Raw genomic sequence first — 144,179 nt, 5'->3', positions numbered from 1 at the left:
ATATACTATGAATCAAATTGATGAGTTAGCTAATGAGTTAAATACTTGGGCAATAATCATGTGCAAATCTAATGTTTCATTTGATAACCACTTACCATCTAATCCTTTATTGTCTTTTTGGTCATTGCATCCTGTAATTTTTCCAAAAATGACAAGAAAAACACCTATCATGAATGCTCCAAATATATTCACTGATGGGTCAAATAATGGTACAGCAGCAGTAGTTACCCCTGATCAAACTTTTACATTTTTAGTACCCAAACAATCAGCTCAAAAGGTAGAGCTTAATGCAGTTTTACAAGCTTTTGTGATGTTTAAAGATTCTGTATTTAATTTATTTTCTGATAGTCAGTATGTAGTTAATGCTATAGTATCTCTTGAAGATGCTGGTAGGATTTCCCCTTCTTCTACTGTTTTCTCTTTGCTTTCCACTATACAAAGTCTAATCTGGGACAGAAAAGATCCATTCTTTATAGGACATATCAGGGCACATACAGGATTGCCTGGAGCCCTTAGTTTGGGCAATGATTTAGCAGATAAAACTACACATGACATACATATTTTCTCTACACTAGAAGAAGCTATAAATTTTCATAAAAAGTTCCATGTCAATGCTAATACTTTACAAAAGCGCTTTAAAATAACTAAGGAACAAGCTAGACAAATAATAAAACAATGTCAAAATTGTGTGACCTTTTTACCACAAGTTAATCTTGGAGTCAATCCTAGAGGATTGATACCTAACCATATTTGGCAGATGGACGTCACACACTTGCCAGAATTTGGAAAATTAAAATATTTGCATGTTACAGTTGATACTTCTTCTGGATTTTTGATGGGCTCCCTTCATGCCGGAGAAAAAACTAAAGATGTTATAGCTCACTGCTTACAAAATTTTGCCACTGTGGGTGTTCCAAAACAGTTAAAAACAGATAATGCCCCTGGTTATACTTCTACCTCTTTTAAACAATTTTGCTCAACATTTGGCATTACTCATATAACAGGAATCCCATACAATCCACAGGGACAAGGCATAGTTGAAAGAGCTCATCAAACTATTAAAATGTACTTATTAAAGCAAAAAGAAGGAATTGGGAAGGGGTATATATTCCCCAAAGATAAACTTAAAATAACCCTTTTTACTCTAAACTTTTTAAATTTGGATTCATCAGGACTTAGTGCTGCGGAAAGGCATATGTGTCCAAAAAATGTACATAAGCCCAAGGTACTTTGGAAGGATATTCTAACAGGACAATGGAAAGGTCCTGACCCAGTAATTGTCTGGAGTCGGGGGTCTGTTTGTGTGTTTCCACAGGGAGAACAGCAGCCGATTTGGATTCCAGAGAGATTAACCAAAGTCCTGACCCAGTGATTGTCTGGAGTCGGGGGTCTGTTTATGTGTTTCCACAGGGAGAACAGCAGCCGATTTGGATTCCAGAAAGATTAACTAAAGCGATTTCTACAGACCAAAAAGAAGATGATTTGGCTCAAATCCATAACAACTGATATCCAAAACTCCAGTTTGGCTATTCTTACATCTGCAACAGAACCAGGATGCTTTTTTCAATATCTATTTTATTATTGCCCTTTGCCATATCATGAAGTTCTATTTTGTTTTTTGAGCTCATACAGACCTAGGTTAATGTTTTGCTGATCAGTTCTATTTTTTGACTATAGAGTTTTTAAACATTGCAATGGAGATTTCACCTGTAAAAAGTTATAAGGCCTTTACTATAATGTTATGTGTTGTATGTATTATGTTATGTGTGCACACTTGTGTTTTGTGTTATATGTTTGAATGTCCATATATCATATATGATGAGCGCTCATGATAAAATGGATCCAAATATTTTTTTTTCACGTGATTTATATGGTTTAATTTATATTGGGTAAACAACTGTTGAGGATTGTTTTAATATGTAAACAAAAAAGAAGGTTAACAGATCTGTTTGTTTACTTTCACCTTTCCTTTTCATTATATTTAATAATTCTCTTAAAGATAACGTAAATTGTTAAGAAAATTGTTTTCTTTTAGTGCCTTCTGTAATGTTACATAATTTTTTCTTTAGCCATTATTGCCAGAATTCCTATCTTCATCCCAGTGCTGGTGAAGTCAAAGATAAAACCAATCTACACCTTCTACAATAGCCATCACTGAACTGCTTGCAGAACTTGCCTGGACACATTGTGAGCTCACCTGTATGCATTTTGAACTATCTGTTGGTGCAGCGACTTGTGGTAGTGTTGGGGTATTTTTGCTGATGATGTCACCGGTGGTACAATTTTTCAAAGGAGCCCTCAATTGGCTTAATGTCATGGCATTTTGCATCCTCCTCTACTAGTGATGGTCTAAAATTTGGGGGCCAACAGAGGTGAGGCAAAGAACCTCACCCCCCCACTGGTGCAAAGGCCTATCCACAAGTATGGCTGTATGCTGGACCGGTAGTCAGTGACGGGTATGATCCAATTGCAGTGGTACCAACCTAAGACAGGAGGCTGACGCCTAGAGGTCAGTTCATCCGATGACGGGTAAGGACCATATGTTGAATTGGACTGCCTAACAGGCACGGTCCCTAAGCCACATGCTTGTTGTTTAAACAGAGAGGGGGAGATGTTGAGAGCCACAGCCGAAGGGGCCCCAGCAAACTTCCAGCTGCCAGCAATCCAGCTGCCGGCTGATGATTGGCTCACAGCGGCCCCAGCAACATCTAGCTGATTGGCTCCTTGGCCCCAGCAACATCTAGCTGATTGGCTCCTCTGCGGTGATGCTCATTGGACTGTTTCCCTGCCCTTTCAGACCACGGAGCTGCTCATTGGGGGACTTTTTGGCTCTGCCCACGTGACCCAGCCAATCGGCCTCAAGAGCAGGAGGATTGTGGGAGGTGGAGAGAAGCTTGGAGGGGGAGAGAGAGGCTTGTGGAAAGCCGATGGTGGCAGTTGAGGCTCTGAGGGGTTTTTTCCTGAGAGGCGGTTTTGTTTGGCGTGTTTTGTTCTAAAAATAAAGTTAGTTTCTTTTGACAAGTGGCTCCTGATTGTGCCCAGCCAGACTGCGGCAGGCCAGCTTCTGCTCCCAGGTGTGTGCTTGTCCTCAAACTTTGCTGTAATTATTTAGAAGATGCAGATGTTATTGCCTAAATATTATTCTATACCTTTCCATCAGTGTTCAGGAAAACACTTTAAATTGCTACTCAATTTACACCATAATGACTGGGTTACAGCTTTAGCTCATTGGCAATTTTGGAAGCAACTATTTTTGAAAGTTATGGATGTCTCTGGTTTCAGCTTGAACCGGACCTCCTTCAAAGACATTCTCTTGGTCGCAGCTATTGGCGTCCATCACTTGGCGGATTTCCCTCATCATGTCACTGGAATCCCTGGAACTAGTGGTTCTCATGCTCCAGGTGAAGCACAGGGAGCGAAGTGTTGCTTCTTCGTTCTTGTCCTTTTGCTCAGCAGAGACATTGCGGCTTCTTGTGAGTTTTGAAGTTAATTTACAAAAGAGATTAGTGGCACCTCTGCTTCAAGTCTGGGACAGTGGCGTGGCTTGGTGGGACAGGCTGCGCTAGTCAGGAGGGCCGTTGTCTTTGGCAGTTTGCGATTCCTGGGGGCTGGCGGTGGGAAGTGCTGCCACCAGCAGTGCCTTTAGGGAAGAAGTCTAGGGAGGTGGCACTGCTGACACTGTGCGTTGAAGCAGCTGGAGTTCTCTGATCTGGAATGGTGCTCTTCTCCTTGCCATTCTGGATCACTAAATATCTGTGTGCTGTGGTTTACTCACTGCAAATGTGAATATTTTTCTGTATCATCCCCTCCAGATCCTGTGCTACTGCTGGAGACCTCAGGCTTTTCTTGTGTTCAGGAATGTCCATCTTGTTGGGAATACTTGCCTTCCCAAGCATGGGACTGGCTGGAGCAATTCCCTTTCCTGTAATCCAAGTGGCACTGCCTCCTGATTTCCAGGAGGGAATCCCATCTTCTTTGAGGGATCTGCAGTGCTAGTCCGACTCCTCTTCGGATATGCCACAACTGAAGGAATAGCTGGTCCAGCATAGTCACTGTACTCCCTGGGCTCCTGGATTGAAGAAATACTTCTTGGTACTTTGTGGTGAGGACACTGTTGCTGAGGTCACTGCTTGGCCGCACCTCTGAAGATTTGCTCCTCAGCAAGTATGTAGCTGTGATTTGATTCTGTTTCATTTTACTGAGAGATTCTTGAATTTCCTCTTGTGAATATCCCATTCCTACTATAACATCTAGTCTCTTCTGGTCTGAGATGTCTAGCTCTGGTTCAACAAAGGGTTTAAGTTCATCTTCCTCATGCCTTGTGTTGATCCACTTGTCCTTCATGATTTGCTTTAGAGTACCTAGAGTAATTGGATTTGGCATCAGGAAGCATTTGAGAAGGTTCTCAAAGTCTATGGACATGAAGAAAGGGATTCTGTATTTCTGTCATAACACTCTTTCTCTCCAAGTTCCTTCAGATTTTGCCTGCCAAAGGGAAGAGACCCACTGACCGGGGTGTATGGGAGAAGGCCTAGACGCCAAGCGTGGACTTCAAGCCCATCGTACTTCTTGCCCTGGAAGAGGTCTGGGGCTGCATATGGAGGACTACCACAAAACATGTCTAGTTTACTGCCAAGAGTAAACTCATTGCTGAAACCCAAACCTGCTATTTTAATGTTCATATCCAGATCTAACAACAGATTTTCAGCCTTGAGTTTTGCCAGGTTTTATTCGTGACTAAAACACTTAGGGGTCACTCCAGGGGAACTGGGCTAACTGGGCTGTGTGAAATAACCACATAAGAGACAGAAATACCTTTTTCTTTGGGGTTGCTGTGACAGCTCCTATTACCTTAAGGGTGGGGGGGGGGAGAGAATGTGCTGACCCCTTTTATTGAGAAGCTATTCAAATGAGGCAAGGGGTCAGGTTTCAGGGGACTGAGTCTAGCTTCATGATGTCTGCTGTCAGTAGGTTGACTAACATCTAGGTAGGCCACACCCAAGGGCACAGTAAGAGAAGGGGACATGCAAAAGGCACTTTCATAGAACATTCTATCCCAAACAGGGCAAGGGGTAATATTACAAAGGAATAGGTAAGCATAGCTCCACCCATGGGGCTGTAGGAAGGCATGCCCAAGCACGAAGATACCATCCCTAAACCCAAGAAGGGTGGGGCAGTCTAGCAGCATCTGCTGCCTGATGCCTCAATCACCCAGCTGGGGAGTGACTCAGTCACATGCAAGGTTGGTATCCCACAGAGTTCCCTGTGATCAATCAGCTTTTAGTGGCAATACTGTACTGCGGACATGGTCTGTCTAAATTTAGCTCTTGCTTCTTTTCCCACCATTCATCCACGTGGAACCAAATAGTGAAATACGTCCCATCCACTTGTGTATTCCATGATTAAGTAGAGTGGTTTTTTAGTTTCAATGACTTCAAGCAACTTCATTATGTTTGGATGATTAAAAATCTTCATACTCTTAATTCTCTGAAGACCTTTTGAAGACTTGTTGGATTCAACTGAGTTTTGTCAATTTTTTTTTTTATACCAGGGATTGAACTCAGGGGTACTCAACCACTGAGCCACATCCCCAGCCCTAATTTGTATTTTATTTAGAGACACTAAGTTGCTTAGTGCCTTGCTTTTGCTAAGGCTGGCTTTGAACCTGTGATCCTCCTGCCTCAGCATTCCAAGCTACTGGGATTACAGGTGTGCACCACTGGGCCACAACTGTTAATTATTTTTGTTGCAATCTCTCTGCCTGTAAGGATGTGTCATGTCAATGTCATTTTTGCTAAGTTCCCCTTGCTGATGGTTTTCAACAGTCTGTAGTTTCAGATGTGAGGCTGCTCATCTGCACAGGAAGCTATGGAGTTTCTATACCTCCAGAGTACCCAGTGTGGGAGGTGACTTCTAGTCACCCATCTCCATGTGAGGTGTGCATGCTATGTGCAAGGTTCTTTATCATTGAGTATCTTCAATGTCTTTTGATGATTTAACAGAAGAAAAATAAACACATAAATCTACTCAATCAGCAAAGCTAATAAATGTCTGTGGGTACCATTGGCAGGATTAGGACACATAAAGGGAAGGGGAAACAAGGAAAGAGTTGGAGATGAAAGATTGTTAAAAAAAAAAAAAAAAAAAAAAAAAAGCTTCATGTGCCTTCCAAAACAAAAGATGTTTGCCCAGGTAAAAATTATTCTTCTGGGTAAGTCTAAGAGCAGAAGGCAAATGAGAAGTGGTACTAGGTCTACTTATTTTCAAGATTCTCATTCTATAATCTGCTATGCAATCAATGTAATCATAAAGGTACTGACTGCATAAAGAATGGGTATATACAACACTGGGATCAAAACTTCTGGGTTCAGCTTACACAGACTTCAAGTTCTATCAGTACAGATTTTCATGTCAAATGTCCATAACACAAACCCCACAATATTTAGACTCTACTAAAAAGCAACTGCCTAGCTATTAACAAGAAATACAAAACATCTCCTGCTTTGTTTGAGCTTCAACTTTGAACATCAAGATTCCACATAACCCACAGAAACAATGCCTTAACTAATCTACATAAGATTATATAAGACTGGTCATGGCTGAGCAGTTTAAGTGGCTAGAAAGCAGTGCTAAAGAACCTCAGGTTGAAGAAAAAATTGGGTTCTGTTAGTTAGCTGTCGCTCAAATGAAATGCCTGAAATAATTAACTTGTAAGAGTAAAGGTTTGTTTAGCTCACAGTCCTGGATATTCCAGTTCAGACAGAGGAGGAGATTCCAGTTCAGACAGAGGAGGAGGAGGAGGAGGAGGAGGAGGAGGAGGAGGAGGAGGAGGAAGGAGAAGAAGAGCCCACAGTCACTTTTAAAGAAAAGCACCTTCGGGGCTGGGGCTACAGCTCAGTGGCAGAGCATTTGCCTAGCTTGCTTGAGGCACTGGTTCTATCCTCAGCACCACATAAAAATAAACAAATAAAATAAAATAATATAGTTGTCCATCTACAACTATAATTTTAAAATAAAAAGGAAAAACACCTTCAAAATTACAGAAATTGAGATTCCATGCTGCCATTATTATCCACCATCTTACCATTGCAGATTTTCTAAATATGTGTGTTTTTGCACACAAGTGTGCAAATGTTCAGAGAAGAACTGGAATCTCTAGTGCTATATTCATTGGATGTGCTTAGAATGCCTGATAGGCTCACCAGTCACCTATCCTATTAGACTGGGGAATCAAATGTTTTCACAAAATATTAGCAATATATGGGTCCTTGTGGAGTGTGGTGACTGAGATTGGGGGGTCCCTGACTGCTTCATAGCTGTGGCATACCTGCTACCTGGGAATGTATCTAGACAAGGGTACAGGATGCCCAGTTGTTATGGTGACACCCCCAACCCTCCCAACCCCCACCCCCACCAAGGTTCTGTGCAAGAGTCTTATCAGTCTCTACCTTGATCTCAGGCACATAGCTCTGGGGAGAGAGGAATTCTAAGCTTGACAAGACAACTACAATGTTTCATCAACGCTCCTACTTTGTAGCCTGCCCACTTAACAGTAACTTTAGACAATGGGCATCCTGGAGTGCTGCAGGAATCTCTAAGCATTGCAGCAGTGAAATAGCTACAAGAATGTTTCTAGCCTTGTAACTTTCTAGTGCACAAAGAACAATGCTTCTATAGTCCTGTACTTCTTGATTATGAAACATTATATAAATAAACTTGCTGGGTCAACTCTTTAGAAACTGCTTCTTCATCAGAGAGCAGTGCTCTACCTGATCCCAGCCTTTGGTCTTAGTATCTGTGTGTGTATTTCTTAATTTCCTAATGCCCCTTGCTGGTTTCTCAGGTTCAGCTATACAGGGCGTGGCAGGTACTCAGGTGGAAATTGAGGAATTTAATCTTAGCTACTGGATAGGGAGTTAGAGGATTGAATTTAAAAAAACTATATAGAGCAGTTAAAGGAGTCCAGAGAATGTAAAAATTGAGCAGTGAAAATTGGCTACTTTTATGTAATATACCAACACAAACACATGCTGGTCTGGCAAACATAACTTTTTATTAACATGCATGTATACAACACATTATTAATGAGCATCATTTATGGGCTTGTGTATGTGTTGGGATAAGTACTGGAGATTTAACACAGGGCATTCTACCACTGAAATGCATCTTCAGTCCTTTATAAGTTGGCCAGGCTGACCTCCATCTTGCAATTCTATTACTTCATTCTCCTGAGTATCTGATCTATGGGCATTTAATATGGTCTAAATGTCTACCATGATCTGATAGCCTCCAACATCTCTAGCCACATCCCACCTGTAGCCCGGTTTATGTTATGACATCCTGCGTCTTTTTTCTACTTAATCTCTTGGCTGTTTTTGCTGAAGTCATGGCAGACATCCTGCTCTTCTAGGAATGAACAGAGCTCCATCCTGGAGCATACATTCTGTACACACTCTTGCCTTTGCCTGGAACTAGATCCCAAGCTCCTCTTCTTTGCCTCAGATACACTTTTTTTTTTTTTTTTGTACTAGGGATTGAACTCAGAAGCATTCTACTACTGAATGCTCAACCCTTTTCATTTTTTAAAGCAGCCCCCCACCCACCCAAGTTGCAGAGGCTGGACTTGACCTTGTGATCCTCCTGCCTTAGCCTCCCACGTCTCTGGGTGTGCATCACTGTGCCATGCTCTCATAAAGGCATCTTCAATGTTCTGCTTCTTCATCTCTTCCAGCCTTACACAGGAACCCTGATATCTCCATTTTAGCTCTTGTCAAGTGGCAATTTTACATTTTAAGTGAGTCTTACATTCATGTTTGTCTACTAGATTGAAAGTTCCACAAGAATGAAGTCTATGCTTTGGATTTTTGTCTACTTACTCCCAGGTCTATTTACAGTGATTTGGCATGTGGTAGGTTTTCAGTACATATTGATTCTATAAAATAACAAAAACATCCCAACATAAGGCTGGTGCTCCTGAAGAATGGGCATTTCTCTCTTTCACTTTATTTCACAATCATGGTTCCCCTTATCTCTGGCTTTACTCAACTATACTATGAAGAGACATACATATTTTACTAGGTAAAATTAGCTTGCAGAAAATATGAATTTAATTGTCAGGAAATGGGAGAAGGAGGAAAAGAAAAGTCAATTAAGTAAGCATACTGAGAAATTGGGTAGTCAGGGTTTTACACAAACATGTATACAGAATTTCTGGAGTATTACTTTCATAGTTGAGAACAGTGTTGCTGCACTTTCATTGGCCACAATGCCATGTAAACATGTGCATGGTGTTTAAAGATGTATCTATAAAGAATGTGAAACTGTGTAAAGAAACATTAATAAAAGATGTTCTTAGTGTGCTACTTGAAGAGAGGGAGGAGAAAGGGGAGGAATTGGAAGAGAAATAATAATGAGGTGGTGAGTCGACATCAGCAAGGTACAACATGAATAGTAGTTAAACTCATGTCACAAACCAGACAAAGAACAGAAGACAGAAAGAGGAAATCAATGAAGAGACAGGAGACAAAAAATAATGGCCAAGGATGGGCTGAGATAGGTGGGAGCAGAGACCACAGGAGTGGGGTGGAGCATTCGTGGGGTAGGGTCCCTCCAGCTGCCAAAACAGTGGGAAGAACTAAGCAGGCCCATTTCAAGGCTGGAAACCGAGAAGCTGAAGAATTTGAAGACCTCAACTCCTCCCCATGACTGCCTTCTTTAGAGGTATCCTCTTACTACTGACTCAGTCTAAGGGAGGCCTTTTATTTCGTCCATTTAAGAATTAGGAAGCTGCAGGGTACGTAGAAGCACTCACTGAACTTAATTGATCGTATAAGTGAATAAAAATATAGCAAAGAACTAGCAGCTCAGGATTCTAGAAGCTGTGAGACCGTAGCCTAGACTCCGAGGTGGGGAGAGAGTAACTGAGCAGGCCAGGAAGGCTCAGTGACTGGAGACACCCCGATTCATCAGTGCCAAGGACTGGTGAGCAGCCTGATAAATCCGGTTCTTTGGGCTGGGACGCTGGAAGTTTCAAGAAGGATTCTTGGAGCAAGGTGCACTTCTTCTAGAGCTACTAAGTGCCAGAAAGATCCCGGCGGGCACAAGACTTTCTGCAGCCAAGGTCCTGGCCCGTCCCGCCCCGCCCCTGTCCCGAGACCTCCCGAGATTGGTTGCCCGGCCAGAGGCCCCTCCCACGTAGCACGCCCTTCCAAAGTCCTTCCAGGGATTGGTTGCCGGTCCTCAGCCCCCAGTCCCAGGTCAGTGCTCCACCGAGCTCCGCGCCTTGAGTGGATCGCAGGTCTCTTTTTTCACTCGCCGAACTGACGGAGTCTTCGGCCTCCGGCTGCGATGTGCCCTGTCGGCCCCGGGCCTGGGTATGGCTGGGCTCGCCACACGTCCCCTCGACCTTTGCTCCAGCTGTCAGGATGGAGGGAAGAGCAACTCCCGGCGGCCCGGGGGGCGGGTGGCCCTGGCATTCCCGGGGCCGCGCGAGACACCGGCTCTGAGCCCAGTCTCACGGAAGGTCCCTTGGGAGAATCTGACGCAGTAACAAGTTTGCGCTTTGCTTCCTCAAGCGGATCCGCGGCAAGTACCCGACCTGGGATGACTTGGGCCCCTGGAGTTTGTTTCTAACGTCTGCGGAGGTCAACAACCTCAATTCTAAGCGCAGGTATGTCCCTGTCCTTGGGCGAAATGAATTGACCCAGATTGCCAGCTCTTGGACAAAGGCGACAGAGTATTCTCCGGAGTTTGGTGCAGTGGTGCTAATCAGACACGCCCTAAAAATAAATAAAGAAAGAACCAGAAAGCTCCCGAATAGCCTTTTCCTGTGTACTTTAACGGTTGACGCAGCAGATAGGTTAAAACCTAGAGAGGAGATTGCAGAACTCCTCTTTGGATCCTGGCCGGTGTCACAGCTGAACCAGAAGAAAAAGATTTCTTACAATTTGAGAACCTTTGTGATATTTTTACATAACTTAGAGCACAAGTAATAGATTCAAACTTATTCACTTTGTGGATCATAGTATCCACTCTGACCTCAGCCATTAACAACCCTGGTCTCTTTACATTGCAATAAGGTGCATGAAGGGCTCCCACCAAATGGTCAGGGCAATGTGGACTTAGCTCTTTCAATGCTAGCCAAGTTACAAAAATGGGATCCTTCGTGCATAAAGAAACACCACTTAGTTGCACCCAACAAGACGTCATAAACAATCCACTCAGGGATTCAATAATATGAACACTTTTTCCAAGTTTGGCAACTATGATCTTCCAAATGCAATTCCAAAGTAATAGAACAAATGTTCATGTCACTATGCAGACCTTAGAAGTCTATCAATCTAAAGTTACTGGAGTAACCTCTGTACCAAAATCGTGACCTACAAACACTGATCATACAACAGGGAAGAGCTTGTTCAGTCATTGGCAAACAGTGGTGCTTCTATGTAAATAAAACAGGAGAAGTAATGTCCAATCTACAGTGTATAAAAGCACAAGTCAACATTCTACATCAAATAAATGAGGCACAATCATTTAATTGCACTGATCTGTTTCAGGAGTGGGAGACTATCTCTGTGGAACATGGAACTATGTGTTCCCTTCATTCTTTTCTGCTTATTCAACCTTGTTCTAATCTGTTCTTGTCTTTCATAGATCACTTAACTCCCAATCTTTAACCCGACTCCTCTCTCCACAGCAATGGAGCCAGCTCCTTGTCTATGAAACTTCATGTCCATTTTCAGATGGGACAGTGAACAACACTTGGGAATGGCAGAACAACTACTTAGTCCATCTGAACAAACAGCAGCTGCAGGAAAAAAAAAAAAAAAAGCCTTATCTAAGCTTCCCTTTGATGTGTATTTCAGGCCTCTCTGAGAATTCAGCTGCTCTAGCCCCTTCCAAGGGAGCATCCTGTGAGGAAACTGAATGTGGGAACTTCTGGGGGGATTTAAATGTATAAATAAGCCTTATCTGACCCTTCCATACTTTCCCTATGAAGCCTTAACACACACACCCTATCCTTGGTTATTCAGAAGAATACCATGCACAGTGCTCTCACATGCATGTATACTAATTCTCTTTCTTATTAATCTATTAATCAATTTTCAGAACCCCACACTGGAACCTAAGTTAGTAGAAGAAAACTTTTCCTCCCAGCAACGCTGTCTAGATTTTTCTGGATAGACAAGAGAGTGTGTTCAAGTAGATAATGTAATTTGGAAGCCTGTGTTTTGTTTGAAGGTGGGAAAATCCAATGTCTGCATATACACAAGGATTTTGCCCTTTGAACTTGTCTTGAAGAGTGAACTTTGGACAGTCATCCTATACATTTAAGAACTGAGTGTAACTTTTTATTTCCTTTAGGGAGGAAGCTAAAAACCAGTTAAAGTGGATCTGTGCTTTCCTGACTTCCCATAGACACTGCAGTCTACAATCTTAACAGGGCATTAGGTGTGAATGGAACCAGCTGACCACCATGGGCAGCAGATGGGACTAGAACAGTGGGGATGATGTAGAGGAATCATTTATTGTACCAAACACTTCATTCTACCTGGTTTTGTGGTAAGTTCATAAAAAGAGGAAGAAGTAAGAAAGAAATTTATATACATATCTATTGGCATTTAAACTGAAAGATTAAGTCAGAAGTTAATGAGTGTGATTATATATAAGGAATGGGCAGTGAGATATTCACCTCCTTTTTAAAAGTTGAATATAAACAAACTAATAAATTTAATAACAATAATTGTTTCAAGTTACATAAAAAACATATTCTGGGGACATTCTTAAAGGTAGGTTTATTCATTCTAATGTTGATACTGTAAAAAAAAAAAAAACTCCATTGTGGGGAGAACCAAGACAATTACATATGTATACACACACCATATATATATATTTTGCACACACACACACATATAGTGTTCTGGATAGAATTCTCTATATCTAATCTATAATCTAATCAGATTGTATATTTATATATATAATTATATATATATAATTATATATATATATATATATATATATACACACACGCACACACACGCAGATACACACACACACGCAGATACACACACACACACACACACTTTTTATTTGAGGCTTTTAAATATCTTATTTAAAAACTTCTTATTCTGAGCTGAGTGCAGTAGCACAAACCTGTAATCCCAGAACTCAAGTCGATGAGGCAGGAGAATCCCAAATTAGAGGACTTAAGCAACTTAGTGAAACCATCTCAAAACTAAAAATTAAGAAGGGCTAGGAATGTGGCGCAGTGGTAAAGTGCCCTTGGGTTCAAACCTCCCCCAACCCCACCCCCAAAAAAACACAGAATTTTTATTCTGAATTAAATTTCAAAGAAAGTTGCAAAAATCATAAATTCCATGTACTCTTCATCCAGTTTCTCCCAGGGGAAGTATACCAACATTGAGATGTGTGGCAGTATTCCATGGTTCTGTCATTTTGTCACATGGAGATTCACATAACCACCACAATCCATATATAGAAGGTGGGTGGATTAATTTTTTTATCATCTTGATTTTTAAAACTTCCTATTCTCTTATGATGCTTTTGTTTTCATTTTACAGATAATTAAAATTGCAGTGTGTGTGTGAGTGTGTGTGTATGTGTGTGTGTGTAATATATTCATTCATTCTTTCATTCAGATATTCTGGTCTTTTTCCACTGAATTTTTTAAAAGAGAGAAGTTGACTTTTATTTCATTGCTCTATTTAAAAAAAAATGTTTCCTAATAGTTTTATATTAATTTAGTTTTTATGTTTAATTTCTTATATTTGGATTGTTATTCAAATGTCTATCCAATATTCCCTTGATTTAAAAAACCTTGTACAGCGTGTATTGTTTTATTCTTTTTTAAATTGGAGCCATGTTTCTGAATTCTTATTCATTGGAATAAAAAATTTCAATACTGCTATTATTCTGTAGCACAGCAGAATAGGCTATAAAAGCTAATAATGACCTCTTTTCAGGTATCCTTTTATATTCAAATTCATTTATTTTTCCATGTGAATATTTGTAAATATTTTCTCTTTATATTGCATTCAGAATGCTCTATATTTAATCATAATTGTATCAATATAAAAACTTCATATACATTTGTGCAGTTGTAAATTAAGTAGAGAAAACAGGCATATAAAATATTCAGTCTCAAGCTTCAGAACTTAACTTCTTATGCATCCAGCCATCTACAGCTTATTTCTTTTTTGCCTTCCTTCATCCTTTATGCCTCTATTCAAGAATAAGCTATAGCTCTCTCTATATACAATTCCTTTCTCAATAGACTCCCAGTAATAAACCTAAGAACTAGCACTGAAATGTATTTGCTATGCAGCAGAGACTGTCCTAAGCACTTTATACTTTTAACTCATGTAAGCTTTCCAGGACCATTTCTTCATTTTCGAGCTAGGTAAATAAGACAAGTAGAAAACTCTCTCAAGTTCTCACAGTTGCTAAGTGGTGAAAGCCAGTGTGACCCCTGATACAGCCAGTTCTACAGGCCATTCTCTGAAGCCCAGTCCAGTCAATATGTTTTACAATTAAACAAATAGATGTTAGCAGCATCCTTTTTATTCTTTCATATAATTAAGTTTTTGTGAGTGTTACAAATTACACATATTTTTAAGCTGGTTATATGAGGCTCCTATTGACTTTTATCTGTTTTTTGTCATTAACTTATTTTTGTACCTACATTCAGGAAAATGTTACCTGATTTTTTGAATTTTCTAAGTGCATCAGTTACATCACCTGCAAATACTGGTGATTTTCTTTTTTTTTTTTTTTTTTGTATACAAATACACTGGCATGGAATTTTCAAAGCAATATTAAATACTAATTGTGTTAGAATTTGTTATTAAAGAAAGTGTGACTAGAGTTTAATTATTAGATTGAAACCTTTTTTTATTATTGGTGCTGGGATCAAACACAGGGCCTTATACTTGCTAGGCAAGCACTCTATCATTGAGCTATGCCTCCAGACTTACATGAATATATAGTACTACTCTGACCTGATAGAAGAAAATTTTTCCTTAACAATAATAGGCGGACCTGAGATTTTCTCTCTAATCTCAAATTTTAAGTGTAAGTGCTTTAGCTGAAGATCTTGAAAATATGAAAATGAATTTGATCCAGTTTAATTGGATTTGAAGATATGGGAAACCTAAGTGTGATTTAGGGATTATAGGGAAAGGTGATTGATGAGCCTTAGATGAAATGGTGTTTATCCTGCATTTATTTGGGGCACGAATTCTTGATCTTGGCTACATACACATTGGGAATTATCAGTAATATTTACAAATGATACTGATGCTTGGGTCCCTCTCCCAGGTACTCTAACATAATTGGTCTAGGGTACAGCATGAATACTAGGAACTTTTTAAACATTCAGGTAATTTTAATGTATGGCCCAATTTTATAACTATAAATTTAGGAGAAACGTTAAACCTTTTTCCCATATTGTATAAATTCCAGTTTAGAGGTTTATGTAGCCCACTAATAAAATATACCAGTGTGTGTATTAAAGTTCATCACAGCATGTTGAAAAATATGCTGAGTGAAATAAGCCAGACACAAAAGAGTCAATACTATATGTTCCCCCGTATTTGAGTTAGCTAGAATAGTCAAATTCATAGAGACGGGGAGACAATGGAAGGCAGGGGCCATGAGTAGTCTTGGTTCAATGGGTACAGAATTTCAGTTTGGGATTATGAAAAAGTTCTGGAAATGAATAGTAGTGGTGATTGCACAACATCATGTATGTATTCAGTTCTGCAAAATTGTACACTTAAAAATGGATAAATTTTATTATGTGTATTTATTTTATTTTTTATAATATCTTTATTTTATTTTTATGTGGTGCTGAGGATTGAACCCAGTGCCTCACACATGCTAGGCAAGCATGCTACTGCTTGAGCCACAACCCCAGCTGTTATGTGCATTTTAATACAAGAAAAGTATTTTTTAAAAACATGCCAGCTGGCAGTCCATGAACCTCCTTTCCCAGCTACATTTAGAGTATTGATATCATAGGGTGTTGTAGTAATGACTATGACAGTTTGTTTATGGGGCTGGAAGGGGGCAGTCCTCATGCTTTTTTTCAAGGAAGACAGCACATGCACTTTGCTAACAACTTCTAGCCACTATAAAACCTTACACAAGTGCGGAGAGGTGGGCGTGGAGCTGGATCTGCAGTGTGCTGCTCTGAAAGCCCTTGTGGGTGGAGCCTTTGTGTGTGTATGTATGTATGTATGTATGTATGTATTTTTCTGTGCTAGAGATTGAACCCAGGACCTTAAGCACTGTTGACAAGTGTTCTACCCCAATCCCTGTGTGGAACCTTTTGAAGCAGATTAGAGGTGAGTTTTGTTCACCCTATACCTTCAGACCTACACATACACACCAAATAAAGTTAAGACATCAAAGCCATTATTTCTTATTAATTGACAAATTTATCAACAGTATGATTTGCATTTGACTTGGCAATGTTTGGATGTTCCAAAGAATGAACTGAAGTGAAACATCTCTTTTTGATGCTATTTTTCATGAATAAAATGATGCCATTTATTAGTTTTGACTGGTGAAAAATGATGGATCATGGTGTCAAAGAATTGACTTGCATTACTATTGTCCTGAGGTTTTGTCTTAGCAGAAGATAGGTGAACTTCCATGGCTTGTTGTCCCACGCAAACAGTTACATGATAAATTCAAATTGGGTGAGTATAGCAAATTTATATTCACAATGTCTAAATTACCAAAAAAAATGTCAAGTCCAAGAGATCTTGCCAAGGAACAAATGGTTCTTTGGCAAGCAGAAGACTGTAGAACTGCACTGTCTGAAATTGTGCCCTTCAAATGTGGCTAGTGCTACTGAGTGTTTTAATTTCCTGTAGAAAATGAATACAAAGGTGGTTTAACCCATTATGTCCCATATTCTCAGATGTGGGCCTCCTATAAAACATAAATTGAACATCATTACCCTAAGTACATGTATGAAGACACGAATGGTATGACTGTACTTTGTGTACAACCAGAGAAATGAAAAATTGTGATCTACATGTGTACTATGAACTAAAGTGCATTCTGCTGTCATGTATAACAAATTAGAATAAAAAAATAAATCTTTAAAAATGTAAACTGAATAATCCATGCACCACTTATGATAACTTTGGAATAATTAATTCATTTTATTAAATTGATTAATCAAAAGCTTGGAACTTATCAAAGCAATACATGTTTATTCTTTTATAACTCTAGAGGCCAGAAATTCAAAACCAGTTTGACTGGGTCAACATCAGGTGTAAGCTGGGCCATTCTCCCTCTGGAGGCTCTAGAGGATAGTCTGTTTCTTTGCCTTTCCCAGCTACTAGAGCAGCATTCCATGCATTCCTAGGCTAGAGGCCCCTTCTTCCATCTTCAGAGCCAGCAGCATGGCCACTGGCTTCAGTGACCACATTGCTTCCTTCTCTTCTGTAGTCAAATCTCTTCTGTCTCCCTTCTGTGAGGACACTACCAGTTACTTTTAAGGCCTACCCAAATAATCCAGGATAATCTCCCATCTCAAGATTCTTAGTTTAATTACATTTGCAAAGTCCCTTTTGCTAAATAAAGTCCAGGGATTAGGATATTGACATATTTAGAGACCATTATTTAGTCTACTGCACTGAGAAACTGAAAATTTAATTAGACCTACAGCTGGTGGCTATTATATTACCTTAGGAATCTTTATTTTTTATTTTATTTTATTTTATTATTTTAGTACTGGGGATTGAACCCAGGGGTGCTCTACACTGAGCTACATCCTCAGTATTTTTTATTTTTTATTTTAAGATAGGGTCTCATTAAACTGCTGAGATTGGCCTCAAATTTACCGTCCTCTTGCCTCAGCCTCCCAAATCTATGAAATTGCAGGCATGTGCCAACTAAGCCTGGTTTCCTCAGGAATCTTTTCCTGTGATATGGGGCTACATATTTCATCTTGTCTGATCATGAAAAATGTTTTCCAAGGCACTACATTCTCCCACACTGGAAACAGTATTTTCATTTCTAAGAGTTTAAGTTCAATTCTAAAAGTTCAAGGTTGAAAGAACTGGGTGTCTTACTAATCTATGGGAATTGTGTCCCAAATTCCTTTTAAAAAGGACTTACATAGATATTTTTGAAGAGCAGTATAACATTAAACTCTGGTATTTTCTGCCACAGACCATCTAGAGCTGTTATCCAATAGAGCTTCCTGTGAAGATGGAAATATTATAAATCTGTGCTGTCCAATCTGGTCGCCAATAGCCACATGGCTATTAAAATTTAAATTAAAAATTCAGTTCATTGGTACACTATCAAGGCTTACAATAAAGCCATAGAAATGGGGACAGTGTGGTGATGGTGTGAAGATACACAAATCACCTGATAGAACAGAATCAAGTTGAGAAATGCATCTGCACACAAATTGTCACTTAAAACACTTATAACAACTAGAGAGGGGAAAGTGATTTTTTTAAATTAACCTTGCTAGATCCATTGGCTGTCTACATAGAAAAAAAAGTATCTGGACCTACCTCGACAAATAAAAAAGTTTTTCCTCAAAAGACATCATTAAAAGAATGAAATGATACATTAGTATAATTTTACACACTAAAACCTACATGTCCATAGTCATCACATTTATAATTTATCAAAATGTATCCATTTATGTTAGATTTCCTATCACTTTGTTGAATGTTTAGAATCTTCTAGAGCTTGTATCCTTCTTCATGCTGATAAAAAGCTGTTAACCTAATAAAATATATTTCTAAATTAAAAATAAAGAATGAGGGGCTGGGGATGTGGCTCAAGTGGTAGTGCGCTCGCCTGGCATGCTTGCGGCCCGGGTTCGATCCTCAGCACCACATACAAATAAAGATGTTATATCTACCGAAAACTAAAAGAATAAATATTAAAAAAATAAATTAATTAAAAATAAAGAATGAAATGGAACTCAGAATGAGAGAGGATATATGCAATATATATGCGTGTATATTTGTATATATACAGAGAGAAGAGAAAGGGGGTAATCAGGCAGGAAGAAACTCTTGGAGATGATAGATATGTTTATGGTAGAGATTATGCTGATGGTTTCAAGGGTGTATCATTATCTCCAAACTCATCAAGTTGTGTATATACAATTATATTAGGTATATACAATTTAATGTAGTAATCACACCTCAATAAAGTGATTCTTTTAAAAAGACACTTGCAGCAGATGAACAACCTGTGATATATTCATCCAGTGGAATACTACTCAAAAATGAAAAGGAAGGCATTAATGATATGGATAAATCTCAATACAGTGTGTTAAATGAGAGGAATGTTACAAAAAAAGAATGTACTGTATGACTCCAGTTGTATGAAATTTTGAAACAGGCAAAACTGACCTACAGTGGTGGAAAAGATCAGCATACCAGTCGCCCTGGGAGAGTGGAAATAGGGGGCAGCATGAAGGACCTTCCAGGGTGATGGTATGGTACATATTTGATAGAAGTTTGGGTTACACAAGTAAGTGCATTTGTTGAACCTCAGCAAATGTTCACTAAAGATTTGTACCCTTATTTCATGTACACTTTACACTGAAAGAAACCTTAGCTACTGATTTTAAGTGAAAAACATGCTAAAATATTTAGAAAGTTAAATATGTATTGCTATCTACATTTTAATTTTAAATGCAACAACATTAAGATGGATAGACAAAAGAACTGTCATTAAGCAAGTTTTATAAAGTATTAATGGAAGAATTTCTGTAGTGTTCTTTGGTTTTGTTTTTTGGTGTGATTTTCGTTTTGGTACTGGGAATTGAAACCAGGGTGCTTAACCATTGAGCCATATCCCCCGTCGCTTTTTATATTTTATTTAGAGACGGGGTCTCGCTAAGTTGCTTAGGGCCTTGCTAAATTACTGAGGTTGGCTTTGAACTCACAATCCTCCTTCCTCAGCTTCCCAAGTGCTGGGATTACAGGCATAAGTCACCACACCCAGCTATGTGATATGTTTAAATGTGTTCACTGTATGAAATTTTCTAAACTTTGCTCAATATTTGCTATTTTTTTATAATCAAATGTTAGGAAAATACAAAAAAGACGTTCTGAAAAACGGGCAAAGATTTTAAAAGACACTTCATAAAGTTATTTCTAAATAGCAAATAAATAAAATGAAAAGGTGCTCAACTTTGTCAGTCATCAGGAAGAAGCAAGTTAAAATGACATGAGACTCAATTATCACCCACCAAAATGATCAAAATTGAAAACCAACAGAAGTTTCACTAGATTGGACAAAGGGAATGATAGGAAGGGAGGAGAGATGGGAATAGGAAAAACAGTATAATGAATCGGAGATAACTTTCTTATGTTCATATCCAAATCACAACCAGTGAAACTCCACATCATGTACAACCCCAAGAATAGGAAGTTATATTCCACATATGTATGATAAGTCAAAATATATTCTACTGTCATGTATAACTAAAAAGAATAGATAAATTCTTTTTTTTAATTGTTTTTTAGGTGTAGATGAAAACAACACAATGCCTTTATTTTTATGTGGTCCTAAGGATCGAACTCGGATCCCACCCGTGCTAGGCGAGTTCTCTACTGCTGAGCCACAATCTCAGCTCCAGATAAATTCTTTTTTTAAAAAAATGGAAAACCAAATGGTGATGAAAATGGTGAACATGTTGCCGAAAGGAGTACAAATAGACACAAACATTTTGGAAAACTTTAAAAATATCTACTAAATTTGAACATGATATATAACCTCTGATCCAATAATTCCATTTCTAGGTTTATACCCAACAGAAATGCATTCATCATTCACCAAGTTCATCAAAAGATATATTACAGTGTTTGTTACACTTTATTTGGCACTGGGGATTGAACCCAGGGGTACTTTTACAACTGAGCTACACCCCCATCCCTTTTTATTTTGAAATACATTCTTGCTAAGTTGCTTTAGGGCCTCCTAAATTGCTGAGGCTGTCTTTGAACTTGCCATTCTCCTGCCTCAGCCTCCTGAGTTGCTGGGATTACAGGCATGTGCCACTGTACCTGAAAGCAATGCTTTTAGTAGCTCCAAAAGGTGACTACTCCAAGAGGACCACTATCAAATTTGGCTAGATAAATAAATTGTATATTCACACAACGAAATCCAAGACAGGGTTTATATGAACAGATGATACTAAAAATAAATAAGTAAATAAATAAATAAATAGCATGAACCTCATGAACATAATAAATTAAACAAACCGAGAACAAAAGTATATTTGTTGAAATGGCTTCACTCACTTACTGTGCAAATGCAGGGATACTACCTATGCTCTTAAAAGTCAGGATAGTGGTCACCATTGAATGGAGGGGAGTGGTTAGTCCTGGGATATAGTTGTGTTCTGTTGCATGAGCTAGCATGAGTGTGATTACAATTTCAGCAAACTGCATTCATGACGGTGTACTTACGTGTAGGTATGTTGTATTTTAATAAGAATCAGTCTCTGCTAGAATATGTAAGCAAAAAGGGGCCACAGAAGGATTATGCATTTGAAAGACTTGAGAAGGATTTGAGAAATGGAATCAGATTTCCATTGGGAAGATTAATAGAGGATGGCCAGAGAGGAGTAACTAAGCTGTTTATGGAAGTAACCCAGGCAAGCAATCACGAAGGCTTGAATTAAAGCAAGAGTGATAGGGATGAAAAGGGCTGAGTACAGTGGATATTTAGAGAGTAAAAAACAGAATTTGAATAGATAAATAATTCTCCCCCCCCCCTCTTTTTTAGCTCGAAAAATGAGAATGATAACAGTTCTACATTGTTGGGCCTCTTTTGATGATTTATGGAATTAAGGGAGTTTAGTAGTGATCCTTGTTTACTATATAAGGTATTGATGGAAAGCTTGAAGAGAAATACTTCAATATGACAAAGTTTAGGCGAGTGTGCCTTCCCCCAAGCACAGGTAAAAGCCACCTCCCTGATTAGGACTGGTCAGCATGGATCGCAGGATGGAAGGCCAAGGTTAGGAAGGAGTCAGGACAAGTCTGAATCTGGGCGTGAATTAGGACTGAGGTACCAGGAGGGACTCCACTAGGTCTCCATTCGGGTGGCCAGGAGCACGAACCAAAGGCCTATGTTGACATTTCCTCTCCTCACCAGCTCTGCTAAGGGGTGGACTTACGGGAAGGGCGGGGACTCAGGCCTAGGGGTGGAGTCGCAGTCGGAAAAGTGGCCAATGGAGCGCGAGCTTCCCCGTTCTTAACCAATTACGTGCACCGAGGACCACTTCCACCGGTGATTGGTGGACGCGTCGCGCAGGATTCTCGCGAGCTGCAGGAGTGTGTCAAACTCTCGCGAGGGTGTACGTCTTGTCCCGTCCTGACCGCTTGGTCTTCCTCCTCCAGGTGTTTCCTTGTCTACGGTGCTTTGGACACCTGTCCTCTGGCTCCAGACCGTGAATCGAGAGCCTCGAGGAGAGGTGGGCGCAGCCAGGGTCAGTGACAAGCCGCCTCTCCTCAAAACCTGGGCCTGAGGCCAAGGTGAGGCGCGGCCCGAGCTCGGGCTTTACCTGGCGTTCACCTGCCTTCTCCGCGGGGTCCCGAGAGACTCTGCTGCCACTTGGCGGAAGGAACCTGTAGTGTAGAGCCACCCGATTAGGCTGCACCAGGTACTACGCTCACTTCCGCTCTGAAAAGTTGCTGAGAGGAACATTTGAATGAAATTTTATGGGTGAGCTTGTGGTCCTATTGTTAACACTTTTAAACAATTTTTTTTAGTTGTTGATAAGCCTTTATTTTATTTATATGCGGTGCTGAGAACCGAACCCAGTGCCTCACACATGCCAGGCAAGTGCGCTGCCGCTGAGCCACAGCCACAGCCCTTGTTCGCACTTTTTAGCGCTTGCAGTACAGTATACTACCATGCTGATGGGGATTCACTGCCTAAGTTATTTAATTGATGGCCTCCTGTTCCCATTCTCTTTCTAGCTCTTGCTTTCTCTGCCAATTTAAAAGATGTTCAAGTGAGCTAAAGCCACTTATATTTTGAAGTGTCTTTCCAGTGCAATCAAAGTAGTCCTAATGCAGATTCCTTCAGTAAAGAAACAGTATGTCAATATGTACTGAATTCTTACATTTGGCAAATAACTCAAAATCATTTCTACGAATATAAGATTGTGAAGGTTCCTAAGAAAATAACAAGTGCTAATGAGGCTGGGGAAGAAATTGGAACCTTTGTGCATTGCTAGTGGAAAAGTAAAGAAATGTAGCTGCTGTGAAAAAAGTTTCATAGTTCCTCAAAAAATTAAAAGAACTATGTAGTTCAACAATTTCAATTCCTGGTATATGCCCCAAAGAATTGAAATCAGGGATTCAAACAGATACGTGTACACTAATTACATAGTAACATTCACAATAGCCAGGGGGAAATGATCCAAATGTCTATCAACAATTGAATGGATAAACAAAATGTGGTGTACATACAAGTGGAATATCATTTGGCCATGAAAAAGAGGAAAATTCTGATACATGGTGACCTGGGTAAACCTTAAGAACATACTCAGTAAAATAAGCCATTCAAATATGATTCCACTTATGTGAGATAACTTAGAATAGAAAAATTTATAGAGACAGCAAAATAGTGGTGGCTAGAGTTGGGGGAGGGAGAAATAAGGAGTTATTCTGTAATGATTAAAAATAATTTCTGTTGGGATGATGAAAAACTTCTAGAAATGAATCGTGGTGGTGGTTGCACAAAATTGTGAGTGTACACAGTGCCAAAAAATTGTATCCTTAAGTAGGGTTAAAGGATATATTTTATTTTCTGTGTATTAATACACACCAAAAATAAATAAATGAATAAATAAAACCCTAGTAGATACACTCTAAATCACATCCAATCACTGTAAAACTTTGCTTTTTTTTTTTTTTTTTTTTTTGTAGTTGTAGGTGGACATCATGCCTTTATTTTTTTTATTTTCTTGTGTGGTGCTAAGGATCAAACCCAGTACCTCACACATGCTAGGCAAGCACTCTGCCACTGAACTACAGCCCCAGCCCCAGCCCCTAAAACCTTATTTTTAACTGATTGTGGCATGTGCATTTTACAGCCTCTAAGTGAAATATCTATTCAAAATTTGTAAGATGCTATTTTTTAACATGTGTGTTTTTTCAACCACACTAAGCAGTATTTGCAGGATGAATTTGGGGAACAATACTTATGTTCCTAGGGACATAACCATACATATTATACAGACCAGAGACATCGATGTCCATTTTCTTGTTATATATTTTGAAATAAATTATTTTGATATTTTCCTTTGAGATTCCCTATCTGTCAGTACCAATAGAAAAAAATCCTAATTTCATCTTAGCTCATTCTAAATATACAGCCCAGACAAGGGAGAGTTTATATGTTTTTAAGGTGTATTTTTATCATCTTAGTTTATTGGGAGGGGGGAGTATGCTGCCTACATATAATGAATGTACTTCCTATTCATTTGATAAGCAAGAAAATGCCAATTTATCCTTTTAAAGGTGGGAAAATAGAAAGCATTCAAGCTGAAATGGCATGGTGCCAAAGCCTTCATCAGCTCCAAAGATTATTTGTATTTTTTTGCTAAAGATTAATTGTGCTCTTCTGAAATTTTATTAATTTTTTATGTGTACCTTGGGAAATTAGAGGAACAGCTATTGCCAGGATAGATTATAATATTTCAGCTGGCCACAATAGTGCTTTTAAAGCTAACTTTGTTAGGAGGTATGTGTGAAGATAACTACCTTCACCATAAAAAAAAAAAAAAATGGGTGCTTGTAATTTAAAGCAAAAAAAAAAATCATATTAAATAATGTAAAGTTAAATATATCTGCAAATGAGACACTTAAAATGTTAAATGCAGTCAGCAGTGACAAAAAGATGTCAAGAGCAAGTATTTTTGACTAGCACAAAAGATATAAAGAAGGTAGGCATAAGCCAGGCATAGTCCCAGCAGCTCAGGAATCTAAGGAGGAAGATCTCAAGTTCGAAGCCAGCCTGGGAGGACCTTGTCTCAAAATAAAAAATAAGAATAGCTGGAATATAACTTAGTGGTATAGAACCCCTGGGTTGAATCCCCAGTTACACACACACACACACACACACACACACAAACTGCAAGGATAATATCCATGATAACCCATGAAGTGGTCACCCAGCCACCCACAAAAACCGTAAAAACACTGAGGGTCAAAAATTTGGCTGGGGTCATAAATTTTATTAGCTCAAATAGCCAACTAAATGATAAAAATGGCCAAAAAGTTAAACAAATAATTAAATTCATTCTGAAAGAAAACGTGTACATGAAGAAACTTTCTGGGAATATTATTTCTCATGCTGTTGTGGTTGATGATCTTGGGAGGCTTAACCAAAACAGCTACACAGGGATCTGCCACTTGGGTATATATTCAGGACACAGTCCAACTGTTGGTCTTGGAGTAGCAAGCTAGTGTCTTCAAATGTTTTCCACTAGCTTTATAGATATGTGATTTAAACAACACAAAGCCGGTAGAACTGGTGTAACAGGGTGGAACATGGGACTAGATGCTTATTTATTTATTATGGTTCTAGGGATGTAACCCAGGGCTTTGCACATACCAGGTAAGCACTTTATGACTGGGTTCAATCCTTAGCACCAGCCCTCTTTCAGACAGAATGTTGCTATTAAATTGTGCAGGTTGGTTTTGAATTTGAGACCCTCCTGTCTTAGCCTTCTGTGTAGCTGACATTACAGAGGTGTGCCAATACACCTCAGCTGGCCTAGATATCTATTAGGAAGTCCCTAGCAAACTACCTCATGCATTGCTACTTTTTTCAAGGTAAGCTCATGTGAATGATCCTAGGCTACCTGCAATCTGGGCACTTAAACTATATGGAAACATCTCAGAAGTAAGAGTAGCCATGTTTAAGCAGAAATATTCAGGTTTGTAATGAAACTTCTTTTTGAAGTCAAGGTAGTAGAAACAGGAATTTGATTCCATCAGCGAATATATTGAGGGCTGGGGCTGTAGCTTAATGGCAAAACACTTGTCTGGCACATGTGAGGCACTGAGTTTGATCCTTAGCACCACATAAAAACAAACAAATAAAATAAAGGCATGCTATCCATCTACAACTACAAAAATAATAATTTTTTTTTTAAAAAAGAATTTATTAAGAAAAAAAGTGAACAGTTTAAGTAAAAATATGCTCTTCATTTGTACTTATCCCACCCCTGAAAAAAATCAGGACCTTATTTTAGTCACTTTTCAAAACTTTCTAATCTCTATATAATCTGAAATGTCTTTTTAAATTTTTTGTTTAAAATGGTACTGGGGATGGAAGTCAGTGGTGCTTTTTTTTGTTTGTTTTACAGGATCTCACCAAGTTGCTGAGGCCACCCTGGTAATTATGATCTTTCCTGAGCCTGCAGAGCTGCTGGGAATAAAGGCATGCACCACTGTGCCCAGCTCTAAATTTGTTTTAAATAGATTTTAATATATAAACTGTTCACATATGAAATTTGGTATGAAAGGTAGGCAAATAGAGGTCAATGTTGAATCCTACCTTCTTTATTTATGAGAATGAAATTTCACAGGTTGAGTTTTCATAAGGCATTACTGCAGTTCATATATACACACACTTCATCCACAAAAACAGACTAAGTTTTGACCTTCACATTTTCTTTATTATTGAGTGTACCTGGTCATACCCTAAGCTTCAGCTCTAAATGCATTTATTAAAGGGCAGCTTTACTAAATAAGTGAAAAATGGTTTCAGATAGATAGAATTCTGATAAGCCAAGAAAAAAATGCAAAAAAAAATTTCAGGGGGCTGGGGTAGCTTAGTGGTAGATTGCTTGCACTTGTCTGGCACATGTGAGTCACTGGGTTCAATCCTTAGCACCACATAAAAACAAACTTATCCACCTATAATAAATTTTGTTTTAATTAAAAAAATTTTTTCAATATGTTTGCCCTTAACTTTTAAGGAGCTAGTTGAATCTCATGAGCTCTTCCTTCCCATAAGAATAAATTTTTGAGTTCAACAATTATGAATTTCTTTCAGAAATTTATATTCTTTGCCCTAATTTCCTTTTTGGTCTCTGCTATACTGGTGTTTAAGGGTTATCTCCTGTCATTATTAGTATTCTTGCAACCTATAATATAAAGGACTTAAGTCAGCCCTCTGGTATCTGACCAGTTTAGTTTTATTAGTTAAAATGCAAAACTTCCATAGCAATCATGATTTATGGAAAAAAATTTAATTGTCTGTGTCACCTCTGGGATACTGCTGACCAAAGCTATATGGCCCACAAGGAAAAAATTATAATTACAATGTTTTTCCTATTATCTTGTTTCTGTTACTAAAATCTTTTAACTTAGTATTTTATACTGTTTAAATGAAATTTGTTAAAAGCATACATAAAATGACATTCTAATAAACTAAAAACTTTTTTGATGTAGTTGCTTATTCTGCATTTTACCCACATGCTTATGTCATCATTAGTCTCAATTTTAAATTCACCACCCCACATGGCTTTTCAAAAATTGACCCATGAATAGATAAGCTCTACTTCTACCCTTCCATTGATACTAATACAAATAGTCTGGGAGGTATTCTGGTGTGGTAGTTTTAATCCCATCAAAAACATTTGCAATCTTAAGCTTTCATTTTGTTAGTTACCTGTGGTTGGTATAACAAATTGCCACAAACTTGATGGGTTGAAACAAATTTATTCACTCCTTTCTGAAGATTAAAAGTCTGAAAGCCAAGTACATGCTGCCTCAGGAGGGTCGAGTGGAGAATGTTCCTTGCATCTTCTAGCTTCCGGTGGCTCCCTCACTCCAAGACCAGTATCTTCAAACATGTGTTTTGTCTTCATGACTGCCCTCTATATGTAAGGAATCTCCCTTATGAGGGCACCCCCCATCCTGTTGATCCTGGAGTATTCAGAGGTAAAATGAATAGATTGAGACCTAGAACCTAATCAGTCCATCCTACTTTGAATGGGCTGACTGGGTGTTATCTATAGGTAGGTATGGCATGGTTGGAGGAGGTGGGTCACTGGGGACATGCCCCAGAAGGGAACATCTTCCCTTCAGCCCCTTCCCTTCCTGCTTCCTGATCACCATGATATTCTGCCTCATCTTGGGCCCATAGTGATGAAACTGATTGATCATGAATGAAATCGTAAGTCCAAAGTAACTTCTTTCTTTTTTAAGCTGTTCTTGTTGAGTAGTGTATTTTGGCTACAGTGATGAAAGCCAACACAGGCTTTGTGATTGCATTTAGGGTCCACTAGGATTATCCAGGATAATCTCCACATCCCCAAACCCTTAATCTAATCCTATCTGCAAACCAGCTAACATTTTCAGGTTCCAGAGAAACCTGTTAATTCAGCCTACCACACTATCTAGTTCTGATATTTTCTGAGAAATAAGATGGCTATACTACATAATCTCTACAAGAAGTGTACTCCATCTTTTGCTGTCTGTAGCCAGTTACAGAGCACTTGAAATGTAGGCAATGAGTTATATGGTCACAACCACTGTTTTGTCTACTTTGTAAATAAAGACCAAAGCTATTCTAGTATTATATAAATACTAAATACCGATATTGTGACTTTGTTCTCTTTAATTACCATATATTATAAAAATGAGTACCACTAATATAATAAAATTTACTGAGCATTTACTACTGACAATGCAGTTATATATATTATGTATGACTAGTTTTTAGAAATGAAGATTAAGAAGTAACTTACAAGATCACATATAGGGATTTGAACCTAGGCTCTTAACATTGCTGCTCCTATGAGCAGGTGACTCACCTGAATGCCATATATAATTCGACTCACCTGAATGCCATATATAATTCAATTAAGTGAATTCATAATGATGCTGCTCCTTGTACTTGTCAAGTTGGGCATAGGAGCCAAGTTAAATATTTGAGAATGTAGAGTATGCCAGGCACTTAACTAGACCCTACAAATATGGTAGGAATTTAGATAAACCTCACCTCTAATAGTCCAGGGCCTGTAAAGTAAGGGGCAATGAGTCAAGTATAGATCTAACTATACCATGAACAGTTCCAAATGTGGTAAGGCTATTATAGGCTGCTACAGAAATTCAGATCAAGTGCACTTATGTGGGGGAAGGAATGTTTGGTCAGAGAAAGGTGAAAACATGACCTTCCTCAGAGCCTTTATACTTTTCCCTCCATTTGAGGTGGTCTTCCCCCAAATATATATATATATATATATATATATATATATATATATCCTAATGGTATTTCCCTCATCCCTCCTCCTTCAGGTCTCCCACATAGAGCCCTTCACTCGCCAGCCCAATCTGAAATAAAAAACTCCTTCCACAGAAATACTTACCATTTAAGGCCCTTACCTCCATCCTTAACCATGAAAAACACGTCTGTTATTCATTTCTATAATTTTATCACTTAAATAATGTTACATAAGTGAAATCATACCATACGTGGTGTTTTGAGATTGGATATCTTTATGTAGCACAAGTCTTTGGAGATATATCCATGTTGCTGCTTGTTAATAGTCTTTTCCTTTTCATTGCTACATAGTACTCTATGTTGTGGATGTACCTGTTTATTTAACCATTCACCCACTGAAGGACATCTGGATTTCTTCCAATATTTGTTACAAATAAAGCTGATATTTGCGGGGTAGGGGGCACAGCCGCGGGGAAGACTTCCACTTAGGCATGCACCCGTACTTATTGCCCTTCCTAGCAATTTTGACCTGCCTATACATGTCGAATAAATTTCTGAAGACTTTTTATAAGACCAGACTTTTAGAGTATAATATGGAACATAAATCTTAGTAAAGCCAGAGAAATGTTAGAAGTAGTAAGAATGACTCCAAAGTAAATATTAAATACCTTTATTTTAAAGTTTCTGGAAAATAGCTCATTTGTATTCAGGCTCATTAAAAAAAAAGTCAACTGCTAGACAAGTAAATTGGTTACAAGGAGTGAATGTGTTCTGGGCTGCATGCACCTTTGCAGACCATCACATTTCCTCCCAAAAAACTTTCTCCATAGCCATCTAATGTTTATATATTCTAGTGATCTAGTACCACTGTGTCCTTTAAATCTCCCGACTTTTTTTTTTTTTTTTGAGTACTGGAGATTGAACTCACTCAACCAATGAGCCACATCCCCAGCCAGTTTTTGTATTTTATTTAGAGACAGGTTCTCACTGAGTTGCTTATGCCTCGCTTTTGCTGAGGTTGGCTTTGAACTCACCATCCTCCTGCCTCAGCCTTTTGGTGGACATAGTATCTTTATTTTTATGTGGTGCTGAGGATTGAACCCTCCCTCATGCATGCTAGGCACTCTACCACTGAGCCACAGTCACAGCCCCTAAATCCCTCTTTTATACCTCATCATGGTACGAACATTAGAAACACATAACATGCTGACATGTGCTCTCTTTGTGGGAAACTAGGTTTAATGCAATTAAATACTATTAAAAAGCGTATATTTTTAACCGCTCTTTTGTGGCCCTTTCCACCACAAAACTGACACAATCTCTTTAAATGTTATTTTTTTACTGTTAACTAGAATACCAAATTTCAAGGGATCTCATTAGTTACAAAGCAGTTACAAATGTGAGGTTCTTCATTCAGAGCCACTCTTGTGACAAGTGCCCACCTAACCCATTTTTTCATCTGTAAAATGGGAGAATAGTACCTACACCTCAGTTGAGAAAATTAAGTGAAAGGGGTACATGAAGCACCTGCTGCATTGTCCTGCTACCACAGGCACAGTCTTACTGTTCTAACTCCGGGGGCAGGGCAGAGACAGTTCTACATGTAAGAATATTTCATGTCATTAGAGGCACTTCCCTATCCTAACTGTAGAATAATTGATGTTGTCAGTTATTGAAATAACATCAGAGCATCCCAGCGTCTATGGCTTGTACTTCTGTTTTTGACCTCTAAAAAGAATGGAAACTTTTTAAATGATCTTTCAATCAAACAACTTTTAGTATTTTTTTCCTCAGTAAATTTCTAGGACAAGCATTATGTACATGTGTTTTACTCTTTTGGATTTTTTTTTTTCCCCACCTTCAAAGAAAACCAAAGTAATTACCCTGAACAAGAATATCTGTGGTCAGTCTTCTTCAAACACAGGAACCACATCTGGAGGTTAACCACTAGACATATATAATAAGCTCCTAAAATGGCTCACCAAAATGGTTTTTTGGGCTATCATGCCCCTTCCTGCATGGCAGGAGTTCAGTCTCTTCCCTTGATGCATTTACTCTTCCCTTCTGTGATTGTGTGACAGTGGTCTTCTTTATGCTTTGAATGTAGCCCTTGATGCTCTGCCATTGCAACTTATTTTTAAAATGGACAGGTTTCTCTTCCTTTCTCCCTACTCCTCCCTAATCTCAGAGGAAACAGGATTACATTTCTTCCCCATTTTAGGCAGTTATCTGTCCTCGAGTACACACCCACCATAGGAAGAAATAATCTAAACTTAAGGGATGGTACCAGAGATCTCAGAAATGACTATCTCCTTACTTGTCTCCCAAATTAACAAGTGAATTTCAACTCCAGAAAACACAAGGAATGTAGCCTTTGAATCACCTCTTTAAAAGCCCCATGATGCCTGGCAGAATCACAGCCTCTGGGACAAGAGTGTTTTTCTCCTTTGCTAGCAAAGCAATAAAACTTCTTTTCCTTTTTCTCAAAACTGTTTTCGTGTTATTGGATTGGCATCCTGGACAAGAACTGAGATTTCAGCAACAAAAGTCCAAGGATTTTATTCTTAAAACTTTGGCAAAGTGGGGAATCTAGTTGAAAGGACACTCCCAAAGTCCACAGACCACACCATTCACACCAAATCTCACACGAAATTTATTGTCAGTCTCAGAGCAAACCAGCAAGACTGTCCCTCCACGGAGAGCAGCAGTGTCAGCACTCAGAGGGCTTTATAGGCTGCAAGAGGAATTTCACATGCACGCTTAGGGGTTGCAACATGGGCTGGGGTGGGGCTGACCTTTTAGCAGTTACATGTTTTACAAGAAGCTGATCGACATTGCCTCAGAATTAAAATTTAGGAGTTCCTAGATAAAATGGCTCCTGAGCTAAAATGGCAGATCTGATGCCAACATTCCTCCCTTTTTATTTTTACAGATACCAGGAGTGGGGATAAAGGTCTTTCTTCTGCAGCTTTTTCCTGCTGATTAGAGGCGAAGAGTCTTATTCCTGTAACAGGGGTCAGGGAAGGTTTTAGGTGGGGGCAGAGTCTCTGGAGTCTGAGGATTTGACAAAGAGTTCTAGATCTCGTCTTGGGTGTCAGGGGTGGGTAGTCTTGGAGGAGAAGTAGTTGACTGACTGGTTGGTGAATTTGTGTATCTAATCTTGCATCTGAACTTCTGTAGGCAATTTAACAGGCATGGTCCTATTAGGAGAAACATATAGAGGACTAATAGGAGTCCTGCAGGGCGGGGAAGCCAAGGCCACACTAGATTGAGCATTCCCCAGGGGAACTGTTGGCCTAGTTGTTCTCTCCTCTTTTCTACCTGCTCTTCTTGTCCTTCACTACCCCTGACTGGTTGACTAAAAACATTCCTCTTGTAGGTATAGGCAGAGGCCTCCTTGTTCTGCTGTTAGTATGTCCAGTCCACAGCAGTTTTATAGGACCACAGCGGCAAAGGAGTCCAGTTGATTCTGAAGGGTTAGTATAGACGTGGCTTCCTGTTGGATATCCCCTATCTGCTGATCTGCAGAGCTGATGATAATAAGTAATGGATGAGGTTATTCCTGTGGCTAGGCCTGCTGTAGCCCCCAGGGTGGCTAGTATGGGAACAAATTGAATTGCCCATTTGTGTCAAGGGCTCATATGAGTCATGAGAGAGGGACTTCCTCATGCCCTGAGATGACCTCTGTAGGTGGAAATAAGAGGACTAAAGCACATATACCCTTCCATCTGGAGGGTAGGCAATGATATATACTTGTCCTGCACAAGGAGGAAGCCTTGGAGACTGGTGAGTGGGAGTTTTGAGACACTGTGTATGGGATGATCTGTCTACACTGACTATCCTGCAAGTCCCCACCTGATGTAATCCTTGATGAGTTAAAACACACTGGAGCACAAGCTTAGATGAAATGTCGGCGGAGTCTGGGGAGATCTCATTGAATACCAATGAGTTGTTTAGGTCTAAAGGAGTTGCTATTATATGGGAGAAGCCAGCCTTTAGGCACATCCAACATCCTTGAGCCAAAGAAGGATTAGCAAGATTTAGCAGATAGTGAGTAGTATTAATTATCTAAATTAAGACAGGGTCCTTAGGTATCGTTCCCCATCTGATTGGGTCGCCTTGTGGGAAAGAAAATATTATGGAGGTAGTACTTGGGGCAGCTCAGTAAAAATGTGTTCTTTGCGGGCCCGATCCTGCACCCCACCCCCATCCGACATTCCCATGTGGGTCTGGAAAGTCCAGCAGTAAGTCTTGAGAGTGGCTTGATCTGGCCAGGGACATTGATTTAGTCTAGCTTTGAAATTTGATTGACCTGTCCAATACCTAGTCTGACCCATTTGCAGAGGGTTGCTCAACCATAGCATTCTTTGGGGACATGGGTATAGGCCACAAAGTAACCCTGGGAAATGCAGGCCTTAGGACACTCCCGGACATTAGCTAGATTTGGTTTAGGAAAGGTTGGGTTTGGCAAGAGGGTAAGTATGAAGGTTAGTGCCATGGAGGTAAAAAGGGAATAGACATTCAGGTTACTCATTCTTTGTAGCAGCCTCCTCTGGCAGGGAAGAGTCTTCTTTCAGGAATCAGTGGGAGTTCCATAGAGTTGAAAATCGAAGTTTTGGAGATGCGCAAAGACAGAGATCCTGTAAAGAGATGATGTGAACAGTTTGAGATGGGAATTATGAATCCAGTGTGGAATGCCCTTGAGTTTGGCAGCAGAGGGGGTAGTTAAGATTACCCTAAATGGTTTCTTTCATTTTGAGGTTAGTAAAGGAGGGGGTTGGGGAGAGACTGTCTCCCAGAGTCAGAGGAGAGCATGAGGCCTTAGGAAAGGCAACACTGGCCTATAGTTTATTTCTGAGGTAGTGTAAGAGAGGGGTCATTAGATGAGGCGGGAGTGTGGGAGGTTGGTAAGCTAGATAGAGTTGGAGGGAATGGCTCGACCATACATCAGCTCAAAGGGGAAAATGTTTAGGGGCTTTCTTGGTAGGGCCCTAACCCTAAGTAGAGCTAGAGGAAGGAGTTTAAGACAGTCTAACTTTAACTCTAAAGATAGTCAAGGTTGATTTTAGGGCTCAATTGGTTCATAACACCTTTCCAGATGACTGAGGATGGTAGGGAATGTGAAAGTGCCAGGGGATGTTTGGGGCCTTTGAAATGATTTGGGAGATTTGAGTTGTAAACTCCGGCCATTATTAGTCTGTAGTGAGCAGAGCAACCCAAAGCAGGGAAGGATTCCTTTTATTAAGGTGTCAGCCACTATTTGAGCCCTTTTATTAGTTGTAGGGAAGGCCTCTGTCCAGCTGGTGAAGGTATCTACCAGGACCAGGAGATATTTACTGTGGACATATGGGTGAAGTCCATCTGCCAATCAGATGCAGGCAAATGGCACCAGGCTTGACGGACTGGGAAGGCAGTTGAGTGAAGATTTGAGTTGTGATTGGAACTTTGGCAGATATTGTAAGAAGCAGAAAGGGTCTTCAGAAATTGAGTCCAGGGGAAGAGAGGTAATATAGGACTTTATGTATTATTGCAGGGCAGAGGTATTAGGATGAAAGAGGTTATGTAGATAAGATAGTATGTCTTGAGTGGCTGGGGTTTGGGTCTGAGGTGAAGAAGAGTGTCGGGGCCTCTTTTGGGGGATCCAAGGCTGCCTATCTTGCTGCCTCATCAGCTTTGTTATTTTCCTTGGAAATGGTAGAAGTTTCGGTTTGATGGGATCTGCAAGGCGTTATTCCTGTTGCAGTGGGGAGGTGGGACGCCCTAAGCAGGGGCACAATGTAGGAAGCATTAACCACTGAGGTACCCTTGATGATGAGGAGTCCCCTCTCCTCCCAATGGCTGAGCATGACAAGAGGATGTAGAAAGCATATTTGGAGTCTATGTAAATGTTAAGGGTGTAAACCTGAGCTAGGGTAAAGGCCCTTATGAGAGGAATAAGTTCCATCTGTTGGTTGGAGTTGTTGGGAGGTAGAGGCTTGACCTCAGTGATTTATTTAAGGGATACTATGGCTATCTGCAGATAAAGAAAAGAGCTCCCATCAGTAAACCATGTGTAGGCAGCCTGTGGCAGGGGCTCCTCTTGAATGTGGGTAGGGTGAGGTAGAAGGTCTTCTAGGGTCTCTCTACAGGAGTGGAGGAGGATGGGAGTGTTTAAGGGAGAAGACTAGCCAGATTAGTCGATGGACAGGGTTGAAAAGTCAGTATAAAATCCTCTATATGAGCAACTTGAAGGGAAAGAATCCTGGAAAGAAGAAGGATCCAAAGGCCTTTGTAGGTGAGGAGTTCAGAAGTGATGTGGAAAGAGGACTGTGGTAAGAGATCCAAAGGTTAGCTTCTTTGATTCCTGTACTAGGAGGGCTGCCAAAGCTAAAGTTCTCAAGCAGGGGGGTGCCCAACCTTGGATGGTTCCAAGACTCCCAGAGCATATCCATCCTTTTCAAGGATATACAAAGAGAATGGGCAAGTAAGAGCAGGAAGACAGAGGGCAGGGGCTCGCAGGAGGGGTGTGATAGGATTCAGACTGGGTTCGGAGAGGGGGCCACGTGCAGCCTCATAGAGAGGGCGAACCAAAAGGGAATAGTTGGGAACTAAAATGGGATTGATGCCAATACTAGTCTTATCTCAAAACTCCCATTTCATCTGTATTTGAAAACATTATCTTGTATTCCCAGGAGTCTGAAAAGCATGCCTGAAGATTAGTTTAAATTGAAATGTATCACTTTTTTCTATTAATTATAATAAAAACATCACAAAGATATTTAGATCTGTAACAAAATTTCTTCTAGTTCATCTGTAACTCCAGACAGGTTCCAAAGAAGAGTTTCTGCAGTCTCTTCTCTGGGTTTTTATGGAGGTTTCCTTTACCCTTCTGTGTTAGCCTCTTAAAGCACTGCATCAACCTTAAAAGGGCACAGGAAAGGGCGATTTGGGAGAGTTTTTGTTTAACTCTGGGTACTGCCTTGTGGGTCTCAGTTATTTTTTTTAGCAAGTCTGAAAATCCATTAGAGGCAGTTGTTGAACTGGGTGAGCACGTGAATGTAAATTTCCTTTCGGTTAAGGGAAGGCCAGTTTCCGGCCTCTGCCTGAGCACCCAGTTCGCCATTGGCCACGTGCTCGTGGCCTGGGTCTTTACATTCCACTCAAGACACGGACGTACCTGCACTTTAGAACTGAGATCGCTCTGTCTTCGAGACGTCAGAGACAACGTCCCAGGGCCCAAGGTCAGCCCAGGTCGGGGTTCCTGCAGTGGCGGTAGAGGCCCTGCCCGCCGCTCACTACAAAGTAGCAGCGGATCCGCCTGCGGAAGCAAAGCGCAAACTTGTTACCGCGTCGGGTCCTCCCAGGGGAACCTCCGCGTGGCTGCGCCGGCGCCTGTGTCTCGCGCGGCCCCGGGACGGACAAGGTTGCCCGCCCCGCGGGACGCCGAGAGCTGCTCTACCCCTACATTCTGGCCGCCGGGAGCAGCGGAGCTCCGGGCGGGCAAAGCTTGAGGGGACGCGAGGCAAGCCCAACCCCTAACCCAGCCTGCGGGCCGGCAGAACACACTAGCAGCTGGAGGCCCGAGGACAGAGACACTCACCGACCAACTCCGTGGGACAAAAAGGCCGCAGTTCCGCGCCAGGCGCAGAGACCCGGAGGGCGGAGAGGGCGGAAAGGAGGGCGGTGGAGCAGACAACCAATCCTCAGAAAGTCTCTGGGCCGGGGCGGGCGGGGAGGAGGGCCATGAGGTGGGCGGCCAATCCCCAGGAAGTCTAGGCCCGGAGCGAGTAGGGGCGGCCTGGCCATTGGCTGCTTTGGAGCTTCAGCTTGCCGGGGTCGGGGGAGGGGGAGTTCTTCCAGCTCTTGCTATGGCTGTAAAAGGAGCAGACCCTGAATAGAGAGAGTATCCTTCTTTAAGTCTCAGGCATCCCTGGCGAGAATGCCGTGTTCATCTTCCCCACCAGTTCTTGGTAATGGGGAGATCTGGTTCTCTGGGACCCACGTGTCTTCCCCGAATACTTGGCTGGGGAGGCCTTCCTTGTTACTTCAGGGCTGGGACAGCCCAGCGCTTCATTTTCCTAAAACTGCACAGCCCACAGTGTGTTCAGGGCTTCAATCATGTCTTGTTCAGCAAGCTCACCCCTGGTCTCTCCTAAACCTGAAAGACCTCGTGCTCTCTGTTCATTTATTTACAATGCTCACCAAGTAGACTGTAATCAGCTGGGGGTGGCATGGTGGAGGTGAGGTGAGTATTACAAGCATTCTCAAGATGACAGATACAAATTTGGCCAACAATTAACAAATTTAAAATATCTTTTATCATCCCCAAATTGTAGGGATAGCAATGGATATATTGGGCAACTTACCCAAGTTCAGAGAGCAGCTAGCAATTTGTTTTTGTGGGATTTGAACCCAAGCAGTCTGAACACAGAACTCTTCAAACACTATACTACACCCCCCCACACACACACACACACACACTTTTTGTGGGAGTTGGGGCCGGAAGGGAAATCAAAAACTGGCCTTCTAATTGACTGACCAAAATAGGCAACTGTGGTGGGGTTGTCTGTCTACAGGCAGAAAGAACAGCTTGCCCAGAACTCTAAGGTAGAATAGGAAAGTGCTTGATCTGCTTAAGAATCCCAAAATACTTGAGCATATAGAAGTGTGGCCTGAGATAAGGGTGGCTTGGGGCCAGACCTGCAGGAGGCCCAGGTAGTTTGTTAATTGTGCCAAGAATGATGGAGCAAAATCCATTTATAGTGGCTTTTGAGGTAAGTTCAGGATAGTCTGTGTTTGGTACTAAAAGTGCTCATAATACAGTTTAAAGGGAGCTGAATCAATTGAGTTTATTATTGGGCCTGATTATTCAAGAGAATTTAGTCTGTCCAAATTTAACCTGTCAGATTAAATGAATGAAACAGAGACCTAGAGGAATAGGACTCCAGATAGAAAGGCATAGACCTGTTGATAGTCCTGTTGGGGATGCATTGACTTCATATTCTCCCAAACTCTTAGTTCAATAAATGTGTACATTTCCCCTTGATGACTATTAATCTCTACCCCTGGGCTCTGGGCTCCATCCCTGCCAACCTCTTCAGATTCCCCCAAGTTATTCTCTCTGTCTCCTCTCTAATTTCTCTCTGGCTGATAGCATTTCTGTTTATATACATTCTGTCTTGGAAGTGAATACCTCTTACCTCCATCAAATGTCCCCAGTCCCCAGGTACCACAAATGCTCTTCTTCTTCCTAACCAACCTTCAGAAAATACAATATATTTTCCCATCACCTCAGCCCTACTCACTCCTCAACCTTGCATAGTCCAACGCTCTTTCTCACTATTTCCCTGAAATTGCTTTAGTGATCAAATCCAATGGTCCTTCACTTACTCAGCTTTTCTGATATATGACCCGACTGTCCACTGCCTCTTTGGCTTCTCTTGCCTCTGAGTTACTAGCTAGGTCCCTGTTCCCCATGGTGTTCCTCTAACATTTATCTGCAGCCATCCTTTCTTTTTTTGTGGCTGAGTTCTTTCTCAATTCCCTTCTCTTTTCACCCTGTATACTCTGGCTGACCAACTTCCCAGGTGTGACAGTAATAAAAGTCATATACTGAGTGCCAGACATTTTATACACATTATCTCTAATTCTTAAAGCAGTTACACAAGAGAGATAAGAATGTTAGCAATACAGAATGAGCACTTATGAGCCATTCATAGTATTTAACTCTTTACATAAAAATTCCATTATCATCATTTTAATAGGCCTTGAGTGACTCTCTTTCACCACACAAGGGCAGTTCTGGAATTCCAATCCTGTATCTCAGCCCACCTGCCTCCTACCACCCCACACTAGAGTCCCATATACTTAGAAGCTTTCCAGATATTGTAATCTGGATATCTCAAATCAGCTTGCCTCAAATATAATTCACTGTCTTCATCCAACCCTACATGTCCCTTTTGTGTCCTCTGTCTTGATGAATAACTTGTTCTTTGAGGCAAAAGGATCATTTGCATCCTGGAGTTTAAAGCTATTCTGGGCAACAGAATGAGATGCTGTCTCAAAATAAATGAACAAATAAATCCAACAAAAACAATTCTTGGTCCCCATATTTTCCTCTTTCAGGCTCTTCCACATCTCTTGGCCTCCTTCTTCAACCTGTTCTAGTCAGCCAATTCTGGATCTTCCTCTCCTCTTTATCCTTTGCCTGTTTCTTAGTTCTAACTCCATGATCTTTGTTCTGGCCACTGAAGCAGGCTCCACTCAGTCTTTCTGTCTCCAGTTTTCCCTCTTCTAATAATTATTCCACATTGTCATTATCTGCATTAGAAATTCTAGATGGTTCTTCACTGTCATCAGGAACAAGACCAACTCCCCTATCTGTCTTTCTATCATCTCCCCCTTCCCACACACCTCTTTATGATGCAATCATGCTGAGCTAATCACAGCTTACTGTCCTTTGAGGCAAAAGAATCATTTGCAGCTCTCCAGCACTGTCCAGAACAACTGTCTGTATGGAAATGTTCTGTCCGTGCTGTACAATATGGTAGCCACATGAGACTTTGAGTACTTGAAATATGACTAGCATAATACATGAATTCCTAATTATCATGTGGCAAAACAGTTCTCTGTCAGGTCAGGTAACATTTGGAAAGAGAACTAGATTCTGATTATGAAGCAGATAGGCCACACTCTACTGAAACCAGTGACTGAAAATAAATTGGATGATATAATAAGAAAGATATTAGTATAGGGCCAGGGGTATAGCTCAATGGTAAAGCCTAGCATATGTAAGGCCCTGGGTCAATACAAAGCACTAAAAAAAAGAAAAAAAAATGTAATTCAGTTTAACTCCCTGGCCAAAGATTAAGCGTTGAATTATAGATGAGTATAGACATGCATGCAACATATTTTTAAGGCAGTTCAGTCAAACAAGAGTTAGAGTAGGTTCTAGGAATAACATATCTCCATAGGAAGCCCTTCACAATAGACAATTAGATATAACATATCAAAATACTTGCTTATCTTGATGATGAGAAATCAACTGGTTGCTCAGAATATCAACTATTTGGTTAATATAATTTTATTCTCACAGAATTTCAAGTGGCTTTTGAGGAGGGAGTTTGAATAATCTTTCTCTTTTTAAAAAATGACCAAGAGGGCTGGGGTTGTGGCTCAGCGGTAGAGCGCTTGCCTAGCATGGGCGGGACCTGGGTTCGATCCTCTGCACCACATAAAAAAATAAAATGCATTGTGTTTTGTCCATCTACACCAAAAACTAAATATTAAAAAAAAAATGACCAAGAAACTTATAGCCCAGTGCCTTTCCTATTTTGTCCATTAATTTTCCCCAGTTAATGGAGGAATTCAAAATTTTCTCCTTGAGCTTTTTTCTGCTGAAAACTCAAAAGTAAAGACCTGCTTCTAATATTTGCTCTTCAACCTCATCCTTACACTACTGAAATTCAATGGTACAACTGAAATTCTTGGAATCAAAACAAATTAAGTTGGTTAAGAAACCCTGAGTTCCTTTATTCTTAACATTTTTATTATGAAAATTTCCAAGCATGTACAAAAATAGAGTTCAACAAGTCCTTGTGTATTTATCTACCAGCCAATGATCATCAACCACAAACATTTATTTTTTGTATACTTGCTCCATCTATCACTCAAAATATTTTAAACCAAATCTCAAATGTCATGTCACTTCACTCCTAAATATTTCAGCATTCATTTCAAAACAAAAGATACAGTTATACCTGGCAACAATGCCAGCGTGATTACTAAGAAAATAAACAATAATTCCAAGTTTACATTCAAATTCTTCCATTATCTTAAAATGTCATTTTACAGTATGTTTGTTTCAGTTGGGATTCAAACAAGGTCTATTCATATTTAGTTAATTATGTTTCTTAAGTTTCTTTTAAGCCTGTTTTAGTCCAGTAAAATGATGTTCTCTTTTTCTTTTTGGTACTGGGTACTGAACCCAGGAATGCTTTACCACTGAGCTAAATCCCCAGTTCTTTTTATATTTTATTTTGAGACAGCGTCTGCTAAGTTGCTGAAGCTAGCCTTGAACTTGCAGCCTGCTGAGTCACTAGAACTATAGGCATGCAGTACCACACCTGGCCCTTTACCTTTTTCAGTAATAATTTTTGAGATATAATTCAGGTACTCCTTTTTTTTTGTTTGTCTTTTATTTCTTTTATAAGCTAGGTACTATAAAAGTCACCTTTTTAAGTGCCCAAATTGGTGGTTTTTATTAGTTATCGAGTTTCACATAATCATTACCGTTATCTAATTCCAAAATATTTTCACATTCAACATTTTATTCCAAAAAGAGACCCTAATTCTTGATAGCCACACTTTCTGTCTCCATGAATTTGCCTATTCTGGGCTTTTCATGTCAATGAAATCACTCAAAATGTGGCATATTGTGTCTGACTTTTTTTACTTGAGACTCATATTTTCAAGGGTTATCCACATTGTATCATGTACCTACTCCAGTCCATTTTATGATTGCATCACATTGCAGAGATATGCAGCATTTTGTTTAATCATTCATCAGTTGATGGACAAGACAGTCTTTGAAGAAACCAGGTAAGTTGTCCTAGAGTGTACCACATAGAGGATTTTGCTGATTGCTCAAGGAGGGAGTTTGAATAATCTTTCTCTTTTTAAAAAATTACCAGCTGCTGCTGTTCTTGTTTTTATCTTCCCTGTTTTTTTCATAGACTTGGGAACTATTTCAGGGTTTTTGTTTGTTTTGGGGGTGGGAGTGGGGGAGGACATATCAGGGATTGAACCCAGTGGTGGTTACCACTGAGTCACATTCCCAGCCTGGACCTCACTAAAATGCTGAAGCTTAGGACCTCACTAAAATCCTGAAGCTGCCTTAATGTGTGATCCACCTGCCTCGGCCTCCCAAGATACTGGGCTTATAGGTGTGCACTACCATGCCCTGCTGAAAATTTATGTTCTTGAAGACTTGACTGTGAAACTTTATTTTATGGAATAAATCCTCTGTCATGCTCGCTAAAGGTCCAGAGTTCCAGGCCACATCACCAGAGTCTGATTTCAAGGGCATGAGAGCAGGCCTAGGAATCTGCATGTTTAACACACACCAATGGATTCTGATGCAAATTCTGAACATGGTTTAGAGAAGCATACCAGAACACAATTTTAGAAACACTGCCTAGGTATCCTTAAATATTGACTTTAATGACACTTGGCATTTCACAGAAAATGCCAGAGGAGCAACTGGTAGGGTTGGGGATACTACTTTTAGAGATACTAAAAAGGACCTACGTTAGTCCTCTGGCTAATATCTTGTGGGATGAAGATGGACATTTGAAGAAATGATGGCCAAGAAAATGTTTGTGTGTAGATGAAAATCAGCCACCATGCTTGAGTGAAGTAGCCAGATTTAGCTTTAAAGGAAATGAAAGCCAAATAGCCCCCAAGAATTAGATTACTGCATACAGCTCCAAGATATTGACCTCAAAATTTACCTATGCACTTAGATTAATGAGAATACTGTAGGAACGGTGGGAAAAGCTCTGTAAACTCAACAAGCCAAAACAACCGTTTACCTGTCGGAGATTTTATTAGCAGGACCTTAGTGGCCAGTCACAGGGGAGAATGGGTGGGGGGGGGGGAGAGGAGAGAGAGAGCGCGCCTGTGTGCACAGAGGGGGAGAGGGGAAGAGAGAGGAGAGGAGGGCAGAGGGGGAACAGGGTGCTGATACTTATGGGCTCAATGCAGGATGAGGAGGCACAAGGCAAGTGGGCTGTTACTTCTTCATTGGCTGAGAGTTCATGCCCCTTCAGGGATTGGAGGTGCGCCATTCAAAGTCCGCGCCATTCAGAGGGATTGGAGGTGATGGTTCGCAGCCATTCAGTGCCTCATGGACCTGAGCTCCTGGAAGAGAAGTGCTCCGGGCGCCATCTTTACCAACAAATACTTCTTGATAGGGAAATATGAATTCCGAACCTGAAACCATTTTATTTAATGTAAGCAAGAATAAGGTGTAACTTGCAAATATTCAGAGACAGCTATCTTTCGCTCTAAAAATACATCAAAACAAAGTACAATCATTCTTGTTTCAACACATTTTCATTATTTAAGTAATGCATTTTGTATCACCAAAAACTCTTGAGAATGAAGAATTGTTTTTCCCTAATTTCATGTAAAGCATGTGTGTTCACTTAATAGATGAGCAATACTTTTAAAAGCTGAAAATGGAATTCCTACTCTATGCACCTTATTAAGCTATAATAGAAGAAGGTAATGTAGCATAGGGGAAAATATTGGCTTTTTTTTTTTTTTTTTTTTTTTTTTGACTTCAAGGGAAAAAATGGATTTCAGGTAAATAAAAGTGAATTTTGATTTTCTGGAAGGGTATTTACTTAGGAATCACTGAAAGGAAATGTTTAATTGTGAGTCATAACAGCTTCCACTTGCTCAGTCCTCTTGACCTTGTTAGCATGAGGCGAAGGGGTGGATGCCCAAACAAGCTATATTTTAAAAAGTATTTTATGATGGAAAATGTCAATACTTAAATGTAAGAAGAATATATAAGAAGATTCAACAATATAGAAATATTTTGCCAATTTGATTTCATCTATTTACCTATCTTTCTTTTTACTCAAGTGTTTGCAAAATTACTTGACTGCCCTAATTGTATCAAAGTTGTCTTTAATAGTCAGTTTCTTCTAATCAGGATCCAGAGAAGATCCATAGAGTTGGTTATGTTCTTAGGTCTCTTGTATTTTATAACACCCTCCTTCCCTTATACCACCACCGATTTGTTGTAGAAAATGGATTAATTGTCCTGTCAGGTGACTCACAGTCTGGATTTGCCTTAGTGCTTCTTCTTAGTGTATTTATTACCTTCATTTTTCTGTTTCCTAGCTTGATGAGATTTAGATTGAATTTTTGGATCAAGGAACTTTGTACTTCCTGGTACATCCCATTGTGAGGCTCTTTTTTGTTGTTTTTAAATGGTACTGAGGATTGAACCTAGGAATGTTCTACCTCTGAGCTACATCCCCAGCCCTTTTTATATTATTTTTGAGACAGGGACTAGCTAAATTGCCCAGATTGGCCTCAAACTTGCAAACTTCTGCCTCAGGCTCCCAAGGAGCTGGGATTCCCCAGATGGCAAGTACCTCACCAGGGTTCATGAGACTCTTGATTTGCCCTGTTTTTCTAGGCTTCAACAATGGGTTCAGGTAGTGTCAATCTAATCCGTTCAGTATGAAGTTAGCCTTATCACCTTTGACTCAATGGCTTTAGTGTCCATTTATGTTCATTGTCTACCCCCTTTATTTCATTGGTAGTTGTAAAAACAGCATTTTTTAAAATTTTTATTTATTGTTTTCATTGCTGGGTATCAAAACTGGGACCTTGTACATGCTAGGCAAGTTCTCTACCACTGACTACACCTCTGACCAGAATTTAGAAAGACAATTCATCATTGTCTCTGCATTTCTTAGCTGGGCTTCTATAGGGAAGAATTGCCTTCATATATTATTTGGTTACCCTGGAAAATAGTTCATATGGGGAAGTCCCCATAAATTCTTTTTTTTCCCCCTCTTATCAAATTTCACAAGAACACACTGTCCAATAATGAGGGGAAAAGTTTTATATTATGAATTCAGAATTTTAATATATTTGGCATGTCATTTAAAAAACTGTTTTTAAAATTGATGCTGGAGATGGTATCATGAAATGTTGGCATCAGCCTCCTGAGATGGTGTTTCTGAAAATAAAGCCACAGACCATCTATATCAGAATCTCCTGGGGGCACTGATTACTATGCAAATTCCTGGTCCCCACCAGGACCAACAGGGTCAGAGTCTTTGGAAGCAGAGCCCTGGAATCTGATTTTTTGTTTTGTTTGCTTGTGTTTCCAGGGATTGAACCCGGAGGCACTTAACAACTGAGCCACCTCCACAGCCCATTTTTAGTTTTGATTTTGAGACAAGGTCTCCAGTTGCTTAGGGTCTCACTAAGTTGCTGAGGCTGGCTTTGAATTCACAATCCTCCTGCCTCAGCTTCCTTGAGCTGCTGGGATTACAGATATGGGCTACCACCCCCAGCTGGGATCTGAATTTCTGATACTCTCTGAGGATTTCTAAAATCACTGTGGAATGGAGAGCTTATGAGGCAACCTTATCAGAAATCAGATATAAAGGACTGGGAGGATGCACACTAAGATAATTATTCCAAAATGACCTTAAAGATCAACCACCAATGATTCAGAAAAAACAGGGTAGACAGTCTAGTTTAGGGCCTGCAAGAAAGACCCAACAGACAGGAGTAATACAATGCAGAGCTGACTGCCCACTGGATCCTGAACTCTCAGGAGCTTTTACCTGCAAATCCTGTAAAATATGGTTCTATATGCAGTGAACTAATTTCCCCAGTGGGTTGACAGAAAAAGTGTTGCTTATATCCACAGCCTCAGATTTTGCACAACGGCTGTCTGCCTGGCCCCTGATCTGTGTCATGTCATCAGGTAACACAGTTCCTCTTCCATCAGGACATGGAGTGCCATCAGTATTTGAAATATCAATTATCAATGTTGTCATCCACTCTGTTTTTGCATTGCTCATCTTCTCTAGGGAACATACTTTCCATATTTTATTCAGGTTCCCTAATGCTTGACATTTAAACAAAACATTTGTTTAGTTGGTTTTCCCTAAAGTGATGATCCATTTTTATAATTTCATTTGTCTTTAGTTATTGAATTTTAAATAACATTGTTGAATGCACTGACTCACAGGGGGAAAATATAGAATTTTTTTTTTAAAAAAAAGATTCAAACTTGATCTCCTTGTCAATTGAATTTCTTGCAGATTAGAGAAAGCTAAACTACATCTCTCAGCATTTTTCTGCACATGTACTTGGGAAGGGGGAATGGGAATCAGGTTCATGGTTCATAACAGAAATCCCTGATCTCTCTGGATGAATGAAGCCCTGTTGTATGCCAGTGAAGCTTTGTGTTATGCCAACATTCAGCTCACAGAAAAGGCATGACAAAGGACAGGACTGGGCAATCCAGCACGGCCCTGCAGGGGAGACAATTGTATGCAGCTTCTTGTGAGATTCTTCAAGTTGGTGCCTGTGTCGGCATTGTTGTCTCCAGACAGAAACCTGACTTGAGACTCTTGGATTAGAGCAGAGGTTGTAAACTCAAATGACTATGGTGGCCAGGAAGGTAGCTTAGAGGAATGAAGAAGTCTGAACAGCAGCTAGGAAGACATCCCCACCGAAGGAGGCCATTTCCAACTCAGCTACTCCTGGCCATACCAGGAATGTGGACAATCAGTGGCTAAAGCTTTTGATGGTTAAGAGAAGTTGATAACTCTGAATTTTTATGTGAACTTTCTGGATTTCAAATGTTGGCATTATTTCAAACATATTTTAAACACAGCAACAGTTAAACTAGACATGTCTGCGGGCCACTATTTTGGAGCTTTTGATGGAGGGGGTATATGAAATAGAAGAGGACTTATTCTTGCCAAATCAAGATGAGAGATGAAAGTCAGAGTCATGGCTAGTTTGCAGAAGCTGTTAGTGGAGATTCAAATCATGAACATTATAGGGACAAATCAGCCTTATTCTGGTAAGTAGCCAAAGGCCAAGCTTGTGCAGTTGTGAGCCATTCGTCACCTCGCTGCTCTGGGCGGTTGTACATGGATCAGTGCAGAGCCATAACTCAAATTCCATGCTGTATTGATTGTGGGCCAGTGTGACATCTTCCTACAAGAAAATGATTACATTACTGAGTTACCCCTCCTCCTGAGTCCTCAGTGGGAAAGAGACTTGAGTATTTACATGGATGGCTCTGTAAAACTCCAAACCCTGACTTGCTGGCAAAGAAAGTAGTGAGATTTAGTCAAATGCTTTGGTCTTTCTGAAGAGCGGTTGTCAGATAGCATGTCATGTTAGGGTTGGGTTTCAGGGTCTAGTTTGCCTCCTGATTAGTCAGGGAGAAGGAGCGTGGCTATATAACTACAACATAAGGACAGAAGGGTCTTTTGTATGGTTAGCTAAGTGCATTTACAAAATTAATCTGAACTTTGCGAAGTTAAATTGAATTTAAAGAGAAATTTTAGACTTCAGAAAAGTATGTGGCATAAAATTCTGGGATGCTGTAAAAGATTATGGGTATTTAGACCAGACTTCTAGTTCTAAGTCTGTCTGTAACTGGTTAGGATCTTAATTATGTGATCTCTTTTGGCCCTAAGTTGATTGAATTAGATGAATCTGACTGATATATTTAATCATTATAGTTTACATTTAATTTTTTAAAAGCTGGCTATTTCTCTGTTATTGCTTATAGTTTCTAACTATTCCTTTGCCCATTTTTCTTTTCTTTCTTTTTTTGCATTTCTGGGGATCCAACCCAGAGTTTACTGAATGATAGACAAGCACTCTACCACTGAATCATGTTCCCAGCCCAGAACTGTAGCTTTTCCGACTAACATAGCTGAATCTCAAAAACATGATATTGATAAATAGAACACACACACAAAAGCACATGCTGCATGATTTTATTTATATAAAACCCCAGAAAGTTAAAAAAAAAAAAAAAAAAGGACTATCAACTGGGCATGGTGGCACATGCCTATAATCCTAGGAACTTGGGAGACGAGGCATGAGGATCCTAAGTTTGAGGTCAGATTTAGCAACTTAGCAAGACCCTATCTCAAAATAAAAATAAAAAAGGGCTGGGGATGTTGCTCAGTGGTAAATTGCCCCTGGGTTAAGTTCTCAGTACCATAACCAAAACAATTTTCAAAGCAAAACCAAACCAAACCAAACCAAAGTCAGGATGGGTTTGCCCCTCGTGAAAGGGATAGTGATTGGGAGGAGTGTTTGGGGATGAGAGGGGGTGAGGGGTTCCAGTGATGCTGGTCATGTTCTATGCCTTCATCAGGATGGTGATTACACAGGTTTGTTTGCTTTATCATAAATCACTTAGGTTTTCTGTATTTTTCAGTGCTTACATTTTAATTAAAAACATTAAAACAGAAAAATTATGATTTTCATACTTAGCCGTAAGAAATCTTTAAAAGTTGTAGACCAAAGAGAAATATAGGTACTGCCTTTCTGAGGGCAGAAATCTTATTGCAGATGCCCCTGGAGGCCTTGTTATCCCAGGTAGTCCTAGGTTATCCTTAAAGCTTATACAGGATAGGCTATAATCTGGTGATATATATATATATATATATATATATATATATATATATATATATATATATATATATATATATAAATTTTAAATAATGTTTGTGAACCTGGAAGGAATATATAAAATGCCCCCAAAGAAAGCCCGTTCTAACTCTGTTCATGGTTTGGAACAATTATTCCACTTATCTATGGTCTTACTCTCTTTTAATCAAACCCTCATTCAACAAACACTTCTTGAGCACCTACTGTGTGCCTACAGTTCTGTAGTAAACAGAATAGTCAAATATTTTGGGAGTAATGGAGGAGATATTCCCACTTGCTCTACTGAGAAGATGAGGACCTCTCATGTCAATTTCCACAACCTAACAGAAGGACTTTTATCTTTTCAAAGTTTCTGAGCCCTTGATCTGTCCAACTCCTCATGTCTCCCAATAAGTGCCCCCCCATCAAGCTTTACCACTACTGGTCCCTCACTTTTTAATGACAAACTCAGAGCCTCCCACACTAATAATCTTGTTGAAAGGAACAAATAAATTGACAAATCCATTGATTTCCTCACCTCCTTCAAGCTTCTGTCTGAGATCTCTTCTTATTTTATGGCCAAATCTCTCTAGGAAATTTCATTGCTAGGGAAGCTCATTTGCTTCCATTTCCACAATTGGCCTTATTTACCAAACTCCACCCTCTCACGCTCCAAGGGCGCCAGTTGTGTATAATTCAGACCAGAGCCTGAAGGAGAGAGAAAACCACCAGGAAAGCAACATGGTGAGTACGATGGTTTTGATCAAATGTTTCAGATAAAGTAATGACTTACTGAGTATCTGGGGACATTTCCAGTAGGTGCCTGGCACAGTGCCAAGTGTTCAAGGTTTCTACAGAATTATTTTTTTAAAAAAACACCTTTGACTAGAACTTCACTGGAGAAGATGAGGCTGGGAAGAGTTCCCTATGGAAGTGAGCTCTGAGGAATGAGTGGACTTGAAATAGAAGGAGAGGTGGGGGTGTTGTGAGCCTACAGGCCTGGGGGCATGAAGTGAGAGTGATGTTTGACTTCAAAGGTGGAAGAGGTGGGCAGAAAGCCCCTCACTGGAGGTTCTTTTGAGCTCTTCCATTGTCTACTCTTGAAAGTCAAGCATCTTTAGGGTCTATCTCATCTCCTTTTCACTTACTGACCTACTCCCATAGGCATTCTATCTTAACCTTCCACCTAGATTGCCAATAATAGGATTCAAAGTTCTTTCCAGAGATGATGCTTACAGGACTCTGGGCAACTTACGTAAACCCTGAGTCTCAGCTTTCTCTCCTTTCAAAAGGGGAATTTAAAATAACCTCTCTCACAGAACTGTAAAGAGGATTAAATGCATCTTAAAACTTGGTTCAAGAGCTGACCATTGTTACTATTATTATTTACCATCCTCAATTTTGTAGCTGCAAACATTTGACCACTTACTCTATCTTCAAATATTCTTTGCCCGGTATTATGTGTTTTTTTTTTTTTTTTTCTTTTTAATGTTTGGTTTTGTTTTGGGTGTGTGTGGGGGTCTTACTACTTTGGAAGCCCTTTTAATTTTTTTGCTGGCTCCTCTTCTTCCTGATCCTTGCATGGGGAGTGCTCTATTACCACCTCCTCCCACTCTATTCTCACTCTGTTCCCTCTCCCTGGGAAATTTCATCCACAATTGCCCGTCCTCCATTATCTTACATATGTTAATTACTCTTAGATTTATGTGTTCAGTTCAGACTTTTCTTCTAAGCCCTAGATTTGTAAGGCCAAGGGTTTAATTGTGTACAGCCAAGGGTTTATTTGCTATAACTATTTAGGTGTTTTATGGTTATCTCAAAGTCATCACCTTTAAGCCAATCTCATTTCTCCCTAATCAGGTATGCTCAAGCCTCCTCTTACAGCATTCCATATCATAAAGCCAAAAAACAAACAAAAGACATTGTCTTCATTCCAGTCAGAAACCTTGAACTTATCCTTGTCTCTCACTCCAGTCATCCACAAATTCAGCTGACTGCCTCCAAAAGCCAGTCTTTAGTCTGTAAGCTTCTTTTTCCACAGCCACTCCTGTAAATCCAGGTGGCCAACAGCTCTGGGACTCTAAGGTTTCTCAATGGCCTCACCTAGGGCACTTCTGCTGTCCTTCAACCTTCTTTCCTATAGTGTAGCCAACTAGAGTAAACTGTTCTTTCAGCTAATCAAAATGTATTACCACATAAAAATCTCATCATGTCCCAACCTAGTTTAAAAATCCTTCAGTGGCCTTTTCAATTAGTTCTTCAAAATCAGCCAATTGTTCCAAAGGCTTAGGGAATCTCGACTATTTATAAATACAACGAGGATTCTACCCATGATTTTAGATGTAATTTCTCCATGGGAGAGATCCTAATGTGACCATCACTCCAAAGTCATCTTATCCTTATTTAATATTAATAGCATATAAAAAGTAGCAAAAATACTTATAAACAATGTGGAAGAAAACTTCATTATAAAATCCAGCAGGGCAGAGTTGGAAGTGCCTGGTTTTTATCCAGGGCTCCCCAATGCCTTTTGCAGGTTCAGCTCAAATCATGTCTTTAATATCTGTTGGATACATGGTGATTAAGGGAAAAGACTGAATGGAACTGAGATACAATTCACAGAAATCATTTTGGTAATTAAACTCAAGTCTACAGCTAGGAAAACTTTTTTTTTTTTCTCCACCAGAAAGCCACCATTTACTAACCATTTGCATATCAAATGAGCTGCAATAGCCTGTTTGGCAGTAAGGAAAATGGAAAGAGCTTACTGTGCCAGGCACAGTGTTTGAGACTGCATGAGGTTTTTTTTTGAAAAATGAGTAAGACCAGTCTGCGCCCCTCTAGGAGCTTCCAGACAATTGGAAAAGAGACACTTGTCCAAATATTAATATTCAGTCTATTGGCTCCTGTTGTGGACAATGCCCTGGTTCTTTAGGTGTAGTATAGGGAGCAAAACCAGACCTGTTTCTTATTTCATGTCTGATGAAGAGTCAGAAACAGACATTCATCAAACAACCCTATGCATGATATTAATGGCTCTCAGATAGTTGTTAGTATATGCCATACATATCCACTGTACTTTATAGAAAACAGTGAAATGAGACTCTGAGGGGTACTCTTATTGTCTTCACTTTATAGGGAAGGAGACTGAGGCATAGAGAGGGTAAGAAACTTACCCAGTCATACAGATGATCCAGACAGCCTGAAATCAGCATCTACTGTTTAACTACCCCTTGTCTCCATTCTGTGCTATATGGCATAAGCATATTTACAGATATAAGTTCCATTTGGGGAGGATGGATGGTGCTATAAGAATATAAACAAAAGCATCTCATGTGTCTTAGGAGACACTTAAAGACTGAGTAGGTGATAGCAAAGGGAAGGAAGGCAGATGCAAAACTGTTGACAAAAGGGATGTATTGCACCAATGGTCATCAGGATGGAGAACTTCATTGGTGGGGGTGGGGAAAGCATGAGGAGTTGCAGGGGCCATCTGGGAACACCTAATGGAGGAGACAAAATTTCTAAGTTTGGTTTAGAGGATAGAGAAGAGAGGAAAAGGGAAATCATGAGTTCAGAATGAATATCAGGGACAGGGAGACACTGTTGTGTTAGGATTCTTTTAGTCGTGAACAGCAGGTGCCTAGTTGAAGTTGGCCAAAGAAAACAAAGACTTTACCAGCTTGAGTTACTGAAAAGTTCAGGAGTTAGATCTGGCAGCAAGTGGGTAAATGATACTAGGATCTCTTTATCATCCCACAGTTCCTTTTTCCTGAGTTGGCTTTGTTTTCAGGCAATGGAAAGAAGACAGCTCTAGATTTATATCTGATCAGTTCAGTGAACTCAGGAAGGGAGCAATTCTTACCCCCAAAGTCCCAGGGCTGACTCTTACTAGCTTAGCTTGTTATTACATCCTCTTTACCAAACCAATCACTGTGAATGGATCATGAAATGCTCTCATTGGCTGCGTCTAGTCATATGCCTTCCTCTGGAGCCAGGGACCAGGTCAGACAACACCTAAACCCTAAGGTCTGAGAACCAGGGAGGGAACATTCCCCAGAGTAGAATCCCCAAGCAGTTCCTAGAAGAAGGGTAATGATTGCTGGGCTTGCAGAAGCAGAATTCCACCACAAATACTTGGCTGGAGCAGCGGTCCTCACACTTTTAAGCAAAAACTGATTTGTTATTTAGGTCTGGGATGGGAACAGAATCTGTATATCTAACAACATCCCAGCCCATGCCAGTGCTGCTGGTTCAAGGACCACACTTGGTGTGTGCAGAGGCATGCATACTACCTGGAGTGAATGCCTCCCTCAAATGAGGCTACTTAGCTTCAGCCCATAACCTGTTCTTCCATTTGCCTTCTTTTCCCAGCCTTAAATTCTACACCTTCATACCACTGCTAACTATATGTGGAACAGTTTTCCTCAAAGTTCTCTCATTGGTTTGTTAACATTTTCACGGTTTTACCTCTTATCCCCTCTGAATAATGTTTCCTCACTGAGTGAAGCTACGGTTACAAATCTTCAACTCAGGCCTTTTCTTTTTTTTTTTTTTTTTAATTTATTTTTATATACATGACAATAGTTGAATGTATTATACTCATTATTACCCATTTACAGCACAAGTTTTCGTAACTCTGTATATAAAGTATGTTCACACCAAATTATGCCATTATACATGTACTCTTTTTTTTTGCATTACAATTCTTAATACACACATATACCACATTTTTTCATATCTCTGTTTGTATATAGATTTGAAGTGGTGTCAACTCAGGCCTTTTCTAGTTAAGACCTATGAATATCAACCCTGTGCAAGTGTAAGATGTATTTAATCATTCATGAGTTGGACAAGCTCTGTCATGTTCAATTGATTTGTTGTGTATGTAACTTACTACCCCAGTTTCAATCTTGTTGTATATATTGAACACTTCGGTTTAGGCTATAGGCTGTGAGAGGCATGTAAAAGTTCCCTTTAACTTGCTGAGGTAGCACTCAGTAATCAGATGCTGTTCAGTTTTCATTGTGTCAGTGGTCTTTTTAATCCTGTGGATTTTGCAATCCATATGCCAACGTTGGGAGAAAACTGAACTCTTATCATGGTGTAAAATTTTCATTTCATTTAAAGATTTGAATTAATGCCTTTATAGAGGACCTGTGAAACTGAGGCCTGACTTTTAGTCTTGAGGTTGCTCTTAAACTTGTTATGTGACATTTTTAAAATCTTTAAATTTTTCTGGGCCTCAGTACCCTGATGGATCATAGTTTGGGTGTTTTGCTGTCTCCTCCTCAATCAATAGTGCCCAACCTAGGTTAGCACACCGGCTTCATCTGTAACATTTGAATAACACAGAACGGGGCAGGATAGTTGATCCTTTAAACCTCTGTTAGTGATCTGCACAATAATAGTGTATTAGTGTATACCACCTGATAAAGTCATGGTGGCAACTGAAGGCGATCATAAATGTCAAGCACAGCAAGACTGACAATGGTTAGAAATGAAAGTTGGCTATCATTATCATCAGGACCCATTCAGAAATTAGATTTAGGTTGTATGGCTTAAGCAGGAATATTAATGCTTATATCCACTGAAAAATACAATGCTGACATGGCTCCCCAGATGTCCAGTCTGCAGTGTTTGTCTTCTATTTCCACAACAGGTCCTAGGAGTATTAGCAATTAACAACTCTTAAATCTTATGTGTGTAACACCACTTCCCACCCAAAACATTACCCTTGGCTAGACAGAAGCTGTCTTCAATTATTATTAATTTCTCTTGTAATTCGGTTTGTCATTAAATATTAGGAATTTATCATGTGTTTCACTTGTACAAACTTCCTTTATGGACAGCCCTGAATTACAACCTTGCATGTAGCATTGTTTCTCACAGTTGGAAGAGGTTTCTTTAAGTTCACATGAACTTATCTGCTAAGTGATGTACAAATTTGCACTTGGAGCCTGCAGTCATGACCTTCTATGAGGGAAATGCGTATAAGGGGAAACATCACCTATCTCAAAAACTAGAGATTAGGTGCCCCTGAGAGGGATATGTTTTCTTGGAGGATGAGGAAAAGTTTTGTTCTTCTTTCCACTCCATTTTTATACTTGCCCAGAAGCATGACTTTCCCTTTATACCTGCTAATGTCACAAACTGCCTGAATGCACTGCTGCATCTGGCCTCTGCCCAGACTCGGATTCCTTTCCTTTCCCGGCACCCTTTACCAGGCAGCTGCCGGCCGGCTGCTGGCCAGGGCTTTCAGGCCACTCCCATGTCCTGACCCCATTTTACTTCTTGGATTCCCGCGGGTGCCATCTGGCTGGAACCCTGGGGTTAAACTAAAAGTTGGACGTAATCACCCCTACTTCTCATGTTCTCCACGCACTGAAAAACATAAAAGCCAGGGACTTGGACAAGGTGGTGGTGAGGGCTCAGACATAAGGCAGAGAGACCTAAAGACGGGGCTCAGACTGAAAGCGGTGGGTGTCCCTGACAGCCCTCTCCTTGGCGCGCGTGCCCTAGACTGGAGTCCCCGTTTCCTCAGCCCGGGTCGGTCAGTGGCCAACGTCTGGAGCGGTCATTGGCTTCCCGAGGACGCCACGGGCTCCGGAGGAAAGCAGAGGGCCACCGCTGTGTTGGGGTTGAGGTCCGCCCTGCGGGGAGCGTGGTGCTGCTGCCACAGCTGTGCGACCACCGGCCAGGCCCCGCGTTCCAGCCAGAGTGGAGCAGGGCATCCAAAGGAAAAGCCAAAGGCTGAGACCCGGCAGGGAGCGAGGCGCGGGCCGGCCGGGCGCGCGGCGGAGCGCTCGGAGCGGCCGGCGGACTCCCTTGGCGCGCTCGCCGCCCCTCCTCCCCGCGCGCCGGCCGCGGCCCAGGCTCCCTCGCTCCGCCACTCCCCGCCCCTCAGCCTGCCTCCCCGCCCTCCCCGCCCTCCCGCCGCCGCCTCCTCCTCCCTCCCGGCCTCCCTCTCCCAGCCAAACTGAAAGCCGGACCCCAGGCCGCCTCGCCGCCGCCCGGCCTCCTGCGCGCTCCACCATGGACAGTCCTGTTTTCACCTTGTAAAGATGGCGGTGCGGGATCGCTGCAACCTTTAGACTAATGACTGTCCGAAACATCGCCTCCATCTGTAATATGGTGAGTGGCCGCCGCCTCGGGGGTCGCGCCCGAGGCGCTGCGAGGCAAAGAAAGGGAAACCCGAGCCGCACACACGCCTGGCAGCGGCAGGGTGGGGACGAGGGGGCGGTGGGTCCGGTCAGCGCGGTCAGAAGTTCCCGGCCCCCAGGCTGGGCGGGCCGGCGACGACACGAGCAGCGGGGGAGGCGCCCCGAGCCCCCTGCCCCGTCACCGAGTGCCCGCCCGCCGATTCCAGGGCCCGCTGTGCCCCCGCCCTCCCGTTGCGGTGGAAGCCGCTGGCTGGGAGGTGGCCGCGCTCGAAGGTCCCCGGGGAGGGGAGTGGGGCTGAGCTGGGAGTAGGGGTCACCCATCCTGTCTTTGCAGTCAGTAAGCTAGTGTTGGACTCCCTGACTGCCCTCATCTCATTTTGAGTTTAGTCCTTCGATTGTATTTACAATTCATTTTGTAACGACAGTTGGTGTATCTGGAGAAATTTGAAATGTAATAAAGCTGTAAAAAAAAAAAGTGCAAAATTGTGGTTAGAGAGCTGAAATTCAACCTGGTTTAGGAAAGCATGATAATTGATTCTGGGTACCTCAGTTTCCCTCCCTGGGAAAGAGGGGCAAGGTTCTTTGGCAGTAACATTTATGGGCCCTAAAGGTGGGGATGGCTGTGGGTGTGGAGGAGGTCTCCATGGTTCTTGTGTCCCATTCACTGTGGATCCAGAGGAAGCTGGTGGGCATGGACACAGTGAAGGGATATCACTGGGCTCTAATGGGGTCTGGATCCATGACCTAGTGGGAATTTGGGAATCTCCCATTGCTTTCCCTTCCTTTTCAGTTTCTGCAGTTTGGGTACCTCCAGTTTGGGTATCCAGGGTGTACCCTCTTGACACTCTCCCTTGTCAGAGCCTTGGGAAGCTCAGCTTGGGATAAGGTATTGCTCCCCTGTGCAGGGTTTGAATATTTTATTTTATTATTTATTTATTTATTTATTTATTTTGGTGCTGGGAATGAAATCCAAGGCCTCCTGAACTCTAGGCAGACACTCTGCCACTGAGCCAACCCCCAACCCCAGGGTGTGTGCTTTGCTCCAACTCTCTAGAATTCTGCCCAGCCCCATTCAAGTGGGAACTAGTGGCAGTTTAAGGACACCTCCCCTGAAGCTGGTTAATATTGACCTCTAAAAGCATCTGAGGAGGCTTGATTGAGTAGCCTTGGGGTAAAGTGTTCTTCCTCCATCACATAGCTTTTTAAATCTTCTATCCCAAATTCTGTTACAAGATCGGCACATGGCAAAGGATCATTGAGGAACCATGTGTTAGCTCAGGGGTGGAAAATTGAGACCCACTGGTTCTGGCTTCAGCTTTCAGGGCCACTGGGCAAGGCCACTGCCATAGCCAGTAGAGCAAAGGCTGGGGCTTCCCAGAGTGACAGCTGCCTGGGGTTGGTGCAGGGGGAGTTAGACAATGTGGGTGGCTCTTGGAGGCTTTTTCCATTTCCTCTTTTTCCTTCCTTTCTCCACAAGGAGACAGGTTTCCTGCTTCTTCCTGTCGAGTGGCATTAATGTTGCTTGGTGCAGTGAGAAGAGATGCTTTTCTTCTCAGTGTCTCTCTGCTGTGACCAGCACCTGAGGGGACTGTGAAACCACAGCAGCTTGAATGCTGTTCTTCACGCCTGCTGGGGTGGCCTCAGGCCTACAGGGTCTCTACTCTTGGTAGTTCCTGCCCTGCTCCTTTGTGGTGACACCTCTCTGTATTAAAGCAGGCTGGAAACTTTGAGAGCCAGCATGTCCCAAGAGGAAGCCAGCCTCCGGATTTTTTTCCCTTTTCAGTGTATCTGGGGCTCCTTGGCACACCTGGGCAGAATGTTACAACCTGTTTTCCTTGGAACTCAACCATTGAGACAAGCTGCCTGGCAGGACATGAGAGGAGCAGGCCAGTACTGTGGTCAGAGTGTTGACACCTCCGTCCTGTGGCCACCTAAAAAGCTATCAAGTTTAGGATCACTGGGTGAAGTGAGGGCCCAGTAATTGATAAACAAGGAATTTTATCTTCCTGTTTGGACGCTGTGTCCAAAGAAGTCAGACTTCTGGGTACAAGTCCTGTAAAAGCTTTGTGTCCTTGAGCAGGTTGTTCTCTGCCTTGTCCTTGAGCAGTTTGCTCTCTGTCTTGCCTTCTTAATCTATACAAAGAAGATGATAATGGTTATTATCTCACTGGACAGTTGCTTTAAGTGAGTTACTGGGGTTCAGGAGGGAGTCCACACAGCAAGTACTCAGTGCTAGCTATCATTGTCCATAATCTTCTTTTTCATTGTGTTACCTTCCAGTTGTTAAAGGGACCATGGAGATTATGCCTCTTCCTACTGGATGGAAGCAACCACTAATATAAACAACCCACACATTATCTTTTGCAAGCTGAGTGGCACACAGAGGCCAGGATGGGAATTATTAGTCCCGCCCCTCATAATAGGCTGTTCAGGTCACGTCTGGCCTTCCCAGACTCATTCCCAGAGCAGAAGGGTTGGTGATGAGACTGCTGTCTTTTCACCCAAGCAGACATAAATGTTCACTGGACCTCTCTTTCGTGTCTTCACTCAGAGATGAATTGTTTCCAGGTAGGTCTTTTCTGGGTCTAGCCTCATTATTGGGCTTCTCTCTGGGGGATGCTTATTGATCCTTTCCACTCCTAATTGCACTTGGTCCCAGCCATTTTGAGGTTTGAGAAGTTGTAGTAAGAGTTGGTGGGACTGCAATTTTTTTTTTTAAGCAGGTCATTTGGCATATTTTAAACAGGCATATGTGTGTCCCCAAAAGGGTGTTGGGATACCATCCTTCTGGGTGAGACAAACAGACCACTGAAAAGTGGACTTGTTTCCTCCACCAGAGAAGAAGGGGCTCAGCTGAGCAGAAACAAAATTTGTAGCAAATCCTCCCTGAGTTGAATATCACCTCTTGTCCCCACACTTCTTTTGCCAGTTTTAGATATAGAGAACATGGAAAATGTCCTCATTCCTGCTCTTACCTCCCACCCCACTGAAGTTTTATTGTCCTTTGGGAGTTTAGTGCTGGTTCTCTTTACTTCTTCCATATGAATTCCCACCATAGTAATTCTTGATCAACTTGCTTAGTGCAAATCAGTGTGGCCAGACAGCAGTGTCTGGTTTGGAGACAGTAAAGCTTGTTTGGCTGGTGTGTTGTAATTTTGAAAATGCTCTAGCTGCTCCCAAGCATGAGGAAATGTCCCCTGTTGATAATCCTCTGATTTTTGTCCAGACCAATGGACTTGATTTTCTGTGTATTTTTATGGCCCTAAAATGGAAGTGGGTTTTTTTTTTTTTTTGAGTTTTCTATTTGAATTGAGGAATTTTTTTAAAGAGGAAGCATTTGTTAGGAGAAACCAAATGTGACTTGTACCAATGCAAATTGGCTTTAATCATCTCATCCTTATGTCATTCATTAATAGTGCTGTAACATGTACTTTGGAGGAAATGCCATGTATCAAATAGATCACAAGTTTTGTACCTTTATAAACAGCCATCTCTTGAGGACCTGCTGTGTTAGTGTTAGCTCATACTAAGTGAAAGTGCTTAATAATTGAACGAGGGGAGTCCCTGTCTCCAAGGAGCTCAGCTGATCCTTATCTCGTGGGCATAATATTGGTAAAGATAAAACAGTTTCAATACAGTGATGATATTTACACAGATAAAGCTGAACAAAGTCCCCAAAGCAGAACAATGGAAAGACCAATTTATATAATGGGGCATTTCTTTAATATTGATACACTTTCTAGTTGTAGCTTTTATTTTATTTTATTTTATTTTATAGGAAGACATTAACTAACTGTGAGTTAGAACTGGAATCTGACATTGTCTTTCAAGTTAAGCATGAAATCTAATATTGGCTTCGTGTAAATTGTTTTTCTGGGGACCTTTGTTTTTCTCATCTTCTAAAGGTAAATATATATGTGTATATATATATTATACATATATATAATATATATATATATACACATACATATATATATACATATAAGTATATATATGGTTACAAAAATCTTAATAGTATTTTTTCCAAAAAGTCTTTATAAAAATTCACCTCTTAATTGGTTAGCAACCTCATGAGTACCTACCATACTTAAAACCTGTTGAACTTGTCAGCATTTTAACATCCATGGAACAACCCTGGGATAATATTAACACCAATTTGTGGGTTAGGTTTGATTTTTTAAAAAATAAATTGTTACCTTAAAATAAGGGAAAAGTAAAATTAACGAAATTTGGAGCCAGTGTGGTGGCTCATGCCTGTCATCTCAGTGACTCCTGAGGCTGAGGCAGGAGTGTCACAAGTTCAGGGACAGCTTCAGCAACTTAATGAGACCCCATCTCAAAAAGAAAAATAGAAAAATGACTGGGGACCCAGCTCAGTGGTAAAGTGCCCCTGGGTTTCAATCCCTAGTTAAATAAATAGCAAAAAATTGAAACAAACCTAGAGGATTTTTATGAATATAGTTTTTATCCTAGTAAGTCAACTACTTATCTGAGGCAAGCATTTTGCATTTTTAGAGTGGCTAGAAAAGTTTTTAATAAAACATGTGTCGATTTCATAGTTTGGAGAAAGGATAGCTTGCCTTTTGTTATTCATTTCCATTCTCAAGGGTAGCTGGCAACCATGAGTTTAGTGTAATGTATCTACTAGGAATTGTTATAATTGTTGGATTTTTAAAAATGCAGCTTGCCCTGAGGTGTGTTAATGTTTAAAGAAAAAAATTCTGCTCTTGTGGCCCCACAGGCCTAATATGCTAGAGTTTATGTTAGGTCAGGACCTGACAGTTAAGTCTGCAGATTTTTCTTTGTTTTTCTTGGAATCCCAGGGAAAAAACAAAGTCGAATGCCAGTATTTAGGGAGAATTAAAGATTGTAATGCCTTTTGTGGATGTCAACTTTGTGTTTTAGTTCACCCGTACAGTAAAACCTATTTATTTATTTTTCACCAGTGTGGCATTTTGGTATGTTTGGGTTGTGTTATTTTTCTCCCCCCACCCCCAGTTTAGTCTTTCTAGTTATTAACGCTGGTTGAGGCTTTATGTTGTTATTAAGTTTGGTAGTATCATCAGAAATGTACCTCTTGGTGGTTTTATCTATAGCCTACCCACAAAGCCAGCCCAAAGCAAACTGACGGAAAAGTTGTAAAAGATGGTGTCTTTTAGTCTAGTTAACTTTTCTGGTCTACATATTTTCATGCAGCTCCTATAATAAACCTTCAGTTGTGGTGTAACCAAATGTTAGTCTACGAGCTTGGGAGCCCTTATTGGTCTTTTTGAGAGACAGGGCCACCCAACAGTGAACCAGCAAAAACTTTCTTGAGATAAATAAATTCTCGATCAGCCTCTAGCACTAGCACTAAAGGCTTTCTGGAATGTCTCTGTTGTGGGATTGTGGGTTAGAGTTTTGGGGATAGTATAACTCCCTTCATGGAATTTTACCACAGCTCAGAGAATGATTATTTGCTGTGCATAGTTTTAAGATCATGGGGGTTGGGGGTACTCTGTAGTTCCCAAAACTCCACTTCCCACATGGATCCAATATCCAAAGGAGTCCCGATGCCACTTTCAGAACCTTCAAAATGCTTTAAGGTAGTTCAAATGTGAGATTCCATATCTGGGTGGAGGTGCAATTGAGGCGTCCAGAAAAGTAGATTAATAGGGTGAACACTCCTATATTTCCCACCCAGTGAAGAAATAAAATATTACAAATATAATTAAAACTGCCTGTCCTTCCCCATTTCATTTCCTTTCTTCCAGAGGGACCACTATTCTGAAGTTGGTGTTTATCATGTGTTTTTATGTTTTACTAGATATGTGTGCATTCAGAAATCAGATACAGTATTATTTCTTTGTGTTTTAAGTATGCTTTGTAGTACTAAACTAATCTTTTCAGTTTGCTTTTGTTGTTTAAATTATGATCTTGAGATTTATCCATTAAGATATACACGATTATAGTTTATTTTAACTGCTACATAATATTTCTTCATATGAATGTGCTACAGTATATTTATTATATTGTTGATAATCACTTAGGCATACATGTTTTCATTTGTGCTGTTTTTAGTGTTGTGAATGGTTGTGAACTCATTCTCCCTGTATGAAAGTTTAAAATTTCTCTGTGTTGTATTCTGTAGAGGGAATTGCCGGGTCAAAGGAAATGGGCATCTTTCACTTTAATAGATTACCAGATTGCTCTCCCCGGTAGTTGGATCAATTTTCACTCCAACCAGCAACAGTTTGGAGGGTTGCAGTCATTCTAGGTGCTTGCAGATAATTGATATTTTAGACATTTTGCCAACCTGATAGGTGTGAAATGCATCTTTGAGATTTAAACTAGCTCTTTCCTGTGTACTAGTGAGGTGGAATGTGTTTTCATGTGTTTATTATGCTGGGTTGTTTTTAGCCCAAGGCCTGGGGAGCAGTTTTCCAGGGCTTGGGAGTCAGGATTGCGGTGTTGGTTCTGTCCAAAAACAGGTAATGGGACAATGAAGAAGAAGAACAGGGGACCAAAGCAAGAGTCAGGAAAGGTAGGGAAGAATATGGAGACAGAGTTTGAAGGAATAATGGATGACAGAAGATCACCCTGGAGGGTTGAAAACCTGTAGCAAAAAGATGGCAAATGCATCCTGTGTGTTGGGAGTGATTTTGGGATAGGTTCTTGCATTCAAGCCACATTGCTTTCATTGAAATTGGCTTTGGTGAAAAATCATGTCAGGGGCCTCTTCCGTTGAGCACAGCATCAAGGCTGGACTTGTGGAATTTTCCTGTTTACGCAGTTGCCTTTTGAAGTTCTTTTAGAAAATCCACATATGCTCTTCTTCCTAAAACATATTTTTCTTTGTCCTTTAGGTTAAGTACACTGTACAGGAAACCAGTAACTCCTGGTGGAGTTACTATCTTCAATATTTGGAAAATATTCCCTGCACTTCATTTTAATTGTCAGAGAATGGTGAATGCTACCTTATCGAATCAGAAATACTTGGTTTATTTTAGAGAGAGAATTTTAATATTTATTTTTCAGTTTTTGCCAGACACAACATCTTTGTTTGTATGTGGTGCTGAGCATCGAACCCGGGCCGCACACATGCCAGGCGAGTGCGCTACCGCTTGAGCCACATCCCCAGCCCCGACATACTTGGTTTTAAAAGTATGGTTTATGGCAGCTTTAAAAATGCTTTATACTGGGCTGGAGTGTGGCTCAGTTCTTGCCTTGCATGCATGAAGCCCTGGGTTTGATTCCTAGCAACACACACCACACACACACACACACACACACACACACACACACACACACACAAAGTTTAGTGGTTTTTGGATGTACCAAAGAATGATGCCTACATGTGCGTTCTTTTATTAAAAATTCAGACTCTGGAGTTCTATTCCTAGAGATTTTGATTAAGTAGGTCCAGTGGGATCCTGGAATCAGCATTTTAAATAACTAGTTCTTTCTGTTTCCCACTCCTTCTTCCACACACTCTGCTACAGGGGTTGCAAGGACCACACTTTGAGAAATTTTGTTTTCTTTGCTTGCCTTAGCCTCTTAGAAAGCATTGCTTATAGAAGCTACCTGCCACCTGAAAGTTTTTTTTTTTTAAATCAATGTAAAACTGTTTAAGGTAGTAATTTAACTTCAAGAGCTATAGATTGAGGCCATTCTGTAGATTTATTTCTAAATATTAAATAGCAAAGTTTTTATTTATGCTTGTAGAACAGAGAGTCTAAGCTCTGACTATAGATCATATCCCCTGAGAAGCTTCTAAAAGCAACTTTAAAAAGTAATTAAATCGTAAAACATCAACATTCAAAAGTATGGGGGAAAAAAAGTATGTAATATATATTATATGGCCAAATACTCACCCTTCAGATTTAACAGATATTAAAATCTTGCCATAGCTAGTTGATTTTTTTTTTTGATACTGAGGATTAAACTCAAGGCTGCTTAACCACCCATCCACATCCTCAACCTGTTTTTTTTTTTTTTTATATTTTTAGAGACAGGGTCTTGCTGAATTGCTTAAGACCTCGTTAAGTTGCTGAGGCTGGCTTTGAACTCACGATCCTACTGCCTCAACCTCTGGAGCCACTGGGATTACAGGCATGTGCCACTGCACCCAGCCATAGCTGGTTGATTTCTTAAAACTTGTAGATGTGATACCTTACAAATACCACTCACTGCCCTGTTTCCTCATTGCTTTTCCCAGAACGGACCATTTTCATGAGGTTGGTGTGGTGTCCACCACACATGTCTTACACTTTATGAATCGATAAGCAGTCAAAGCTTGTGTGTGTGTAAAAATCTGTGGCCTTTTGCAACTCTTTCTTTGCTCCACAACTATGTTTGAGATTATATTAACACGGAGATCTACTTTAGTCATTCTAACTCCTTTATGACCATGGTTTACTTATTCCCCTGTTTAGAGATAATTTGTTAGCTACTTAAGCATTCTCTTCTGGAAACAGTACTGCAGTGAGTGTCCTTGTTCCTGTCATTTTTGCTCATGTGACTTCCTTTCTCCAGTATATAGCTCTGGAAGTGGAAATGCTGCTCTTAGGTTATCCATCTGCAGCTTTACTAGGCATTGTGGCCTTCCACAGAGCCTGTGTCATGCTCTTTGGACTTTCATCATCTACCACTGTGAGCTAAATAAACCTCTTTTCTATATAAGTTTCCCAGCCCTGGGCATTTTGTTATACCAATGGGAGGTGAACTAATACATCAGATATTTTCAAGTTACTCTGCAAAGTGGATCCGTCAGTGGGGCTTATTTGATATATACTACCTAAAGGGCCACAGTCTCAGTTTCTGATGATACATAGATGTAGGTAATTGGAGTAGGCTTTAGGGAGCTGAGTGTGTGTGTGTGTGTGTGTGTGTGTGTGTATGTGTTTGTGTGTTTTAGTGCCACAGTTGATTCAAATGAGCACATCAGGTTGAGAAACTGCCATATGTGACTGGCAACTCCATGAAGACAGGAGCTGTCTCCATCTTATTTGTTGTTGATTTTCCAGCTGTCAGCATGGTGTCTATTACGTATCTGGTAGATGCTCAATAAATAATTGCTGATAGGTGAATAAAGAGATGTAGTCTGGTATAATGGAAATTGCCTTATAGTCAAGCCACACTCCTCCAGCTGTGTTGTGTATAAGAATTACTTAAAGATTTCGTGAAATTGTGTTTTCTGACCAGGAGCCCTGGGATGGGGCTGAGATCTGGCATTTGATGGATATGCTGCTGTTTGGGGAAGCACATTTGAGCAGCAGGATGGTGGCAGGGGAGGGGGACAAAGACAAAATGAAACAATTATTTTCTTCTGGATAGTTGTAAAGTAGAGGAGTTTGGAATTTGGAATCCTGCTTGGTAAATCTCAGAGCTCATCTCTTCATCACTTTACAACAAAAGCAAATGAAGTACTTTCCTCATAACTGTTTTTTGAGATCAAAGGAGCTCTTGTTCATGGAAGCACTCCATGAGCTGTGAGGCCATCAGGCTTGTTACTTCTCATAATCATTGTCACTTTTGTAGTGCATTAATATTTTCCTTCACTTTGCTAAAAGCATAAAGCTGTTGTCATTACAGGATCCAAGGAAATCTCATTTTGACCTGCTATCTCTATTGAGTGGGGCACTTTATCTGCATTTGGGGAAGCAGAAGCAAAAATCTTCCAGTTTTTTGGTTCTGACTGTAGGTGCTACAGAGCTGAAGAGGGTCTCCTTCTTATTGTTTTTGGGGTATTAGAGAATTACGGCTAGAAAGGCCCATGGTTCTCTCCTAATCAGTACTACACTGTAGCAGGATCATAGGGAGATGAAATTTATTCCCTAAGTCAGGCACATCATAAAGAGAAAAGGGGGATGCTCAAAATAACAATAAGATATTAGATGTAATCTGAATTATTCAGAGCAAACTAGAGCTAAGAGTCCCCATAATAATTCACCATAGGACACTGTCATATAAATGCAAGTTTTCTGGATGCTTTGGTAATGGGGACGCTGATCATTGATCTGAGAGAGGCAATGGAGTGTGGAGAAGAGAGAGCAAATGTAAATAGCCACAGGAGGTGTTATGTGTTGTGTAGTCCAAGTTACTGGGAGACTGAGGCAGGATTGCTTGAGTACAGGAGTTCGAGGCCAGCCTGAGCAACATAGTGTAACCCTTTTTATTAAAATAAATAAAATGACATTCAGAACTAGTTGTATTGCATGCTGGGGATGGGGTACCTATATTCCCAGGCTTCTTTTTCTCTAGAGAGAGAACATGGGATGGATCCAATTCCTTAGGTCAGTGTCTCTCAAATACCAATTTTGTGCTTCAAGGTTTTCACTATATCTGTGTTTCATCTGAACTTATTTACTTCGTAGTTGTCTTTAAATCTGTTTATCTTGGTTTAATTTGACCTCCTTCTATGCTAAAACTATAACATGATAGGTTCAATGAGCTAGATTTGCGCTTTTCTGGTACAGATCAAAAACATAAGTGCTGCGGGTCACGGTGGCACATGCCTGCCCAGCGGCTCAGGAGGCTGAGGCAGGAGGATTGCAAGTTCAAAGCCAGCCTGAGCAAAAGCGAGGCTCTAAGCAACTCAATGAGACCCTGTCTCCAAAATAGGGCTGGGGATGTGGCTCAGTGGCCAAGTGCCCCTGAGTTGAATCCCTAGTACCAAAAAAAAAAAAAAAAAAAAGTGCTAAGTTAAAACTGTTCATCCCTGTGCCACGTAAGATTACCTTCCTCTTACCAGGATTTAGGGCCTGTAGTTCATAAGATGTTTACTTGGATAAGAGGTTCTTGATGGTGGTTCAGGTAACTGGCTGTTGAGCTACATTGCAGTCTGCAGGTCTGGCTGGAGAACTTTTTGGAAGGCAGGTCAGCCCATGGATGGAGTCTGGCTGAGGTTTCCACATGCTGGTGGCAGGGTGTGAGCAGCTGTGTGAGCAGGGTGTGAGATGCCTCTCAAAGACTCTCTTCTCATCCATGCCTGTGGGTGATGAGAGAACTTTCCTTCCTGGGTTGTTGTGGGTGGGCTCAGTGTAATCAGTTATGTCTAGTGCTCAGTTTGCAGCCTAGACATTTTATTACCACTTGCTTTGAAAGTCCAAACAGTGCAATGGTCAGAGCTCTGAGCTAGGAACTCCCAGCTCCAGTGGCTTTCTGGTTCCATGACATTGAGCAGGTCACCTTGGCCTCTCTAGGCCTATGAAATAGAACTGTTCCAATTGTCAACGGTGGTGAAACATGAAGGCTCCAATCGAGGAGGACTGGGGAAGGGGCTGGGGGAGGGCAAAGAAGGAAGAAGCTGTGATTTCTGGCCAAAGTATCATTGGAGGTCACAGTGCAGATGGTGCATGGCTGAGCTTTTGTAATCATTAGTCAAGATGTGATGACTTTCCTTACCCCATCTGTGAGGGCACGTGGTGTGGTGAAAGGCATTGAAACATCTAAGAGCTTATGCCATTCCTCTTGGTGTTATTTAGTGAACCCAGACATTCCATACATGGAGTTTTAACCTTAGCTTCTTTTTAATTTTTTTTAAAAATTGTTAGTTGTAGGTGGACATAATAACTTAGTTATTTATTATGTGGTGCTGAGGACTGAACCCAGTGCCTCACACGTGCTAGGCAACAAGCGCTCTACCACCAAGGCACAACTGCAACCCGTCTTATAAGTTTTTAAAGTTTTTGATGAATGGGTAATATACATTCACATGGCAGAAATTTCACAATGTGCAAAATGATTTGTGTTGAAAATAGACCCATCATCTAATTCATGTCTCTGGCATCTATCAGTATTTACAGTGTCTTACATTTCCATTTAGAGATATCTCATGCATATACAAGCAAATATGTTTATATTTTTCTCCTAGTTTTTGAAAACACGAATAGTATTTATAGTACATACGAATCTGTCCTCATTTGACCGTTGTTTTTGTTTCTTGGAGGTGAGCCTGTAAAGAGCATCTCATTCTTTTTTAATAGCTGCAGGATATTCAGATACTTGAATGTACTGAATTTACTTAACCAGCTCCACGAATCGGACATGTAGTTGGTTTTCCAGTCTGGTTTTTATAAACAAGGCCTCAAGGAACGATTTTGTGCATCATGATGCATATGTGGGAGTGTATCTGTCCCCTGACTTTGAGGGGTTGTGCCAAATTGCCAGCCAACGCCAGCATGTGCAGTGTGTTGCCCATAGCCTGGTCAATTGGGGGAAAGATGGTGTTCTGGTGTATTTTCAGTTTGTTTCTCATATTCAAAGTGAGCTTGAGCATCCATCACAGGCTTAAGAAATAAACTGAATATTTAAATGTTTTGCTCTTGGCAGTTATTTTCAGTCTATAGGGAAGGACCTGTATTTTTATTTCCAACCTACAACCAATACTTTTATAAAATGCAATAAAAAAGGATTGGTAGCAAAGTGGAATTAAAAAATCCAATGATAAATAAAACACAAACCTCAATTTTTTGTTACTAAACTTGACACAGACAAAATTGCTCTGTCCACTCATTATATACACATAGCAGTTTCTGAACTTAGCTCCAGGCAGAGTATTAATGTTTTGCTTAGGTAGCATTCCTGCTCCTGAGAAGGTCTCTACTCGCTTCCTCCCCCATTGTCACCCTATTTGGGTAGGGGGAGAAAGCTTACAAGTTTATATTTCTATTTCACAATCAGTACATTTTAAGATGTTTTTGTTATATTGGATTAAAATATCTCTGAGGGTGTGATACTGATTCAGACAGGCATGGCTCCCAGGACAGGGTTGCCATCAAACACATTCAGGCACAGTGAGTCTGTTAGTTCTCCCTATGCTATGGGGGCAGTGGGGAGCTCTATGAGGGGAAGCTGTATGAGTGGGAGCTGGATTTGGGGTTTTTATTGATGAAGACCTCAGCTTAGATGGGGGCCTGGAGTATGAGATGAGGAGGGTGAAACACTATAGAAAAATGCACAGCACTGTTTTTTTTTAACCTGGGGTTTTGTCAGGATCCCATGCCCTACACATGACCTTTCTAGAAAGTAAAGGGAAGAGAACCTCTGGGTAAAGCAGGAGCTTAAGGGAAGGCTTCTTGGTAACTTTGTGAAATATTGGGCACAGAATGAGTTCTTGCTTCTGGCACACTGAGTCTTTACTCCTTCTCCACCCTCAGCTAGAAAGCAGACATGGGAACTGGGGGCTGTGGCACATGCCTGTAATCCCAGCAACTCTAGTCAGGCTGAGGTGGGAGAATTGCAAGTTCAGTACCAGCCTCAGCAATTTTGCCAGACCCTGTCTCAAAATAAAAAATAAAAAAGGCTGGGCATGTGGCTCAGTGTTTAAATGTCCCTGGGTTCAATCCCTGGTATTAAAAGAAAGAAAGAAAGAAACCAGACATGGGCCCAGGGGAGTGAGTCTTTGTTCTGTTTTTAAGTTGAAGTTGACCTCTCTAAGGACTTCATGGTACTATCTCTAAATGCGTGGAGAGGGGTCACAATAGACAGATCCTGTAGCAGGTCCACACCGTTTCTTGCTATAATGATGTTGCACCATTATGTCGTCAGTATCCCTGGGTCAGCCTTCTTCATTAGCAGATGTTTACCTTCCATGTTACAGTTATCAAATCAAGTCATGTGGAGGTTTTTTTCCTGAGTCATTTTTCTCCATCCAGTGTCATAAAGGGTGGAAATGCATGCTGTCATGGTGCAGAATGAAATACCCTTTACCGTCTTGTGGAACTGGTCCCCTGTTAAAGCCTGGAGAAGAACTGCCATTCAGTCAGGAATTGGGGTTGTAGAGTCGCAGTGACTAGTAATCTCTGTCTCATGCTAACACTTGACCTTGGCAAATTACTTAACTCCATTGACCTCCTTCCCCTCACCTGTGAAGTGGGGATGGTGAGTCCACATAAGTGACCTGGCAGGCAGGATGGGTTATATTCAGGGTTGCTCTGTAGGACACTCTGAAGTGATCTGTCTGGTAACTCAGCAAGACGGGCATCCATAACTACACTGGGGTGTGCCAGTGGTTAGGTAATATGTGGCAACCAGCTGCCAAAGGGTAAGTGCTCAGAACCAGTCCTGGCTCTCTGCCCGGGGCTCTGCACCTGCAGCTAAGGAATGGCTAAAATTGTGAATGAAGCCATCTTCTCTTCTGACGTGTGGTGGAAAGCTGAGAGTCTGGATCTGGGCCACCTGTGTTTGAATCCCAGCCCTGCCGTAAGTGGCTGAGTGGGCTCCACAGCTTCTGTCCATTTTCCATGTGTAGAATGGGGAGATTAAGAGTAATCTGCCTTGGGTTAGTGGGATTAAACGAATATATAGATGTGAAGTTCTCTGAATAATGACTGCTTATCTTTCCTGTTTCCTGAGTTTTTTCAGTCAGCAACTTCATCAAGTTTTTTCTGCACGCAAGGCACTTAGGAGGCGCTGGCAACTGAGTCAGATATAATAGCCTATGAGGACTCTGTAAGGATTATAGAGTCTATGGTCTACTGTAGGGGTGGCCAGCTTGTCTACAAAGGGCTAGAGAGTGAACATTTTGTGTTTCGTGGGCCATAACATCTCTGTCACAACCATGCCACTCTTCTGTTGTATTGTGAAAGCAGTTACAATGGTAAATGAATGATCATGGCTGGGTTCCAGTGAAACTTGATGTCCAAAAACAGCGGGTCACATCTGACCTGTGGGCTGTAATTTGCAGATCTGTGGTTGAGTGAGAAGACAGATGTTAAATAATCACAAACAATTATGCTGTTACCAATTGTGATAAGTGCTGTGAAGGGGCAGGCCACATTCCGTGAGAGGGAAGGGTCAGGGAAGAAGTGACATTGAAGCCACACGGTGAGAAAGAGACAGCTGGAGAGGGAGAGTCCTCCACATAGGGGACTGCTCTGAGGGGCAGGGACCCTGGCCTAGATAGTTTGAACCAAGAGACTCAGCATTAGAGTCTGTATTTGTATCTTTTGAAGGCATTTCAGATACTTTGCAGCTTCCTTTGGATAAAAGAAGACAGTATGTTTTTCCTCTTATAACTTATGCCAATTCTTTCCTTCTCTGCCCTCTGACCCCCCAGTGATCCCAGTGATAGAGGTGAACTATATCGAAATGATAACATATTTATTTCTGCCTACTAATGTCTTCCTTTCTCTGTTGTCCCATTGTTTTTATTTTATTATTGTCAGTTTCTATACAAGAATTTAGAAGTTAGGTAATCAAGGCTGCTCTGTATTCTAGATGTAGAATGGCTTACTCCTTAGAGTTATTTTTGCTTCTTAGCAAAAGACTCTTAAAACTTAACATTACTTTCTTTTCTTGTTTGCTTGATAAAAATTCACAGCCTTTGAAATGATTATGAAAAAAAAAAAAACAAACCCAACTCCTCCTGATACAATGTCTCACCTACTGCCAGCTTTAGTTCTCATAGTTTTGTAGTCGCAAGGAGACACTTGACATCTTGACAGGCAGTGTTGTGTGGTGGTCGGGGGCACACTCTGCAGCCAGACTGTATGAGTTCCAGCGTGGTTCCACTATTTATTAGCTACATAAGCCAGAATAAGGTTGCCTATTTTCCCTGTCCTCTGTGTTCTTACCTTTAAAATAGGGACAATAATGGCATGTACCTCAGAGGATTGGTGTGAGGATTAAAATGAGTAAAATATGCAGAAATTACTTAGAAAAGTGATGGGACACAGCACCTGCTGTTTACGAGTCCTCTGTTGTTATTAATTACATCTGAGGCTCCAGGGCTCTTTCCTCCTTCCCATCCTTGAGCCCTGGCAGGTGGCTCCTTGCTCATCCCCATACCTTGAGCTACATCGCTTCCTTTGTGCTTCACGTTCTCCATGAGGCTGTAGAGAGACTTTTGCCATGACAAGTCCAGGAACACATGTCCTTTTGCACTAGTCCTTTATGTATTATTGTACTTTGAAAATGTAGTTAATGAGGAGTTTTTTGAACATAGACCTAAAAACGTGGTTTTTGCATCAGCCTTCACCATTCATGTCATTTGTTTGATTCCTGCTGGGTAACTAATGACTTGTTCTCTGTACATAGGTGTCATCTTTACATGTTGTCTTTGGCCTTTCTTGGGTCTCCTCTCTACTTGATGTAAATGTGACCAAGAGATTTAATGCCTTGAGAAGCAGATGCAGGAGGTGCTTTGGGGAGATCTTGGGCAGGAAAGGTTACCTGTCTGGGCCTAGGTGTTATTACCTGCGAGGTGAACCAGCTGATCTCCAGGGATCTTAGTACTTCTTTGTTGTATTGTAGGCCCCCTTGTGCTGTGGCTGTGATCTCTCTGGTTTTTACGGACCTTGACATGCCATTGTTCCTATTATTTTCTTCTCCTGGGCAAGACTCTTTCTTCATTTTGCCCCCCAAGGAAAAAAAAATTCTAACTTGTTTTCCTTATAAGTTGCTTTTAAAAATTGTTTTACGAAGAAATTGCTTTGAGTCTCCACCGGGTGCATTGTGATTCATCCTTCCTGGGTCTTTGTTGTTGTTTCTTTTGTGTGTTCGTAGCACCCTTGGCACACAGAATCGCTTTCAGAGGTGCTTTGAAAAGCTAACATTATAGTCGTCTTGTTGGAACTTGTCCCAGCTCAGATTCTATTTTTAATAAAGTTGGCTGCAATTGTTTTTCAAAGGTCACCACTTTTTTTTTTTTTAACTGATGGAAATTACAAATTTTGCTTCTTGTAATCCCAGACCCTATGATTTACCCCCACAGGTCTGTTGTTTGTTCAACATCTGATCACAGGGCCTCCCATTGGCCTTCGGTGCCATTGTGCTAGGAGCGGCAATAGGATGCAGCTTCTGGGTTCCTAATGCACTGTGCAGTTTGTGTAGTGGGATGATATTCCCAATTTCGCCTGATTCCTTCTGCTGCCCTTTGGAACAGGCAGGCTGGATATCAGCAACTTGAGCTGTCAGCCAGGAAACTAACTCCAAAGAGCGGTGAGGTGAGTGAAGTCAAAGGCAAATAAATACCAGCAAGAAACCGAAGAGCAAATGCAACCCTAGACACGGGCTGTGAGCCTTAGGTAACTGGTCTACAGGGCATTGGTTTACTAAATTAAAAAAAAAAAAAATCGGTACAAAAATAATACATGCTCACAGTAAAAAGTATAAAACATTGAGATGATAAAAAGGAAAGCCCCTTTGTGACCTGCTCATCTCCCTGCCTCACTCTCTGACACTGAAGGCTATTGGTAATCCTGTCTCAAGTGTAGTCCCATCTGTAGTCCCATTTGCTCAGGAGGCTGAGGGAGGAGGATCACTTGAGATTAGGAGTTTTAAGGCAGCCTGGGCAATAGGAAGACCCTGTCTTCAAAACACGAAAACAAAAAATACCTCTCACGCACAAAAAGAATCACAAGCAAAACGAACAGTTTCTCAAGTGTTCTTTGGGGGAATTATCATTAGATGCAGGTGTTGAATACAGTGGTCTGGTCTGTTGTGTTCACCTGTGTTCCACTTATAGAATAGTACTGGCACAAAGTGGGCTCAGAGCACTGCTGATTGAATGAATGACATTTTCAGGATTGTCCTATGTACATTGTTACTCTATACCATGGTCATCACTGCATCTTGGACAAATTTTCACAGCAGTACATAGAGAGCCACTTAACTTTTCAAAATACCTACATGGGATTCCATCACATGAATTACTGTAATTATTTAACCAGTTCAAGTTACTTCTCATTCTTTCTGTTACAGACCTTTCTACAAGGACTGTCTGACATGTTGACTGCTGATCGTCCCCTCAACATCCATTTTTCATTTCTAGTATAACAGAGATTTAAAAAAAATTTTTTTTTAGACATTGGTGGGCCTTTATTTTGTTCATTTATTTATATGTGGTGCTGAGAATCGAAGCCAGTGCCTCACACATGCTAGGCAAGCACTCTACCACCGAACACAACCCCAGCTTGGTGTAACAGACATTTTAACTGGTCATAGGTCTTAAGTACAGACCACCTTTGCCAGGTTCCCTTGCCCTAGGTGCGGCCATGCGACTAGATTAGATTCTGGCCAGCGAGGTGTGAGCAAAGGTGATGTGTGCAGCGCCCAGGAGCATCCTTGAAAGGGAAGGAGAGGTCTGCTCCCTCCTGGCAGAGGTCGTCTGGTGGTAGAGGTTGGAGCAGCCTTCTTGGTTCCAAAGCTAGAAGCTGACTCCGGAGGATGTCAGAGCAACAAGATAAGAGGAACCCAGGTCCCTGGCACCACATTCTCTTAAACATTTGCATGAAAGAGACAGATACCTGTCTCATTGAAGCCACCCTTACATTGTTTGGGTCTTTGTTACAGTCTGTGTCTCTTCCCACCTCTGTGAATGTATATGCAGAATAAATAGAAGTAGAATTGAAGAGTTGAAGGACATGGTCATTTATGTATTTATTTTTTTAACCAAAGTGAATGCAGTGTTTTTAAAACACGCTCTGCCAAGTTTTATTAAAGAAAAAATTTACATGTTTTACTTTTCACCAGTCTGTTCTGGCATGCTTCTAATGATATCAGAATCACCTGGATCAATGATAGATAGTGTGCACACTCTGTAGTATTTTCCACATGCTGTGCCCAATTCAATATTATTGCCACTGTAGTGATGGACACTAGTTTTGGCCAACATGGCATAGTACTCTATGTCAGATAACCCCAAAGCTGGACAGATGTTGGCGAGGATGACCAATTTCACTTTGCCCTGTCTGATCATCTTCAGAGTTTGCTTGTACCCCAGTACATACTTTCCACTTTTCATAACAAGCTGGAGCCGAGAGTTGATTGACTCCAGAGACTTTTTCATCTTTTTTGCGGCCACCATCTTCCCGCCCCCAACCAAGAGCAGCCATCAAGATGGCGGGAGAGCTCGAAAGGAAGTGGCCATGGTCAGTTAAAACTAATGGATACTGCCTAATTACTCTTTAAGCACTGACCACCATCATCATCTCTTGAGACATTCCCCATCCAGTCATCTTATCATGAAGACATTCACATTTAACTTCTCAATATGTTAAAAATGTAAAAAGGTTTAATTTACCAAAGAAAAATACTAGCAAGTAAGGTAAGAGTTTGATTCCAAATGTCAGTATCAGTCATATTCATACCACTGATGCCTCATGGAATGGTGCAGAGGGAGAGCACACACACCTATGTCCAAGTTGTCATGCTCATGGTAGCTGCTTAGCCTCAACCATCCCCACCGGTGTGTTCATCCAACAGCTCATCTGCTCTTATTGTGGGCCTACTATGTGCTTGCCGCTGGGAATGCAGTATTGGGCAGGTCAGAGACGGTTTTTGCTTTTTTGAGGTATAGCTTAGAGGACAGGGCAGATGTTAATAATTATACAAATAACAACTGGAATGTGTAAGGTAGTCACATAGGATGCTTTGAAGAGTGAGTAGAGATTGGGGAGGAGATGATTAATTTTCTATTAATTACATAAACTTAGTAGCTTAAAAAGACACAACTTGGTTATCTTAGATTTCTGGAGGTCAGAAGTTGTAAAATCAGACATGGCTGGGTCATGCATCTTCCTAGGATGGCTCTAGGGAGAATCTGCTTCCTTCTCTTTTCCGGTTTCTACTGGCCGCTTGCATTCCTTGGCTCATGGCCTCTTCTTCCATCTCTGAGGCCAGCAGTGTAACATCTTCAGTCTCTGTCTGACCTCTGATTCCACAGTTACCTCTTCTCACTGACTCCTCATCTCCTCCTGCCTTCTTCCTACGAGGGTACTTGGGCTCATGCTGGGCCCAACCGGAAAATCCAGGGTAACATTTCCATCTCAAGATCCTTAATCATATCTGTAAAGTCCCTCTTGCCACATAAGGCAGGATTGTCCTAGGTCCTGGGGATGGGATGTGGATGTCTGAGGAAAGCATCATTGCTCTGTTTGCATCAGAGGGACTGACAATGTAGGGGTGGTCTGGGAAGAATTCCCTGAGGAGCTGGTCTTCAAACCAGATTGGTAGGATTTTGCAGGATGGTAGGATTCAGGCAGGGGAAGGGCACTTAGGTAATATGTGGGAAGGAACTAGAGGTATCCAGGAACTGAAAGGCAGCCACTGGACTCGATAGTGGATATGGGGGCGGGCGGGGGGGGGTGTGATGGCTCATGCCTGTGATCCCAGCAAATTGGAGTCAGAGGCAGGAGGATGGCAAGTTCAAGCCTAGCCCCAGTAACTTGGCGAGACACCATCTCAAAATAAGAACTAAAAAAAAGAGCTGGAGATATAGCTCAGTGGTAGAGCATCCCTGAGTTCAATTCCCAGTGTGGGTGTGGGGGACAAGAACAAACAAACAAATCCCCCTAAGTATACCAGAGAATGAGTGGCAAGATGAGGTTGGTGACTGCAGTGTAAGTCGCTGGAGGACTCCAAAGCAGATGTGCAATTAAAAAGAGCACTTTTGCCACAGTTTTGATAGTGGGGTTAGAGATGAGTAAGGTGGAGATTGGAGGCTTTGTAGGAGGGGTTGTAATTCAGATGAGAGAACCTGGCAGCTTGGTCCAGCTGGTGTAGATTGAACCACTGGGCACTATGATGGGGGTGTAGAGTGCAGCAAGCTATGCCCAGTGTGATCCTGTGGTTTCTGGCACGAGCCAAGAGGAAGAAAGTGCTGTCATTTACTAGGTGGGAAAACACCAGAAGGAGGAGAAATCCAGGTTGGGTAGAAGGATGTTGAGGCCTTATGGGCACATGGGAATGCCTGTATTTGTCCATTCTGGAGCTCAGCATGAAGTTTTCAGGATGCAGAGAGAGTTGGAAATGGTGGTGTGCAGTTGCTGTTTGAATTCATGTATGTAGTAACTGCCTGGGCCCTGGAGAGAGAGACACAAAAGGAAAAAGGGCCTCAGACTGTCCTAGGGTGGAGCCAGCCATATAAAAGTGCCCTGTTGGAATCTGCAACCTTTGGAGCTCATCAGGGATGAAATGGGGGTAGAATTGAGAAGGGGGTCTTTGGAGGGAAATCTGAAGGTGAGGACATAGAGACAAGTCTTACAGAAGATTTTAAAACTCAAACTTGCCATATTAATTCCCTATGCTACTGTAGCCAATTACTTGATCTTAGTGGTTTAAACAGTACACATGTACTATCTTATAGTTCTGGAGGTCAGAAATCCAAAATGGATCTCACTGGGCTAGAGAAAGGGGGTGCAGGGCAGCATTCTCCCTGGAGGCTCTAGTGGAGACTGTTTTTCTCACCTCTTCTAGGAGCTGTCTGCCTTCCTTGTCTCTGGCCCTTCCTCCATCTCCAAAGCTTGCAAAGGCAAATTGAGCCCTCACACTTTATATCACTGATCTGTTCTGCTTGGCTTCCCACCTTGAAGGGCAGTTGTGATCACACTGAGCCCACCTGGATTGTCTTGGGCATTCTACCTTTTTAAGGCTGGATGATTAGCGCATTAATACCATCTAAATTTTCCTTTGTCATGGAAAGCAATGTATTTATCATTTATGGGGGGCCACTATTTTACCTGTATCTGTTCAGCCATGTCCTGCTTGACTACATGTCCTACCTATTGTTTAGGTCAACAGTGGGCTACAGATATGACAGTGGTAGTAGATTGTAGTGGAGCTGGAAAATCCCTACTGCTTGGTGATGTTGTGGTTGTTACAGTGGGATGGCATGCCACACACTCATGTTTGTGGTGGTGCAGATGGAAACAAACTTATTGCCAATCATATGACTGTATAGCACGTTCAGTTATATACAAAATATTTGACAATAAACAACTACATTACTGGTTTATGTATTTACTATATTATTTTTTATTATTTTAAAGTGCACTCCTATTTATATATAAAAAATGAAGTTGACTGTTAAACAGTGTGCTGTGTTGCATTGGCAGCAGCCTCAGATGTTTCATGTTTACTGTTTCCCCCCCACCCTCCATGCTGGGAATCAGACCCAGGGCCTCATGCATACTAGGCAAGCACTCCTTACACTGAGCCACATCCTTAGCCTGTTACCATGTCTCTTGAATGCACCATTTTCTCTTGTGCTTGATTGACACTGATGGTGTTTTGCTCATCATGGCCCTTGGAGCAATAGGCTATTCCATGTGTATATACCACACGGCCAGGTATGCAATAGGTGGTACCATCTAGACTTGGGTGAGTGCACTCTGGTATTCCCACAAGGAACTTGTGAAATGCTGTATTACTGAGGTCATGTCCCCGTGTTTAAGCAATGCATGGCTATACTGTAAAAGTGGTGAACTCTCCCAAGACCCATCACAACACGACTTTATCCCCATCCCACCCCCGTCATCTCCCCACTCACAAATCTTAGCAATCCTCTGGTTTATCTGCATGTACTTCAGAAGGGACAGTTGTGTAAAGAAGTTGGGTGCTGAAGGAGGAGTGAGAATGGGGTGGTAACTGCGAAAGGCATTGATGTGGGAGATGATGAAGGACGTTTAAATTCTGATGAGATAGACCTGAATGAAAAGGAGAGATCCTTGGGCAAGAGAGTCATTGCCACTGTCAATGAGAGCATGTGGGTTGGTGAGTCTCAAGGGAGTCCCTATCTGCTGGTTAAAAAATATATTGTTTCTTTCTTTTTTTTTTTTCTGATGAGAGGGGTCAAGGGGACGCTGAAGTTCTGAGGACCATGGGGAAAGTTGGAAATTGTCATTGTGGAGTGGAAAGTGAGTGCAGGAGGCAGTGTGGGGCCTGGGGCGCGCTGGGGACCATGGGGTCTATGCGCTCTGGTGCGGCTGATCAGTTTAGAGGGGCGGATGATTAGATTCAGACTGGGTTGGTTTTCTGCTGGGTGGTGTGTCCAAAGGGTAGGGTACGGGGGATTCAGAAGGGCAGTTGAAATCATCACCCAAAGAGGAAGAAGCTGAATAAGAAAGTAGAGGAGTGAAAGTTCCGTGAGGTATAAATGTGGCCGTGATGGGACTTAAAGTCAGCGTGCAGAGCTGTGCTTAGGTGGACAGTGGCGGCTAGAGATGAGGATTTCAGGATGGTGGCCGGGTCCAAGGTTTGTCTTTGGAAGACCCATCTAGGACCTGTCTCCATGAGTTGGGGGTGGTCTTCCACAGTCAAGACAAGGACAAGAAGGCATGCATCTCTAAAAAGGGGATGTTTTGACAAGAGGGGGAGGGTGTGGGGGTCTGGAGTCAGCATCAAGGGTCATGCCCTGCCAGCTTATCCTCGTCACCTTTCCACACCCTTGCATGTTAGGCGAGAGTCCATGAGCTTGACTTGCGGGATGGTGAGGCAGTATTGCCTTCAGGGAAGAACCAGGCTTCACTCAACTGTCATTCACTTTCTTCCTGGGCTGTGCTGTGTTGTGCTGTGGGTGGTGCTCCAGCATACTATCCCAGAGGAGCTGTCCCCTGGGACTCTTCCCTTAGGAGGAGTCACCATCCTCACAAATGGGAAAATACCAAGATAGGTAGAAAAGAGCAGAAGCAATCTAAGACTTAATAGCTAGCAAAAAAATCATACATTAACTTGAATATATTGCTTTTTTTCCTAAAGATTTAATTAGATTTATCTCCTTGTGCTATATTTTTGTATCTGACGTTTCTCCTGGGCTCTAAGCCATATATTCTAATTTTTCTTGAAAAATGGCTATGGGCATATTTAATGCACATTATTTACATTGAATTATGATCGAAAGGTAACTTTACTGAAACTTTAGTGATTTTTTTGTCTGCACCATAAAATCCTGCCATAATTTGATATGTTATTTCAAAAATTTAGCCTTGTAAGTAGAGTTACATTGGTCTCGGTCTCTCTCTCTCTCTCTCTCTCTCTCTCTCTCTCACACACACACACACACAAAAAAAAAAAAAATAAAATAAAAAAATAAAAAATAAAATAAAATAAAATAAAAAATATTGAAACTACCTTACCCACAAATGAACATTGAACTCATACCTCACTCAGTCTCAGATGATGGGTGAAGGAACTTAGATTGGTGGGGCAGTATTAAGGACCTAGAAACCAAGTGGAAACAGGATATTAGGGTGGGGGGATGCAGTTTGCCATTTCTGCTGCTATTTTCTTTTTTTTTTTCTTCTTCTTTTTTTTTTTTTGCATTTAATGTTTTCTTGGTGACTAGTGGCCATCTTCACTAGGTCTCAGCCTCCATTTTGGCCATTTCTTCCTGTGAGAGGTGCTAATTTTGAGTTAGGACTAAGTAGTAGCAGCAGATTTTAAATTGATAATAAAACATGGCTTTTTAGCTGGGCGCCATAGTGCAGGCCTGTAATCCCAACAACTCTGGAGGCTGACGCAGGCAGATCACAAGTTCAAAGCCAGCCTCAGCAACTTAGCAAGGCCCTAAGCAACTTAGCGAGACCCTGTCTCAAAATAAAAAATAAAAAGGGCGGGGGGTGTGGCTCAGTGGTTAAGCGCCCTGAGTTCCATCACTAGTGTCAAACAACCACCACCACAACAAAAAACATGTCTTTTTACCAATCTGTCTATATCCCAAAATTTCTGTGAGTTAAGTCTTAAGTGATAGCCTGAGAATGTGAGAAGGCTACAGAGTTAAGGAAGAAAAAATGGAGTTTGATCCAAACCATTCCTCAATCCATCCAGCCCTTCACATCCATGGGCTCTTCATGCATGGATTCAGTCAGCCACGAGTCAACAATACCAAAAGAAAACTTCACCTGTACTGGACATGTACAGTCCTTTTTCTTTGCTGTTATTCTCTAAGCAATACAGTGTAGCAACTGTCTACATGGTATTTACGGTGTATTAGATATCATAAGTGGAGATGGTTTAAAGTATACAGGAGGATGTGTGTGGATTGTATATACTACATCATTTTACATAAGGGACCCAAGCATCTGTGTAGGGGTCCTGGGACCAGTCCTCTGCAGATAATGAGGGGCCCCTGCACTTACCTTATTGGAGTGAACCTAGTCACTTCCTAATCCCAGCAGACTCATTCAGGCCTGGGGGAGTAATGATTATCCATTGCCAGTGACTGTCCCTTAGTGGGGCTCAGTCGATGTTTTAACAGGCAGGATCACTCTGTGCAGCATTTGTTTAAGGTCAGGGACTTCCGAGTCTGACTCCTGGTTTTATCCTGTGGCTTTACCACTTATTGACCGTGGACTTGGGACAGATTCGTCAGCTCTCCTGAGCTTTAAGTTCCTTGTCTGTTAAATGTGATCTGTTGGATAACTGTAAGGGTGAATAGCACAGTCCCTGGCACATGCTAGGAGTAACTGGTAGCTGTTTATTCCCATGCTGGAGTGTCTCGTGGCTTCCCAATTTGATGCATCTGAGAACTGTTAGGTGTCAAAGTGTATTTTCCATTACTCACAATATTCTTTGGATGCATTACCTTCTAGGTAAGGCCTTCCCTGACCTCTCTTCTTAGAGGTGCAGCTATCCACCCCCTGCTGCCGTGTGCCTCTCCTTCACCACTGCTTCCTGTCATCCCCACCCCTGCTTCCTACTTTCTTCCCTATTTCACTTGCCAGTGTTCTCCTCCAGTGCACCGCACTCCTAGTAAACTGTCCAACCTGCTTGCTTTGTGTCTCAGGCCGTCTTCATCTACTAAAGTGGGCACTCCATGAAATCAGGCAACGCGTCCCTTTTGTTCACCACTCTCTTATCAACGTCTAGACGGAGACCAGGGTCTGGCTCAGTGGGTGCACAGTAAATCCTTGTCAAATGAAGAAATTGACTTTGAAAGTGGTAATATATTTCTCTGTGCCATGTTTTTTTAAAGCCTCTGCAGCTGTCTAGAATGATGATGTTTTATTCAGAAGTTCTTAGTGATAGTTTGCTCATTTGCCTATCTCACACTTCGTTTCCTGAGGGAGGATGATGGAAACCACAAAGAACAGGGCTGCGTGGATGAAGAAGATAGAGCTGGCATCACTACCAAATCTACCGACTTCTTCTGACACCTTGCCTTTCAGTGCGAACATACCCAGACACCTGTTGACCAGGGGAGATGCTTGTCTCTGTAGTAGGCGGCTCAAGTATCCTCTTGTTTTCTTGTCTATTTTACATGCAACAGAGCTTTTGTTATTTTTTTTTTTCTTTTAGGGCACCAATGCCTCTGCTCTGGAAAAAGACATTGGTCCAGAGCAGTTTCCAATCAATGAACACTACTTCGGATTGGTCAATGTAAGTATTTAAAATGTACTATTTTTATCAAACGTTTTAGAGTATTTGATGCAACCTCTGCTGCCATCTTCATCATTACCAATTTTTAAATAATTGTCAATGTGCATTAGTTCATAGAAGTGGCACATGTTGGAAATGGGGGGGCATTTTAATCTATTTTTTGAAAGTTTTAAATGAATTGTCCCAGAAAAAAAGGATTTAATTACGACAATATTGGGTCAGATTCACATCCCCCCTTCCCTGTGCTTTGAGGGATTTCCTTTGCACACATAATCTCATGGTGATTTCATTAGCCTTTGTAGCCAAATCTGCTTTTGCATGTCCTCCTTTATCATGGGGTGAGCTCTCCAGGCAGGCTTTGTTTCTGTATATATCAGTATAGCCAGAGTTCTGACACTGTCACCGGCTCATCAGTAGTGACTGGCTCATAATATAACCTGGTAGCGTGCCAGGAACAGGGACAGCTGTGGGGAAGAACCAGCACATGTTGCTCAGAATTGCTTGGCCTCAACCTTTGCACTCTGCAGTAGCCCCTTGTATCTAGCTGGACTTCCAGGCTCTGCTTACTAAGTAGGTTGACGATAATCAAGGAGCAGGGCAGGTCACCCACCCCTCCTGAGCTACCCACCCCTTGTGAGTTTCCTTCCTCACCCGGTCCTTTCTCTCTGTGATGGAAGTTTGAAGTGACATCAAGTGTTAACTCATAAACACATGGTTTCCTGGAACAACTGCTCTGTGCCTAGACTGCCAATGCCCAGGTCTGGTCAGTATTAGGGTAAGCTGGAAATATTCTCTGCAAGTAAATACAGCCTAGGATATAATGGAAAGAACAGTGGTTCCAGTGCAGTGTAGACCTGTGTTGGAATCCTGCCTGTGCTGTTCCCTGGCTGTGTGATCTGAACCTGCATTTTCCCATCTGTAAAATGGAGATCATAGTTTATACCCACTTGGGAAAAGGATGGATCAGTATAAGACCCTGAGATGAGACCGAGGCACATTGTGGACACTTGGCAAAGTTTTGCCCCTTTTCTTTTCTAGGAGTTGTTCACTGGATCAGGGCCAAGCATTAAAGAATGTCTGGGTAAAAGTGAAACACTGAATAGAGAGGAAAGAAGAGAAGGTGGAAGGATTAATAAAGCACTAGAATATAGGGCATGTGTAGGTGAAATACTGACTTCTAATTTTACTACAATTTTTTTAGCCATTGTGCCCGGGCCTCTGCTTAGCTCTGTGAAGATGATTATTGAAGTCATGGGAACTCTGCCTTGGCTAAGGAAAATACAAATGCGACTATGAAGGAAAAAAAGAATTAAGGCCCCTTTCTAGTTTGTGGAAGAGTTGTGTCCTCTGTACTTGTTACTTTCTTCATTTATGATCCCTCAAGTGGTAATTTATGATGGTTCCAGCGTCTCTGTAAAAGGTTCATCTTCTGTTACATAATTGTGGTAAAGCAGATTAAAATATGTAAAAATAGGGAACGTTCTATCTCAGCTCCCATGGAGATGTCATGAAGGTGTGGCGGAGCCTGTGTTCCACCTCAGGCAGAGGACCTGAGCCCAGAGCCAGTTCCGAGAAGGTGTCTGTGCCCTAGTGAGTCCTCCACTGCAGTTTGCAATCTGGGCTGTTAATCTTGTTACTTCCTTAGGGTCTTTCTTCCTGCTTATTTCACTGTATAGGAGCAATTCTGAAGTGATGGTCTCAGCCGTGCCCTCCCACGGAGTCGGACTTAGTCACTGGGAACCGAGTGAGATAATGACTGTCTCCTCTGTACGCATAAGCTCAGTGTCCATGATTTCAAGAGGTATTAACATATTACTGTGTGGGCCCTAATCTGGTTATAGGAGACCGGGACTTGGGTGATACTGTACTGGGACAACTGCCTCCTTAGAAGAAATGAGGGAGGGTAATTTAGAAGGTAAGAGGTGGGAAGCTGGGAGATTGGCTTAAAGAGACTTTTTTTTTTTTGCCTCCTTTGCTCTGAAGTGAGGCATTGTGGTCTGAGGCAACGGGCAGGGGTACTGGACTCTTGAAAGAGGAGAAAGAGCCCCCCTTCATTTCAGGCTGATTCAGCTGGGGCAGGTGGTTCCTAGTTCCTTCATTTCTTTTTAATTTGGGTTTAGTTTCCTTGTCATGAGAGTTTTGATGTGTTGTAAATGTGGCAACTTTTATCTGGCCAGCTGCTTTTATTGGTCTGCATATTATGTAGATTTTTTTCTTCTCTTTTTCTAAGCACCAGAAGGTTTCATTAGACTCTCTATCTAAGCATAGGCAGAGTGCTTATTATTATTTTAGAGATTTTTATGGGTTAGAGAAGCACCAGAATTGTGTGTCTCCCCTTCTCTGTGGGGATTATGTTCCAGGACCCCCAGTAGATGCCGGAAACCATGGATAGTACTGGATATGTACTATGTTTTTTTCTATACATATATACTTGCGATAAAGTTCAGTTTATTACACAAAGTTAACAACAATAATAATATCCTAATAAAATAGAACAGTTAAATAATATATTGTAATAAAACCATCGGTATCATTGCTTTTTTTTAAAAAATGGCTTTGGAGCCATTATTAAGTAAAATAAGGGTAACTTGAACACAAACACTGTGGTACTGTGACAGTTAATCTGATAACTGAGATGGCTACTAAATGATGTATGGACTGGTAGCATATACAGCATGGATACACTGGGCAGAGAGATGATTCATGGTCTTGGCAGGATGGCACAGGACGGTATGAGGTTTCATCACATGATCCTGAATGGATCACCATTGAAAACTGACATGTCCTTTATTTCGGTAATTTTCCACTTAATATTTTTGGTCTGTGATTGATTATAAGTAACTGAAACCATGAAAAGCAAATCACAGATAAGGTCCTTTCATTCCTTTCCCTCTTGATCAGGTAGTCACTGGTGTTTAGCTAACCAATTTTTTCATGTGGTGAGCTGGGCAGGTTCATGGATCCTGGCCTTCTCCTTCTCTCCTCCTGTTCCAGAGCTGGCTTTCCTCAGACAATGACTTGAACCACCCCTCTTGTCCTTTGGCAGTTTGGAAACACATGCTACTGTAACTCCGTGCTTCAAGCCTTGTATTTCTGCCGGCCGTTCCGTGAGAATGTGTTGGCATACAAGGCCCAGCAAAAAAAGAAGGAAAACCTGCTGACGTGCCTGGCAGACCTCTTCCACAGCATTGCCACGCAGAAGAAGAAGGTCGGCGTCATCCCACCAAAGAAGTTCATTTCAAGGCTGAGGAAAGAGAATGGTGAGTCAAGGTGGCGCATACTGGATTTAAAGCTCTAGAATAAGGGACGCTGAAAGTTCTGTGCATCTTTACAATGAAAAGCCAACTTGGTTTCTAAAGGGAAAATAAGTATGGTCAACTATTCAAGTGTCATTTTTTAAGAAAAGTTATTTCTTCCTCTCTATCCATTATATATAACACAAAATTGGTTTGACAATATGCTTAAGAACTTAGATCCATCTCATGATAGAATAAATTTTTTTTTACTCTATTCTGAGTGGGATCTTTGTAAAAGGAAAATGGTCCATGGCAGCCTTCTGAGTGGGACAGTCATCAGATTAAATAGGCTCATGTAATAACTGAATAAAATAGTACTATTTTCTAAACTTGTCATAAGTGGTAAAGTAAGTGCATATTTCCTAATCAGAGTCTCTGCCGTTTTGAAGATAATACCTCATTTTTATTTGCCTAAGACAATTAAAGTCGATATCTATATGATAAGAATGTGCTGCCATCACCTGATTTTTCTGTCTTCTCTTTTGTGGGGGATATTTTGCACTGATAATATTTCTGACCAGGGAATTATTTGTCAGGGCAACTTGTGTTTATTCTAGATTTTGCTTTCCTCCAACAGGCTTGCACGGTTAACCAGATGTTTACTTTACAAAGTCTTATTTAATTTGATTGCTGTCTTTTGAAGCTGTTGTGGTTTCTATGTACTAGAATACAAGTCACTCAGGGAGAGAAGGAAGCAAGCACTCCCAGTCCAGTGGTGAACATGATTAATAGTGGAGTTTCACAGCTGCATTCGTCTCCCAGTGAATGGTCCTGATAACAGGGAGCAGCAGGAGGCTTCTGGAGTCATTTGTAATTTGGTTTTAGAATAGTATCAGATAATGTGCTCACACATATTCCTCATCTCCCTTGTGTATTATATTTAAGCTGCTTCCTGGCTGGTCCAGGGTTTAATATGCTTTTTGGGAAAAGGCTCCAGGGCCCTGAAGAAATTACCCAGTGAATAATTGGTCATTGCGATCACATCATGTTGATAATTGGTATTTTATCAGATATATTGCCAGGCAATTTATGTTTTTCTCTAGAACAAATAAAAATTCTGCTCACTTTTTACATACATGACTATAGGGAGACAGAGGAAATTGGTTCTTTATGGCGGCAGAAAATAGAAATGAACAAAACTTTAGAAACTTACCCATTGAAGCCACGTGATAGAGATGAATCTATTTGTATTCCATACTGTCCACCCTTTCAATATAAAAATGGAAGTGTGGCATGTGAAACTATGCATCTCTGTTTGCCTTTTAAGAACCAGAGATAGAAATAATGACCTTCTCTTTTCCAGATCTCTTTGATAACTACATGCAGCAGGATGCTCACGAATTTTTAAATTATTTGCTAAACACTATTGCGGACATCCTGCAGGAAGAAAAGAAACAGGAAAAACAAAATGGGAAATTAAAAAATGGCAACATGAATGAACCTTCAGAGAATAATAAACCAGAACTCACCTGGGTCCATGAGATTTTTCAGGGAACGCTCACCAATGAAACCCGATGCTTAAACTGTGAAACTGTAAGTATTGGGGCGCTCTCATGAAACCTGCCTATGCACATTTAGGTGGGCAGTACTGTGCATGAGTGCAGCATACTGCTATAGAACTAGCAGTTCCCTTCAGCATATTTGGAGGAGCTTATTCATGAATATGAAACTGAAGTGCAAACTTTGAGAAGCATGAATCCATCCAAGATGTCTCAGCTGGCTAATGCAGTGATGAGGCAGATCTTTTGAAATGCTGGATTGCTTTGCGCCATGGACACTTTTAGGGTCTAAAAATTACATGACTGAATTGGATCATAACCATTTATCTTAAAAAATTTCGGTCATGTGTGATTTGGAACAGATCGTTGCCCCAACTTAAAGTGAGTCAGCTGTGGTTCAGTGGACTTGAAGTCAAAAGATTGACTCCTATTTTTCCAAAATAGAAAATTTCTACCACAGAGAGCTGAGTGGATAAGGCGAGTCACTCACAGAGCTGTTTCGAGGTTTGGGTGAGCTTATGTGTTTGGAAGGGTCTGGCACATGAGAGGTACTTAATGCTGATTGAATTTGAAAACATGTTCTCCAGAGCATGATACAGAATGGCGTATTTGCTTATTATATTTAATCTTTGTGAGTGTCCTCATGTATTGATATTTTAGAGTCCAGCTCTGGATTCAGGCTGCCTGGGTTTGTATACTGGCTCTGGCACAAGGTAGTGCAAATTATTCCTCTTTTCTGTCTCCTTATCTCTAAATTGGTGATTATGTGTGTGAGTGTGTGTGAGAGTGAGAGAGAGAGAGAGTGAGAGAGAGAGAGAGAGCGTGAGCGAGCGCCTGTTTCATAGGTTGCTGGGAGAATTAGATGAATCAGTCCTAATAAAGCACTTAGAACCATGTTGGCCCGTAATATCCATGCAATAAATGTCAGCTATTTGTTACAACTACTCACAACATAGAAAGTCTATGGTTTCATTAGGGTCTCAGAGTTTCTTGATAGTATCTAAAAAAAAATGTGTATGATTGTGCATTTTGTGGGACGGGAGACAGGTGCTTTTCAACAGATCTGCTAATGGCCCCTTAGTCTGGTCAGGCTGCTGTGACACAATGCTATAATGGGTGACTTAAGCAAAGAAAATTAGTTTCTCACAGTTCTGGAGTCTGGAAATCTGAGATCAGGGCGCTGGCGTGGTCTGGTTCTACTGAGGGCTCTCTTCCTGGCTTGGAGATGGCTGCTTTCTTGCCATGCCCCCACATAGTAGAGAGAGAGGAAGCCAGTTCTCGTGTCTCTTTTTTATAATGACACCAATCCCATCACACCCTTATGACCCAAAGACCCCACTTCCAGATACCATCCCTTTAGGGGTTAGGATTTCAATATCCATCTAGAGAGGACACAAACATGTAGTCCTTTGCAAGTTGTGACCTCCCCAAAATGGTTAAGAAATGTGGATTTAAACATCAACTTACATCTGTGTAAGTAGAGAAGCCTTTTGTTTTTGGCAATCTTTCTAATGTTCTTTTTAATGGTGTTTGAATCAGTGTTCTGATTTCATTGTGGAAACAATTAGAAACCATAGCTAAGCAAATGGAGACTAAAAATTACTAGTAATCTTCCCATGCAGAGATGATAAATTTGTAAGAATTTTCTAAAAATTCTGACATATTAGCCCCACTTGCACATTTAAAAATATATCCTGCCCAAACATTTTCTGCACATAATTATTTATCTTGAGATCCTCCCATCCCCTTTTTTCATTTTCTCTCCCTTCCTCTGTCCCTTTATACCTTCTATTCTGGTAAAATTCAAATGAATATGAAGGTAGAATAGCTTAATAAATCCCACATATTCAGGATCAGTGATTGCTAACACTTTGGCCCATGTTGATCTTCTCTCCTTCCACACACCTCCTCCCTCATTAAACTGGTTTATTTTTAACCAAAGTGCAAATAATCTTTCATTTGTATTTTTTTTTTTTTATTATTTGCATGTATCTGTAAAAGGAAAGAAGTGTTTTTATTTTTAAAAATGTGCAATACTTGGGGATGGGGATGTGGCTCAAGCGGTAACGCGCTTGCCTGGCATGCGCGGGGCGCTGGGTTCCATCCTCAGCACCAAATAAAATAAAGATGTTGTGTCCACCGAAAAACTGAAAAATAAATATTTAAAAATTCTCTCTCTCTCTCCTCTCTCTCTCTCTTTTAAAAAAAATGTGCAATACTGTTACCATACCTAAAAAGAATCCCTTTCCATCATTGTCCATTCAGCATTCAAGTTTCTTTGATGATGTTATTTTTTTTTTATCGGTTGGTTAATTCTAATCACAATTCAAACATGGTCCATACATTTCATTTGGTCAATATGCATTCTAATCTACAGCTTGCCTTTACTTTCCTCTTTTCCCCCCCTTATAGTTAATTTAGTGACGAAATCAGGTTGTTTGTCCTGTAGAATATTCCATACTATAGACCCATCCTTGTGGTGTTATTTAACATGTATAATAAAATGGCACCAATCCCATCATGAGGGTTTTCTACCACATTTACCCAGAAATCCATTCCCAAAAGGATACCCCAGCAAGTCTTTTAACCATGTGCATAAGAAGACTTGTATGAGAAGGTTGTAGCAGCATTTTAAAGAATAAAGAAATATCCACGTACCTGATACCTGGAGTAAGAAATGGAACATTATCAATAACTCTGAAGCCGTCCAAATGTTTCATTGCAATTTAATTATTCTCTTAAATAATTATTCTCTTAACCCATTATTTTCAATTTTGTTATTAGTACTTGTTTTTCTTGATGCATCGTTTTACCCACACATGCATGTTTATTGCTAGAAATTTAATTGTGCATGTTTATGACTTTTATATAGATGCCGTCATATTCTTCTACAATTGCTTTCATCATTGAAAGATCTAGTCATTTTTTTGTGTGCAGAATGGTTCGTTCATTTTTATCATTGTGCAGTATACTGTTTTGGAATATACCACAGTTTATTTTTCCATTCTTTTATGTTTAGTCTTTGACTTATTGACAGAGCTGCTACAGATCTTATACAAGTGTCTTCTGGTGCACATGGGCAAAGTGTTTCTAGGGTAGTCCTGTGGGGCATAGAATTGCTGAGTTATAGAGCCCATTTGCCTTCCAGTTTAATTAGGTAATGCCAAATTGTTTCTAATGTGGTGGTAAGTTTCTATAATAGATTTTCTGGTGTTGGCCCTGCCTTATATTTTTTTTGATAAACCAAACTTAGTTTTTATATACATTGTTAGTTTTGAGATCTATTTTTTTTTCTTTTTTAGGATTTTTGCAATGGAGTTTTTATTAGTGAGATTGATTTGAATTTTTCCTTTCTCATAGTGCACTGTCTATTTTTGGAGTCAACATCCTTATAAAATAAGTTTTCTTTTCTTTGGAAAAGTTTGTATACAGTTTGATCTGTCAGATGTTTGCTAGAACTCATTACCTACCTTACATCCTTTAAATATATAGTATGGCCTGTTTTGATGTTTTTATGAATGGCCATGTTGCCTCCCTCCCTTTTTTTTTGTGGTGTTAGTGATTGAACCCAGGGCTCATGCCTGCTATGCAATTGCTCTACCACTGAGCTACACCCCCAGTTCCCCCCCACCAACCCCTCCCAGCCTCTGTAGCCTTTGTCTCTTGGTTTCTTTTGCTTAGTATCCCTCATGAAATTCATTTGTGTTTTGCATGATGCTGTAATTCATTCATTATCATTGCATATAGTATTCTGTTGAATGCATATACCACAGTTTACTAATCCACTTTAGTATTGATGGATATTTGGTTCTCTCCAGTTTTGGTCAATTATGAACAATGCTTCTATGAACATTGTAATATTATAAACCCTGGTGCACATAAACTCAGTTTCTTTAGGATGTACACATGGAAGTAGACTTATTTGTTTATATCATATGCTTATCATTTATATCATTTGAGAGTATCAGATTCTTAAAGCAGTTATACCAGTTTACACACCTAACGTGTGAGCACTCTCATTTTCCAACATTTTCGTTTCTCCTAATATTCTCAGATGTCCTCACTGTTGCTAATCTATAACTGTTTTTAATTAAGTAAAAAAAACAAAACAAAACAACAAAAAACATTTTTTTTTCCACATCTGCTATGTAAAGGTAGGAGATGCTGAAGATACAATGAGAGCCTTATCTTTCTGGAAGTTCCATTATGAAGACATATTAATGACAAAATGAGTAATTGGTTATGTAGTTACAATCGCAAAATGCTGTGAAGGAGAAGTACAGTCTACTCTGTGACCATACGATATAGATATGAGAACAATGGGGTATCACACGTCTACATTTGTAACCAGGAAGTCTGCACCACACTGGTTGAATCCTTTTTGGTTGTCTTTGAAGTTAAAATTGCAGTTAAATCCATCTTGGCAATATTTCCATGTAGATTTTCAAGAAGACTCTGATGATTGGCTCAGTTTCTTTTTTGTCTATGAATAAGTGAGCCAATCCCAACAAACACAAATATTGTATCCTCAAATGTTGGTACTGCAAAGCAATTACCTGGCTTGTTATTTCCTGAAGGGTTACCATGGACAGGAAGCCTTTTGCCAGAGGATTCCTCCAAAAACTTTGAATCATACCATAATATTTTTTATAATGGCAACTACACTGTTTGTGGTTGGTTTGTGAAAGTAGATGAGGGTGGGTGGCTGTGTTTTTCTGGAGAATGGGACAATCTTTAAAAATTATATATTTTTTCCACCTCGAAATGTGTAGATGATTTTTTCCCTCCCTGAAGTTACTTGTAGAATTCCCTCCATTTTCTTAGATCTTTCAACTGGATGGGATCCTAGAGTCATCTAATCCTTCTTCTGCCAGTGTCCCAGTCCCTTCTATGATGTCCTAGCCAGTTGGTCACCAGCATTGGATGGACCCCATCCAGAGGCTGGAACTCAATCTCCCAGGGATGCATTCCGTTTTTAGAAAGCTCTAGTTGTTCGAAAGCCTTCTGCTTTCTAAGAAAGCACATTGCCTGCAGGCTCTTCCTGTTGTAAAAAGCAGAGGACTTAGTGTTGAGGAAAAGCCAATGTGAAAGTTTTCCTTCAGAGATGAGAGACCTAGAGCCCTCTTTGAGGGAGGTCCCTTTGAGGACAGTCCTTGCCTGTGGCAGGCAGCTGCAGACAGAACTTTAGTCAGAATCGCCAGGACCCACACTTGTGAAATCTCTCAGTGGGATTAAATTGCCCTAGATCCTGAGCAGCAAATTAGCCCCTGGGGACACTGTGCCTTTTGTCCCGGCTCAGCCTCTTGTTCCTCCAATTGTGGAAAACCCTTGGACCACTCTTCAGGTTTTCAGAAAGCAATGATTTTGCCCCTAGGGTCTCACCCTTTGTAAGCATTGCTCATGATTGTAGTGCAAATGTCAGCTGTGGGATTTATGGAGACAAACTGTTTCTTTCTGCAATAGAGTTTTCCAAACTATTTTAAGGGGCAATTCATTGCTGACTTTTCCAGATAACCTTGATACAAGCACTTAAGAATTGGGGCTTGGGGATTTTCCACTCCAACTAAGAGTTCTCTTGGTTATCCTTTGTTTGCTTCCAAAGATTTATTAGGCTAGTTGGAGTTTTATTTTGTTGTTAATTTTAATTTTTCCTCTTTTATTTCAGCTGAGTTTTTTTCTCTGCATATCTGTGGGTTTTCAGTGCTTTTACATGGCTTTAAGACCCATTTACATTTGTTTCTGAAGCCAAAATGTTGTTTAAGGAACTGCTGTTCCAAGTACCAATTTGCACCTCCTTATTGCTTTGTTTGCAAAGGTTCAAATTGATCCTATAGACCTTCTGAGGCCTTCACAGATGCAAGAGTAGGGCAGGTTGATGCATGGAGGTGCATCTCTCGCCCAGTGGAGAGTCCCAGTCCCAGGGTTTCAGATGGGTGGAAGTGGCCTCTTTTCTCAGCCAACCCTTTGGTACTACCTCCAGCCAGTACACTGTCAGGTCATAGTTGAGCAGTGCAGAACCTTGTCACCTTTTCTACTAACTCAGGAAAGGAATATGGAGATTTAGAAGCACATTTGAATATAACTTCAATTATTCAAGAATTTAGCAAAACTCATGATTTGTATGTATGGTCTATACATTCATTTGTTCTATTAACTGATATATAATTAATTACCTTAAAATGAAGAGCAAGTAGGGTCTCTTCTGTTCCTTTTAAGCTGGAGTGTTTGGGTTCCATGCCCAGAATGAGGGGAGAAAGGAGAATAAGATGTAGCTTGTTCTTACTGAGAGTATTGGGTCTCTTAGTGATATATGTTTCCTTGGGGACAAGCTGTATTTTACCTTAGACCAAAGCTCTGTGTGTAGGAAGAATATGTTTTTTTTTTTTTTTTTTCTGGAAGCTTTTTTTAGGAGAGAGAAGGACACCCCAGGACCCTCACCCCCAATTTTTGCTTGATCACTCATTGCTTCTGATTGACACTCTGGCGCAGGGAAAGGGAAAAGTCCATAGAGGAAGGCTGTTTCTGCTGGGTAGATTGACCTGAGCACTACTTTCTCACATTCTAAATCTAGAAGTACTTTGAATTTGGAATTGAAAAAGGTACAGTAACTTTCTTCAGTTAGGTAATGAGATTTTTACCTTTTCTTCCTCTTCCTGAAATCATTATTAGAGGAAAAGATTGGCTTCTAGTAGGACAATTTTTTATTTTTGTGATTTTTTTTTTCATTACAAAGTAATGCTAGTTATCCAACTTCTGTATGATTCCAGTTGGCTGTAATCCTTTGGTTTTCTCCCAGAGAAGGTCCATTTAGGTAAAAATAAATAAATAAATAAACAAATAAATTACTAATAAAAAAATAGAATAACTTGTGGTTTGTTGAAAAAACAAATAAGAATATATGAAAAAGAAAATCATTCATATTACTGCCACTCAGGTGCCACTGCTCATATTTAGACATCTTTCTGTTTGTTCAGTTACTTTTTCACTTAGTGAATATTTATTGGGCATTTACTAAAAACTGGAAGTTATTTAGGTACTAGATATAGCAGTTGAAATAGAAAAGATGGTTCTTGTTCTTTCATTTATTAATATACATATATAAAACTGTAAATTTCCCTTTACTGTTTTAACTGAATACCATAGATTTTGATATTATATTTTCTTTATCATCAGTTCAAGTATTTTCTAATTTCTCTTGTGTTTTTTTTTTCATTTACCCATGCATTAATTAGAAGTATGCTTTTTAATGTCTAAACATTGTGGATTTTCCTAGATGTCCTGATGGCGTTGATTTCTAATTTTGTTGTGGTTAGAGAATGAATATATTTAGTATCATTTCAGTCATTTTAAATTTACTGAGATATATTTTGTGTTCTACACATGGTCTTTCCTGGTAGGTGTACCATATACACTTGAAAATGGGGTCTTCCAACCTCAAAACTATTGACATTTTGGCTCAGATAATTCTTTGTTCTTGGGGGGTTGCCCTAAACATTATAGGATGTTTAGCAGCATCTCTGTTTTCTATCCAGTAGATGCCAGTGGCATCTGCCAAGATGTGACAATGGAAAACGTCTCCAGGCATTGCTAAGTGTTCCCTGAAGGCAAATCAGTTCCCCTTGGCACCTGTCCCTGCCCCCACTTTCATTAAGGGGGGGGGTTGGACCCAGGGGCATTTTACCACTGAGTTACAACCCCAGTCCTTTTTATTTTTTATTTTAAGACAAGTTTTTGCTGAGTTGCTGAGGGTCTCACTAATTTGGTAAGACTGGCTATGAACTTGAGATGCTCCTGCCTTAGCCTCTCCAGTTGCTAGGATTACAGGCATGAACCACTGTAAAATTTCCCCTGTTGAGAATCCCTGAGTTGAATAAAATGTGCATTGTGTAGTTGTTGGGTGTAATATTCTTTGTCAGTCAGATGTGGTAGTTGATAAAGTTATTCAGATCTTTGATGTCTTTGACTACCCCCCACCCCAGCTTTTCTATCAGCTGCTAAGAAAGGGCTGTTAAAATACCTAACTGTGTGGGATTGTCTTATTTCTCCTAATTCTGTCAATTCTTGCTTCATGAATTTTTAAACTTTTAAAAAATGACTTTGTTGCGGGACAATTTACATACCGTGAGATTCATCTCCTCAGTGATCTTTTAGTAATTTGCGTATTGTGCAACTGTCAGCTTCACCTAGTGTCTGAACATTTCCACCAATAAGACGGATCTCTTGTACCTGGCTGTTAATCCCATTCCCTGCACCAGCCCACTATGAATCTCCTTTCTGTCTTAGAGAATCGCCTTTTCTGGATGTTTCATGTGAATGGAATCAGTCTTTTGGACCTTGACTTCTTTGGTCTACATAACTTTTTGGAAGACCAAGTTTCAGTGGTTCTTTCCTTTTTATTGTTGAATACAGTTGAGCTTCATGTATTTTTTAAGCTCTGTTGTGAGGAGCCTTCATATTTGATTGGTATATTCTGATAATAAATTGACCCTTTTGTCATTAGGAAATGTTTTATTCTCATAATAATTTTGTCATAAAATCTGTTTTACTTGATAATTATATAACCCCTCTCCATACTTATTCTAATTATTTGCATAGTATTTTTTTCCTAACCATTTATTTTCAATCTATATTTTTATATTTAAAGTTTAGCTCTTGTAGGCAGCATATAATGGGTCTAGCTTTTTTTGTTAAATCAATTTATCAGTTTATTTCTTTTATTTGGAATTTTTAGTTCATTAATATTTGCTATAATTATTGACATATTTAGGTGTGGGGCTACCATTTTATTATTTGTTTTCTGTGTGTTCTCTTGGATTTTTTTTTTCTCTTTTTATTTCTGGATTATTGGAATATGTGTGTGTGTGTGTGTGTGTGTGTGTGTGTACACATACATATACATATATTTTACAATTCCTTATTAATTTTTCTCTTTGCCTTTGTTCTCAGTATTACCTGTGGGTGTGCACATGTGTAAGTTTAGTGGTTGTGTTAGAGGTTACATTCCACATTTTTCACAGTCTGCAGTTCATAATGCTACTATTCCAGATAAATATAGAAGATTTATAAATGTGTAGGTTCATATTCCCTCTGCCCTCACCTTCCCTTGTTCTTTATGTTATGTAGTTATACGTATTATATTTGTGTATGGTAGGAACCCCACAGGACAATAATTTTTTCTTTAAAAATTTTCATTAAAAAAGAGGAATAAGAGGAAAAAAGCCCCCAGCGCGCCCCCCCACCCCCCCCCCCCCAAACAAACAAAAACAGAAAATTCGTATCTTTTGTGTTCACACATGTGTTTACCATTTTGATGCTCTTTATCATTCCTCTCCATCCCCTACCGCCTATTGCTGGGAATTGAACCTCTGGCGCTTAACCACTGAGCCATGTCCCCACCCCTTTCTATTTTTTATTTTGATTCAGGATCTCTAAGTTTCTTAGATCCTTGCTAATTTGCTGAAGCTGGCCTTGAACTTGCAATCCTCCTGCCTTAGCCTCTGGATTTGCTGGGATCATAGGTATGCACCGCTGCCCCTTGCCTCTTTGTTTCCTTTTGAGAATCTGAGTTTCTTTGGCTGAAGAACTTCCTTTAATTTTTCTTATAGTGCAGAAATTGTCAATAACGAGTTCTTTCTTTGTGCCTTCATTCTTGAAGAATTTGTTAGTGGGATATAGAAGATGGTATTAAAGATATCCTTCAAACTCTTCTGGCCGCCATGGTTCTGAGAGGTCAGCTGCTAATTGAATCATTCTCTTCTGTGAAGTTGCCCTTTTTATCTTGATGGTTAAGATTTGCTTTTTATCTTTGGATTTCAACAATGTACCTCTAATATTTCCTGGTGGCCTTCTTTGTAAGTATCTTGTATATATTTTTGTATTTTTCTTGAGTATGTTGAATCTAGTAATATATGTATTTCATCAAATTTGGGAAATGTATAGCCATTATTTTTTCAAATAGTTTTCCTGTATTATTCTCTTCTTCTCTTCTAGGACTCTGTTTGTATGTACAATATTATAAAAAAGGCCCTGAGTATTTGCTAATTTTTACTGCAATTTTTTTTTTCTTTCTTTTAGTAGATAATTTTGGTTGATCTGTCTTTTAGTTCACTTGCTCTTTCCTCTGTCATTTCCAATTTGCTCTTAAGTTGATCCATTGTGTTTTCCAGTTCTGGAATTTCCATATGATTCTTATTTTATTGTTTCTGTGTTTCTTCCAGGATGTTATAGTTTTTGATTCATCATGCATGTATTTTCTTTTACTTTACCAAAGGTAGTCATAATAGCTTCTTTACAATCCCAGTCTAATAATTTCAACATCTGGGTCATTCTAGGATTGGTCTCACTTGATTTTCTGTTAAGAATTTCTTCCGTTTTCTTGGTTCTTTGCATATTGTAAGTTTGGATCTTGTTTAGAACATTCAGACTTTTAAATTACAGAGACTCTGGATTCTATTATTTTTCTTCAATGAGTATTGAGTGCCTTTAGTAATAAGTCCGGAAATCATCTTGACTCAACGAATGGACAACAAATTCTACTTATTGGATGGCTCAAATCTTGGATCAGACTGTTCCCCAGCTGAGCTGCTTTGTACTCCATGCTGAGCCGCAGATGGGTAGCTCAGTGGTCAACCAGATGTGGGCAGAGGTGGTGATACCATCTCAGACTCTTTCCCTTCTTTTCAGTGGATGTTATTTCTCAGATTTAGGCTTCTGGATCCCAGATCAGAAAGACATTTCTCCCCACAAATCCCAGGTCCCAGGTGTGAAACCACAAACGTGGGCCATCATTCTTCCTCCGAGCATGTGTCCCCATCTGCTGTTTCAGCTCATTCTCCAACACTTTCAGGTGCCTGCCTTGAGTTTATGGTTATCTGAGTGTGTCCTATCTGGAGGAGTCTTGGTGTGCTAAGATCTTTGTTATTACTGAAGCCAGTCTTTTGAACTTTTCATTTAAGTAAGGGAGAGACAGATAGTAATCAAACAAAAAATTACATATAATATAAAGTGATCAAATCAGTTCTCTATTGCTTTATTATAAACCACCCCCAAAACTCTGAAGCTTAAATGAAACTGTATTTATTATTATAACCCATACAGCTGTGGGTTGGCTAAGGGCTGCTCTAGGCTGGACTTGGGTGAACTTGTGTGTGTGAGGGTCAGTGGGCTCACTCATGACTCTGCAGGTTCCCCAGGGTCTTGCTCTAGGTTGGGCTTGTCTCAGGTGCCTTAGCTGACTCTCTTCTTCATGGGTCTCCATCTCCTTGAGAACAGCAGGCTAGCCAAGACTTCTCTGTCCATCTTGTGGCCATGGTGTAAGTGCAAGAGAGCAGTTTCACACATGCTTATTTCAGTCTCTGCTTATAACACATCTTCTGAAACCCCCACTGACCACAGCAAGTCACATGGCCACACTCAGCATCAAGAATGGGGCCACATAATCGCCTCTCAATGAGAGATCTGTAGTCATGTGGCAATGAAGTCAACATGGGCAGTGGTGAAGATTTGGGGCCATGAATTCTGCAACTGCAGGAATAAGTGCCTAAGAAAAAGGATGATAGAGAGCCATAAGGGAATAGATGTATGTGTATAAACATACAGAGGTCCTTTTTATTTTTTTTAAAGGGTTTTTTTTTTTTTTTTTTTTCTTTTGGTGTAGATGGACACAACACAATGCATTTTATTTTTATGTGGTACTGAGGATCGAACCCGGGTCCTACCCATGCCAGGCGAACGCTCCACCGCTGAGCCACAATCCCAGCCCCACACAGGTCCTTTTTAAAAAATTATTTTTAGTTGTAGATGGGCACAATACCTTTATTTTGTTTTTAGTTTTTTGTGTGTTTTCTTTTTTTTAAATGTGGTGCTGGGGATCAGACCCAGTGCCTCATGCGTGTTAGGCAAGCCCTCTACCACTGAGCCACAACCCCAGCCCACACATGTCTCTTTAATATAAAAATTGGAACTAACATGTGCTTGTGTAGCTTACTTTTTCATTCAATGTTGTAACCATCATGTAAATCATTTTCAGCCTTTTGACCATTTTAGGTGATGTAAAATTTTTTACCCTCCTCCATTTATTGGGCACTTACCTCCCCATCCCAACCCTTGCCCCTGGTACTGGGGATTGAACCTAGTGCACTCTACCCGTGAACTATATCCCCAGCCCTTTTTATTTTTTATTTTGAGACCGGTTCTCACTAAGTTGCCTAAAGTGGGCTTGAATTTGTGCTCCTCCTGCCTCAGCCTCTCAGGTTGCTGGGATTGCAGATATGCCCCACCAAGCCTGGCTTAAGTGCTTACTTTTTAGAGTACTTTACATGTATTATCTGATTTCATCCTTACAGTGACCTTATGAGGTATATATTACTACTGTCCCCACTTTACAGATGAGGAAGCCGAGGCACAGAGAGGCTAAATAACTGGCCCCGAATCATATACACTTTATAAGAGGCAGGGGTAGGATGTGGATCTGGGCAGTCTGTCTCAATGTCCATTTTTGTGCATACTTACAAAAGTACCAAAGGGTGTGCCTCCAAATGTCAGTATTTCCTTAGATAAATTCCAGAATTTGTGGTAATAGTGGAGTTGCCTTTGAGGAAGTGTGATTTCCATTCTGTTGCCAGTTGACTGAGCACTTGAAGGTTGTTTTGCTGAGCCCACTTGTCCCTCCCACTCCAAGAACAGGACAGTAAAACCCCGGGGTTGTTGGCAAATGAGTGGAACATAAGCACTAAAGCTTCAATAAGAACGAGATCCAGAGCTGGTGTGGTGTGACCTGTGCAGGGCCGAGAAGCAGCTGGGGCCTGTGAACTGGCTCAGCCCGTGCAGGGTTCAGCATGGCGCTCTATGTGAGCCAGGGATCCAGGCCAGCTCCTGGGCTGAGCCTCACACAGACAGCACAGGGCTCTGTAGACAATGAGGACAGCTCGGTGTGTGTGTGTGTGTGTGTGTATGTGTGTGTGTGTATGTGTGTTTACTGTGGCTCTCCACCACCTGAACAGTGAGGCACGGGAGGCAGGGCGTGAATTCAAGAGACTGACAAAAGGTGAAACAACTTAAAGAAGGGGTGATCCTCTGCGAAGTAAATTTTCCAGGTTTTGTCCTTTTTCCACTTGCGTCATTCTGCCGGGCAGGCTGTTCGGATGTTTGTCTGATACTTCCTATGTTAAAACAATGGGGCAGGCGTCGGGAGAGGAAGAAATCTCATTGAGATTTAATTATTGAAGATTTTGAATCAAAATTGTGATAGAGATGAGGTTGACCTGAGAGTCAGGTTTTCTCTAGATTGGGTGGTTTTGGAGGTAACTGCTTCCAGTGCATGTGTGTAGCCACGGGTGGACTCGTACCGCAAGGATGGTGTTGGATTATCTGTGCATGTTCAGAGTTTTAAGCTACAGTGTCTACAATGTATTTTGTGCCTAATGCATTTTTTCTTTTTTCTTTCTTTAGGTTAGTAGCAAAGATGAAGATTTTCTTGACCTTTCTGTTGATGTGGAGCAGAACACTTCCATTACCCACTGTCTGAGGTAACCTTATGACTTCTGCCTGTGTTTTGAGGCTAGTAAAAAAAATGGAGAAATATGACCCTGTACTTTTAGGACATAATCTTCCATACTTTTAAACCAGTATAATCCTATTATTTTCTATTTCTTCTTTCCAAAGAGAGATTCAAAATAAATATATGTGTTCAGAGAAGAGTCTTACAAGCAGTGAGAGGATCGGGTAGAAGTCATCAATCATTAAATTTAAAAAATAAAATTGTGATCTTTAAAACACAGAGGACCACTTTTGGCTTTCTGCAGTCTCTTTCTTTGTCTTACGCTCACTTATGTAAATAAGTTAATAAATATTACAGATACCTATCATTGCTCTTTCTTTTTCTGAGATAATCTCTTCTATTATTTAAAAAATTATGCACTTTGAGAACCAATGAGGGAATTGCCTTCTCCTCCATCTTTTTAGTATTCTGTAGAGCTCATTCATGGAGAGTACTTCCTCCTCATTAGCCCTGAGAGAAGGTAAGGAGCCCAGAGTGTGGGCATGCCTATCCAGGAGTACTGTCCATACATGTGTCGACGCGTCTATTGAAATGTGCTCAGAGTCGTTATGTAGACAAGACCATAGCTCTTGCACAAGAGGACGTGTGTTCTTGCAGTTTTCCCAGGCCCTGTTGTGGACTTGGGGGCAAAGGAAGGACTACCACCTCAGCCCCCTGCTCCTTCAGCACTTACATTCTAGTGGGCACACACAGGAGAAATAGCCCGCCCAGGAAGTGGCTGTGATGACAATGCTAGTGTAGACTGAGTGGCCAGGGTGGGCCTCCCACACAGAGTGTCACAGCTTTTTATAGTGTCGTCACAGGGCACTATCGATCTGTGTCAGTAAGGCTCAGGTGACAGGATTGTTCTTTCAGATACTTAGGTTCCCTGGAACCTTTAGAATAGATTCAAGGGACTTGCTGCGTTGGTTGCCTGGTAGAAAACCATCTTTCAGAGCAGAGTTGTCCCCCCAGCTGAGAAGAACTGTGGGGATGGGAGCAGGGTCTGATCACTTCCTGTTACCCAGGGCTCAGAGGCTCCTCACCTCCAGTGGACAGTTCCCTGTCAGTTTGGTGTTTAGCTCTTGTCTTCGTAGGTACAGGTGAGAAGGAGGAATTTGTTGTCTCTTTTGCGTGGTGTGCTGTGGACTAGGACAGCCTCTTTTTCTTCTGCCTGGTTCTGTTCATGGCACATATTCCCAGCATTCCTGTGGGAAAAAAGGCACTTTTGATATCCCCAAGGTTTCGTGATCACAGGATGTGAGAAATGTTAAGGTTGAATGGATGTTAGCAGATGAGGGGATGGAGGAAAGGCATTATCTGCCCATTCCTCTTCTTGGAGGAAGTTTGGGGTTGGGCAAGTTGACTCTTTCCTTTCCCTTTTGGGAAATCCTAAGGGAAGGAAGCGGTGGCTGTAACTTGAGATCCGCCAGGTAAAGAACTAGGTAGCTTTGACCTTTGGGGAGCTGTGTTATAAAGAAATTAGTCCAGACTTGTTTGCATGCTTTCTTTTCCTGGAGAAAAGTATGTATTGGTCCTGTATGCAGGACCAATGGAGAAAGCAGGGTAGAGGCATTTGGAAAGGTTAAAGTTGGGATGGGTGAGTGTGTAATAGCCACCGAATGCCTTTAAACATCATTAGATCCACATCTGAATGGGCCCTTCAGGCCAATATTCCTGACAGCACACTTGACCTTGACCTTCTCACCTTATCTACCCACATGTGGACATCTTAAGAGAAGCTCTCTGCTGTTGCCATTCACCATTGAGTTCTGTGGCAGCTTTCAGCCTGTCCCACGAGAAAGAATTCCCACTAGGGAATGAGCAATTCGAGCTGGCCCAGTAACTTTTTCTATCTCTGAGACTAACGAGAAGGAATGATGTTGGTCTTTCCTGGCCTCTTTAATGATTTTATTTGGCTTTTATTCTTTTTTTTTTTTTTTTCATTTGTTTTTAAAATTAGCCTATGAATTTTCTTGAACATTATCTCCGCACATCTCTTATGATGTGTTATTTTGGTCTTTCAAGTTATTTTAATTTTTTTTAATAAATCAAACTAAAATTGTGGGATTTGCTAGGTGTGGTGGTACACATCTGTAAACCCAGGAACTTGGGAGACTGAGGCATGAGAATCTGAAGTCCAAGGCCAGCCTCAGCGACTTGTACCCTGTCTCAAAGGGGGGAAAAAAAAACAGAAAAAGAAAAGGGCTGGGGATGTAGTTTAGTCATGAAGTGTTCCTGGGTTCAATCTCCAGTGCCAAAAAGATAAATAAGTAAAAGTTTGGGAACTAAATGAAAGATTCCTGCCACCTCCTCCCAGAAGGGGTGTAGGTGAAGATTACAGTTATTTTCACTGAACTTTAGTCCCAGAGAAATGGTGTAACAGTGGTTAAATTCAGGATACAGATCTAAAGAAATTTTAAATCCATACTGTGGCAGAGCTATAATTCTGATATTTCAAATCCCAGGTCTGTGTTTTAGACATGATAGGAAGACACTGAAAGAGTTTTTTTTTTTTTTTTTCCTTTTTGAAAGAGTTCAGGGATGTCCTCAGGCAAAAACTTAAAACATGTGCAGTTCATCTTAATTGTCCTTGCCATGCCTTTTTGGTAGCTTTTGTCTTCCCCTTGAGTGCCTTCTCCTTTCCCTGTGGCTCCTTCACAGAAATTCACATTTCTCTTCAAAATGTTCAGTGCCCCCAAATCACCTTCCACTTCCTCTTGTGTTCCCCTCACTTAAAATCCCCAGCATCAGGACATGGGCCATGTGTTAGAGGAAAGCAGCCTTTTAATTGTCCCAAAGCCCTTTCTATTTGAAAAATTAATATTCATTAAAAGAAATTTCTTTTCTACTTATTTTGAGAAACTTCTTTCACATACTAAGTTTGTGTACATGCATTCCTATTGCTAATCTATTGGTTTCTACCTTCTGTTTCTCTGATCTGTGTCCATTTGGTTATTATTGATATATAGTATTTCATAGTATCAGACACATAAATATTTATGGATTTCTTTCTTTAAAATTGCTATAGTACTTGAATTAGTACTTCTCAAAGGTTAGTGTGTATCAGAATCAGCTGGGGAAGTTAGTAAAACTAGAGGCCCAGACCATGTTCAAGAACTTCAGAGAGTCTGGGCCTGTCTTTAAAAATATTCTGGTGATTCTGATACTACCAAGTCAGAACCTCTGCTCTAGCTCCTTGCTACTAAGTACTGGCACCTTGGATATCACCTGGCATCTCATTAGAAATGCAGAATCTCAGGTCCCCACTAAGATTCAATCAGAATCTGCATCTTGACAAGATTACCCAGGGGCTTCAGATGCCTGCTAACATTTGGGCCGCCTGGCGACCGCCGATCTGAGCCCTGGCAGCACACTGAAACTGTGGGGGAGTTTGAACAGCAGTGCCTAGGTTTACCTGGAGAAATTCTTGTGTATTTGGGGGCGTGCGTGGAAAGAGGCAGGGAGGGCGGAATGGAGTAATGAGATTTGTAAACAATCCCCACGTGATCTAAAATTTAGAGCAAAGCTTCCTAGTGGCAGGGAACAGGGCAACCGGGGCATGTTGGTCCCCTCAACTCCTGGGTGAATGCGCAGAGGTTGGCACCAACAGAGCCCCATGGTGGGAGCAGCTGCATCAGTTTACCCAGTGTGCTTCTCAAACTGTGTCCATTTCCACGTGGATTCTGACATGAAAATTATCAGAAAGCGTTGATGGAGAATTTCTTTTATACAAATCAGTTTTTGAACTATTATGTTGAATTAGTTTAGATTTTAATTGAAAATGTATTAAATATAGACATTAAAACTTGGACAGGGTAGCTGTCTGTATGATATATAATTGCCTTTCTGTGTGGGAACGTGGTCTTTGTCCATTTAATCCATTCTTGTGTATGTGTTTCCATAAGGTCTTATAGTTTCCTTTATTAAGGTGGGCATTTCTTATTAGAGTTGTTCCTAGAGTGTATCTTTAAATAATGTTTGCTACTATAACTCTTTTGAAAGAAATGAAAAGGGCTTTGTGCCCTACCCCCCTCCCTGTACTCCTGTAATGTATCAAAGAGCTCTGCCATCTCCCTCCCCTTTGACTCTCTCCTTGAAAGTACCTTCCATCTCTGTTGCTCACTTTGCTTCTGGCAACCATCAGCCTATACCAATAGACCTGTTCTGCCTTAGTTTGCTGCTGTTCAGCCCCTTTTCCTGACCCACCCTCATTTTCCATTTCTTAACTCAAATACCAATAGAGCATCACCGTGTCTTTTGTGGCATGGGCTTCCAGCCAGCTGGAACTGGGCATGATGGTGATCGCTTGTAAACTGGGTCTTTAAATCAGTACAGGTTGAGCATCCCTTATCAGAAATGCTTGGGCCCAGAAGTGTTAAGGATATGGGGATTAGGGATGCTTTTCCTGTACTAACCTCTACTTATCTGGGCCTACAGAGAACATTTTTGGAGACATGAGGATAGAAAGTGTTTAATTCCTTATCTTTGCTGTGCTTTCCTTGGCTGTGCTGATATGGAGGCTTGTCTGTGGGAGGTGTTCCATGGACATGAATCTTCACTGAGGCCTGTCCTCACCTCCTGCTGCGCAGCTCCGCCATCCCACTCCAGCCAATCCCGTGCAACTAAAACACAATTTCACAGCGCTGACTCAATTAAAGTTCTTCATTCAGCTAATTTTGAGTCTGTTTATACACTAAGCACTTGAAATCTGAAAGTTGAGTATAATTGCCTTCTAAATGGTTTCCTTGGCTTGCAACCCCCTCTGTCCTTCTCTGCTGCCCAAAGTGGCATTTTTCTAAAGCATTGTCTGATGATGGCTTTTCCTTGATGAGAGCTGTTGGTGGCCTGCAGAGCCACAGGGTCCATGACAGCCTCATGGTAGCGTCCTGGGGACTGTGCTACTCACTGCAGAGGCCATTCCTGCCACATCCCCACCCCATGTTCTCACCTTACCTTTGTGCCTTGTGTCCCTGCCTCTGCGCTGTGGCGTTCCTTTGCTGTTGTCCCCTGGCACACATTCCCTCTGTGAGAACCTAACTTGGATTTTGCCCATTGAGGAAACAGCCTGAATTTCTCCAGATCAAGTTCATCTCTCTTTTTTCTGAACTGTTTCCCTTTCTGTCTTTGGTTGTTCATTCATATGGCAGTGAGTGAGACAAAGCCACTGCCTGCTTACAGGAGAGGCAAGTGACCAGATGAACAGAAGGAAGGTTTCAGATGGGCAAACAGGTGCTGAAGAAAACCAGACAGCCACATGGTAGGGGCTGGGTGGTCAGGGAGGTCCTCTCCAAAGAGCATAGTTAGGCTGAGCTCTGGCTAGCCAGCCCAGCAGCCATGCCGGCCTTGGAGAAGAGCTCTGGGTGCTGAGGAAGTAGCAGGGCTAGAAGAGTATAGCCCGAGGCTCCCACAGCTGAGGCAAAGAGGTCAGAGGAGTAATGGGCCCTCATGACCACAGCCTGCAGCTATGGCAGGGAGTTTGACTTACTCCTCAGTGCTGCGGGCAGAGTAACTATGTATATAGCTTGTTGTGATTTTTTTTTATGGGGGGTGGTACTAGGAATTGAACACAGGGGCACTTTACCACTGAGCCACATCCCCAGCCATTTTTATTTTTTTATTTTGAGAAAGGGTCTCACTCGGTTGCTTAGGGCCTCGTTAAGTTACTGAGGCTGACCTTGAACTTGAGATACCCCTACCTCAACCTCCCATGTCACTGGAATCACATGCATGTGCCACCATGCCCGGCCCATATCCATTGCTTTATGTCTTGGCCACACCAAGCATTTCATATGATCAGTGGCTCATTTGCACATGGCTCTGTTAGTCTATGAGTTATATGAGGGCAGTTATTCTCTGTGAATCCCCAGGACCTAGTCCAGAGGACTGTTTAGGGTTATAAGGAATGAGCAATTTGTGTTTTCTTTGATTTTTTTCTTTCTGTGTAGAGCCATTAACACCCATTTAAATGCCATTTTCTATTTAATAAAATCTGATCATTCTGGTAGTAGGACACTCTGAATAAGGAAATGTCACAAGTATTTTCAAAACCATAGAGTATTATTATATTCTCAATGTTCTTTTTCAGTCTTTTGAAACAGACCACAAAAATGTTAAGTAGAATCTTGACCAGAAAAGAAAGGCCGTGACATTTAAAAAATGAAAACCTTAAGTAGCAGAGTAAAACCTTGTGATAAGATGAATACACAGAGAACAGATACAATGCCTTTTGTTCTCAAAAGTAGGAAGGCTGAAGTTTTTCTCCTCTTGGGGGTGGGGGAGCCGTGAGGGACAGGGGGGTAGAACGCAGTCACCTCCTGGTAACTGGGGGTTTTCTTAGTTCAAAGTAAGGGAAGTTATATGTGGTTTATTTTATTTATTTATTTATTTGTACCAAAACTTGAACTCAGGGGTGCTTAACAGCTGAGCCACATCCTCAGCCCTTTTTTGTATTTTATTTTGAGACAGGGTCTCACTGAGTTGCTCAGAGCCTTGTTAAATTGCTGAGGCTGGTGATCTTCCTGCCTCAGCCTCCCCAGCCACTGGGATTATTGGTGTGAACTGCTGCCCCCATCTATATGTGGTTTAAATTCCACTGTCTTTACTCTTGTTTGTGGTCTTTGAAAATGTTGACCCTCTGCGAGTCTTTATTAACTACACCTTCTATTTTATGTGATTGCCTTTTTCAGACCTGATGAGTATTAAGGAGGGCTTTTACTACAGTAGTTTTCTGTTAACAATTTTCAATTTCCAGCTTACAGGTATTCTCTGTTAAGTCCTGATGGTTTTTTTGTTTGTTTTTTGGTTTTTTCCCCCCCTGAATCTGTTGGCAAGCCTAGTTTATATCTGTGTTCCATTAAATAAAGTTGTATTTTAAAGTCTCTTGGTGAAGTGGTGAACTTGTTAACACAACCCGGTAGACATGCTCTAATGGCATAATGGCCCTGCTGTTACGAGGGATCTTCTCTGATTACTGTTTTCCCTACTTCCACTTGAAAGTCACTCTGCAGGTAATAGCGGGGTGTAAACCGTAGAATGCCAAGTACATTGGACTTTTTTTCCCCTTGGTGCTGGGGCATGGAACCCAGGCCTTGCACACGCTAGGCCAGCACTCTACCACTGAGCTGCATCCCCAACCCGTTTGGACTTTTTAAAACATGAAAATATTTTTCTCTGCAGAGACTTCAGCAACACAGAAACGCTGTGCAGCGAACAAAAATATTATTGTGAAACATGTTGCAGCAAACAGGAGGCCCAGAAAAGGTACGTAAAGGATTTGGCTCCAAAGTGGCTTTGTGACACGGGTGGCATAGGTGGGCACACAGCCCACAGAGCTGTTCAGTTCTTTCCTCACCAGAGAAACGTGGAGAGCTGTCTGTCCAATTGTTTGCTCACTTATTTAGTCACTCATTCAACCAGTACTGAGCGCCACGGTGTGCCAGATATTATGCTGGGTACACAAGTGGGGATCAAATATAATCCTTGTCCTCTTAATACATTAAAGATAAATGTATTTAGCACAGTACATAATGTAGTAGACACCCAATATTATTGTGTTAGTATTATTTAGACATTGGGACTTCTTATTTACAGGGATTTAAAAAAAAAAACCCATCATCTAATAAGAAGTTGTGAGGGAGTCAAGGACACATCAGTTACAGAGCTAGGCGGTAAGAAAGTTATTGTGTTCTTAATTGATATAGAACCCAGAGCTCCCTGTCTTTTTGCTAGCACCTGACAGTTACAGTTTCTGGACACTCTGTGATAACCGTTTGTTCCTCCTTATCTGCCCCCAGAAGCCAAGATGCTCAGTGTTTTAGTCATCCCATGAAGCCTTACTGCAAGTTAAATTTTATTATTATTATTATTTCTTCCTGCTGGTTCTGGAGTTTCCAAGGTAGCTCACACATGCTCAATACTTCTGTTTAAAACCCTTGAGGGTCTGGATCAAGACTGAAATAATTTTTTTCTACCAGACTCCTTAGCCGTCCACCCCAGATATGAACATCTTTCCTCATTTCAACAAAACTTACAAAAGGCCCATCAGTGTCTCGGGCAGCAGTGGAGGTAGTAAGCAGATCTCTGTTAGTGGACAGGGAGCTTGTCTCTGCTTCCCATCTTCTTGGTCTTCTAAGGCAGATGGCATGAAGAAGATTGCTGTTCAGCCCTGCAGGGTTTTTTAAATTTGTTTTTTAATACTTATTTTTTTTTTTTTAGCTGTAGGTTGACCTTTATTTTATTTTTATGTGGTGCTGAGGATCAAACCCAGTGCCTCACGCCAGCTAGGCAAGCACTCTTCCTCTGAGCCACAACCCCAGCCCCTCTTTATTTGTTTTACTAGTAATTGGACCCAGGGACTCTACTACTGAGCTACATCCCTAACCCTTTTTACTTAATTTTTTTTATTTTGAGACTGGGCCTTACTAAGTTGCGTAGGACTTCACTAAGTTGCCGAGGCTGGCCTGGAACTTGCAATATTGCCTCTGCCTCTTGAGTTCCTGGGATTACATGCATGTGCCACCATGCTCAGGAGCCCTGGAGGTTTGATGCATTAAAATGTCACATGTTCCTATAAAAGAGGGGGTTCCCCATAATTCTTTGACTGATGTTTTTATTTTGCTTCTTTTTATGAACAAGTTTTAACTTAACTGATTCCTCAGACTCAATTTCTTCTTTTCAAACAATATGCATTGAAAATGTGCAACGCTGAGCAGCACTGACACTGACTCAGCACACTCACGACATGGGGGACCTGGGAGGTAACCAAGCTCCTCCCTTCCAGCAGTGCTGTCTGTTAAGCTATTACTGCTGTGATCATTGAGGAACGCTAATGATCATCCCATGAGAAAAGGCTTTCTGTGTTTATGTGAGTGTGGGACACGCTGCTTCAAACAAACCAGAATAGTTCCTTCATTGCAGTAAAAAACTCAAAACTTCAGTGTGCTAATGCATATGGAAGACTTTGAAATAGGAAGCATCCCTGTCCAAACATAGCCATAGGAAACTCCACTGTTCTCTGGAGCCCAGTTTGGGAAATGTACCCCTGAGGCAACGCCTGCATTATAGGTGAGGAAACCGAGAACCACAAAAGGGGTCTGATTTGCCAGATGACAGGAGAAAGGGGTAGGTATAAGCCCAGGCCCCCTCGTGTCTAACACCAGGAGTGTGTGCCCGAGCATCTTCTGCAGGTTCTCTGGAGTTTGGTCTGCATCCTCCCACCTTGTCCTCTTCCCAGCTTCCTTTTCTCAAAAGCTCTCAGCCTTCCTGTCCATATCTCAGGGATGGATTGTCCAAATACATTCTACTCTGGGAGGCAGAGGACAGTGACGGAGCAATTGCACGTGTGTTTTTATTAGTACACAAATTCAGAAGCATCTACTTTGACCAAACAGAGACACACGTTGTGATGTTGCTCCAGTTAGCCGAGGATCAGCATTAGTCAGTCTCTATAAGCCGGAATCCTTTTCTTCCTGTGAGCTGTTTGGTTATTGGCCAGTTTGAAATGTGCTAGAATCCTTCCTACTCACGTTTGTGAGGCGACAGCGTGTTCTCGTTCCCTAAACAGTTATTGGGTGCAACTGGTTTTCTGTTTCTTAGGATGAGGGTAAAAAAACTGCCCATGATTCTGGCCCTGCACCTGAAGCGGTTCAAGTACATGGAGCAGCTCCATAGGTACACCAAGCTGTCTTACCGGGTGGTCTTCCCTCTGGAACTCCGGCTCTTTAACACCTCCAGCGATGCCGTGAACCTGGACCGCATGTATGACCTGGTGGCTGTGGTCGTTCACTGCGGCAGGTAAAGGTGGGCTAGGAAGCGGGTACACATGATAACACAGGGGTTTGTCACCAAAACAGGCCCAGGCACCTCTGACTGGGCTGTAATACTCAGCACTTTTGGGAATGTCATCCATACTCTCATTGATCACCTCAAAAAAAAAAGAATACACGTTTGTGTCATTTAACAGTGGGAATGTGTACTAAGAAATGGCTCATCATTGTGTGAACATCGTAGAGTGTACTCCTAAAACTAAGGCTGTGACATTGCTTTACATTGTTACAGGCAATGTAATCTTCATTCTTCACTATCCCCCCACCGTCCCACTATGGATCAGAGAAAACATTTGGCTTTTGGTGTTTTGGGATTGGCTTATTTCACTTAGCTTGATATTCTCTAGTTCCATTCATTTACCTGCAAGTGCCATAATTTCATTCTTCTTTAAGGCCAATTAATATTCCATTGTGTATATATACAATGTTTTCTTTATCCATTCCCTTGTCGAAGGGCATCTAGCTTGGTTCCATAGTTTAGCTATTGTGAATTGAGCTGCTATAATCATTGATGTGGTTGCACCAGTATAATATGCTGATTTTAAGTCCTTTTGGTATAAACTTAGGAGTGGGATAGCTGGTCAAATGGAGGTTTCATTCCAAGTTTTCTGATGAATCTCCGTACTGCTTTCCATGGTGATTGCACCAATTTGCAGTCCCACCAGGAATGTATGAATGTACCTTTTTCCCCACATCCTCACCAACACTTATTATTGCTTGTATTCTTCATAATTCAGGCAATGTAATCTTAAGGGACTATTGTTGTATGTGTGGTGTGTCACTAGCTGACATATCACGTGGTACCTGACTCTATTAACATCCTATAGGTATACATAAATAGGATCACAAAAATGATAATTCAGTTGTTCTATAATAAAGGATATAATTAATAAATCTTCATTGGTAACAATGATACTTAATATAAATTGAAAATAAAATGGAAAAATAAAATTTATGCTATGATTTTAATTTTTAAGAAGCTAGATTACATCTGCTGCATGATCTCAAAAGTTCTTTTAAAATATAGAAATAAAGACTGGAAGCAAGAGGACAGATTTAATAATTTTGTGGTATTTGGAGTGATTAAAATTCTATTCTTAAAAATGTTCTTTAGGCAATGTTAAGACTTTCCCCACATTCTGTAGTAAGAGTACAATCAGAGAACGGAGAGAGAAGGCTTCTAGAAATGGAAAAGTAAAGTGTTTAGATGAAGGTTTTTTCAGGCAAATATTTTTTATCTTATAATTTGGTATAAGCACAGAAAAGTATATTGAAAGCCCCTCCCCCCATCCCGTTTGCCATCTCTTTATTTTGGGGAGTGTCCTAGAGCCAATCTTCTCTCCATCCGCCTAGGTAGTAAGTCGTGAGCAAACCATTTCCAAGAGGAGACTGTTGCAGTGTGGGGAATGGGCTGGTCCATTTTTCACTGTTAGGGTGAGTGGGCTCAGAGAGTGTAGCGTTGTATATGATGTGCCCTGTTTTTTTTTTTTTTTCTGAGTATATTAACTTCAAGTCACTGTATATTTTTTTCTTATGTCTTATGTGTCTTATGTAAGTTATATTTATTGACGGTTATGAACCAGCTTTGTGTTCTCCTGAAGAATAGCTCTAGCATCTGTTCTTCTAAAGAACAAAGACTCTACATTGTGGAGAGCTGAGGGAGGTCTTGGAGCAGGTGGAGCATGATGGGGGTGGACATTGTGGTGACGACAGTGTGGACCTTCAAGTTGTGCTAGGGAGGCTGGAGAAACGAGCATTCAGATGTGCAGGGCACACGAGCACGTTCAGTTTGGATCTCTGTGGGTACCCAGTGCTGATCCCTGGGAGCACTGGCGAGAGCAAGTCAGAGGCCCATGGAGGGCTTGGGGGACCTGTGGGAAGTTGGGTTCTGGAATCATCCCTGTCTGTAATGGGGATACGAAGATCATAGCAGCCCTGGCAGCAAGGGGAGTTGGTACCAAGTTACACATGCTACCCACTAGGATGCTTTAAACTCCTTCCCTGAGGCAAGCTCCTCCCCGCACACAGAGCAGGGCTGGCCTCACATGGGAAGTGTGTGACTTCCTGGGGTTTGAGCTGCTGCTGTGTGGGTTCCATGCCAGGATCTGAAGACTGCACAGGAGCCTGCCCTCGTGAAGCATAGGGTCCGGGGGAAAGACAGATAACACAGAAGTAAGCCCACACCACCATAATAAAACTTCTGCCAGATAAAGTATGGTTTTGATTGGTGCTCTGAGGAGTAAGTAGGGAGATGAGGGCGGGTATTGCAAGGCACCTCTTTAGGTAAGGTGGTGGGTGACATTGATCTAGGAAGGTAACATTCAAGCACAGCCAAGGAGGGAATGGGCCAGGAATGCAATTGCGCAGGCCCAGATGAGAGAATAGGAGCCCAGTGCCCGCAGCTCAGAGGCAGAGGGAAGGAGTGTCCTGAGGAGGCCGAGAGAGACAGGAAGAATTGTTTGCAGAATTTTTGTGTTTCAAGAAGTGGAGGGATTCAGCTTTTCAACTTCAGTGGTGCATTAAAAAACAACTCTAGATTTAGAATGAAAATCCCCTTAGAATGCAAATCTCATGTAACAACACAGTAGCAGTTGTTCTTTGTACTCCTTCCACAGTGCAAAACTCCACCCTTTCTATCTTAACACTCATTATCATGTATTATGGTTCCTCAGCATCTTTCTAAGACTTAAATCAGATCATCCTGCTCCTCAGAATTGCTGGGTGTCTTCCTGACTCCTGCAGCCCGGATTCTGCACTCTTAGCCATGAGGCCCCATGCTTTCTGCACCACTGCCCTTCTGCCCCTCTCTGGTTGTCTCCCCTGTGTCCTCCTGGGCCTCACTTGGCTCCAGCTGCTAGGTTTCCAGGCTCTTCCTGAACACGCCATGGCTAACTCTGCCCCAGGGCTTTGCACTTGGTATTTCCCAGTCTTGAAACTTCCATCACTAGTTGCATGACTGCTCTCCCCCCATGTCCCCATGTCCTTCAGGAAAATTTGCTTCTGCTCAAATCTCACATTATCAGAGAGACCTCCTTTCACTGCTCTTTATCAAGTAACGCCTGCCCCTCAGTCCTCACTGTCCTGTTACCCCACTGACTCTTCCTCGTGGCACTTGTCACCACTTGATATGTATTAACTGTTGGTTGGTTTATTGCCTACCCAGCCCACACCCAGTGCCTCAGTCCCTTTAGTGCTGCTCTAACAGCATCACATACTGGGGAGTTTAAGTGAGTAGAGGTTTATTTGGCTCATGGCTCCGGAGGCTGGGGAGTCCAAGGCCAGGGGCTTCATTCTGTGAGGGCCTTCTTGCCATCCTACATGGCAGAAGACATCACCTAGAGAGGAGGGCAAGAGGGAGAGAAGGGGCTGATCTCGTTTTCATAGCAAACTGCTCTCGCGATAGCAGCACCAATTACCTTTAAAGATCCCACCTCTCAACTCTTGTTGCATTGGAGGTTAAGTGTCTAATAGGACCTTTAGGAGACACATTCAAACCCTAGCACCAAGTCCCAAGAAAGTGGGACTTTGTGTTGATCACTGTTTTTCTCCCTGACAGCCAGAACAGGGCCTGGCACACAGCAGGTAGACAGGAACTCTTTGTTAATACTTGCAGATCTGAAAGCCTGTTTCCCCACTGGAATCTTAAGTCCTTAGAGCATATTCCCTTTGTGCATTTTGGTATTTCCCTACCAGGTGCTCCTCTATGAATTGTGGGTATAGACAAAGCTATACTTTGTTCTTTTTGTTACTATTATTATTTAAGGTGGGGACTGGCTATATTACCCAGGCCAGCCTCAACTTCCTGGCCCCAAGCAGCCCTCCTGTCTCAGCCTCCTGCATAGCTGGGACTGTAGGTGCCTGCCACTGAGCCTGGCTGTACCAAGTTCTTTATCCTGATGGCCTTAGTTGTTTTTTTTTTCCCCCCTAAGACACTGCTCATAAAGAGCAAAGTAGAGTTTTATAAAGAAATAAACGTTTACCTCGTGACTTTCTTTCATTTGTTCTTTTCCAGTGGACCTAATCGTGGGCATTATATTACTATTGTGAAAAGTCATGGCTTCTGGCTTTTGTTTGATGACGACATTGTAGAGGTTAGTATGCGGATTGTTCTCCAGTAGGCAAAGGGTACAGATGGGACTTTGGGGGGATGTGCATGTGTGGGTGTTTTCTAAAATAGGCCCGTTTTCCCATAATCTGACTTGAAAACTTAAATTTCTTTTAAAACTAACTTTTGCTGATCCCCATGCTCCATGGAAAGGGAGGGGAATATGGACAATGCACTTGTTACTATTGTGTTCTTATTACCTGATGCCACAGACATGGCATCTCTCCCTGTGTGTGTCAACATAAGTCACAAGGATGTGTGCTTCTTGTTTCCTACCATGTCTAAATTCCTTTCAGGTACAGAGCAAATAATAGACTTCAGAGTTCTATTAAAATTCTTTTTTTTTTAATAAAAAAAATTTCTTATTTTGATTATTGTTTAAAATATGTGTGATATTTTTCAGTCTGTTGGATCTGGAAATCTATATTACAGCAAAGCATTTCATATATTGATTTTGTTGATTTTGAACTCTACATTTAAGGACATGGTCTGTTTTAACCCACTAGGGTAACTTTTGAGTAAGTTACACTGAAAGAAATTAACTCTGGTGGTCTGAATGAAATAAAGTTACTCTCAGATCCTTCAATTTACCAGCTGAAAGACAGAACCCCTGGTTTCTTCAAAGGGTGTTTGTGTATATTTGATGATGAATGAATAGGTGACTTTCTTCTTTAGTGATTTCTAATTTGTGAATATGTCCTTCTGTCTGTGGAATTATCCATTGGTTATCAAAAGTTCCACACTGGATCACAAATTCAAAGCCAGCCTTAGCAACTTAGCAAGGCCCTAAGCATCTTGGCAAGACCTTGTCTCAAAACTATAAAAAGAACTGGGGATGTGGCTCAGTAGTTAAGTACCTTTGGGTTCAATCCCTGGTACCAAAATGTATCAAATTGTGATTTTATAACAACTTGTGACTCTTGCATTTTTCTGTATGTTCCATTAGTGTTTCTTTGCTCAGAAATCAAGGTAAATAATTGTATTGTTTTATTTTTCCTTTGTTGCAGAAAATAGATGCTCAAGCTATTGAAGAATTCTATGGCCTGACGTCAGATATATCAAAAAATTCAGAATCTGGATATATTTTATTCTATCAGTCAAGAGAATAAACTTAAAGAACTGTGGGACTAATTCAAGCAGGGGAAACTGTTCAAAGCACTATTACCCATTTCCCCTGCAGACCTCCTCCTTCCCCAGCAGCCCACTAATGTCACCACTCAGTGATCTGGCTGTGTTAAACTTTCTCCTTTTTTTTTTTTTTTTACATGCAGCACTACTCTTGGTTTTATTTTGGTCTGAGGTAGAGTTAACTGCAATCAGATTGAAGTAAGATTTATATGAATAACAGTTGCTAATTTTAGGTTTGGGTGAGTGCTAAGCCACTCAGCTATGTCTGCTGAGTTACAGTGGCATTTCCTATGAATGCCATGGTCTATTTTCAGTGTTTGCTAAACTTCCTAAATGGCTTCTGGGGTTTCCTTCCAATGCATTCCTTTAACTTGTCCCTGGAAGCATTGCTACTACCCCTTTCTAGCTTATCTGCCTCTTTTCTGACAGAAGGACAGAAGAATTGGGTAGATGTTCACCTTTTAGGGCTGCAACTATAGCTTTAAGTTCGTACAAGTGGAATTGTTTAAATGTTTAAAAGTGAGTAACCTCGATACTAAAAATCATCCTCCCCGTGGCACAGGGTGACGAGGAGCTGTTCATGGTGGCTAGTGTCTGCACTGGGCTGTGCTGACCTAGCTGTCAGAATTCCAGGGGCTAAGCAGTTCTGGAGCTCAGGGCAGGCAAAGCCAAGAGGAAGGAGTTTTTGTGGACAGTGAAAAGTTGCTTTTCTTAATCTTTCTACCAAAACCAAGTTTCAGGAAAATAACTCAATGCTGTTAATTTTTAGTGACACTTTTCTAAGGTCCTGTGAGTCGTATTTATCCTGTACCTGGCACTGCTAAGGTTTTCAAGCTCTCTTTCCAACCCTGCTGGTGTTTCGTAGTCTGTGATCTCAAGGCTGAGACACCCCGTTGACTGCTTCTGGCACATCTCTCCTTAGCCAGCCAGCTGGTCAGCACCAACGTCCTTCCGTATCTGGAGTAACAACAGCACTACACCTTCACAACCATGAGCCGCACTGTACAGCTTAATTTTTTAAAAAACATATTCTGTCTGTTTACTGAGGCACTGGCAATCCCAGGGCAGAAACAGAGAATCCTCCTGGAGGGAATGCTGGAGTTAGCTGAGGTATGAGGTGGGTCCACGGACGTGTTAGTGGGCAGGTGGAGGAATGGACAAGATGGCGGCGGTTTCTTTGGCTCAGACTCCTAGAATGCTTGACAAGACAGAGATTTTTGGAAGAACCTCATCTCACTATAGTTACTTTTACTTTTCACTTGTTATGTATTTATTAGAGCATTTGAGTATTGGTACCTTTTATTAAAAGGGTCAATTTGGTGTTTTTGCTGTTGGACTGGTTTTTGGTTTCCTACAAATACCATGAGTCAGAAATCACGACTTCCTTTGGGAAGTCAGTTGACTTCCATACACTTTAATATACTGTGAACATGTTATTTTGTTACCTAATCCGTCTGAGAACAAACATGCAAACTCTTGGCATAATGTGAACTAAATCTGAAATTGAAAATGTTAGTGGCCATTTTGCAACAATGAAGAGGATAGCACTTTATCTAGATGAAAACTGGATTTCTTATTTTTGAAATATCTTGAACTGTTTATTGCTCAAAACTTAAGCATGCCAACACTTCATTTGTTCATGCTTGAAGTGAAATGTTTTACTCTTCACTGGAGAAGACAAAACAGGGTGATCTTCATGTTATTGTTTTATACAAGTGATGAAAATGTACCTTGCCTTGATTAGAGGCAAATTCATGTTTATAAATATTTTGTCTTTTCTTTTCCTCCATGAAACATATGCGGTAATCACTTACCTGGGAGGTGAGTTAAGAAGAGGCTCTTTCCAATTGAAGGTGATTGATATAGGGAAAAGTTTGTACTATAGATAGTCCATATACTTGATTGCAAGTTACAAAGTTTAAGAAAATGATGGTTGACCTCTAATATTTGGAAGTGATTTCGTAAGAAAAAAACTATTAAAATTACCTTTGAAACAACTCTCGAATCCACTTTATTAAGCAAAAATGTTTCAATTGGAATGCTACAGGAGTAATAAAGAGTATGACTATAGGCTCAGTACATTTATCACTTTTTTAATCTGTAAAGAATTTTTCCTAGTTATTTAATTGGAGTGATTGCTTTGAATAGACAAAGTCAGTTATAATTCAGTATTCATGAATACATTTTGGGAATTAAAGTATGGAAACTATTGCACAGACATTTGGATGGTTGTGTGATACAGAAAAGAGGATCGGAAGGAGACAAAACACACTCTTCTATCAACACTCCATCAGTTTCTCAAAATTTAGAGTTCTCTGGTAATTCCTCACCTCTTCCTCTTCAATAAACGAAACAAAAACTAGGCAGCTACATCCCCCCCACCACCCCAATCATTTTTCTTTATGTAAAGACAATAGCATGCAAACACTTTGTTATTTTTTATCCCCTCATTCCAGGCATAATGCAGAGAATGGTGTGGGATGCGTGAGACCATTCCAAGGTCACAGTGATAGCACAAAGGCTCAGCAATATTCCCTCCATGGCCAGGGTTTTTGTGTGTCCTCTTTCAGCAGGAGTGAGTAGGCCTGCTGCATTTCTCTAGCTGCTGGGTGTCTAAACATAAGTTACAGTGTTTTACACTTAAAAAAAAAAAAAAAGAACTATTTGTTTTATTGGTTACTTACTAGTTTAGTGCGTAGATTATGGTACAGTATGCTAAAGTCTTTTTTTAAAAAGCAAATTTTGGTAAAATGCTGACATCCAGTCCCGTTCTGTTGCTGCGTCTTCTGTTCCAAGGCAATGAGAAGTGGACTGACGTGGAGTGCAAGGAACATGATCAGGGCGTTAGTTGAATAGGAAGCCAGTCATTTGGTTTTGTGGCCTGGTATATTTTGCTTTTAAGCTGAAATGGAAAAAATGATGGAAACAGTCCTATGCATTTATTTTCATGAATACCCTTAGTTTCATGGACAGCCTAACAGAGAACTGTGTTCTAACTGGCACTTAGGACTTATTTTAGATATTGGAGTGTAGCTTTATTACAGATGGATTTTATCTTTAAACATTGCATTTTGATCAACTTTGTATATTCATGTGTATTAAAATACTGTGCACAAAATGTTTTGCCCTCGTTTGCTATTATATGGTCAAGGCATTTTTCAGCACTATTGTGATTAACTCATGTAAATGGCATGGGTCAGAGAAAACTATTTCCTATTTTTCTGCCTAATTAAATTTCTGTTTTCTAGTATTACATTAATTTATTTTTGGCTCCTATTTCTGTATAACCAAAATAGTTACTGTATTTGTGTGGCATTCACTTGATTTTGTTGCTTAAAAAGAAAAGAAAGTCTTGTCGTGTTTGTTTAAAATAATCTGTACCTTTGTTTCTTTTTTTTTTATGTAACCAATTTAAGCACTTTAAGCAATAATGTCAATCTCGTGAGATTTCAATCAGTTTAACACCCTGCCTCTAAAACTGTTTGCAAAAGAATAAATAAATAAATAAAATAGGAATTCTCTTCCTAGAGAATGACATCTGGGTACTGTTACACACGTGGACCTGAAGTCCCTTTTACCAGGTGAGAATCAGTGACATATCTTGCGTCCAGGGATTCATTCCAAACTTGATTTTCAAACAGTGGAAATGTAAAGAAGAGTCTGGTCACTGTGGTAGATAAAGGCAGTGCTACTGTCAAGGCTGAGAAAAATCAATGTTCTGGAAATAATGCACCGTGTTTTGAGTGAGAAAGATCAACAGAATTAATCTAGAAACTGACATCTGGGGGATGGCACATGGAGAAAAATCAGTGTATAGAATTCAGGGGTAGCTAATTAGACATCACAGTGGATTTTTTGAGATTTTATGTTATGAAATGAAAGAGCCATTCCTGAGGTAAGAAAGTAGCTTCGGCCCTGGGGTTCTATCAACCTCTGGTTTCTAGGCAGGAGTAGGGTGTGGCCCTGGGCCTGGGCTGCTTGGCCTGGGAGCTGTGGGAACCCCGAGCTGCATGCATACCACTGCCTACCCAGAAGGCCGCATGTTCAGGTCCCTGCCTGGTGGTCTCAGAGTGCAGCCTGGGGCGGGGGGGTTTCTATTCCCAGGGGTGCATGCGTGGACTGGAGGTTGTTATCTGGATACCTGCTTGGACCCAATTATGGAGGTACAACCCCACAGGCCAAGAGCAGGGACTATGCCGTTAAGTGGTAGGTTTCCTGGTTCCTGCCTGTCCTCTTTACAGGTGACATAGTTGAACTTGACTGAGCAGTAGCAGACACTTTGGGGAAAGTCTGCCAGGAAGGCCAAAGGAGAAGACCTTGGGACTGTACTTTTTTAGGCTTCATTTTCTCCACTGGTCAAATGGCATTTATAGAAAGGCCTGTCACCCCCAAGGCACCAAGGTAAAAGTGGTGTTCTTACACAGAACCTCTACCTTTCTTCCTTAGGGCCCCACTTTGTTCCCTGCGTGCTTTTTGTCTGTGCTAGCCTGCCTTCTAGCCCCTTCTATGGATGATGCAATTTTTAAATCAAGGGATAAATCCATTAGGTTGCAGCACTAGACTGAGAGCTTTACTTTTTAATTCATATGATAAAGGAACCAGTATGTTAACGACCTTAACCATAGATTTTATGAATCAAATATGTCATTTCTAACAAATTGTTTACTACCAAGTAATTAGAACATATTCAGACTTCCAAAATAAATCAGGGCCTGAGAGTCTTAAAGCTATGTGTCTGGTGATTTTACTGGCTTAACCACCTGTGTTTGCATTTTTAAGTGCCCATTTGATTTAAGGTGCTTTGAACCAAACATGAGGACCTTACAAGGAAATAAAAGATAACTTCTTTGTGGTTATAAGAGACCGGAGTCAGAAATGACATTGGATTTTGTAAAAAAAGAAAAAAAAAGATTTCTAATTTTGTGTCCATTTCCCATGTGATTATAATAAAGTATTTAGTCACAACTTTGGGATGTCATATTCAAGTTATAAATTACACAGATACATCTTGCACTTTTTCCTCTCTCGACAGTGAGCATATAGGCTGTATGGAAGGTGGCATGGAATTCCACAGAAGCTCTTCATGAGAAAGGAGGTTGGCAAATGTAGGTTGCAGTCCTGTTTTGTCCCCACCTCTTCATGACAGGGGGCTTGTGGATGAAAACTAAGACTTGGATCTGACTTGGCTGGAAGCAAAGTAATTTGATGGTTGAAGTTTTGTAACCAAGTCCTGTGAGCCAATTCAACTGTAATCATATTTCAGAGTCTTTCTTAATGGAACTTGCCAGAGAGAACTTTGTGTGCTGAGACAACTAAAAATAAACAAGAAAAATTTCAGAGTGAGCCTTGATACCTCACAGCACACGAGGTCTCTGCACTTCAGAGTTCATCTCCAGGTTGAGAGTTGCTGTCTTTCCAATCCGAGGAGATTAGATTTTGTTTGTTATTTCATGAGTTAGGAAACCTGAGTGAAAAAGAGACTATTGGCCTTGCCCTCTTTCATAGAATAAATTGTTGAAATGCCTTAAAAAGAAATTGCTTCTGCATATTTTTCTGTCTGGTACCTCAAAGTCCAGAGAACAATACAGCTATATCAGCAGCCTGTATTGTTATCTGTGTCAACTTGGGCATAGGAGGCTATGTGGAAGGAAGGGTGAAGGCTATAAGTTCCAGGATGTTCATTATTTGACCTGGATTTTAAGCCACATATCATCTGAAGAATCTAATGGTTTATGAAATCTGAATTTGCTATAAAACCTGCTGTCAGATGAGAACTTGGACAGAATGTAGAAGAAAAGGGGGGCATGAATCTCAGAGGGACAAGTGGAAGACAATGACTTGAAGACTTCCCACTTAGCTTCTAGCCTTGGGTATCGTTGCAACAGCTGGTCCTGTCTGTGCATTTGACCTTCAGGGCAAGATGGGACTTAGGCCAACCCCATAAATATACCCCCAGCTGATAAGAAACCTACAGATTCTTTTAAAACTTTTTAAATTGGTGCATTATAATTATCCATATCGTTGGGATTTATTGTTATATATGCCTACGTGCGTGCAATATAATTTGGTCAGTTTCATTTCCGGTCTCCATTGTCTTTCCTTGCCTTCTCCTTCCCTGATTTCCTTCCTCTATTTTACTGGTCTCCCTTCTATTTTGCAACCTGCAGATTCTGTGCCCTTTCTGTTGTTGCCCTGACCTTGATCTCTGATAGAATTTTAGACACCTTCAGTATAGGTGGACATAATGCTGGGGTAGAATGCTAACAGGTGGCATTTGGTGAAGGGGCCCTTCTTCCCAGGACCTCAAGGGAGATTCAGACACAACTGCAAAACAAAGATAAGCTTGCAATCGCTAGTTATTGGAATCATCCAGAACTCCTGGGGTACCACACTGCACTGCTTTATCTGTTCCCATAACATCTCCCAGGCATGAAAGACAAGGCTGAAGAGAGGTGAGAAAAGGAAAAACTGCCTACAGCCTGAGCCAGCTGCTGTGACCTTGTTTTTGCCTATGTGTCAGGAACTTAGATGCTGTCAGGAACCGCCTGGCGCTCAGAGCTGGTCCATGGGTTTTCTTGCTCGACATAATCTCACAAAACACCAGCCTCAGACAAGGTCATGCTGTGACCATGATGAAATGAGACAAAAAAACATGTCCACTCCATAATCTTATCGACACATAGGCAAAAACAAGGTCACAGTATGAACCACAAGATCCAAACATGCCCCCACCCCGCCCCGCCCAGTTTGCAGTCTGAGTGTTGCTGTTTGACCAACTGCCACTTTAGCTTCACCCTCATCTGGCAGGTGAATTCAGGAAGATCCCCAAGCAGAATTATCCCTGCTGCCTGACAGCTAGTCCTGGGCAGGGCCCTGCACCTGGACCGCTCCCTCCTCCAACCAAAGCTCCAGTCCTCTAAGTTCTAAAACCCTGTCACTGAGATGCCTCACTGTTGGTGATGTGTGGCCTCTGGTTGCAATGAACACATTCAACAGTCTATTCACTGTAGGTGTGTTCCTGGTGGTTCCTGGGTAGAAGGGAAAAGGCCTTACACATAAAAACACGTTTTGTAATGAGTGTCTTGATGCCTAAAACTGATCGACAGCAATGCCTACCCAAGGGGTTGGTAGTGTTGGTCTGGAAGCCAAGAGAGGCTTCCAACTTTGGGGAAGTTGGACTTCTGTTTCCACTAACCAATTAAATAAGGTCTGTAATGTATGGAAGCTGTCAGGAAGCACAATGGGCAGGCCACGTGGTAACCATGGACGCAGCATGATGAGAATGATAGGTTTTGTTTGCTGCTGTAGATTCCTGGTACCTCCACACCTACCTGTAGAAACCTGTGACTCAAGTGTGTCTGTCTCCAGAGCCCTTGAATCCATCAAGGTGTTAGGACTCCCATTCAAGGCAGGTTGGAGCTCTATCCATATGGAGAGTTCAGTCTATTTCAGAATTCTGAGGAAGTCCAAGTTCTTCTGGATCTTGCTATGTGTGCTGAAAAACTTCAGAATCCTCGGGCTAGGGGTGGAAAGAGGGACAGTGAGAGGTGAAGAAGACAGGTGGCTGCAGAGGTGACTGAGGACACAAGTACAGGGTCTGGTGCCCTCTAGTGGAAATGACCTAAAAACACCCCCCGATTTTTCTCCTGTACAAATCTGCCACCTGCAACACCAAAAAGACCTCAAATAACTCAGTCAATAAATGAGCAAAGGAACTGAACAGGCACTTCACAGAAGAAGAAATATGAACGGTCAATAAATATATAACAAAATGTTCAACATCTCTAGCAATCAGAGAAATGAAAACTAAAACTGTACTGAGATTTCATCTCACTCCAGTCAGAATGGCAATTATCAAGAACACAAGGAACAACAAATGCTGGTCCTTGAGGGTTCATTCATACGTTGCTGGTGGGACTGCAAAACTTGGAATGGAAGCACCATTTGACCTAGTTATCTCAGTCCTTGGTATATGCTCAAAGGACTTAAAATCAATATACTACAGTGATGCAGCCACAACGATTTTGCGGGTGGGGAGGGTGGGGAGGGTGGGGTGGGGGAGTCCCAGGCATTGAACTCAGGGGCACTCAGCCACTGAGCCACATCCCCAGCCCTATTTTGTATTTTATTTAGAGACAGGGTCTCACTGAGTTGCTTAGTGCCTTGCTTTTGCTGAGTCTGGCTTTGAACTCATGATTCTCCTGTCTCAGCCTCCCTAGCCACTGGGATTATAGGCATGCACCACCATGCCCAGCCACATCAATGTTTTAATAGGTCAACTTACAATAGCTAAGCTGTGGAACCAACCTAGGTATCCTTCAACAGATGAATGGATAAAGAAACTGTGGTATATGCAATAGATTATCACTCAGCCATAAAAAGAATGACTTTATGACTTTTGCTAGATCCATTGATAGATCTGAGACTATTGTGCTAAGTGAAATAAGCCAACACCCCAAAACCAAAAGTCAAATGTACTCTCTGATATGTGGATGCTAACACACAAAAAGGTGTGTATGGGTGGGTGAAGAATAGAAGTTCACTGGATTAGACAAAGGGGAATGAAGGGAAAATGGGAATAGGAAAGACAGTAGAATGAATTGGACAGAACTTTCCTATGTACATAGATGAATACACAACCAGTGAAACTCCACATCATGTACAACCACAAAAATGGGATCCTAAATAGAATAAGTTATACTCCATGTATATATATTATGTCAAAATATACCCTATTGTCATATATTTCTAAAAAGAACAAAGTTTTAAAAATGGAAAAAACGGTTGTGCATATCTTGCTTTTATTTTATTTATATACCATTATTTACTCATGGTTTTTTTCTAAGGGGAGCTGGGGGGTCGGAGGAAAGTAGAACTGTATTTTTAAACTATTTTTCTTTTTTTAATTAGAGCATTATAGTTATACATAGTTGGGTTCACCTCAACAAATTCGTACACCCATGGAATTCAGTTTCACTTCCTGTTCCCCCCTCCCTCCCCGCTTCTCCCTCTTCCACTGACCTTCCTTTCCCTCTTCTATTGGTTCTTTCCACTTATACATAAAGGTGAAATTTCCTGTGGTATATTTATATGTGCACATAGCATGTTTTTTTAAAAATTCAATCTGCATTTCTTCCCCTTTACTCTCTCTCCTCTCTCCTTCTAAATATCCTTCTACTCTACTGATCTTTCCTATATCTTTATGATATCCAATCCTCCCCCTCCTTCTTTCCTTTATTTGGCTTTAGTTCTTGATACATATGAGAGAAAACATTTGACCCTCAAGTTTCTGAGACTGGTTTATTTCACTTAGCATGACATTTTCCATTTCCATTCATTTACCAGCAAATGCCATAATTTCATTTTTCTTTATGGCTGAATAAAACTCCATTGTGTATGTATACCACAATTACTTAATCCATTCATCTGTTAATGGACATCTGTTGATTCCATGGGTTTTTGTAAAAATAAAACAAAACCCCAAAACTTGCCAATGATTATCTTGAATCCAAGCCAAGGCTGAAGTCAAATGGTCCTTCATCGTTTTGTAAAATGGGTCAGTGGAACAATGGATCTTCAAAGGGGGTGAAGGAAATTATCCCCATGAAGAGTGTCCTGTTCACCTCTGAAGATTTGTGCCCAGAAAGTGTTGAGTGAATCAAATACACAATACAGGCATTGGCTACAGTGCAAGAACATACAACAGAAGACAGCTGACTCCAGCTTCTATTTAGCTTCTTCAGGTTGCAAAGTAGGATGGGAAGAAAGAAAAAGAAGGAAGGAAAGAAAATGACATCTTTGAGAAATTGATGGGAGGGTCTAAATCAAAGATCTGAAAACCCTACTTTCTTATTCTGGGAGGCATAGAGAGAGAGTCCACAGCAAGTCAGCTAAGGTGACAAAGCATAATTTTAGTTCTCATACTCCTACCCAAGAGCAAATATCTGGTTTTGTTTCTGTTATTCAAGTCTTGGTTACAATTCTTTGCAAGCTGTTAATTTTTGTCAACAAAAACTCTGAAGACATTTCCCAAAGTAATACAGAACAGGGGCTTATTTACCGTTTTAAATTTTTGGAAAATTAGTTTGCATTTTGGAGCACTCCCACATTATCTTGGCTAAAGACATTTATTTCAAGTTGTTTCTGCTAACTCCATACTAGAGGCCATATAATAGAACTTTATATTAAGCTCAGAATTTTTCTCTTCTCCATTTGCATAGGTGGGGGAGCTAAGTATTGGACCAAAAATCTACAGTGACATTCTGAGAACAGGAGCTGTGAAGAAGTGAATGATGGAAGTGTGAGAATATTCAATAAAGAAAATTTGCAAAGCAGAGCTGGAAGGAACAGGGAGAAATAACGTGTTATTCTTCCCCGGCATGACTTGTTAGTGAGCGACTTCTGTCACACCAAGATTTAGATGAGGCTGACTGATGGAATTTATTTTAAAAATAGATTTCAGGAAAGGCAGATATATTTTGTTTTTTTTTAAATCTTTTTTATTACAGGGAATTTTAAAACATGTGCCAGCGTGGAGAGAATATTGAGGAGTGACTCAGCTTCAGCATTAACTACGGCCCATCTTCTTTCAGGCTGATAGGATTTTCAGATAGAATTGGAAAGTTACACAAATAACAAGGTTTCTTCTTTCAACTATTCAGGATCCCTAAACCCATGAAGGATAACATATGAGGTGCTAATACAGCCCAGACTGACAAGTAGCTTTGGGGGATTATCCACTTATTTTGTCCTTCCTCTTACTTGAAATAATATGCCATCCATGTAAATGCCGAAGTGTTTTGTGATTCAGAGGTTTTATTTTTGAAATGGCTTTAACTTGTATAATGGCCAAGTAGTATGAAATATAATGATAGTGAGTCTGCAGTGCATGGGAGTGACCACAGGCATTTTGAAAATTCTAATAAAGATAATGGCTCCTCATAACTAAGATAAATTATAGAATGTAATCTTGTACACATTTAAGTGAAAGTGAAAACTTCTACAGCTGTCTTTCTCTTCTAAGTTTTCGCCTAACCATCTACTCCTTCCTTTTCTAGAATTGTCCCAAAAGGGCAGGGCCAGCTCAATGTTCTGTCTGTCTGCACCCCTCCCTACCCATGATATTTTCCCTCCTGGCTTGTCATCAGCAGGTTTCACTGATCCATGGATTACAATAAAGAATGCTAGAGTGCAAAGGGGATAATGGGCTGAACTTTCCAAGCTGAGATAAGGGGAAGACGCCCTGACATCTTAGTAAGACTTGCTTGTGCCGCTTTCTAAGTGAGTACTGCCTAGAGGACAGGTGACAGTTGTGCTGGCACTGAAGCAGGGTCACTGTGTGGTGACTCTCACAGAGGGAAGGAGATGAGAGCTCTGTTTTAGCTCTCTGAATCGTCACCTCTCCTGGGAGTCTACAGACGGCATCTCAGAGAAGCACATGGGGCTGGGCTGCGGGGGTCTGGGCAGGAAAGAGAAAGGTGGTCTTAGCAGGCAAAGGGGAGACAGATCCAAAGTGATCTCTTGGACTCTAATCTTCCAGAACAGACTCAGGAGCAGTACAATGGTCTTAATCAGACACACATTTGACTGCATTAGAGTCCTACTTTGACAAACTTTCATGACTTTCTGTTGCCTTCAGGTTAAAGGTCTCATATTTGGAATTTCACCTTCCACATCTCATTATTCAAATGATCAGGGCAACCTTAAGTAGGACTTATATGTATGGTATTTATTTTATTTTAGTGGATGGTATTTTAATGGCATTTTATTACTGTACATTCCCTTTATATGGGATTTTATAAAGTTTCTTAATGAGAACATTGAGACTGTTCAATGAACCAGAAACTTTGAAATCGAGGATTATATCATAGTAACAGTCTCAGCATTCAGTTTACATTTGGAAATTTGTTTTCTTAATATGGGATTTAGAAAGTTTAAGCTTACACGAGAGCACGGTTTCAAATGGTTTTCTGCTTTCTCTTGGGTTTCTTTTCTTTTCTTTTGTTGTTGTTAAAGAGATGCTTTGCCATATCTAGAGTTCTTTTCAAAAAGCAAAAATAGTAGGGGAACTTTCATTTTTGAGATCTTCATAAAAGTAAATTAATCTTCCAGTCTACCTCAGTTGAGGTTATCAATGAGTTAGAATTTGATTTATAACACACTTGAGTATGTTTCATGATGATTAAGCCAAGTATATTTAAATGGTGAAATTATTAATTTTTTAAAAATTTATTTGTTCTAATCAGTTATACATGACAGCAGAATGCTTTTTGATTCATATACAAAAATAGAGCACAATTTTTCGCTTCTCTGGTTGTACACGAAGTAGGGTCATACCATTTGTGCAATCATACATGTACCTAGGGTAATGATGTCTGTCTCATTCCACCATCTTTCCTATACCCATGCCCCCTCTCCTCCCTCTTCTTTGCTCAATTCAAAGTTCCTCCACTCATCCCAGCCTTCTCTCCCCCTTATAGATCAGCATCCATGAATCAGAGAAAATATTCCATCTTTGGTTTTTTGGGATTGGCTTACATTGCTTAGCATGATGCTCTCCAACTCCATCCACTTACCTGCAAATGCCATAATTTCATTCTTTCTTATTGCTGAGTAATATTCCATTGTTTATATATACCACAGTTTCTTTATCCATTCATCTTTTTAAGGGCATCTAAGTTGGTTCCACAGTTTAGCTATTGTGAATTGTATTAGACCAGAGACCCTATGCCTAATAGAAGAAAAAGTAGGCCCAAATCTTCATCATGTTGGATTAGGCCCTGACTTCCTTAAGAAGACCCCTAAAGTGCAAGAAATAAAATAAAGAATCAATAAATGGGATGGATTCAAACTAAAAAGCTTCTTCTCAGCAAAAGAAACAATCAATGAGGTGAAGCGAGAACCTACAGTGTGGGAGCAAATTTTTGCCATACGCATCTCCAGGATATATAAAGAACTCCAAAAACTTAGCACCAAAAAAAAAAAAAAAAAAAAATGAACAACCCAATCAATAACTGGGCTAAGGAACTGAACAGACACTTCTCAGAAGAAGATATACAATTGATCAACAAATATATAAAAAAAATGTTCAACATCTCTAGCAATTAGAGAAATGCAAATCAAAACTACTCTAAGATTTCACCTCACTCCAGTCAGAATGGAAATTATTAAGAATACAAATAACAACAATTAAAAAAAAGAATACAAGCAACAATAAGCGTCGGCGAGGATGTGGGGGATTGCTGGTGGGACTGCAAATTGGTGCCGCCAATCTGTAAAGCAGTATGGAGATTCCCTGGAAAATGATTTGACCCAGCTATCCCTCTCCTCGGTCTATACTCAAAGGACTTAAAATCAGCACACTACAGGGACACAGCCACATCAGTGTTTATAAACAGTGAAAGTCTAATGAAAAGATTTGTGGAACTCCTGAGGCAGGGTTCCGTGGAACAGAGTTTGACAACTGCCGTGTGGCATTTCAGGTCCCCGTGCTGCCCTTGAATGGCTTATTTTTTCTCTTGAGAGATGGTGTTGAGCTCATTTTAACTTCATTTAACTAGGATAGCTCTGTAGGTAGGAGGGAAGGAGGGCAAAGTGGCCCTTCTGTCCCCTTCATTCCCTGGCATAGTGAGGGTGGGTTCTGAGCCAATACCAAGAAAAATCACCAAGTAGGAGAACTTTGTTCTCGTGGCTTCTCCAGTCCTAGAACTGGAATGTTTCTGCCATCTCTTCCTTTAGGAACTCATGGCAGTGAGCTCCCAAGGGGCCATGATCCAGATGTTTTCTTCTGTCTTATCTTTCATCAAGACTTCCCCATTCAGAGTCCTTACCGGCTGTTTTTAATCTGTACTGGTGTTATGGTTTAGATATGAGGGTCCCCCAAAAGCTCATGTGTGGACAATGCAAGTACATTAGGAGGCAAAGTGATTAGATTATAAGAATTGTAACTTAACTAGTGGATTAATCCACTAGTAGGGATCTACTGGGTGGTAACAATAGGCAGGTAAGGTGTGGCTGGAGGAGAGTGCACTTAGGGTTTACATTTTGTCCCTGTGAATGTGACTCTCTGCTTCTTTGTTGCCCTGTCCTGAGCTCCTTTCCTCTGCTGCACCCTTCTGCCATGATGTTCTGCCTCACCTTGGGCCCAGAGCAGTGGAGTTGGCTTCCTATGGACTAAGACCTCTGAAACTGTGAGCACCAAGTAAAATTCTTGCCAGGTCTTCTGGTCAGAGTGGCAAAAAGGCTGAGAAAACAGCTGGTAAACTAATCTATCAGATAGGTTGACTGGTACTGTTTTGCAGATATTAGTTATTCTTATTACACATATGCTGAGCAATTATTAGATGCCGGATGGTGAGCTAAGCACTTTGCATGAGTTTTCTTGTCGGGTTCCTGCAACAATTCCATGAGATAGGTTCTTTCATGACTTCCCCCATCTAGGATTGGAAAACAAGAACAATGGGCCTTTCTGAGAATCCTTCTGGGGAGCTTTGTCGTGTGGCCACCCTGGCTACCTGGTGCAAAATCTAAACACAAACCATGAGTTGGTGTGGAACCAAGCTTTGTTCACTGGAAAGAATAGATCTTTCCCCATAAATAACACACAAGTTAAGAGCACAGGGTTTGAAATAAAAATAACATGAATTTAAATGTTGCCTCTGTCGCTGACCAGCTGTGTGTACCTGGTCAGTCTCAGCTTCCTCTTCTGCAGAATGGGGATAATAACAGCACCTATGTCTAAGTGTTATGAGGATGAAATGAGGTAAGTATGTCAAGTATATAAGATGACGCCTGTCACTCTGAACATTCAGTGCTGGAATGTAAGTGGTGAGAAAGTATTAGGTGTTATTTTTGTTAGTATTGACTTGTTATTAGGGCTGGGCTAGCCGATCACAACACCAACAGCCCAATCTTCCACTTACTCACAATTTAAAACAGGAAAAAGTGAAGCTGCTTTGGATTAGTTGAAGGAGAGAGAGAGAGAGAGAGAGAGAGAGAGAGAGAGAGAGAGAGAGAGAGAGAGAGACTGTGCTAAGAGGAGATCAAATGGCCCAGAGAAGGGGCCACCAAATTACTACATTTTTTGCATGAGTTTTCTTGTCGGGTTCCTGCAACAATTCTGTGAGATAGGTTCTCTCTATATATATTTATTATAAACTATTATAATACAAAAACTCATGCAAAACTCATTGAGCCTAATTCTTTTACTCTTGGATGATAAGCTTGCCTCTTTGCATCCTGTGAAGTCTGTTCTACAGCTCGATCCTAAAGGTAGCTATTCAGTATCTATTTTCTTTCAGAGCAATAAAATCTACCGGGTGGGTGCTGGGCATGGCTGGATGCTGCTGTGGCCAACTAAGGAAAGAGAACGGGAAGAGCACATGTCTTCAGGCCCTCCTTCCTGCACTTTGGGCCCTGAGAGAAGTGTTGCCCCGGCAGCTGATTAGGCTGCTGGCATGTAATTAAGTCAGCATTTTCTCCACAAATGCTGCTTCTGTGCTCTGCAAAGACAGAGGTTCTCTCGTGACACAAGCCTTGCTGCTCCCAAGCAGGCGTGGGGCTCAGCCAGGGGCATCCCTGCTTACAGAGGCCCACACTCACGGGCCATGGCATCTCTTTAGGGCCTAGAGGACACTCGTCAGGGCCCACAGTGATGACAGTCTTCTGTCCATCCACTGAAGGTGCCCCAGCAGCACAGGCTGCTCCAAGTTTGTAGTAATTTGGTGGCCCCTTCTCTGGGCCATTTGGTCTTCTCCTCCTGGGCTCTTTTATATGGAAATACCTTTGGTTTCCCCAGTTCCAGTCAACAAACATGTTTATCTTTTTGTTGTAAAACACTTTTGTAATATTTTAATTTTTTTTTCTTGAGATGACGTCTTGCCATGTTGCCCAAGCTGACTTGAGCCTCGGCTCAAGCAAACTCCTGCCTCAGCCTCCAGAGTAGCTGGGACTATAGGAGCATGCCGCTGCACCAGATAAAACACTTTGGTATTATTATTATTTTGGTGACCAGGGATTGAACCCAGGGGTGCTTAACCATGGAGCTACATTCCTAGCCCTTTGTTATTTTTTATTTTGAGACAGGGTCTTGCTAAGTTGCTTAGGGTCTCACTAAGTTGCTGAGGTTGGCTTTGAACTTGCAATCTTCCTGCCTTAGCCTTGCCGCTGGGACTACAAGCATGTGCCACCATGCCTAGTAATTTGTAAGAATTTTTTTTTTTTGCCATTTTCATATATTTGGTTTTAATACACATTAAAAAAGTTCACAGAACTGACACACAAATCGTGATTATAGTTAAAATTTCAAAAGATAGATAGAGTGAGCCGCAGGCACTGGCCCACACCTGTAATCCTAGCAGCTTGGGAGCCTGAGGCAGGAGAATCTCGAGTTTAAAGCCAGCCTCAGCAATTTAGCAAGGCCCTAAGCAACTCAGTGAGACCCTGTCTCTAAATAAAATACAAAATAGGGCTGGGGATGTGGCTCAGTGGTCTAATGCCCCTGAATTCAATCCCCATCACACCCCTTACCCTCAAAATTAGGTAGAATGAAAGACCAAAAATTCCCCTTTACTGCAATTACATTTTTCACCCAAAGTAACTACTCATGAAAGTTTGTAGAACTCCTTACAAAATTTCCTACATATATTTAAACTCAAAGATATATAAGTATGTAGATATATATTTAGTTTTGATTTTGTAATAGATATCATTTTTATTCTGCAACTTGCTCTTTATTTCAAAGTTTTGAAAACTTTTCCATACTAGGGTTTACCCCATTTAAATAGTCACTGTGTGGATCAGGGGTGTGGCTTGGCGTTTGCTTAGCATGCACAGGAGAGGCTCTGAGTTCAGTCTCCAGTACTTAAAAAAAAAAAAAAAAGCAAAACAAAAGTTTGTATATTATTCCATAATAAGAATATATGGCATCATTCATTTCAGGGACATAAGAACATTTAGATTTGTTTTACTATTATAAAAAAACCTTACAGTGAGTATATTGGTACACATATCTTTGTGCGCCCACATTTTTAAAGTTTTAAGTTTAAAAAGTTTTAAAAAGTTTAAAACTCTCCCCATAGCACAGGAAGGATTTAGACTGGTAGGCTCAGAAGGTTTAGCTGTATGTAAGTGTGGAGTTAGTTCAGGGAAAGCATTTGGGAAATTGGAGGGACCCCTTAAATCTTTGAACCAAGAGCTAACAATAAAACCCAGCACAACTTGGTTTTAGGAATGCCAAAAGAGATTTCTCTTTTTAAAGTTTCACATTTATTTAATGTGCACAGCTGGAACCACCATCTAAGAATAATAATCTGAGACACAATTTTAAGATTGCCAGAAGACAGCATAATGGGTTTAATATTTGTCATTAGCTGGCATGTGGGTCTTTCCTCTGAGGTGTCCGGGACCCAAGAGAGGCTTGAAAGTTGATAATGTGTGTTTTTCCACTGTTGCTCTTTCAGCAGGCTCTAGAATTTCCAGTTGGTCCGTGTTGTGAAACTTGTCTTTCTTCTCAAATGTTTTCCTTGGTGTGCAGTTGTTTTGCAATGGCTGCCAAAGTCACATGATATCAATTGTTAAGTGTCACGGCAGTTGTTTACTCATTCTTGAGATAAAAGATGGAAATCTGAAAGTGGAAGGGTAAGACTTGGAAAGAGGACTTAAGAAGCCACTGTTTCAAAGCCCTGGATGAAAGAGCTGTCGTCACCCCTTGCTTTGAGTTTAGGGTCCCTTGAATGATCTTGTTTGTCTGCAGGTGATTCCTACATCAGTGATTTACAGGCTCTGTCCCGAGGGTGGGTTTGCACTGGAACACGGAGGGAAGGACCAACCATCAGGGCCAGAGTCCAGATCTAAATACAGGCTACGCCTGAAGCCTGACTATGCTTCAGAACCAGAAGGAACCCCCCCCCCCCCCCCCCCCGCCAACACACACACCCGAAAAGCCACACAGTCTCTCCAGTCTTGCTCCACATTCCCTGATCTCAGACCCTGGCATGTGATTGTAGTTAATCTGTAACATTTATGACGTCAATGGAAACAAGTTATTAGTTCGCAGTTTGTATTAATCACATTAACCGTGGGACTTATGACATTTATGTTGACCCTTACCTTAATGGTTATGATACCATAATGGTAGAAAGGCAATATCATGTTAATAGACCCGGTGGAAAGAAACTGACCCTGTAGGTGTGTGACAATGACTGGCCTTTCCCTCATTTCCTAGGCTCCTTTTACTCAAAGACGTTTAGTCAGCCCTAGAAGCACCTCTCCACATCCTTTCCCAGCCCTGAGCCCAGACCAGCTTTCCTGTCCTGCGGGCCCCACTTTCTTTATGTTGCTCCCTTCAGTCTGTTCCTGGCTCAGCAGCCTGAGTGATTTCTTGTAGCCTTCTATTTTGAAAAATTGTAAACCTACAGGAAATTTCAAGAGTAGAATAATAAGAACCTGTCCACCTTCACCCAGACTTACTGATTTAATAATTTGTGAGACCTTCTTTATCTCTACATACGTAGACATTATTATGGGTGGCCCATTTGCCAGTACGTTGGCGACATCGTGACCTTTTACACCTAGACATTTCTGTCTGACCCCTAAGAATGAGGACATTTTCTCACAAAACCACAGTGCAGTGATCAAATTCAGGAAAGTGAACATGGATTCACTGCTATTATCTAATGTACAGTCCACATACAAATTTTACCCTTGGTCTCCCAAATGTCTCATATAACAATTCTTTTTTCCTTCCAGAATCCAAATCCTGGACAGGCAGTTAGTTGTCATGTATCTTCAACCTGTTTAACTCTCAGGCTTTGTCTCTTGCGACATTAGGAGTTTTGAAGAAAGGTATACAGAAGTCTTCTGCGTTCGGGTTCATCTGGGGTCTCCTCAGGAGCACATCCAGGTGATGGCTTTTTGATAGGGTCCTTGATAGGGTCCTTCTTAGGACATGACGGCAGGCAGAGGGACCCTGAGCCCCGGGAAGCAGGTTGTTCTTCTGCTTGGACTGTTGTCCTCCAGTGGTGTCTCACTGGGTTTGCGTCCTCACCTTCTCAATAGGGTCCTGCACACACTGGTCCTGCTTCTGTAGTGTCCCCTTTCCTCTTCCTGTAATCTGACTGCACTGGGCTTCTTCCAGTTGTGTGAGCAGGTCAAATGTCCTCCCTGGAAATCCCTTTCCCCTCCATTCTGATCCCAGTTGGTTGGTCCACACATTCTAGGAGGTTAGCTTGGGAAGGGAGCTAGTGGAAGGAATTGCCATTGCCTTGACATGGGATAACTGCAAGGCTAATAGCTATACCTATTATGCAGGTAGGCTTTTAACTATTTTAACTATTCAGTTTTGAATAAAAGGAAGAATGCTTGTATTTGGCACACTCAAAAGAATGATCCTTCTCCCATGTGATAGGCTTATTTGAGGCGCGCGCGTGTGTGTGTGTGTGTCTAAAACTTTTGCAATAAGAGAATCTAAAAAGTAACTTAAAAAAACTTTTGAGAAAGATATTTTAGGCTTTTGTCTGAAGTATTTTTGGCACCTTAGGTATAATAGTAAGTCTGCTAGTGTTTATAAAACTAGAATTTCTGGCTAAATTATTCCATTTAGAATTCTTGGTGCAATCATAAGCAAATATTCCTAATATGTGCTTTAAAATTCTACTCCAAACAATCAGTCTATTTGACAGAAGAGACATGTGTTATGTTGCTTTAAGCAATCTAGGGGTGTCCCTGGGTGAAGGTGTTTATAACCATGTGCTTCTGGAGGCTGGGATGTCCATGTTCAAGGTGCGAGCACATCTGGTGTCCTCAAAAGTGGCACCTTTGTGTGTCCTCACATAGTAGGAAGGGAATGATAAAATTTTAATTTTAGAATAATTTAGATTTTCAGAAAATTTGCAGTGATGCACAGAGCGTTCTTATACTTTCTTCACCCAGTGTTTCCTAATGTCAACATCTTCCATTATGTTGGTATATTTGTCAAAACTGAGAAACCAACATTACTATAATATTATTAACTGAACTCCAGAATTTATTCAGATTGTACCAGTTTTTCTACCAATGATCTCTTTCTGTCTAAAGATCCAACCCAGGAGTGACAGTGCATTTAGTTATCATGCCTCTACAGTTTTTTTCTGGTCTGGGCAGTTTTGTATTCTGGTATCTCATGACCTGACAGCTTTGTGGAGTATTAATCAGGCTCTCTGTAGACTGTCATCTAATTCAAGTTTGTCTGTTTTTCTCATGGTGAGACTGGGGGTCATGAAGTTTAGGAAAGAATTGCACAGAGGTGAGGGGTCCTTCCTACTGCATCAAGTGAGGGGTCTGAGAAGTTAGCGTGGCTGATATTGGGTGAGAGTGACCTTGGTCTCTTGGCTAAAGTGGTACGCAGGTTTTTGTAGTTATAGTTTTCTTATCCCATATTTTATTCTTTGGAAGCAAGTCACTAAGTTCAACCCATTCTCAGGATGTTAAAAAATAGCCTTAAAAGTTTTAGTATGCATGTTACTACTGTGATTGAGTTTATTACTATTTTTCATTTTGATTACTCCTGGGAGGAGGGAGTATGTTCTTTTGAAATGTCTCAACACACCCCCACTGAATCTCTTCCTAGGACTAATTGCGAACACCTTAGTATGGTGGTAGGTATTTCCTAAGCTGGTTCATAGGTAGAACTAGCAAGAATTTGCCAAGGAGTTGTTTTTTGTTTTTTTAATTAGTTATCAATGAACCTTTATTTATTTATTTATATGTGGTGCTAAGAATCGGACCCAGTGCCTCACACATGCTAGGCGAGCGCTCTACCACTGAGCAGCAACACCAGCCCTAGGGAGATTTTTTATGTTGAAAAAAAATTTAATTTGCTGAAGGCTTCCCTATATTCATTTACTGATTTAATAAATAAATATTTACTGAGTGCATACTATATTCTAGGCAGTGCTGGGGACCCATGGACATATTTCTCCATCTCATGATTTGGTGTGGAAGAATAAATAAAATCACAACGGCTTACTGAAGACTTACTAAAGCTGGACACAAGGCTGGGTGCTCTATATTCATCATTAAATCCTTTTGACAGTCTTTGCAAGTAAGCTTTTACTAGCCCTAGTTTATTTAATTTAAAAAATCAATTAATTTTTTTAAATCAATATAGTACTCATGTCATTGAAAACTCAAATAGCACCAAAAGATTTTACAAATGAAATACAGGAGTTCAGTATTCCTAATCAGTGCAATAACCCAGAAATAACCAACCCTGCCTGATCCCGCTGTCTCTTCTGGTGTTTACCTCTGAATTTGTAAATGATACAAATTATCTAATTTGTACTAAATTACTTGAAAATTAAATTACTATTCAAAAAAATTTAAGGCAAAATAAAACACACATAATAGAACACCACTTAAAATCAGTGAATGATTTTGTGAGTTCAACACTTCGGAACCACCACCCAAGGCAAGAATCAGCATGACAGACCCCCTGGAGGCCCCTCTGCACTCCTGCCCTAAGCAGGGGCCTCCGCTCTCCTGACCTCTACAGCTTCACTTTCTTGTTTTTACAAGTAGTTTTATTGTCCATTGTCCATTATTGAACACTAGGGTTCATTTAGTTTTTTTCTAATCTGTAGGTTTCTCTTCCATCTTTTCTTTTCCTTATCTTAATCTTTCTTTCTTATATATTTTTTCTTTTACAAAATCTATAGTCTGGACTTCTGTCGTTCTAGTCTTGGAGGACAAAGTATTTTTAGTTGTAGATGGACACAGTGCCTTTTTTTTTTTTACGTGGTGCTGAGGATCAAACCCAGTGCTTCACATGTGCTAGGCAAGTGCTCTACCACTGAGCCACAGCCTCAGCCCTCGGAGGACATTCTTTTTGCATACCTGTCCCCTTCCGTGCAGGCTGGATAGACAAGTAGAAACTGCCTGCTCTAAGAAACATGTTTTCATCTATTATTGTCGTTGTTGTTCTTCTTCTTCTTTTAATATTTAGATTTTCTATTGTTCTTCTGAGAAAAGACATTAGAGACAGATCATTCTGGAAGGTAGGAAGATGACGGCTGAACAGAAGTGCGTGGGTACTTGGTAGCATCTGATAGGATTTTACCCAATGTTTTTGTCTTTAGTGGAAACAAAGCCTACCATTCTATATGTAGTTTTTAAATAATTTTTTTAAAAAAAGACTAAAAATGGCACTCTGATTCAGAGTTGGTGCTCTGGGGCTGGGGTTGTGGCTCATTGGTAGAACACTTGTGTAGCATTTGAGAGGACCTAGGTTCAATTCCCAGCACCACTACCAAAAAAAAAAAAAAAAAGTTGGTGCTCTGGTGTCTGCCTGAATGCAAATCCTGATTCTCTACTTCCCAGTGGCTTTGTTACCTTGGGCAAGTTACTTAACTTCTTGTTGCCTCAGTATTCTGTTCTGTAATATGGGGTGATAACTGTCATAGGGGCGTTGTGAAGAGAAATGAGATCATAAAGGTAACATGCTTTGAACAGTAGTTGGCAAGCACCAAGAAAATGCTCAATACTTTAAGCCACTATTACTATTACTCTTTGCAACGTGAAATGGAGTAGATCAGCTTAAGCCTCGTGTACTTGCCTAGGATTTTCAGCTCCTTCACTTGCTTTCACTGCTGGTACATTTCCAGCTCTTGTTCATGAGATGGGGATAAAATTAATTCATCCGCAGCTGTTCTTTAATCTCTGGCTATTTTCTGACTCTTTGGCAAATAAATTATCAGTCTTTAAACTAAACAATTAGTTCTAGCTTGAAAGAATTTGTATACATCTCTGAGGCCATGCACTGTGGAACAAATCCTTTGTTTCCTCTGTTTATACGTAAACTTCAGGATGTAACTACTGAAACCTCTGCTCTCTTCTCAGGCATTTTGGGAAGGGGAACAAAAAAAGACTATAGTAATTAATGTTTGGTAACAAAGGAAGCCGATGTATTTCTATGTGTGTCCTTTAAACCAGAAACCGCCGTTTCCTGCAATTTTATTTTCTAATATGTAGTGGTTATAGTCTTGTAGTGGGTTGGTTGAATTTTGTTCCCCAAAGCAATATGCCCAAATCCAAACCCCTGATATCTGTGAAGGTGAACTTCTTTGGAAAGAGGGTCATAGCAGATATAGTTAAGGATCTCAAATAAGATTATTGAATTTAGGGCAGGCCCCAAGTCCAATGGAGTCTCCTTATAGGATACAGGAAAGGAGAAATGGACAAAGGTACAGGGGAAAGTCAGTGAGGATGAGCTTCAAGTGATAATGGCTCTAAGTCAGGACTTGGGACCAGGATGGCTGGTGACCACCAGGACACACAGGGATACGTGGAATAGTTCTCTCAGGATCTCCAAAAGGAACCCACCCTTCCAATGCCTTGATTTTTCACTTATGACTTCCAGAGCTGTGAGAGAGCAGATTTTTATTGTTTAAAGCTGCTAGATCTGTGGTAATTTGTTATGGAAGCCCTAGGATACCAGTATAACTCTCATGATAATAAAAGGCATTCTGAACATTTTTTAAAATTCAAAACTGAAGAAACTAGATCTAGACGTTCTACTTTTGCCAATAAAAATAACACCCTTTCCTCCCTCATCTATCATTTATTTACCCCAAACTGAACTAGTTGATAAAAGGGCAAGTTCTGGTTAACCACCCTATCACACACTGGTGTCCATGTTTTTAAGGAATGCAAATGTATAAACTCTGTTGCACATAACTTAATCATTCTTAGATAAGTCAGAAGGTACTTCATATCATCAGAGACCCGGAACTTACCTGTTGTCTTATTCGGCTTGTACTGTTCTAAAAAAATACAGGGATGGCTAATTTATAAAGTATAAGAATTTATTTTCTCATAGTTCTGGAGGCTGGAAATCCAAGATCAAGGCACCAGCAGGTTTGGTTGTCTGGTAAGGGCTGCTCTCTGCTTCTAAAATGGCGCCCAATGAGCCATTAACTGGAGAAGAGAAACACTGTCCTCATGTGGTAGAAGTCAGGAGGCAAGTAAAATGCAAGTTATGGGAAACCTCTCTCCTAAAGACCCTGATCCCATTTATAAAGGAGGATCCCTTATGGTCTCATCACCTCTGAAGGCCCCAGCTCTTAATTCTATCATGCTGGTAGCACCTGAAGTTTGGAGGGGACACCTTCAAAACACAGCTCCTCTGATACCTCATCACCCCACCTGACATCCAACCAGTCATCACGTTCCATCAACATTGTCTTCTAAATAGCTCTTGATATCCATTTCCTCTGTCCCCACTGTCATCTGTAATCCAAACCACCGTCCCCTCTAACCCTGACAAGTGCAGCAGCATCCCTCAACCCCATGGTCTCCCTACACCCTCACAACCCTGCAGGCAGCACAGTCTTTTAACAATGCAAGTCTATTGTGTTATCTCCTTCAGTGGGTCTCCCTGGGATCTTTGAAAAAGGTTAAACTCCTAGAGAGGAGACTTTGTTTTCTTTACTCTTTTAAGTAAGGTCTAAAACAACATGGCATACAGCAGGTACTCAATAAGAACTGGAAGGAATGACTTACGTGTACAATGCAGAGTCCACCTCAGGTTTTGGTGCAGTCCCCAGAGTCCTGGCTGGGTGACTTTGGAGTAGAATTTACATTCTCGGGTTTCTTCCAGGGTCTGTCTCCTTCTAGCTCACATTGGGCTTCTCAGGTCCTTCTAATGTTCAGTTCCTTCTTCCTTCAAGAGTTTTTACTAGATGGTTCCCTCTTGTCTACAACCCAAATGCCCCTTTCTCAGTGGTATGATCTGAATGTTTGTGTCTTCTGGAAATTCATAGGCTGAAAACAGATCCTTAATGTGATGGTATTAGGAAGTGGGGCCCTTGGGAGTGAATAGGTCATAAGGGTGAAGTCACCATCAATCAGGTTAGAATCCTATAAAAGAGGCTCCCTGAGAGTTGGCTTGCCCTATCCACCACGTGAGAACAGCAAGTAGACAATCTATCAACCTTCCTGTGGACCCTCCCAGACACTGAATCTGCTGCCATCTTGATTTTGGACTTCTCAGCCTCCAGGACTGTGAGAAACAAACTTCCGTTGTTTCTAAGTCACCCGATCCAAGGTCTTTCATTCCAACAGCCTTGAAAGACTAAGGTGACACTCAGTGAAACTTCTCCTTTGAGTTGATATCTCTCTGTTATAGGCTTTCATAGAACTGTGTTCATTTCCTTCACATCACATACAACTTTGTATATTTATCTGGTGAGTATTAGTTTATATGCCACCTTGCCCATTTGGCTTTGAGTTTCATGAAAGGAAATGCCTTATTCAGCACCATATTTCTAGAACTTGGTGTATAGTGGTTGTTTAATAAAAGTTTGTGGAATGAATAAATTTCCCTGTGGTTTCTCAAGTTGCCATATGACGTGTGTGTGTGTGTGTGTGTGTGTGTGCTGGGAATGTAACCCAGGGCCTCATGCATGTGAAGCATGTGCTGTGTCACTAAACCATACACCTCAGTCCCACTGTGCCTATTTATGTACAGAGCATATTTTGGAAAGAAAGAAAGAAAAAAAAAAAAGAAAGAAAGAAAGGAAGGAAGGAAGAAAGATCTTAGCCATAGGATTCATGGTTTGGGGGTTTAGGCATTCACAGTCACATTCACTGAGATCCAAGATGGGCAGAAGATTCTATGTGATGCACATTCTCCCAGGAGCACACTGCTAGGTAAGCAGAGGCGGTATGTGGCAGGCAAGATGCTTGGGGAAAGGGGGAGCTTTTGGTCTGGCCCTGCACTTTGCACTCAGCAGCCACAGGTAAGCTGCCAGGCTCAATGGGAGAAGAAACAGCAGGATGGGGGTGGGGGTGGGTCCGAATATGCATCACAGGCTGCAAGCTGGAGACACAAATCCTCTTTGGGGGGACACACTTTTCTAACTCTGCACTTCTTGGCATTTCCCTGGGAAATGAAGCAATACTTAGCAGTTCTTAAAGTTCCCATTTTCCCCCTGATTCAGCTATTATGACTCTGTAGTTTTATCACCAGGCCTAGAAACCACAAGGCAGGATGAGAACATCAGTTTCTGAGAACATTCCCTGGAGCTGAACTGTGCTAGGCATTGCCATGACCTTGTCGTCTGTCCTCTCCTTCTCTCTGTCCCTCCCTACCTCTCTGTTTTCTACTCATTCTTCATATGTTCCCAATCACTGTGATAAATGACCTTTTATGGTATCTATGGTCCCTATTCTGTAAGTGGGGAAAGAGGCTCTAGTTGGTTCAGGTGATTTACTCAGGGAAAGGGTGGAGTTGGATTTAATATGTAATCTCCATCCCCCTCGTTAGGTATTTCAAATCTTTTCTACTCAGGAAACCAGTGTGGCCCGTGGGAAGGTCACAACCTCTGCTAATAGCCTAAAGGAACTTCGAGAGTAGGGGCAAGGGAGGGAGGGAGGGTCACTGGCCGGAGAGCCCTCTGGTCCAACCCAGGAACCCAGAGGATGCTGTTGGTGCTCCAGCCATATCCCCTCATTCTCGTTATTTGGGCACATGGCAGAAGAGTCCTCTTGTGAGCTCCAGGGACTCTTTACCCAGAGCTTGCTCTCAGCCTGGATCAAGTAGGCCAAATGGACCAGAGAGTTGGTGCTCCTGGGAACCGCTGCCAGGCTGACCTTGGGGGCTGGAGGAGGATTACACTGTCTCCCAGAGTCCCTGGCAGATGAGCTTCAGTTACCCAGGGGCAAACTATCCAATGGGGTCTGCTTTTACTGACTCCTTTCCCTCTCTCCTCTCATTTCCTCACTTCCTAGAAGCGCCTCTAAAACTAGGACTGTCTCTTGTCTCTGTCTCAGGGTCTGTTTCTGGGAGACTCCAGCCTAAGAAAAGCAGTCACACTCTATACTCTAGCTTGTTCTAGTACTGACCTCACCATTTCATAGCTGCGCAACCTTGGAGAGATGGTGTCCTTGAAGACTGTCTCCAGAGCTTTAGAAACAGGAAAGAATAAGATCTTTTATGCCTCCTTTATAGGGTGAAAGTAGGCACAAGTATCAAATGAAAAAATGTCTTCGGACATTGTGGAGTTTGCAGAAATTTGGTGGGGTGTTGGGATAAGTAGAAATCCCCCAGGATGGGTCCCTGGGAAGGGGCCTTTGCTCAAGGTGCCCTGGGTTTTGTTGTCAACTGGTGGCAGAGCTTGGATTGCAGCCAATACAGTCTGGGGCAGAGCTGGGTCCTTTAACCACCTCACCCACTGACTCTCTGGGAAGTACAGCAGTTAGAGTCCCAAGACATAGGTTCAAAACCCAGCTCTGCCCTCCACTGACTCTTGCCTTAGTTTGCTTATCTTTAAAGTGGGGATTAATGATTCCTGTCTCTCAGAGTGCTTGGGAGGATTAATTAAAATAAGGAACACACACAAGGGTTTTATGAATCATAAAATTTTATGCAAATGCTGTAATTTTGATAAGGATCACATACAAGTCAAAAGGGAGAGAAGCCTATGTACTGACTTAAAATGAGGTGATAGGGGACAGCAGGAGGCTCACCAAACCCTGTCCTCTTCTTTCTGGGAACAAAGTGGATGGCATTTCCCAGCCTCCTTTGCAGTTAGTAGGGACTCCAGACTGGGTTCTGGAGTGATGTCCACTGCTTGTCGCCTGCCCCTGTGTCCTGCTCCTGTTTACTGTCCCTCCTTCCCTGTCTGCTGGCAGGTGCAGAGGTTCCAGTACCACCAGAACCAAGACACAGAGGACAGTGGGCCCACCTCCCAACAACCAGCTGAGCTTCCCATGGACAAAAAAACAAAATTGATGGTCTTAGGTTAAGCTTTAACTAAGATTAGGTTTATTTGCTACAATAGTGTTTCCTAGTAGAACGGATAACAGTATTTACCTAGTTTTGTTCTCATTTATTTTACTTTTTCATTTAGACCAGATAGAGATCAGCCCTGGATCAGTTGGGTAGAAAATGCTTTTTTAAAAAAACAAAGCTGACCCAAGATGGAATTCTTGCTCCATATTGTTTTAATGAACAAACAAACCAACAATTTGCTGTCCCTTTAATTTCATTTTCTAACAAAATGAAATACAGGATTTAAAGAATAATAATTCTTTGAAACTTTGGAGATACATACTCTGGTATTAATCCCATTCCCAAATCTCATTATCCCATGGAGAAGCCCTGATAAAATTTACAGGGGCTTGAGCTCTGTTTGAAAAACAAAAAGTGCTATCATCTATTTAGGACGGAGGTTTTCCTGGGGGTGCGTGATTTGTGGAATGTGGTTTAAGTTAAGCTTTCGCAGCAGGGGTCTTTCATATGAATGAGGATTACTCTCTGGGCTAAACCCTTTAGAAGGTCACTGTGCTCAGCCTCAAAGGGCAGCATATCCATTTTAGAAACTGGGCTCAAACTTGGAATTGAAGACAAACACAAAATGAGACCTCCGTCCTCCATGAGAACAGGACACATGGGTTTTGGAGTCAGGCCAACACTTAGGGGTCAGAAATCTCAGCTTTCAAAATTGCCACAGCAGCCCCAGAATACCAGAAGGGGTTTGTAATAGCATGAAATTTAAATAGCTGCAATATGTCAGGAGTCTCCTGAATCTCTGTAGCTTCGTGTCATTTACTTAATATTTCAGTTGAAAAAGAGTTTCTGGAGGTCGGAATGCAGAACTGGGTTCTTTCCTTTGACTCAACATTTTTTTTTTTTTTTTTTTTTTATGAATCCAAGTGGTTGAACCCATGTGAATCCAATTCCTCAAAACAGGAATCTGAGAGACCTGGGGGAATCTACCCTGCCAGGAAGTCTGTCATTCTTCTAGAAACTGCAATCACTCACATCCTGTGTCCTCCCCAACTTTATAAACCGAGGCCCCAGTATTCACTGACACAAACAGTGGCTCAGGGGTCTGACCAGGAGGAGAAACACCCACTCTCCCATCAAGCCTGCTGGTCCTTGGCCTGTTTCCTTTCAAGTCACATCAGAGAGGGGTCCTTTCCTCTTACTCTGTGATGATAGCCTCATTCGCCTAATAGGCTTTTTTACAAAGAGACACTAAATTTCATGCAAATAGTCTTAAATAAACATAAGAAATTATTCATTCACTTGGTTGAA

The 144,179-nt window shown here is 41.1% G+C and overlaps 1 protein-coding gene, 2 long non-coding RNA genes, 2 other non-coding genes and 2 pseudogenes across 9 annotated transcripts; 3 read left to right on the top strand and 4 right to left on the bottom strand.

Annotated features, from left to right (window-relative positions):
• Window positions 1-3,212: 3,212 nt before the first annotated feature.
• Window positions 3,213-5,361, bottom strand: LOC114094308 (MAP/microtubule affinity-regulating kinase 3-like; annotated as a pseudogene).
• Window positions 5,362-10,243: 4,882 nt separating this feature from the next.
• Window positions 10,244-27,482, top strand: LOC114095300 (uncharacterized). Of its 2 annotated transcripts, XR_011707967.1 has the most exons (6): window positions 10,244-10,373; window positions 10,575-10,669; window positions 12,364-12,561; window positions 13,394-13,501; window positions 22,419-22,743; window positions 26,402-27,482. It is a non-coding gene; the product is annotated as an uncharacterized lncRNA (long non-coding RNA). The 2 variants fall into 2 exon arrangements; XR_003583224.2 differs by having other exon boundaries at window positions 10,244-10,669.
• Window positions 10,818-10,918, top strand: LOC114100847 (small nucleolar RNA SNORA26). Its single transcript, XR_003584150.1, has one exon. It is a non-coding gene; the product is annotated as a small nucleolar RNA SNORA26 (small nucleolar RNA).
• A 4,426-nt stretch (window positions 27,483-31,908) lies between the features above and the next one.
• LOC114095136 (uncharacterized) lies at window positions 31,909-36,919 on the bottom strand. Its single transcript, XR_003583202.2, has 3 exons — window positions 36,848-36,919; window positions 36,425-36,565; window positions 31,909-33,908 (listed from the first exon to the last, which is right to left on the bottom strand). It is a non-coding gene; the product is annotated as an uncharacterized lncRNA (long non-coding RNA).
• Window positions 36,057-36,180, bottom strand: LOC114100841 (small nucleolar RNA SNORA26). Its single transcript, XR_003584149.1, has one exon. It is a non-coding gene; the product is annotated as a small nucleolar RNA SNORA26 (small nucleolar RNA).
• Window positions 36,920-55,402: 18,483 nt separating the features above from the next.
• Window positions 55,403-125,452, top strand: Usp46 (ubiquitin specific peptidase 46). Of its 4 annotated transcripts, XM_027942573.2 has the most exons (9): window positions 55,405-55,605; window positions 81,633-81,713; window positions 84,760-84,973; window positions 86,313-86,542; window positions 99,958-100,034; window positions 107,225-107,308; window positions 109,643-109,840; window positions 113,885-113,963; window positions 114,985-117,102. In XM_027942573.2, the coding sequence occupies exons 1-9, from the start codon at window positions 55,570-55,572 to the stop codon at window positions 115,084-115,086; spliced, it is 1,101 nt and encodes a 366-aa protein (XP_027798374.1). In that variant the 5' UTR covers window positions 55,405-55,569; the 3' UTR covers window positions 115,087-117,102. The 4 variants fall into 4 exon arrangements, with proteins under 4 accessions (XP_027798391.1, XP_027798374.1, XP_071470378.1 ...); XM_027942590.3 differs by lacking the exons at window positions 113,885-113,963; window positions 114,985-117,102 and adding an exon at window positions 125,326-125,452 and having other exon boundaries at window positions 55,403-55,605; XM_071614277.1 differs by lacking the exon at window positions 109,643-109,840 and having other exon boundaries at window positions 55,406-55,605.
• Window positions 74,075-74,424, bottom strand: LOC114098386 (large ribosomal subunit protein eL30 pseudogene; annotated as a pseudogene).
• Window positions 125,453-144,179: the final 18,727 nt, after the last annotated feature.

Source organism: Marmota flaviventris, chromosome 7 (assembly GCF_047511675.1).
Source record: "Marmota flaviventris isolate mMarFla1 chromosome 7, mMarFla1.hap1, whole genome shotgun sequence".
Classification (NCBI taxonomy): Eukaryota; Metazoa; Chordata; class Mammalia; order Rodentia; family Sciuridae; genus Marmota; species Marmota flaviventris.
Note: the sequence above shows the minus strand (reverse complement) of the source record. Positions and strands in the feature narration are given on the sequence as shown.

What these genes read in the sequence shown, in the direction of transcription:
- Usp46 (XM_027942573.2), top strand. Translation starts at nt 55,570, where the DNA reads ATGACTGTCCGAAACATCGCCTCCATCTGTAATATG. An exon ending in AAGGCTGAGGAAAGAGAATG is followed by an intron (nt 84,974 to 86,312) that starts GTGAGTCAAGGT and finishes TCTCTTTTCCAG; the next exon opens with ATCTCTTTGATAACTACATG. An exon ending in GATGCTTAAACTGTGAAACT is followed by an intron (nt 86,543 to 99,957) that starts GTAAGTATTGGG and finishes TTCTTTCTTTAG; the next exon opens with GTTAGTAGCAAAGATGAAGA.